This window comes from Eubalaena glacialis, chromosome 5 (genome assembly GCF_028564815.1).
Source record: "Eubalaena glacialis isolate mEubGla1 chromosome 5, mEubGla1.1.hap2.+ XY, whole genome shotgun sequence".
Classification (NCBI taxonomy): domain Eukaryota; kingdom Metazoa; phylum Chordata; class Mammalia; order Artiodactyla; family Balaenidae; genus Eubalaena; species Eubalaena glacialis.
In genome coordinates this window covers 89101147-89232371 of record NC_083720.1, presented here as the reverse complement: position 1 = coordinate 89232371, position 131225 = coordinate 89101147, and the positions used below count along the sequence as shown (strand labels likewise).

Below are 131225 nucleotides of genomic sequence, written 5' to 3'. Positions count from 1 at the left end.
ATTTCTTTCAGTTCAACCAATTGAGATGCTGTTTGAGACCTTAGGAACATAATGATTAATTCTATTTTCAGTACTGTTCATGTTGAATATTTCCTAAATAACATCATTTTGGGTCCAGTGTATAAGAATTATTGCATATTATCTAAAGGAACTAGACAAGAAGTAATGCAAAGCATTACTCTAGCCAGAGCTTCCCTTCTGGTCAGGAAGATCAGGAAACTGTTAGGGTTTCTACCCTGCTGTAAAGCAGATTTTACACCATCAGTTTCCTTTCATATGACACATCAGACTTTGTCCCTCTTGGAATACAAAACACTATTTTTGGTCTTTGATTTGAAGATTTCCCTTCATTTGGATATTAATAATGATAGTACTTCATTTGTATTTTAACACTTCGTGGCATATGTTAGCATGATTGATGATATGATGGAGCAAAAGTAAATGATTGGAATTTAATTCCTACCCTTTTAAATTAATTAAAAAATTTATTTAATTCTTTCCTACATTAATTTTACTTACAATGTACATATTTGAAAAGAAGAAGCAAACTACTTAAGAGCTACTCTGCAAATACTGTGGGAAGAAAATGTATTTCTCAGAAATGCTATTTTCTATGGGTATGATTTCTCCATCAGAAACTCAAGAGTTTGCCCATTTCTTCCTTTTCCTTTGTCCCATCACTTCCCCTGGTCCTCTCATGAACTGTACTGTGACCACTATAATAAGCACAAGTACCTAGGCTTCTTATTAACTAGCATCAGTCAGAAATCTGCAGCAAACATGAAGACACAAGTTCAATTTTAATAAAAATAAAGAATGTATTTTCCTTTCTTTTCTAAAAAGTCTATCTTCCATTATGTTTGCCAGTGTTTTGCCCTTGAGGTCAAAATATTATTTAACTGTGATGGTATTACATAGTAGTAACCAAGTTCATTAAATGATTTACCACAGAGTTTGAAATTTATAACCCAATTTTAAGAGGCCTAAAATTATAGCTCTATCTTAGAATAGTTATAAATCATTTGGGCAATTCTCTTCTTTGTTACAGGAATAGTGACACAAATAAGAACAAGATAAAGATAAATTTATTCTTAGATGTGGAATTAACTATAAAGAGATATATGAAAAAAGATATTTTCTCAATTTTATGAGGTTTTGAGATAATTAACTAATTACAATGCTTTAAGGTATATATTTTGAAAAACGTAAACACAATGCTGCCTTGTTTACAATCTAATTAAAGTAATTGAAGCAATAATTTACCATAGTGCTAAATCATTTATTCTGGCAATAAGATAATGTTATTTCCTAAAATACTCTTTAAAATCATAGTTTAATCTTTGGTTATTTTATACCAATGTCAAGATATCCCTTCACTTTTTTCATTATTATCAAATGATGTAACATAAAGGAGTTTAAGTAAACTCAAGATTTGGATACCTTGTTAGCAATTTCTGAGTTTATTCAAAAGAACTACCCTGGCAAATAAATGAATATATTCTATCTTGTAGAGACCAAAGCTTTTCTTAAACACAAATATTTACCTATTTAAATCATCTATACATTACTATGTTAAATATATTAACAATCTGGTAATAATTTTAGGTGTGTAGAAGCTAAACCTTTGTAACATATCATATTTTTTCTAGTTTAAGTTTTAATAAGAACATATTTTTCAGGAGTTTGATGACCTCTGGCTTTTCTAGTCAGTTAACATAACATGTCTTAAAATACTTTATTTTTAAACTATTTACTATTCATATGTGACTATATTATGAAATCCTGCTCAAGTTTCTTCTGTATCATGACAATTGAAAACGCTAACAGGTAGATGCAAGTATTTTGCACATTACATGCATACATATGTGAATACAAAGTCACTTTCTATACATCACAAAAAAAGTGATTTATATTTTATGTTTTGATTTTCAAACTTGCTTGTTTTTTACAATGAAGGATTTGTTTCTGTTATGTTCTACATGTTTTACCAAAAATCATGATTCAACTGTATCTCAGATTTAACATACTCCCTAATTTAGGAGAATATTAACTGTATTTTAAACAGTAATACAGTTGGGACTTAGAAGGGTCTGCTGCCTATAAAATAGAGAACCATAAGTTCTGCAATGAACATTGAAACCCTACCAACCTGCTTCTCAATTTCATTTCCTCCCCAGGTTGTTTGCTTCTGAATTCCATTCCAATTCTACCAAAGTTCTAGATTCTGGCTCTAAACTTAGCCAAAGAGGCTGAGATCCTAATCTCTCATTGCCTGTTCCTGCCATTCATTTCCCCCAGAGACAGTCTTTAATATACTCAGATGAAATCTTCTGTGATATCAGCAATCCATATGACACCATGAAATGAAAGCACCTTTCACCCTTAAAGGAATTGTCAGATGATAAAATTATGATCTTTGCATGAAGGGAAGCCACCCCACTATCCTGGAGATCCTTTGCCCTCATTAACATGCTTCAATTTAGGACTTGTCTGCTTTCCAGGACTCCTAGACATAAATTCTCATCATGCAGATTATGATAGGGGATATCCTAAAACTCATGGAGAGTTTGGAATAAACTAGATCTTTCTTCCTTTGTTGAGATAAAACTGCTATTTCATCGATAACTAATAGGAACTGAGGGAAGATTCACTGTCCAGGTGTCACGATGGTATCATCTTACCTGTGTGAGAGGTAGAAGAAACCACTTCTGGTACTATTACTCCTGCACCATCCCTTTGCAGTTAGCGGCCATCTTCCATTCCAGCCTTCACAAAACCCAATGCAATACCTCTGGAGAATCCTAACATTAGAAATGTGAATTTATCCATTACTTTCATATGTTTACAAGGCCAGATGATGAGGATGTTGTTCCCAAATTAGTTGCTACTCTTAGAACCTCAAAAAGTCATATATGGAGAATATTATCTGCCAATGTTTATTACAGAACAATGGCTCCACAAGCAAACCATGCTCTTTTCAGAAGGACTATGAATGTGGACTTGATCATGGACCAGTCCCTCATTCCTGGGTCCATATAATAGCTTGCTATGAGGTGCTATTCAGTTTTCTTCTTCTTACTGGAAAGTATAAAGCAATCTTGACCTGCATGTTCCATGTTCTTCCTCTGAACATTTCTTAGGACATCTATCCTCTAATTACTTAGCTCCTTTGTGATGCAGCAGTTTATCTCAACCTAAATCAGAAATTGATTCCAATTACAATTCCAGATGACAATAAATAAATTTATAAAATAAATAAATAAAAAGACTCACAGGCCTCCACAGAGAATACTCAATGCATTGCCTTTTTTTTTTTAATTTATTTATTTTATTTATTTATTTTTGGCTGCGTTGGGTCTTCGTTGCTGCACGTGGGCTTTCTCTAGTTGCGGCGAGCAGGAGCTACTCTTTGTTGCGGTGCGTGGCTTCTAATTGCGGTGGCTTCTCTTGTTGCAGAGCACGGGCTCTAGGAATGTGGGCTTCAGTAGTTGTGGCTCGTGGGCTCAGTAGTTGTGGCTCACGGGCTTTAGAGCACAGGCTCAGTAGTTGTGGCGCACCGGCTTAGTTGCTCCGCGGCATGTGGGATCTTCCTGGACCAGGACTCAAACCCGTGTCCCCTGCGTAGGCCGGCGGATTCTTAACCACTGTGCCACCAGGGAAGCCCTGTGAGTCTTTTTAATCACACAAGCTAGATATCTTCACAAAAGGCCAAGTGGAAGCCACTGAGATTGTCTGCTCCTCACTCCCCATCAAGATAATAAATCACAAGCACTGCCATATCTCTGGGGGATTTTCAGGTATTAGTGCTACCATCAAAAACTTGGAAGATACAGAGGTGGAGATCCCTACCACAACCTCATTTGACACACATGTTTGGAGTACTAAAAGTTAGATGGGTCATAGAAATGACTATAATTTATCACAAACTTAATAATTAGTAATGTCAATCAAAGGTGCAAGTTCAGAGGTGATATATTTAGTGAAGCAAATCAACACAGCCCCTGTACCCATCAGGTACTCAGCTATTAATCTGGAAAATGCTTTTCTCCCCTATCCCTAACAACAAGGATAATAAGTGTCTTGATTTAATGTGGCAATATATACCAATATACAATATTCAGAGTGTGAAAATATTTGTTACCCATATAAATGCTTGCCAGAGGGCATCCACTGCAAAACGGAAAACCAAAAAACCAAAAAACCAATGACTAGATGGACATGACAATCCATCCTGAGAATTTTAGTCAGCTTCTTTTCCCAGCCTCCCTGTTTCCTTCACAATAGGACTACTTACAAAATGACCATGGGAGCATGGGCTACATAACATGTACTTCATCTTCTCAGGACTGAACTAGCTGTTGCCATTGTATATGTCTAATAGCTAAAACCAATATTAGGCCCCAAATATTGAGCACCATTCCCTGAGGGGACTAGCCACCTAGTGGGTGTTAAAACAATACAATGAAATCCTTCCAGCATGGAAGGGTCATGCTTGGTCCTTGTAGGGTGATACACATATCCAGAGGACATATTTACCCTTCCCTACCTTCAACTTTTCTTCCAGGACAACTAATCATAAATTTAGTGAATGCCTTTTCCATTGTGATGGTATGCCACACATTACCTCTGAATAGGGACCACATTTTAAAACAAAGGAATCATGAAGATGAACTAAGTGTGCTTAATATATGTGTTACATTGAGTTTTCAATTTTAAACTTAGGTTGCTGCAAAAACACAATTAATTGAGAGGTAGCATGAAGCAGTAGAACCAAGAAATTCCATAGTAAAGAAAGGACAGGGGTATAAGACAAATCTCTGAATTGGTCTCTCTGCCTTTACTAACACCAAGTGTCTGCTGCTTACTAGTGTTTCTTAAGGAGACACAGGGAGCCAAGTACCTGGATTCCTCAGTGAGAATAGCTTGGTTATGGTGTGCTAAGTTAGGCTTTAATACTAGCTAAGCACTGAATGTTGTTGTGACATCTCACCCTCTTTGGCTCAAAAATATTTAATCGTGTTACATCAGTAGAGTTGTATCATTACTTTTAAATGCATCTGTGTTTGTCATATTCTTAACTGTCCATTGAGAGGTGGTCATCTATTTACCAGGATAGTCAAATTCACTTAGGGTGATATAAATCAGTAATTGAGCTTAAAGCCAAATAATTTCACTTCCACACCATCTTCCACACAAAACAATTATAAGTAAATGGTAATAAGCAAACAGGATGAGCCATAATTTGTAATATCTTGAAATACACATGCCACAGTTTGCCTAATCACTTGAAGCAATTGACTTGACATATTTGTGGACTGGTCAACTAAAAGCTGAAAGATGGCATCTTCTGGAGGCCTGTTCTAACTATAGCGGTCAGTATAGGATGTCATCTCCTCCACAAGCAGAATACATAAGTCTGGAACTAAGAGGTAGCCTCTAATACTATTACAAGATATAAATTCTGCAGCAATTTTTGCTTCCAGTCTCCAAGACATTAGTGCTCAGTGGATCTGAAGGTCCTATTGCATAAAGAAGGAGTGCATTCATTAAAAAACAATTCTGTGAAATTGGAAGCTGAGCCTCTGTCCTTTGCCTGAACCGACAGGTGGAGAAGGGAAATAAGCAACAGGGAAAATAGAACTTTGCTGAAAAGTGAATGAAGAGCACTATTTCAGGAATCCAGGAGATTCCCTGAGATACCTCTTAATGCCCTCATGCCCATTAATTATTGCCAATGGGAAGCCACAGCAACCCAATACAAGCAGTACTACTAAGAACTTGGCTCTATAACCACACCCTTCTCTTGGCCTAAAAGTTTGGATTGGTAATATATCTGACACTTGTTAGCCCCAGAATTCTGTATTATACCTTGATAATTCCCCTAAAACCTGATTACAGGTCTAGAAATAGTTACATATTTAACATTAAATTTTTTGACTAAGTACACTTACAATCAAAGTACTAAAAAAAGCAAATACTGGAGAAGATATTAACATACTATGTGGGCTTGTGGCCTTTACACAAAATGTGTTTCTATAGTAAAAGTCTTTACGATAGATAACCATTTGTCCAGTGTTCTGTTCAATGATAATAGGACTCAATTATGGCTAGCAGGTATGAAAGGTCCCAAATCCTACTCTGGACCACAAATATCTCTCTGTGAGAATAGAGGATGTCAAGGAAACATGGACAAGAAAAAGTAGTAAAATGAAAAAGAGAAAAGATCATTAGCTGTGTTTGTGCTTATAAACCCAAATACCTAGTTCTCTGGGAAAATTATGAGTGCCTTTGGTCTAGATCTAACTGCTTCTCACACTCCTTAACATACATCCAAAATTGACTACCAGAGACCGAGGTGCTGAACACATCTGTGGTGGTAGTAACATCATTGTATGTTTGTCAGTAATCATTTAACTGTACACATAAAATGAGTGTTGTATTGTTTATAAGTTATACCTCAGTAAAGATAATATAAAAAGGAAAGATGCATGCACTAAAAAATTATTACAATGTATGCTATTATAAAACCCATAATGGTAATTTAACCTTTAAATTACATAATCTCATCTGCCAAACTTGGAAACATATAATGTTTGCAGTCTTTGTGGAGGAAATGTTTAGTTGAATATTAAATTGTCTATAAAAAGTGGATTCTAAGTGAGAAATAAGGGTGCAAGTTTTCTTTAGCTTTGTTTCATAAACTCATATTAGTCCAGAGATAATGTTGACTAGATGTTTTACCCAGTAGTTCATACCAGTGGGGTAAAAGCCACCATCCTGATGATCTATGGACAAAATCTGCCAATCATTAACAAGCATAGTGTTCTGGTCCCATGAAATAATAAGGCCAATCATCAGATATATGGTCAAATTTTTATCTCATTAGTGACCTTATGAAACAGACTGCAGAGCTGTTGAAAATGTTTGCCTGATGTGAGGCAGTTATTAATTGGCATGTCCAATTTTAACTTTTCCACCTATATAAAAATCATTTTCCAAATCTTATGCCTCTCTAAGGAATTAATGTACTGTTAGAAAAAAGTTAGTGAATTGAACTATTAGACAAATTCAGGGTGCTTAATATACCGGTAATGTGGGAACTTGAAACACCAGGAAGAGCATTGTGAACAAAGTTCTTATGAGCATCAGAGTGACTTAACAAAAATACTTCTCTTCTTAAAACAAAGCAAAGAGATGTAAACTCTCTGGCCTTCATTACTTGGAGAGATGTAAAAGAACTAATTCACTAAAATTCACTAAAAGGAAATCCTGAGAGCCTACCCAGAAGAAAAGTAAATCAATCTAACAATTTTATCAGACATAGAATGGCACACAAATAATCCTAAGGACCAAGTTATGGACCGACCATCTCTTGTTTCCTCTTTGAGGAACAAGAACTCATCTCTATCATAAATTCGTGGTCATTTCCATTGCTTATCTTGTTTATCTATAATTTAAGGGATATAGATTTTATATCAACTATCTCAAGTGAAGATATTTAATTATTTGGCATATTAGAAAGTAGCATTATAGTAACAATTTATTTCTATTTACAAGTGTATGCATCTATTTCTTTTTGAAAAATCCTTCTGATGCCTTTCTTTAATGGATGAGCAAATTCTTTCATTACAGAAAATGGAAAAATTTGTCCAGAGCTTTGGAGAAAATGGTGTTGTGTTATTTCTATTGGAATCAATGATGAAAAATTTCACCAAAGAAAACACAAACATGATCACAGTGATCTTTGCCCAAATCCCATAGAAGTTCAAATAAACTTTAAACTCTTGATCATATCTGTAAAATGCTTTCTACAAAAAGAGGTAAAATTTCAAAATGCATGTGTAGTCAAATATCCTCCTATTTCCATACTTTTTTATAAAATGTCTTAAATTTTGCAAACTTTGCTTTGCTTTCAGAAAGTTATATGAATATAAATTAAGAAGGAGATTTTGGTATTATGACCAGGAACAAAAGAATGCCTAGATTCATCCATCAACTAGACTTCATCCCAAGGGATTTCTAAATAAAATGTGACACCTGCAAGCAGCACCAGAGGGAGTCATGCTATCATTCCAACCACGTGTTACCCAGTGTAGAGTTTGGTAAAAGGCTGAGTTGACAAGCTCTGATTCCAGGTACAAAATGGCCTCCAACTTCTGCCCCTGCTCATATTCCCTTTTTCCAACTGAGTACCGTATAAAATTGGGGAATAGCATACTTGGTGTGTAGCCTAAGATAGATGACATGGGCCACTCTGAGTCCACTTACACTGTGGAATAGAGGTAAGAGACCAAAAGTCAGTCTAAGAATGGCTAGTTCTTTATCTGGTTTCAAGTGGGAAATGACAACAGAAAGATTGATCCATAGGTTCCTGAATTTAATGTCTCCTCAATTGCCCATGCAGAATGTGACTTCATCAATCTAATTGCTTCTGAATAATTAGATGAACAATTCCAACTTTCTCAGCTAGGGTAGGAGTGGACAGGTATAAACTTGGGGAAAAAAAGTGGCAGAGTCAGGTCTATCCTAGAAAAAAGTAAATAAGTCCCCTTTGTTTAAAATCTTACTGTTTTTTCTAAAATTGTAAGACCAGAGTTCTCTCATTGCTTTTGAGCTACAGGCTAGGTTCATGATCGATCTGAACTACTTCCAAGCAACCTACACACAGTGTTATTTTAGAACTGACCTGGAATGCAGTACATAGCAATTCGTCCTTAAAATATATACATTCCAGTAATTTCAGATTCCCTGGGATTTTATTGCATGGATTTGGTTGCATAATCAGGCTCTAGTTAGATTCATGGTATATTCGATCTTTTATAGATAATAAAGTGCGATTAGATTGCCTAAGAGAACACCCTGATAATTTTCACATTTTCACTAATGATGGTAAATTGACTATAATGTGGGATGATCATTCTTGTGGATATACCAATAATAACATTATTATTATTTCTGTCATTCCTATGGGCTTTTTTATTTCTACATCAAAACTAATGACTAGGCCCTCAATGACAAAACACATTAGATACAAGTCAATACAATATTCTAGGAAACAAGGTTTCCCACTACTATACAATAAAAACTTAGTTATATTGCCTCTCTAAGAAGAATAAATTATATTCTTACTCCCAAGTCAATGACAATAGTATTATTGAGTACATAACATAGAAAGATATAACTCTTCTGTGAAATATCTTATGGGTAAGAAACATAAGCAAATCACTCCATATTTCCTAAAAAAAAAAAAAAAAAAAAAAAAAAGAGTAACAAGGATCATAGTAAAGAAATTAACTGGCTTAGTGAATACCTAAATCATAAAAAATAAACTGTCAGTGTAAATATTGGCATTAAATTTGCTGCCAGTGAGTGCTCAAAAGAAAATGAAAAGTGTATGATTGGAAACTGGAGGAAAGGAAATCCTTGTTATATGGTATCAGAAAGCTTAAAGAAATTGTCCTATGACTACATGGAATGAAGGATTTCTATGTGACAAACTTGTACGTCTAGCTGAGGAGATTTTCAAGCAAAGTTTCAAGATACTGACTGGTGTCTTCTGCTGCTTATAATAAAATGTGAGAGAAGAGACAGTAAAGTGATGGAAGAACTGTTAAACAAAAAGTAACCTGGACTTGATGATTTGTGAAATTCACAGTCTGTTCAGATTGCAAAAGAAGCTAATGTTAAGAGAGTCACTGTAAAACAAAATAAAACTGCTCTGGAGAAAAAGCCAAGATGGCTATAGAATCTTTTGCTAATACCTCAGAAAAATCAAAAGATCAGAGTATTCAGTCACACAAAAGACTCTTTGGAGACATTGAGGGTATGAATCAATCAAACCAGAGAGCATAGTGGAAGTTACCCTTTTTCCCCCATTTCCTCCTATTTTGAACTACAGTGTCTATAATTGTTATGCTGGATCTGTCACCATTATATTTGGGGAGCAGATAACGTCTTCCTTAGTTTCATAGGAGAGGAATCATTCTCCATAACGGATCATATCCAGAGCTTCAGCCATACCTGACTGAGATGATATGAAGGATGAAATTTGGGACTTGGAGATCATGCTGTAATGTGTTGAGACCTTTAGAAACCTTAGGAGGAAGTGAATATATTTTGCACGTGTGATGAACATGAATCTTTGGGGCCCAGAGGATAGACTGTGGTGATCAGAATAATGGGTGACAAAGATATATAAGCCCTAATCCTCAGAATCTGTGAGTATATGTGAGCACCCTTGGTGAAAGGAACTTTGCAGATGTTATTATAATTAAAAACTTTTGAGGGGAGGGAAATATCTTGGATTATCCAGGGAGAGCCCATCTAATCACATCTAAGATTTCTCAAAAGTAGAGAACTTCACCTGGCTTCAGAGGACCAGAGAGATGACAAGATGAGAAGAAATCAACTTGCTGATGCTGAATTTGGAGATGGAGGATGGGGTTGGAATGCAGGTACTCAGGGGAGAAATGCACCAGGGAATGCAGGCAGCCACCTGAACCTGAAAAAGAAAAGAAAATTGATTACCCCCTAAGCCTTCAGAAGGAAATGCAGCTCTGTCAACACCTTGAGTTTATTCCACTGAGACCTATATCAGACTTCTGATCTAAGAAGTAAATTTACAAGGTTTTAAGTTCTGAGTTTGTAGTAATTTGTTACACCAGCAATAATAAAAAAAAAAAATTAAAAAAAACTAACACAGAATTAAATTCTATGATTCTGTACTTCTAATCATGGAATAAAAACATTTCTTTATATAAACAGGTTCTATAGAGATACAATGACAAGAAACCTAACATCTTAACCTAACATCCATGCTATAGATTGATCACTGGAATGATCTTCTTGGTATAATTCACAGACACAAACACTGAAAGTTAGAGTGAGAGTAAAACCAATCTGAGAAATAATAGTTCAACAAGAAACCATTTAACATTTGTTATTCTGAAACATTGACTCCTAAGTGCTAAGTACCTCTCCTCTGGAAATTTTAAGAGTTTCTACATTGGTCCCCTTATTGAGTGGTTCTTTTATCTCATATCCACATTCTTACAATCTGCCATAAGAAATTTTCAAAAACGAAATAAGGAAATATCTCTCCACGACGTAAAACTTTCAAAGACTCCTCACTGTCTACAGAGCAAAGTCTAAATATTTATATTACCACAGCGAATTGCTCCTCATACCCTGAGGAAACTGTGTTCCTTCAGGCTTCCATGCTTTTTCACATTGCTTTCTAAATCTAGATTCCCCTACACACCTATTATACTTGACAAAACACTAGTCATTACTCACTCTCTGCACCAACATCACTTTGTGAACATCACTCTTTTACTATTCCAGGCAGACTTATTCTGTATCCTACAGGGATTTATAAGGAGCTTTATGAACAGAACAGTCATAACTAAAATAATGCTTCCTTCATGGGTGTACACTAGCCATTTCCATTTCTAGATTTCCAAATTTATATTTCTCCTTTATCTCTTTCCTCAGTCTCCTGGAAACCAAAGCTTATATCACTCACAGAATGAATGTTTAGTTAGAATCTGTATCCAAATCCTTTTTAAGGGAGATTCTCCTCTCATTTCAGGTCAATAGATTATTGATAGCATGAAAACAAATCTATCCCATGACATGCATCTTTCCCTTCCTACTTCTAATTTGATGGGAATTCCTGGTAAGATATTTTTTTAAATATAACTTACCTGGACTACAAAGGCAGGATACAAAACAAAGTTCAGAAGAAGGTACTTAGAGGATAAATACTTTCTAAGAGTAAGTATTGAGGAAGTATTGAAGAAGTGAGAGAAATATAAGGAATGTTGCAAATGTTCAGAAAAGGAAATGATCATAATTCAGAGGTAATATTCTTAAATAAAGGAAAGTAACCAAAGTTGATACTCAAAGGATACCCATGTTTGGATAAAAAGGAAAAAAGGGAAGGAATAACTATAGCCAAAAGAACAACAGCAAGCTAAATGAAATGGAGCTAATAAAACAGGTGTGAAAATATGGAGAAAAATGCTTGGAAATGCTCAAATAAATCAGAATATCCTTGTGTTGACACATGCTGCTTTTGTATCTGGAAACTCCCTACATACAAGGTAATTTCTTCTTAGCCTAGAGCCAGTCGCATTTACAATGATACTGGTATTTATTTTTCACACATAGAGGCACAAGATCATCTACGCTTTTCTTTATTTATTTGCTTTCCAAAGCCTCTGAACTGGAGATTAGCTTGCAGAGAAATTACGAAGGCGTGCTCGTGGAAACAGTCTTTATCTCATAGTCATTGTGACCTTGCTATGTGCCAGTTATATTTTAACTACTTAATTGACTCCATCCTGGATATAAGGGAGAGCTACCTCTGCAGTAAAGAAAGTTTATGAAGAAGATTTGGATTTTATCAAGATGTCTAAGACATGGGCTTCTCCTCTTGTGCTTTCTTTTTATTTCGGCTGTGCATCTTGTGGAAAGGTGCTGCTGTGGCCAATGGAATATAATCATTGGATCAATTTAAAGACAATATTGGATGAACTTGCTCAGAGGGACCATGAAGTGACTGTGCTAGTGTCTTCAGCTTCCATCCTTGTGGGTCCCAATAAGCCATCTACCCTTAAATTTGAGGTTCACCCTACATCCTTCACTAAGAATGAGCTTGATTTGCTTTTTATAAAATGGATCAAGATATGGACATATGAGTTACCAAAGAGTACATTATGGGCGTATGATTCAAAGATGCAAAAAACATATTATGAATATTCTGATACTGCTCAAATGCTCTGTGAGGATGCAGTTTTGAACAAAAAACTTGTGAAAAAACTACAGGAATACAGATTTGATGTTGTTCTTGGACATGCCATTTCTCCTTGTGCCAAGCTGCTGTCTGAACTACTTAACCTACCTTTGGTCTACAGTCTTTGACTTACCACTGGCAATACATATGAAAAATTCTGCTGAGGGCTTATATTACCTCTTTCCTATGTACCTGTTATCATATCAGAACTTAGTGACAAAAGGACATTTATGGAGAGGGTAACAAATATGTTGTATTACCCATATTTTGACTTTGCATTTGAGACTTTTAACAAGAAGTAGTGGGATAAATTTTACAGTGAAGTATTAGGTAAGTCTGGTTTATTTATTACATTTTCCCTCTAGTAGATGGAAAGAAACCTTACTTCCTCTGTGTGGGTTACAGTGTATATGTGTGTATATATATATAATTTAAAATAAAAAATAACTTGTATTTTCTTAGTTTTAGTATCAAAATGGAAATAGAACAGCTTCTCAGTCAAAATTTATCAACTATTCAAGAAAGTATGCAAAGTAATCTAGAACTGTGTGACACTGGAGATATTCATCCATTTGACAATAATATTCCAATATGTGAATATTCTTGGGACTTGTTTATTTAGAAAGCTACATACTCACTGTGTTTTCGATAAATCATACTGTCTGTTATTTATTGCTGTAAAATCAACCATCCTAAAACTTAGCATTTAAAAGAGCAAACGTATTATTTGCTCATGATCCTATGAATCAGCAACGTGGGCTGAGCTCAGGGAAATGTTTCTTCTTTGAGGCTTGTCTGGACTTACTCATTAGCCTACGGTTAGTTATCAGCTTGGCTGCGGTGGAACAGTCCAAGAAAGTGCTATTCTCATGGCTGGGATTTGGCAGATTGGCAGGATACTGTGATTGTCTCTTCCATGTGACCTCTCCAACAGAAAAGCTTGGAATTTTTCACATGACAGCAGAATTCTAGAATAGCTTGTATGAATGTTTTAGGCCTAGATTTGGAAATCACACAATATCACTTCTGCCACCTTCTATTGGTAAAACAAGTCACAAGGCAAGCCCAAATTCAAAGGGTGAAGAAGTAGCCTCCACCTCTCAATAGGAGGAGTTTCAAAGACTACGTAGCCATTTTTAATATACTATAGTAAGAAACTTCATTAAATATACTTAAAAATCAAGTGAAAGTCAGTCATGAGTAAATGTAATTTTAAACCTGGGTCTAGTAAAAAAATCTACTTCATGTACAAGAAAGTATGACACTTTGTGTAAGCTTTATGTTTACTTGTTTTTAAAATTAAACATTTCTATGAACTCATACCTGAGGTTCCTTTCAGCTTTCAGCATCAAAGTCTCTGATATCTCTCTTCTAGATTCAGTTCTTCTATTATTTTAATATCTCTAACATCTCCATCACCTAATATCTCTATTAAGAAGGAAAATTACTTAGTGTGGATGAGTTGTCTCTGGGAATTATATAGTATTACTCCTTCCCTCTCAATGTATTAAAAGTCATTTGCGAAGGGAGGGGCAAGATGGCGGAAGAGTAAGACGCGGAGATCACCTTCCTTCCCACAGATACAGTAGAAATACATCTACACGTGGAACTGCTCCTACAGAACACCCACTGAACGCTGGCAGAAGATGTCAGACCTCCCAAAAGGCAAGAAAATCCCCACGTACTTGGGTAGGGCAAAAGAAAAAAGAAATAACAGAGACAAAAGAATAGGGATGGGACCTGCACCAGTGGGAAGGAGCTGTGAGGGAGGAAAGGTTTCCACGCACTAGGAAGCCCCTTCGTGGGCAGAGACTGCGGGTGGCAGAGGGGGGAAGCTTCGGAGCCACGGAGGAGAGCACAGCCACAGGGGTGCGGAGGGCAAAGCGGAGAGATTCCCGCACAAAGGATCGGCGCCGAGCAGCACTCACCAGCCCGAGAGGCTTGTCTGCTCAGCCGCTGGGGCGGGCGGGGGCTGAGAGCTGAGGCTCGGGCTTCGGTGCTAGCCGGGAGGGAGTCCGGGAAAAAGACTGCAGCTGCCAAAGAGGCAAGAGACTTTTTCTTGCCTCTTTGTTTCGCGGCGCGCAAGGAGAGGGGATTCAGAGCGCCGCCTAAACGAGCTCCAGAGACGGGCGCGAGCCGCGGCTATCAGCGCGGACCCCAGAGGCGGGTGTGAGCCACGGCTATCAGCGCGGACCCCAGAGACGGGCATGAGATGCTAAGGCTGCTGCTGCTGCCACCAAAAAGCCTGTGTGCGAGCACAGGTCACTCTCCACACCGCCCCTCCCGGGAGTCGGTGCAGCCCGCCACGGCCAGGCTCCCGTGATCCGGGGACAACTTCCCCGGGAGAGCGCACGGCGCGCCTCAGGCTGCTGCAACGTCACGCCGGCTTCTCGCCCCGCCTCCTCCGTACCACTCCCTCCCCCCGGCCTGACTGAGCCAGAGCCCCCAAATCAGCTGCTCCTTTAACCCCGTTCTGTCTGGGCGGGGAACAGACGCCCTCAGGCGACCTACATGCAGAGGCGGGTCCAAATCCAAAGCTGAACCCCGAGAGCTGTACGAACAAAGAAGAGAAAGGGAAATCTCTCCCAGCAGCCTCAGAAGCAGCGGATTAAAGCTCCACAAACAACTTGATGTGCCTGCATCTGTTGAATACCTGAATAGACAACGAATCATCCCAAATTTAGGAGGTGGACTTTGGGAGCAGGATATATTAATTTTTCCCCTTTTCCTTTTTTTGTGAGTGTATATGTGTATGCTTCTGGGTGAGATTTTGTCTGTATAGCTTTGCTCTCACCGTTAGTCCTAGGGTTAGGTCCGTCTGATATTTTGTTTTTTTGTTTTTTTGTTTGTTTGTTTGTTTGTTTGTTTTACTTAAAAATTTTTTTCTTAATAATTTTTTCCTTATTTTCTATTTTTAAAAAATTTAAAAAAAATTTTAATAAGTTTTTTCATATTTTTTATTTTAAAAAACTAAAAAATTTTTTTCTTAATAAATTTTTTCTTAATAATTTTTTCTTACTTTTTATTATAAAAAATTAATAAATCTATTTTTAAAAATTAAAAAATTTTTTTCTTAATAAATTTATTCTTAATAATATTTTTCTTATTTTTTATTATAATAGCTTTATTTTATTTTATTTTATTCTCTTTCTTTCTTTCTTTCTATTTTTTTCTCCCTTTTATTCTGAGCCGTGTGGATGAAAGGCTCTTGGTGCTCCAGCCAGGCATCAGGGCTGTGCCTCTGAGGTGGGAGAGCCAACTTCAGGACACTGGTCCACAAGAGACCTCCCAGCTCCACGTAATACCAAACGGCAGAAATCACTCAGAGATCTCCATCTCAACATCAAGACCCAGCTTCACTCAACGACCAGCAAGCTACATTGCTGGACACCCTATGCCAAACAACTAGCAAGACAGGAACACAGTCCCATCCATTAACAGAGAGGCTGCCTAAAATCATAATAAGGCCACAGACACCCCAAAACACACCACCAGACATGGACGTGCCCACCAGAAAGACAAGATCCAGCCTCATCCACCAGAACACAGGCACTAGTTCCCTCCACCAGGAAACCTACACAACCCACTGAACCAACCTTAGCCACTGGGGACAGATACCAAAAACAATGGGAACTACAAACCTGCAGCCTGTGAAAAGGAGACCCCAAACACAGTAAGATAAGCAAAATGAGAAGACAGAAAAACACACAGCAGATGAAGGAGCAGGGTCAAAACACACCAGACCTAACAAATGAAGAAGAAATAGGTAGTCTACCTGAAAAAGAATTCAGAATAATGATAGTAAGGATGATCCAAAATCTTGGAAATAGAATAGACAAAATGCAAGAAACATTTAACAAGGACGTAGAAGAACTAAAGAGGAACCAAGCAACGATGAAAAGCACAATAAATGAAATTAAAAATACTCTAGATGGGATCAATAACAGAATAACTGTGGCAGAAGAACGGATAAGTGACCTGGAAGATAAAATGGTGGAAATAACTACTGCAGAGCAAATTAAAGAAAAAAGAATGAAAAGAACTGAGGACAGTCTCAGAGACCTCTGGGACAACATTAAACGCACCAACATTCGAATTATAGGGATCCCAGAAGAAGAAGAGAAAAAGAAAGGGACTGAGAAAATATTTGAAGAGATTATAGTTGAAAACTTCCCTAATATGGGAAAGGAAATAGTTAATCAAGTCCTGGAAGCACAGAGAGTCCCATACAGGATAAATCCAAGGAGAAACACACCAAGACACATATTAATCAAACTATCAAAAATTAAATATAAAGAAAACATATTAAAAGCAGCAAGGGAAAAACAACAAATAACACACAAGGGCATCCCCATCAGGTTAACAGCTGATCTTTCAGCAGAAACTCTGCAAGCCAGAAGGGAGTGGCAGGATATACTTAAAGTGATGAAGGAGAAAAACCTACAACCAAGGTTACTCTACGCAGCAAAGATCTCATTCAGATTTGATGGAGAAATTAAAACCTTTACAGACAAGCAAAAGCTGAGAGAGTTCAGCACCACCAAACCAGCTTTACAACAAATGCTAAAGGAACTTCTCTAGGCAAGAAACACAAGAGAAGTAAAACACCTACAATAACAAACCCAAAACATTTAAGAAAATGGGAATAAGAACATACATATCGATAATTACCTTAAATGTAAATGGATTAAATGCTCCCACCAAAGGACACAGACTGGCTGAATGGATACAAAAACAAGACCCATATATATGCTGTCTACAAGAGACCCACTTCAGACCTAGAGACACATACAGACTGAAAGTGAGGTAATGCAAAAAGATATTCCATGCAAATGGAAATCAAAAGAAAGCTGGAGTAGCAATTCTCATATCAGACAAAATAGACTTTAAAATAAAGACTATTACAAGAGACAAAGAAGGACACTATATAATGATCAAGGGATCGATCCAAGAGGAAGGTATAACAATTGTAAATATTTATGCACCCAACATAGGAACACCTCAATACATAAGGCAAATACTAACAGCCATAAAAGGGGAAATCGACAGTAACACAATCATAGTAGGGGACTTTAACACCCCACTTTCACCAATGGACAGATCATCCAAAATGAAAATAAATAAGGAAACACAAGCTTTAAATGATACATTAAACAAGATGGACTTAATTGATATTTATAGGACATTCCACCCAAAAACAACAGAATACACTTTCTTCTCAAGTGCTCATGGAACATTCTCCAGGATAGATCATATCTTGGGTCACAAATCAAGCCTTGGTAAATTTAAAAAAATTGAAATCGTATCAAGTATCTTTTCCGACCACAACGCTATGAGACTAGATATCAATTACAGGAAAAGATCTGTAAAAAATACAAACACATGGAGTCTACACAATACACTACTTAATAACGAAGTGATCACTGAAGAAATCAAAGGGGAAATCAAAAAATACCTAGAAACAAATGACAGTGGAGACATGACGACCCAAAACCTATGGGATGCAGCAAAAGCAGTTCTAAGAGGGAAGTTTATAGCAATACAAGCCTACATCAAGAAACAGGAAACATCTCGAATAAACAACCTAACCTTGTACCTAAAGCAATTAGAGAAAGAAGAACAAAAAACCCCCAAAGCTAACAGAAGGAAAGAAATCATAAAGATCAGATCAGAAATAAATGAAAAAGAAATGAAGGAAACAATAGCAAAAATCAATGAAACTAAAAGCTGGTTCTTTGAGAAGATAAACAAAATTGATAAACCATTAGCCAGACTCATCAAGAGAAAAAGGGAGAAGACTCAAATCAATAGAATTAGAAATGAAAAAGGAGAAGTAACCACTGACACTACAGAAATACAAACGATCATGAGAGATTACTACAAGCAACTCTATGCCAATAAAATGGACAACCTGGAAGAAATGGACAGATTCTTAGAAATGCACAACCTGCCGAGACTGAACCAGGAAGAAATAGAAAATATGAACAGACCAATCACAAGCACTGAAATTGAGACTGTGATTAAAAATCTTCCAACACACAAAAGCCCAGGACCAGATGGCTTCACAGGCGAATTCTATCAAACATTTAGAGAAGAGCTAACACCTATCCTTCTCAAACTCTTCCAAAATATTGCAGAGGGAGGAACACTCCCAAACTCATTCTATGAGGCCACCATCACCCTGATACCAAAACCAGACAAAGATGTCACAAAGAAAGAAAACTACAGGCCAATATCACTGATGAACATAGATGCAAAAATCCTCAACAAAATACTAGCAAACAGAATCCAACAGCACATTAAAAGGATTATACACCATGATCAAGTGGGGTTTATTCCAGGAATGCAAGGATTCTTCAATATATGCAAATCAATCAATGTGATACATCATATTAACAAATTGAAGGAGAAAAACCATATGATCATCTCAATAGATGCTGAGAAAGCTTTCGACAAAATTCAACACCCATTTATGATAAAAGCCCTGCAGAAAGTAGGCATAGAGGGAACTTTCCTCAACATAATAAAGGCCATATATGACAAACCCACAGCCAACATTGTCCTCAATGGTGAAAAACTGAAACCATTTCCACTAAGATCAGGAACAAGACAAGGTTGCCCACTCTCACCACTATTATTCAACATAGTTTTGGAAGTGTTAGCCACAGCAATCAGAGAAGAAAAAGAAATAAAAGGAATCCAAATCGGAAAAGAAGAAGTAAAGCTGTCACTGTTTACAGATGACATGATACTATACATAGAGAATCCTAAAGATGCTACCAGAAAACTACTAGAGCTAATCAATGAATTTGGTAAAGTAGCAGGATACAAAATTAATGCACAGAAATCTCTTGCATTCCTATATACTAATGATGAAAAATCTGAAAGTGAAATTAAGCAAACACTCCCGTTTACCATTGCAACAAAAAGAATAAAATATCTAGGAATAAACCTACCTAAGGAGACAAAAGACCTGTATGCAGAAAATTATGACACTGATGAAAGAAATTAAAGATGATACAAATAGATGGAGAGATATACCATGTTCTTGGGTTGGAAGAATCAACATTGTGAAAATGACTCTGCTACCCAAAGCAATCTACAGATTCAATGCAATCCCTATCAAACTACCACTGGCATTTTTCACAGAACTAGAACAAAAAATTTCACAATTTGTATGGAAACACAAAAGACCCCGAATAGCCAAAGCAATCTTGAGAACGAAAAATGGAGCTGGAGGAATCAGGCTCCCTGACTTCAGACTATATTACAAAGCTACAGTAATCTAGACAGTTTGGTACTGGCACAAAAACAGAAATATAGATCAATGGAACAGGATAGAAAGCCCAGAGGTAAGCCCACGCACATATGGTCACCTTATCTTTGATAAAGGAGGCAAGCATATACAGTGGAGAAAAGACAGCCTCTTCAATAGGTGGTGCTGGGAAAATTGGACAGGTACATGTAAAAGTATGAAATTAGAACACTCCCTAACACCATACACAAAAATAAACTCAAAATGGATTAAAGACCTAAGTGTAAGGCCAGACACTATCAAACTCTTAGAGGAAAACATAGGCAGAACACTCTATGACATAAATCACAGCAAGATCCTTTTTGACCCAGCTCCTAGAGAAATGGAAATAAAAACACAAATAAACAAATGGGACCTAATGAAACTTAAAAGCTTTTGCACAGCAAAGGAAACCATAAACAAGACCAAAAGACAACCCTCAGAATGGGAGAAAATATTTACAAATGAAGCAACTGACAAAGGATTAATCTCCAAGATTTACAAGCAGCTCATGCAGCTCAAGAACAAAAAAACGAACAACCCAATCCAAATATGGGCAGAAGACCTAAATAGACATTTCTCCAAAGAAGATATACAGATTGCCAACAGACACATGAAAGAATGCTCAACATCATTAATCATTAGAGAAATGCAAATCAAAACTACAATGAGGTATCATCTCACACCGGTCAGAATGGCCATCATCAAAAAATCTAGAAACAATAGATGCTGGAGAGGGTGTGGAGAAAAGGGAACACTCTTGCACTGTTGATGGGAATGTAAATTGATACAGCCACTATGGAGAACAGTATGGAGGTTCCTTACAAAACTAAAAATAGAGCTACCATACGACCCAGCAATCCCACTACTGGGCATATACCCTGAGAAAACCATAATTCAGAAAGAGTCATGTACCAAAATATTCATTGCAGCTCTGTTTACAATAGCCAGGACATGGAAGCAACCTAGGTGTCCACCATCGGATGAATGGATAAAGAAGATGTGGCACATATATACAATGGAATATTACTCAGCCATAAAAAGAAATGAAATGGAGGTATTTGTAATGAGGTGGATGGAGTTAGAGTCTGTCATACAGAGTGAAGTAAGTCAGAAAGAGAAAAAGAAATACAGTATGCTAGCACATATATATGGAATCTAAGGGGGAAAAAAAAGGTCATGAAGAACCTAGTGGCAAGACGGGAATAAAGACACAGACCTACTAGAGAATGGACTTGAGGATATGGGGAGGGGGAGGGGTGAGATGTGACAGGGTGAGAGAGTGTCATGGACATATATACACTACCAAATGTAAAATAGATAGCTAGTGGGAAGCAGCCGCATAGCACAGGGAGATCAGCTCTGTGCTTTGTGACCACCTAGAGGGGTGGGATAGGGAGGGTGGGAGGGAGGGAGATCCAAGAGGGAAGAGATATGGGAACATATGTATATGTATAACTGATTCACTTTGTTATAAAGCAGAAAGTAACACACCATTGTAAAGCAATTATACTTCAATAAAGATGTTTAAAAAAAAAAAAGTCATTTGGTAAGTAAACCTAAAACACTGGTGATTAATATTAGAATTATCAATGTCTGCTCTCTGATTCTACAACACTGCAGTTTGAAAAATGAAGCAAAAGGCAAAGGTCCAGTATATTTTTCATATCTGGATGATTTCTAATCTTGATTCTGTGAGTACATTCATTCAACTACAAATATTTATTGAGCTTCTTCTTGTTTATGGGGGGGTGGAGCACAGAAGGAAATTAGTAAATATTTATTGAGAATTTACTCTTCTCCAGGAAGTCTTCTACATCCTTTACATTTATTAACTCATGAGAGACACACATAGAAATCCTGTTCATAGGCACTATTATTCTCATCATTTTATAAATATGGAAACTTAAGTAAGATAACCTACTCAGGTTCTCCTGGGGAAGAAGTGATGGAGATGGGGTTAAAACACAGCAGTCTGGCCCCTGGACCTAAGCACTTGTATATTGCGTTAACTGAAAGAAAAGCATGAGACTGTAATTTCAAAACTCCATGTACGATTTGGAGAAACATTGTGCTAAGCACCAAGTGTGCTGCAATATAGAAGACCAAGAAGATTAGTTTTTCTTGATGTTGGTGGTCTTTATAACAAACACTCTCCATAGTCAGCATATACCGCTCAACTAACCAAACTTATCTTTGCCAGGAGAGATGTTCCCTCACCACCATTTACTCATAGATACATATAAAGCATCTTTTTGTTTCGGAAGTATTGTAAAAATTTTGGAAATCTAAGAAAAGTATCCCTTCCAAATTGATCTTAACCTTCCTTGACAGAAATTCGTAATTACTCTCAATGCCTAAGAATATTTACAAGGTAATTTACAATTACAAAGGAAATAAATATCCGAGTTATATAAACATTAAACTTCGATTATGTATATAGTGTATGAGGTTATAGGAGGTAGTGGCTTGGAGAATAGAACCAAAGTCAAAGTCTCAGGAACAAATTCTGCTAAAAATTAATCAAGAATCACAGATCATAGAAAATAAGCTCTTAGATGAGATTCCATTGCCAGGGCATGCAAGGTAATGTGAAGGAAAACAGAGCATCAAATGCCAAACAATCAAAATAGAAAGCTGGTTGGTGAATGAAGTGGGAAGATGAGTAGGCCTATCTGGAATAAAAGACTAAACAAATAACCCAACGACCAAAGTTTCTAAGATAAAAATTAATCAGGAATCATAGGTCATAGAAAATAAGCTCTTAAATGAGATACCATAATAAGCACATGCAAAGCAATGGGAAGGAAAACAGGGCACCAAATAACAAACAATCAAAGTAGAATGCTGGGCTGTGAATGGGGTGGGTGCATTGGTCTGTGAGAATATATAATAATATATTATATATAAAAATAATCCAAAGCCACGAAAAAGCTTAGAGAAATTGTAGGTAAATAAGGGGACAGAGGTGAAAGCGATTGACACAAATAGACTTTTACAACCAAGGCAGTTTTCCAGTCTGACTTTCCAGAAGTTTTATGTCATTCCTTGAACAAGAAGGCATCACAGCATTGCTGATTTATTCTAGGAATAGAAACTAACAAAGGAGATCCTTTGACCAAGTTATAAACACTAAAAAGGAAGACTTTTCAGCTTTTGTCAGGTGAGTCTCCTTTATCACTCATTCCCACTTGCTTCATAATATTTATTTTTAGCTTTTCCAGTATTTATAATTTTTCTGGAGACCAAAGAGACAAGTTTAGATATGGGAAAACACTTCACAGTCTGAATCATGAGATACTTCCTTAGCCTCCTATCCTTTCTAGGCAGTTATCAAGCAGCCTTCCCTTTATATTAGATTGTGGTAATCGATACAGTCAGAATGTTTCAAATTTCCTAGGACAGAAAAAATAAATGACATAGAGATGGAAGTGAAAGACATCATTTCATTTAGTGCACCTCATTCATCATGCCCTTTCTTGATCAGAGATGGTCCAAGAATTTAGTCCCACAGTAAGTTTTCTTCTTTAAAACATACAAGAAAGGGTGAGACTTTAAGCTATGGAAGGGAAGGCTATTGATTCTTAGTGATATATGCATCATTAGGGAAGCTTCTTAAACCACTGGGGTTTCTCTTCTTGCCTTTCTCTATACCCCTAAAGGAAATTCAATTTCCTATGAGTAACCTGTTTATTCTCTGGTGGCTAGCTAAGTGACACTGGAGACCAGATGGAAACAAGTGTGAACAGTGCAAATTCTTCATGCTGCAGGTCCATGTTTAATGTGGAAAGTCATTAATAATCTTTAGAAAACAATCTCTATGGGGGTGAGATCAAGTTGGTGAAGTAGGAAGGCCCTGAACTTACCTCCTCCCATGGACACACCAAAATAAAACTACTCACAAAGAAACTATCTTTGAGAACAACTTGAGGACTAGCATAAAAGATTTCCCACAACTAAAGATATAAAGAAGGAGCCACAACTAGACAAGTAGGAGGAACAGAGATGCAGTCTAACCAGGACCCACACCCTGGGGTTGGCCACCCACAAACAGGAGGAATATCACAACCGCAGAGGTCCTCCTCCAGGAGGAAGGGGTCTGAGCCCCCACTTCAGGCTCCCCACTTTGGTAAGATAGGCCCCCAGAATGTCTGGCTTTGAAAACCAGACGGGCTTACATTCGAGAGAACAGGAGACCCTGTAAACAGAGATTCTGTTCTCAAAGTGTGCACACAAAATCTCACACAGTCTGAGCCCCAGTGAAGAGGCAGTAGTTTGAAAGGCACCTGGGTGAGACCCACTTGCTGATCTTGACGAGTCTTCTGGAGAGGCATTGCGCAGCTGGGACTCTACCTAGGGATGGAGACTCCGGTGGCAGCCATTTTGGGGATCTTGTTCTACCGTGCTGACACTGGTACTGGCAAGCACCATTTTGGAAGCCTCCCTCTAACCTATTAGCACCAGGGGCTTGCCTGCCAGTGGGTCCATGGCAGTCACACAATGCTGGGTCATCCCTGGAAGATGGGGATGCTCAGTTAGTTAAAAAAAAAAAAAAGTTTAAAATGTTAGAGCGTTAAGTAAAAATGCACAAATATCATGAACGTGATACAAGTCCAATGCTATGCAGGAAAATGACCATTTAGAATGTAATATTCATCACATACTTAAATAATTACAGAGAGATATTGACTTAGAATTAAAATCTGTTAGCTAACTTGAACTTGTAATACATAAAACAAGAATTAATCTTTAACAATTATTTGAACCTAGGTTCAAAGGTACAGAGGGGAGAGGTTATTGTAAGCTATGTAAGTCTCTCACTTAACATGTATTTTTTTTTCTTCTCTTTTTTCTGTATATATGTTTGTTTAAATTGTAAAACACTGGCATTATTTGTTCATCTTGACCAACACAGACTTGAAGCTTTATTGCTATATCTTCTAAGAAAAAATGGATACAAATTCACAAATTTACATATATTCCTTTTCCTATTTTCTTTTTCAGGAAGACCCACTACATTGTGTGAATTGATGGGGAAAACTGATATTTGGCTGATAAGAAGCTATTGGGATTTGAATTTCCCCACCCACTCTTACCAAATTTTGAATTTGTTGGAGGACTCCACAGCAAACCTGCCAAACCACTGCCTAAGGTAAACTGGTCTCTTGAATAGTTTTCCATTCCCAGTCCAAATACTGTCTTATGGAAAAGACATGGACAATATATAAAATTTCTTCACACCATGCCCTCACTTATCATGTGTCTCATGTTTTATTATCACTGAAGATTCTGAGCTACATAACAGTCATGAAAAGTAAGAGAGAAATGCAAGATTGTGTGGATATAGCCACTATAAAAAAGTCTTCCAACACATAGGAAATGATATTTTTTTTCAACAAATGTGTATTCTTTGTCTGCTAGATACCAGATTCTACACTCTGAACTGAAGAAGGAAGGGTGAATGAGATAGACACAGCTGTAGTCCTTAGGGATATTATAGACTGGTCAGCCAGAAAAACTATAAATGTTAAACAGTTATTTACAATAAAGTACAAATCACAAAATGCATAAGACTGAGGTAATGTGGGAGCTTATCTCTTGTATTTTATTAAAGTAAATTGCAATGAGGTATTTAAAAGAATCAAATTCTGATAATGCGATATTAAAAGTGGAAATATGTGAGAGTATTCAAAGGTTATGGAATCTGGTGCTTTAATATATGGTACTATGGTAGCTAGGAAATATACAAAAGCCAAATCCTGCCGGTAGTACCTTTCCTATAAAATATGGATGCACAAGAATAAAAGAAGAAAAATGAGGGAGGGTGTTTACTTACCTATCCCATTGGAGTGGTGTGAGAATAAAATGGTCTAATACAGTCATTCCTCATTATATACAGATTCTGTATTTTCAAATTTGCCTACTCACTAAAATTTATTTGTAACCCCAAAATCAATATTTGTAGTGCTTCATGGTCATTCATAGATATATACAGAGCAGCAAAAAAGTTACTCACTGGACGTGCATGTTCCCAGTTGAACACTGAACAAGGCAATCCTCTGCCTTTTCGTTGCAGCTCTCACACTGTAAATAAATGTCCCTTTCAGGTCTAATTAATGCCACATTTTTGCATTTGAGTGCTTTTTGTTGGTGATGTCACTGTTTAGAATGGCCCCCAAGGAGAGTGCTGACATGTTTTCTGTTGTTCCAGAAAAGAAGTAAGAAGGCTGTGATGTGCCTTAGGAAGAAAATATGTTTGCCAGATAATCTTCATTCTGTTCCATGAGTTAAAGCACTGTTGGCTATGAGTTCAGTGTTAATGAATCAACAATGTATGTTAAACAAGGTGTTTTAAAACAGAAACACACATAAAACCAGCTTATGTGTTGAGCAGTTGACAAAAATGTTGCGACAAGAAGCTTGGGTGAAACCAGGAGCAATGATTCATTACTCACTAATGACACGTTTGTGGCAACTTTATAGAACATAATTACTGAGAATAAAAAGAATCGACTGGATACATAAAGCCCGTACACAGTGCCAAGGACATAGTGCTTGATAAATATTAGCTATTGTGACAAATTTCTTAGTGTCCCTTTTGACAAAAGGAATTTGTCTCAGAAACCAAAGTAAGAAGAAGAAAATGTTAAAATTGTATTTGAAGCTTTAAGCAGTCTCACTAGTATCTAGACTGGAGAGATTCCTTCTGATATATGCACTTGTGTATGTGTCATACTGGCAAACTCATGATATTTTTTCCCAAAAAATTTGTTCTCATCATATTTGAGATCAAAGAACTTCACAGCACAAAAAAGAACAGAAATTATTGTATCCTGATAATACAATTCATGGAAATAAGCCTCTCTCAGGAATTGGTTGTAGTGGTGCATTAAAAATCATCCAGTAATGCATAAATTAGATAAGATATAGTTCTATTTCAATCATGTAAACTGCCTGATCTCACTAGCTAGGCTTGGAAACAAATATAGTAAAGTAGATATCAGAGAGGAAGTGCCTAGTTTAGTATTAACCTGCACAATAAGCTACAAATTTTAAAATGTAAATGAAAGTTTTCCATAACTTTATGTCATGAACCCCAATTAGTTCATAGATAGCCTGATCAGATGCTTTACCCAATAAATCACACTCTCATGGAGTAAAATCCACCCAAAATAAACAGTTTACAGGCAAAATCTGTCACATTCATTATGTCATAGCATTAACTCCCTTGAAATATCTGGGCCATGATCAGAAATAAAATTAAATTTATACTCAAAATTTAAACATCCCATATAAAAATAATGATAATATATGATATTGTAATTTCATTAGGTTTTGAACGAAAATAGAGAGAAATAAACTACAGGAAGTTTTGAAAAGCTATTTCCTTAAGAGAGATGAAATTAATATAGCATGCCCAGTGTTATCAGAGCATGAGGTAGAAAGAAAAAGGAAATAATTTTTTAAGATAAGGAAAATTGCTTTCATCAGTCTTTTTGTCTTTCAGTCAATTAATGTAATGTCACCAGAAGTTTAATAGATCAGAATCTTAGCTGAGGATTAAATTTAGGGAACCTGTCAGTATTGGGAATTTGAAACACCAATAAATAAATAATAAATTGTGATTAATAAATTCAGAGTCATTTATTTATATATAGATGATTTAACAAGAGCACTTTCCTTCTTTTACCAAAGCAATTATATGTAACCTCATAATCAGGTTATATTATCATATGTAGCCTTTATAATCAAGAAAGCCTGTACACCAAAAGAGACATCCTGAAAACTGCCAAGAAGAAAAGTAGACCAATTCAGTAACAAATACACTGGACAGAGAATGACATAAAAATTCAAGAAGCCGAGCTACAGACAGACTATCTGTTAGGAATTCAGGTCCTTTTAAATATTTGTCTTCTGTCAACTCCTCCAAACAAAACCAAACAAACAAAAAAAAACTTGTGATCAAGCAAGGCTAGGTTTATTTGACTTATTATAGGGAACAAGAACAGCACTTTGACAGAGTTTTATTACTTTTCAGCAGAGGAAATTCAGGGGAAGATAATTCTAAGGTGTTGGGGCCTGGTTGGTGATATCGAGGAAGAATTTGTAAAGTAAGGAACAGTTTGGGACTGGGCAAAGTTCAAGGCATAACTTTGGATTGCTGGACACAGTGAGGTCAGGTCTTGAATTTTGTCCTGGCGAGCAAGCCACGTGTTTTAATAAGCACACTATTTTACTTGGTCACAATCCTGTCATCCTGGGACAAATTGCTAAGTCATTGTTGCTGGAACTTAGCATTATTTAACACAGAACTAGAAAAAAAATTCCTGGTCCTGCTATTGTTTGAGATATGGAATAAAAATTACACTGTTTTCAAAACTCACTTAAGAAAATTAAACCTGTGCTGTCACAACGTAAAATGTTCTTCACTGGAAACTTTCACTTTACTGTTGTCTCTTGTTGATAAGTAATAAATAAATCACCATACTTGCCTAGTAGTCAATGATTATACATTGATTAAAGAAAATAGATTTCATATTACACATCTCTTTCCAAGGGGGTTTAATGGTTTGGCATGTTAGAAGATGAGGCATTCTAACCATACTTCTCTCTTTAGAAATGTATATATTCATTTCCTTCAAACAAACTAAAAAAAGAATGAATGAAACAAACAAACAAATAAAACTCTCTCTCTCTCTTTGCTGGTGCCCCTTTGTAGTACAACAAACTTTCTTTTCAGGAAATCGAAAAGTTTGTCCAAAGCTCTGGAGAAGATGGCATTGTATTATTTAGTTTGGGCTCAATGGTCCAAAACCTTCCAGAAGAAAAGGCTAACATGATTGCATCGGCCCTTGCCCAGATTCCACAGAAGGTATGATACATTGCCTTTGTGCTGAACAACTACTTGAATGACTCTCTTTAATGTCTATGAAGTGGGTCCATTAAAATAGTTTTTGCAAGGGGGAGAAAATTTCATAACACAATTAGATCAAAATGAACTGGTATATCTGTTTTTCTTTTGAAGTCAAATTTTAAAATGGCGCAAGGGGGACTCATGTGCTTAAATATTCCAACTCAAGTTTTACTTTGTTCTCAGAGACACTTCTATATAAGAGGTTATGTGTGAGGTTTCAGTGCTATTAAGTTAATAGTAAGAACACAAGAATGTCCAAATCTTACCCCACAAATGATAATTTTTCCTAGAGGAGTTCCTGGGGGACTGTGGAAGTTCTGAGCAGCAGGGAGGCATTGTGTTACAGTTCAGTTAGTAGCTGCACTAGATATTCAATATTCAAAATAGAATTTTGAAAAAGGCTGAGTTGGAGCATAAAGATTCAGATCCTTCCTCCTGCTCCTGCTCTCCCTTTTCCCAAGATGAAAAGAGCATATATCTTTTTTTTTCTTTCTTTTTTTTTTAAACATCTTTATTGGAGTATAATTGTTTCACAATGGTGTGTTAGTTTCTGCCTTATAATAAAGTGAATCAGTTATACGTATACATATGTCCCCATATCTCTTCCCTCTTGCATCTCCCTCCCTCTCACCCTCCCTATCCCACCCCTCTAGGTGGTCACAAAGCACCGAGCTGATCTCCCTGTGCTATGTGGCTGTTTCCCACTAGCTATCTGTTTTACGTTTGGTAGTGTATATACGTCCATGCCACTCTCTCACTTTGTCCCAGCTTACCCTTCCCCCACCCCGTATCCTCAAGTCCATTCTCTAGTAGGTCTGTGTCTTAAAACCAGTCGTTGAGTAAAAGACCAAGAGAGACCCCTGGGAGCCATGCTTTGTTTCCTGTTAAAGCAGAAAAGGGTGACAGGAAGAGGCATAGGCTCTGAATTCAAGGTCTCTTAGTCCTGCCCATTAACAGCTTGGCCTAATCAACATACGGTTCTGACCAATTGGATTAACAGCTTCTTTCTCAGAGGTGGGGAGGAAGAGGAGAGGTAAAAACTGGAAAACATGGGGGTAGTCAGGGTTAGCACAGAGAAAATTACAGAAGCGCTCCCTGGTAAAATCCTATAGCTATTTTTATGACAGTATAAATCCATCTGAGCTCTCTCACTACTTGTGAACTACTTACCACCTTCAGGCATGATCTAAACTGCCCCAAAACAACCCACACAATTTTTATCTTCTACAGCCTGGAATCAGGCTGACTGCCTTGACAAGTAATAGACAGCCACCTGCCTTTAAAAAGAAAAAATTGCCCCACTAACCTAGGATTCCTTGGGATTTCATCCCATTGAGAAGTGAGAATTTCAGCATCCATGAATTCTTTGGGCTGGATATAGCATGTTCGATACCTTCTAAATTAGTGTTTTCCATTGTATAAAATGCAGTTAGATCTCCTGAAAGCATAAACTGCTAATTTGCCTATTTTAGCATATAATGGTCAGTGAAAATTAATGTGGCATTGTCTTTTATTAAATTTTATCACTTGTATTTTTCTTCAGTTCCTAGCTTTGTATAAAAATATGTAAAACTGTGCATGGATAACTCCACTCTTAGTAACTTTGAGGGAAAAAAACTGAGATAGTGTCTTGAAAAATTTATACTTAAAAGATTATAGGATATTGGTTCAAGATGGCAGAGTAGAAGGACGTGCTCTCATTTCCTCTTACGAGAGCACTGGAATCACAACTAACTGCTGAACAATCATTGACAGGAAGACACTGGAACTCACCAAAAAAGATACCCCACATCCAAAGACAAAGTAGAAGCCACAATGAGATGGTAGGAGGGGCGCAATCACAATAAAATCAAATCCCATAACTGCTGGGTAGGTGACTCACACTGGAGAACATTTATACCACAGAAGTCCACCCACTGGAGTGAAGGTTCTGGGCCCCACATCAGGCTTCCCAACCTGGGGGTCCAGCCACAGGAGGAGGAATTCCTAGATAATCACACTTTGAAGGCTAGCGGTATTTGATTGCAGGACTTTGACAGGACTGGGGGAAACAGAGACTCCACTCTCAGAGAGCACACACAAAGTAGTGTGCACATCGGGACCCAGGGGAAGGAGCAGTGACCCAATAGGAGACTGAACTAGACCTACCTGCTAGTGTTGGAGGGTGTCCTGCAGAGGCGGCGGGTGGCAGTGTCTCACTGTGAAGACAAGGACACTGGCAGCAGAAGTTCTGGGAAGTACTGCTTGGTGTGAGCCCTCCCATAGCCCGCCATTAGCCCCACCAAAGAGCCCGCGTAGGCTCCATTGTTGGGTCGCCTCACGACAAACAACGAACAAGGAGGGAACGCAGCCCCACCCATCAGCAGACAAGTGGATTAAAGTTTTATTGAGCTCTGCCCACCAGAGCAACAGCCAGCTCTACCCACAACCAGTCCCTCCCATCAGGAAACTTGCACAAGCCTCTTAGATAGCCTCATCCACCAGAAGGCAGACAGCAGAAGCAACAAGAACTACAATCCTGCAGCCTGTGGAACAAAAACCACATTCACAGAAAGATAGACAAGGTGAAAAGGCAGAGGGCTATGTACCAGATGAAGGAACAAGATAAAACCCCAGAAAAACAACTAAATGAAGTAGAGATAGGCAACCTTCCAGAAAAAGAATTCAGAATAATGATAATGAAGATGAGCCAGGACCTCAGAAAAAGAATGGAGGCAAAGATTGAGAAGATGAAAGAAATGTTTAACAAAGACTTAGAACAAACAAACAGAGATGAACAAAATAATAACTGAAATGAAAACTACACTAGAAGGAATCAATAGAAGAATAACTGAGGTAGAAGAACGGATAAGTGACCTGGAAGACAGAAGAGTGGAATTCACTGCTGCAGAACAGAATAAAGAAAAAAGAATGAAAAGAAATGAAGACAGCCTAAGAGACCTCTGGGACAACATTAAACGCAACAACATTCGCATTATATGGGGTCCCAGAAGGAGAAGAGAGAGAGAAAGGACCAGAGAAAATATTTGAAGAGATTATAGTCGAAAACTTCCCTAACATGGGAAAAGAAATAGCCACCCAAGTCCAGGAAGCACAGCGAGTACCATACAGGATAAACCCAAGGAGAAACAAGCTGAGACACATAGTAATCAAACTGGCAAAAATTAAAGACAAACAAAAATTATTGAAAGCAGCAAGGGAAAAATGACAAATACCATACAAGGGAACTCCCATAAGGTTAACAGCTGATTTCTCAGCAGAAACTCTACAAGCCAGAAGGGAGTGGCATGATATCCTGAAAGTGATGAAAGGGAAGACCCTACAACCAAGATTACTCTACCCGGCAAGGATCTCATTGAGATTCGATGGAGAAATCAAAAGCTTTACAGACAAGCAAAAGCTTGGATACAAAAACAAGACCCATATATATGCTGTCTACAAGAGACCCACTTCAGACCTAGGGACACATTCAGACTGAAAGTGAGGGGATGGAAAAAGATATTCCATGCAAATGGAAATCAAAAGAAAGCTGGAGTAACAATACTCATATCAGATAAAATAGACTTTACAATAAAGAATGTTACAAGAGACAAGGAAGGGCACTACATAATGATCAAGGGATCAATCCAAGAAGAAGATATAACAATTATAAATATATATGCACCCAACATAGGAACACCTCAATACATAAGACAAATGCTAACAGCTATAAAAGAGGAAATCAACAGTAACACAATAATAGTGGGGAACTTTAACACTTCACTTTCACCAATGGACAGATCATCCAAAATGAAAATAAATAAGGCACCAGAAGCTTTAAATGACACATTAAACAAGATGGACTTAATTGATATTTATATGACATTCCATCCAAAAACAGCAGATTACACTATCTTCTCAAGTGCACATGGAACATTCTCCAGGATAGATCACATCTTGGGTCACAAATCAAGCCTCAGTAAATTTAAGAAAATTGAAATCATATCAAGCATCTTTTCTGACCACAACACTATGAGATTAGAAATGAATTACATGGAAAAAAACGTAAAAAACACAAACACATGGAGGTTAAACAATACGTTATTAAATAACCAAGAGATCACTGAAGAAATCAAAGAGGAAATCAAAAAATACCTAGAGACAAATGACAATGACAACACGATGACCCAAAACCTATGGGATGCAGCAAAAGCAGTTCTAAGAGGGAAGTTTATAGCTGTACAAGCCTACCTCTAGAAACAAGAAACATCTCAAATAAACAATCTAACCTTACACCTAAAGGAACTAGAGAAAGAAGAACAAACAAACCCCAAAGGTAGCAGAAGGAAAGAAATCATCAAGATCAGAGCAGAAATAAATGAAATAGAAACAAAGAAAACAATAGCAAAGATCAATAAAACTAAAAGCTGGTTCTTCAAGAAGATAAACAAAATTGATAAACCATTAGCCAGACTCATCAAGAAAAAGAGGGAGAGGAATCAAATCAATAAAATTAGAAATGAAAAAGGAGGAGTTACAACAGCACCACAGAAATACAAAGCATCCTAAGAGACTACTACAAGCAACTCTATGCCAATAAAATGGACAACCTGGAAGAAATGGACAGATTCTTAGAAATGCACAACCTGCCGAGACTGAACCAGGAAGAAATAGAAAATATGAACAGACCAATCACAAGCACTGAAATTGAAACTGTGATTAAAAATCTTCCAACAAACAAAAGTCCAGGACCAGATGTCTTCACAGGTGAATTCTATCAAACATTTAGAGAAGCGCTAAAACCCATCCTTCTCAAACTCTTCCAAAAAATTGCAGAGGAAGGAACACTCCCAAACTCATTCTATAAGCCACCATCACCCTGATACCAAAACCAGACAAAGACACTACAAAAAAAGAAAATTACAGACCAATATCACTGATGAATATAGATACAAAAATCCTCAACAAAATACTAGCAAACAGAATCCAACAACACATTAAAAGGATCATACATCATGATCAAGTGGGATTTATCCCAGGGATGCAAGGATTCTTCAAGATACGCAAATCAATCAATGTGATACACCATATTAACAAATTGAACAATAAAAACCATATGATCGTCTCAATAGATGCAGAAAAAGCTTTTGACAAAATTCAACACCGAGTTATTATAAAAACTCTCCAGAAAGTGGGCATAGAGGGAACCTACCTCAACATAATAAAGGCCATATATGAAAAACCCACAGCAAACATCATTCTCAACAGTGAAAAACTGAAAGCATTTCCTCTAAGATCAGGAACGAGACAAGGATGTCCACTCTCACCACTATTATTCAACATAGTTCTGGAAGTGTTAGCCACAGCAATCAGAGGAGAAAAAGAAATAAAAGGAATACAAATTGGAAAAGAAGAAGTAAAACTATCACTGTTTGCAGATGACATGATACTATACATAGAGAATCCTAAAAATGCCACCAGAAAACTACTAGAGCTAATCAATGAATTTGGGAAAGTTGCAGGATACAAAATTAATGCACAGAAATCTCTTGCATTCCTATACACTAATGATGAAAAATCTGAAAGAGAAATTAAGGAAACACTCCCATTTACCACTGCAACCAAAAGAATAAAATACCTAGGAATAAACCTATCTAGGGAGACAAAAGACCTGTATGCAGAAAACTGTAAGACACTGATGAAAGAAATTAAAGATGATACTAACAGATGGAGAGATATACCATGTTCTTGGATTGGAAGAATCAACATTGTGAAAATGACTATACTACCCAAAGCAATCTACAGATTCAATGCAATCCCTACCAAATTACCAATGACATTTTTTATGAAACTAGAACAAAAAATCTTAAAATTTATATGGAGACACAAAAGACCCTGAATAGCCAAAACGGTTTTGAGGGAAAAAAACAGAGATGGAGGAATCAGACTCACTGACTTCACACTATACTACAAAGCTACATTAATCAAGACAATATGGTACTGGCACAAAAACAGAAATATAGATCAATGGAACAAGACAGAAAGCCCAGAGATAAACCCACGCACATATGGTCACCTAAACTATGACAAAGGAGGCAAGGATATAATGGACAAAAGACAGTCTCTTCAATAAGTGATGCTGGGAAAACTGGACAGCTACATGTAAAAGAATGAAATTAGAACCCTTCCTAACACCATACACAAAAATAAAGTCAAAATGGATTAGAGACCTAAGTGTAAGACCGGACACTATAAAACTCTTAGAGGAAAACATAGGAAGAACACTCTTTGACATAAATCACAGCAAGATCTTTTTGGATCCACCTCCTAGAGTAATGGAAATAAAAACAAAAATAAACAAATGGGACCTAATGAAACTTCAAAGCTTTGCACAGCAAAGGAAACCATAAACAAGACGAAAAGACAACCCTCAGAATGGGAGAAAATATTTGCAAACGAATCAACGGACAAACGATTAATCTCCAAAATATATAAACAGCTCATGCAGCTCAATATTAAAGAAACAAACAACCCAGTCCAAAAATGGGCAGAAGACCTAAATAGACATTTCTCCAAAGAAGACATACAGATGGCCAAGAAGCACATGAAAAGATGCTCAACATCACTAATTATTAGAGAAATGCAAATCAAAACTACAATGAGGTATCACCTCACACCAGTTAGAATGGGCATCACCAGAAAATCTACAAACAACAAATGCTGGAGAGTGTGTGGAGAAAAGGGAACCCTCTTGCACTGTTGGTGGGAATGTAAATTGATACAGCCACTATGGAGAACAGTATGGAGGTTCCTTAAAAAACTAAAAATAGAATTACCATGTGATCCAGCAATCCCACTACTGGGCATATACCCAGAGAAAACCGTAATTTAAAAAGACGCATGCACCCCATTGTTCATTGCAGCTCTATTTACAATAGCCAGGTCATGGAAGCAACCTAGATGCCCATCGACAGACGAATGGATAAAGAAGATGTGGTACATATATACAATGGAATATTACTCAGCCATAAAAAGGAACGAAATTGGGTCATTTGTTGAGACGTGGATGGATCTAGAGACTGTCATACAGAGTGAAGTAAGTAAGAAAGAGAAAAACAAATATCGTATATTGATGCATGTATGTGGAACCTAGAAAAATGGTACAGATGAACTGGTTTGCGGGACAGAAGTTGAGACACAGATGTAGAGAACAAACATATGGACCCCAAGGGGGGATAGCTATGGGGGGGTGGGGATGGTAGTGTGATGAATTGGGCGATTGGGATTGACATGTATACACTGATGTGTATAAAACTGATGACTAATAAGAACCTGCTGTATAAAAAATAAATAAAATAAAATTCAAAAATTAAAAACAACTAATACTAAACTTTCTTTGGGTTATTTGTATGGAAATATGTTAATATAAATGTTTCAGACATTACATGAAATTCCTAAAAATCTTATATATTCTGGTATAATATTATAAGTCATAATTCTAGTTATTATTTTAAAATGTATATCTCAGAAATAACTAAATTTCCTTGTCAATTGCATTATTATGAACTTTCATCAAATCTTTAACCGTGGTCATTTTTAAGTCTTCTGTCATTTACAGACAGTTCTGGGTGTACTCTGATGCTTTTGCGAAAATGTTCCTATAAAAGGGTTTCATCTTCAAGGAATTCATGGAAAAGGCTCTGACAATCACAGGTTTCTGGTAACTGACTATACTGCTGAACTGAATGAATAAGCATTTTCAGAACTCTAATGGAAAACTGATGAATTCATAAAAGTGCTAACAAAAGATCAAGATGAAAAAAAATTAATTACATGGGACTGAGTGAACTGATGAGGATGATTATAATTTTTGTGACTTGCTGTTTGAATAAAAAAAAAAAAAAAGAACTGTTAACGATGAAAACTTACTATGCCATGGCTTAGTATGGCCTGACTTGGAAATTTAGTTTCAGAGGCTTTTGTGAATATACCAAGGAAAGAGGACCTAGGTGTATCTTATTCCCACAGGCCGCCAATAAATATTTGCTTAACAGAGAAAAAATTAATATATAGTATAGGAGAGAACCTGATAGATGCTTAACATTATTGAGTGATAGCAATGCCCAAACTCATCTGTGATCAAATACTATGAAGTATCCTCCTAAGGATAAACTCATTACAAATAAGAAGTGAAAATTCAATTATGCAGATGTTTTCAGTTTCAGCTCTGATATGCAAAAAGCTTGGAAGTTGTCACTGTATCTTGTCCTTACAAGATAATGCTGTACAAAATGAAAATCAGTGACTTTTCTCAGACGTGATTAATAAAACATGTAACTACGAAAGAAAAAAAAAAATAGGTGTATAGTGGTACCTCATGGTTTTAATTTGCATTTCCCTAATGACTAATAATGTTAAGCATCCTTTCTTGTGCTTTATTTACCACCATATATCTTCCTTACTGATGTATTTGTTCAACTCCTCTGCCTGTTTTACAAATGATATTTTTGTTTTTTAATTGCATTCTAAGAGAGTTCTTTACATATTCTTGATACAAGTCCTTTATCAGACATATGATTTGCAAATATTTTCTCTCAGTCTGTGGCTTGTCTTTCATTCTTTTAAGTGTCTTTCAAAGAGAAGTTTTAACTTTGATAAAATCCAGTTGATCAGTTTTGTCTTTTCTGAACCATGCTTTTGGTGTCATATTTAAGAAATTTTTGCCTAACTCAGGGTCATGAAAGTTTTCTCCTAAGTTTTTCTCCTAGGAGTTTTATAGTTGTAGATTTTGCATTTGATTTCATGATCCATTTTAAGTTAATTTTTGTATATGATACAAGGTATGGTTTGAAGTTCTTTTTTTGGTTTGTTTATTTTTTTTTTTTTGGCACATGCCTATCCTGTTATGCCAGCACCACTTGTTGAAAAGGTTATCCTTTCTCCACTAAATTGTCTTTACACCTTTGTCAAAAATCAATTGTCCATATATGTGTGCCATATGTGTGTGGATTAGTTTCTGGACTTGCTATTCTATTCCGCTGATCTATTTGTCCGTCTTTGCACCAGTACCATACTCTCTTGATTACTTAGCTTTACAATAACTCCTGAAATCAGGTAATGTTAGTCCTTCAACTTTGTTTTCCTTTTTAAAGTTTGATATACAACTTTGGCTATTGTAGGGCCTTTTCCTTTCCATATGAATTTAAAAATCAGATCATCAATGTCTATCCCAAAAAAAAAAAAAACTTGCTGAACTTTAAAAACAAAAAACAAAAAAAAAGCCTGCAAGGGACTTCCCTGGTGGCGCAGTAGTTAAGAATCCACCTGCCAGTACAGGGGACATGGGTTTGAACCCTGGTCCAGGAAGTTCCCACATGCCGTGGAACAACAAGCCCGTGCATGACAACTACTGAGCCTCCACACCACAACTCCTGAAGCCACGCACTTAGAGCCTGTGCTCTGCAACATGAGAAGCCACCACAGTGAAAAGCCCGTGCACCACAATGAATAATAGCCCCCACTGACTGCAACTAGAGAGAGCCCATGCACAGCAACAAAGATCCAACACAGACAAAAATAAATAAAAAAAAAACCCTGCAAACTTGAAGGTAGATCAATAAGATAATACAACTCAAAGAACAGAGAGAAAAAAGAATGAAGAAAAATGAACTGAGGGGTTGAGAATTGTGGGACATAATTAAGCACAGTAACATACACAAAATGGGAGTGTGTCAGAAGAAAAAGGAGCAGAGCAAAATATTTTAAAAAATAATGACTGAAAACATCCCAAATATGATGAAAAGCATTAACCTACGTATCCCAATTGTTCAACCAAGTCCAAGTACGATAAACATAGGAGAGCCATACACAGACCTAATGAAATGTTGACAGCTAAAGACAGAAAATCTTGAAGCACTAAAAGAAAAGTGATTTATCCATACAAGGGAGCTCCAATAAGACATCACTTATATCTCATCAGAAACAATGGAAGCTCTATGGCAGTGGGATGACATATTCAAAGCGCTGAAAGACAAAACTGTCAACCAAAAGTTCTATATCAAACAAAACTATCTTTCAAAAATGAGGGCAAAATACAGATATTCCTCTCCCTCCACTCCCCCCCAAAAAATTCATTGCTGGGAAATCTGCCTTATAGGAAAAACTAAAAGAAAGTCTTCAAACTGAAGGAAGTAAACCCAGATTGCAATTCTAATCACCATGATAAAACAGAGAGAACTGGTGAGAACTGGTAGTTATATGACAGTATAAATGCATATATCTTCTTTCTTCTCTTAATAAATATAAAAAGCAAGCATGTAAAACATGTATATAGTTGTAGTCCTAGGCATTGACATATAGTTAATATATTTGGTGGGGGTGAGTGGGATGCAGCAGTGTTACAGGCCCTGAGATGACAGGGTTCTACAATGGCTTAGATCCAGGGGTCCAGGGTCCTGTAGCTGCACAGCCTGGAAATGGTGGACCAAGATTCCAATTCTGGCCCTAGTGGAAGTCACAGAGCAGCTGCAGCGTGTGCCCAGCAATGGCCTGTTAAAGTCGCAAGTCAGGACCCATGGGGTGGGGTGCAGAGCCCCAGCAGTGTGGCCATGGTAATTGTGGATCAGAACCCTGACCCAGGGTGAGGTACAAAGTAGCAGCATTTTAGCCACAGCAATGATAGGTTAAAGCCGTGACTTAGGCTCCAGGAATGGTGTGTAGCTCAGCAGCTCAGCCTAGGTAATGACCAGTCAAAGCCACAACTAGGAATACACAGTGAAGTCCAAGCAATAGCAGCATTGCCCCAGTTATGGCAAGACAAAGTACTGACTTAACACTTGTGGGCAGGGCACAGAGCAGGAGCTCCAGTCTCATAGATAGTCAGGCATTGTGGCAACTCAACCAGGGAAAGCCAGGTACTGGAGTGATGGGGCCCCAAGTGTCAGATCTCACCACAGCAACATTTCCAGCCTCAAGAAAGACACAGAAGCAGGGACTCTGGGCAGCTCTGTGTCTGCTGTAATCAGTGTTGGTGAAGACTGTGGAAGTCATCAGTAGCAAATGCTGCAAACCACTATGATGGTGAAGCTTGCTTGGATTCTCCTGCTCTTCTTCTCCCCATGGGGTGAAATCCATTTGAAGGAATTTCTGTGGGTGCCAAGCTGCTCTGAACTGGAGGATGAGGTGTTGGAGGTAAAATCTTTCCCAAGCTTTTTTACAGGGCCATCCTCAGTTTTTGCAGTCTGCTGGGTTTCTGCTGCTTCTTCATTGTAGTCCAGAGCTTTCCCAAAGTAATTTACATTGGTTTGTAGTTGCTCATTTATTGTTTTTGTTGCTTTTGTGGGGGATACAAGTGTTGGGACCTCCTAACCCTCCATCCTGTTGATGTCACATTATCTCTAATTCTGTGTCAAGGGGACTGCAGACACAAGAACCTCTCACTTGCCACTGTTGTTACACTATTTTTCTCTCTTACATAATAACTGATTTGCGTGTGCAAGGTCATCGACTTTTAGATGGGTGATGGGTGAAACAATATTAAACACCAGTATAAACATGAAGTGTTCTACACTTTGCCCTTTCACTTGATTTCCACAGCTGTGACTATTCATATAATGTAGTTATTTGAGGCATAGGAGTTATAATTTAACATCCTGATTGATTTCTCCTTGGATATAAGCATGAGCAACGGCAAAAGGATAATGTAATTTTTGAAAAGTATTGCATATGAACAAGATGTCTGTGAAATGGCTCTCACTGCTGCTGCTACTACAGCTGACTTGCTACTTTAGCTCTGGAAGTTGTGGAAAGGTGTTGGCACGGCCAATGAAATACAGTCATTGGATGAATATGAAGACAATCCTGGATGAACTTGTCATGAGGGGTCATAAGGTGACTGTTCTGACATCTTCAGCTTCCATTCTTACTGATCCCAACAAACCATCTGCTATTAAGTTTGAGACTTTACCTATGTCTTTAACTAAAGATAATTTGAAGAATGCCATCAAGCATTTGATAGAGAAATGGACATATCTGGCAAAAAATCCATTGTGGACATATTTTTCATCATTGAGAAGTTTATTTTGGGAACTTTCTGACATGCTTATGAATATCTGTAAAAATGTTGTTTCGAACAAGAAGCTTATGACAAAACTACATGAATCAAGGTTTGATGTTGTTCTTGCAGATGCTGTTGGACCCTGTGGTGAGCTGCTGGCTGAGGTACGTAAAGTACCTTTAGTGTACAGTCTCCGCTTCTCTCCTGGTTATTCAGTTGAAAAGTATAGTGGAAGACTTCCATTCCCACCATCCTATGTACCTGCTATGTTTTCAGAATTAAGTGATCACATGACATTCGTGGAGAGGGTCAAAAATATGATATATGCACTTTATTTTGACTTTTGGTTCCAGACATTTAATGAGAAGAAATGGAATCAGTTTTATAGCAAAGTACTAGGTAAGTCATATTTTTAGTTGGTAGCATGAAGCCCTAACTTTCCTAGTGCCTTGGAAGGTGAGTTTGTATAAAGTAACAGAATTTTGTCTCTTATAAGTGAAACAATGAAATGAAAATATAAAATGATTTCATAAATATTATCAAAATATTAAATTATAGGGTAAGGTATAACCCTGTTTCCCATTACTCATACAGATTCTCCAGGAAGTCATAAAACACAAACTGAAGCACTTAGGACTTCTCCAAGCAATTATATATCCATATTACTAAACTTCTTTTCTTAACTTAAAAAAAGTCACTAGAAACCTCATAAAATGCCTTGATAAATGAAGACAGGTAGATTGAAGAGTTACACACATATTTGCAGCACAAGTATCTAGGTAGCATTTAGAAATTGTTTCTACTTGTGTAGCTCGGTTTCTGTATTATATGATATGATATATGATACAATATGATATACACTATACACATACATATATATTTGCTTTATTAGAGAACACATTCAAACATCTTTGGCTACATCATTCCAATCTCCTTTCCAAAAATTACCTAATATATTCACATGGCAATACTCTTATTTGATCTAACTCTTGTTGTTTTGGTTTTTCCTTCCAGGAAGACCGACTACATTATTAAAGGCAATGGAGAAAGCTGAAATGTGGCTCATTCGAACATACTGGGATTTTGAATTTCCTCTCCCACTGCTACCAAATTTTGAATTTGTTGGAGGCCTCCACTGAAAACCAGCCAAACCCCTGCCTAAGGTTACCTATTCCTATTTATTTTGTTTTGTTTACATTGCATTTTCAATAGGAATAATCCTGTGTTCTTTATTTGGAATATTTAATTACAGTGAGAGAGATGTGGGATGCTAGATAAAGTGACTTGCAAATTAGAAACTCATATATTTATTTCTATACCAACGCAAGTATCAGAATTTCATTATCAAACAGAATAAAGTGGAAGACTTTGAGAATATGTCAGTAAAATTATTACTTTCATTATTCAATACATAATAAAGCATCAGACTTCATTAAAAGAATTATTATAAAAAATTTAAAAAATAATTATAAAATGACTAGCATATTCCAGAAGTAAGTGCTAATATGCAGAGAAATGGTGTAGACACAGTTTCTGCCGTCTGACACTCTACCTGGAAAGACAGAATACCAGCAAGTAGTAAAAACTGTGTGAAATTTTTATAATAAGGAAAGACCACAACACTAAGGAAACATCCAGCAGGAATCAGATATTATCCCTGAGGCATTGATAATTAAGACAATATCTGAAAGATGTTCAGGATAGGGCAGGGGTAGAGGAAGGCACAAAAGAAAAGCAGGTAGAGTAGTAATGACAGTTTCCAAGAAGTCTAAGTTTAGCCTAAAAAGGAAGAGGCTGAGTAAAGAGGCAGATGATACTGGAGAGGTAAGTTGGAGACAGATAATTATAAGGCGTTTGAAACATCTAGTAGGAGCATTAGGGAGAAAATTAAAAGGGTAAAGAAAGGGAGAGAGATGTTCACATTAAAGAAAACACACACAGGATTTAGTCACTGGGTTGGATTGTAAAGGGGCAAGAATGAAAAGGGACACCATTTAGCTGGTTGTTGCAAGATACAGGCAACAATGATGGAAAACTAGAATACAATGTTCATAGAGTTATGTCCGCACTAACTCTTATAATAATAGTACCAACCTCATATTGTTGTGGGGAAAAAATCTGTTAGTACGTATGAAACACCCAAAATGTCTCTGGAACATACTTAGTGATCCAGAAAAAATATTACCTATTGTCTTTATTGTTATTTTGTTGCTATTCCATACTGTCAATAACCCAATGTGTACCAGTCACATGGATCTAATTTCTAAATTACTAGAAACTGGTTTTCCAATATATCAAGATTATATAATCTAGCAAAGCCCTAAAGAGTAGATATCCCAAGGAGTTGTTTAAAAGTAAATTTTAAAAGTTTTTAAATGAAAAATAAAGGTAATTAAAATTTTAATATGTTTAATAAAACTTAAGTTAAATAAAATATAATTTAATACATTTAATTTAAAGTTTTTTTAATTTTAAGAATTTTTTAAGGTTTGACTATCTGATCGGCAAGATGAAACGATAAAATTCTTTTCTAAGGATTGAGAATCTTCACTGGCGCACTAGCCAAAAAGAAGACCATTCTTGAACAATATAAATGTATGACCTAACAATTTTTGGAGCCAAATTCAGCATTTCCTAGCTTTCACATCAGCATTTAAACCATTCCTCATTTGAAATCCCTGGGTTTTACAACTTGCAGAATAAAAGAGATAGCTTAGTTTATTAGGATAGGTGTTTTCTGCCTATACCAACTCTATAGAAAACCTCAGTAAAGCTCCCTTAGGGATGTACATCTCAACATCATAGCTGCCTAACAGAATGAGCACAGGGAAAATATACACTGCATATATAAGAACCATAAACTCTGCACATACACTAAACAGCAAATAATTTGTACCACTTGAATCTGGAAACTTCCCGTAATTTAAAAATACAAAGAATTCTCAACAGTTTATAGGATGCTATTCCTCATGAAGGAAAGCAAGAATCTAATCTGTTTTAAATTGATATGATCTCTTTTAAATTGACTTAAGGGCTTCCTTGGTGGCACAGTGGTTAAGAATCTGCCTGGCAATGCGGGGACATGGGTTCAAGCCCTGGTCTTGGAAGATCCCACATGCCGCGGAGCAACTAAGCCCGTGCACCACAACTACTGAGCCTGTGCTCTAGAGCCTGTGAGCCACAAGTACTGAAGCCCACATGCCCAGAGCCCATGCTCCACAACAAGAGAAGCCACCGCAATGAGAAGCCCGTGCACTGCAAAGAGTAGCCCCACTCACCGCAACTAGAGAAAGCCCATGCACAGCAAGGAAGAACCAATGCAGCCAAAAATAAATAAAAGAAGATGTGGTACATATATACAATGGAATATTACTCAGCCATGAAAAAGAACAAAATAATGCCATTTGCACCAACAAAAGCTGAGATAAGATTAGTGAAAGTTCTATGCTATCTAACCCTAGTTTTTGAAAGATTTCCCCGTTCTTATTGCAGGAAAGTGATAGTGTTAGTAAGAAGGGAGGTTAAGAGGAGAGGAATAAGGACAAAGAAAAGATGAATAGTAGGATAATGATAATAATTAGTAATAGTAACTGTTGCTATTAAGTTGCAAAACAAGATTTAAATCCATCAATGATTGTGAAGATTTCATTATATAAAGAAACTATTCCTTCAAACTACTAACTGTTCCATTCATTATTAGGTTCTCAGAAAATTTTTGTAATTTTTAAAGAATTAAGACATTTGGCAAAATGCTTCAAGAATCTTAAAAATGCTATAGCCTTTGACTTCATAGTATACTCCTAAGAAACCATACAGAGAAAATTAATCAAGATGTGCAAAAACAATATTTTGGGCAGTAATTCATAAAAGCCAACACTGGATGTAATGTAAATATTCAAAATTAAGCAATAATTAAATAAATTATCATGTGCACATCACACCATTACAATCGTTTTCTCAAAGAATTTCTTTTTACACTAAATCAACTATAGTATGAGGTTTAGTTGGAAAATAACAGCTATAATAAGATCACAGTTTTCTTGTAGGATAAAAAATATAAATTAGAATTACAATTTTCAAAATATATGTCACAATGTATATTTAGTTATAGGAGTAAATAAGATTAGAATGAAAGCACAAATTTTAGCATAATGCCATCAAAGTCCATCCATGTTGTCAAAAAATGGCAGGATGTCCTTCTTTCTCATGGATGAATAACATTCAATTCTGTGCGTGTGTGTGCATGTGTGTGTGTGTAATATATACATCACATCTTTATCATGTTGAAGTATGTTCCTTCTACACCCAATATGTTGAGGGTTTTTATCAGGAAAGGATGTTGTATCTTGCCAAATGTTATTCTACATCTATTGAGATGATCAAGTTATTTTAAATTTCATTCTATTAATGCAATGTATTACACTTATTGATTTGGGTACTTTGAACCATCCTTGCATCCCAGGGATAAATCCCATTTGGTCATGGTATATAATCCTTTTAATGTGTTCTTGAATTTGACTTGCTGATATTTGGATGAGAATTTTTGCATCTATACTCATCCTGGATAATGGCTTATATTCAAGGTAATACTGGCCTCGTAGAATGAGTTTGGAAGTGTTCCCTCTCTCCTCTTTAATTTTTTTGGAAGAGTTTTTGAAGAACTGGCATTAATTATTCTTTAAAAATTTCATAGAAATTTGTCAGTGAAGCCATCTGGTCCTGGGGTTTTCTGTTGAGAGGTTTTTGAAACTGATTCAATACCTTTACTTATTATGACTGTCCAGATTTTCTAATTCTTCCTGATTCAGTCTTGATAGATTGCGTGTTTCTAGGAATTTATTCATTCTTCTTGGTAATGTAATTTTTTGGCATATAATTCTACACAGTAGTCTCTTATGAGCCTATGTATTTCTGTAGCATCAGTTGTAATGTCTCCACTTTCATTTCTAATTTTATTTATGTCTTCTTCCTTCCTTAGTTAATCTAGCTAAAGATTGTCATTTTGTTTATTTTTTTTTAAAGACAGAGAAGGACAAATACTATATGATATCCATTTTATATGGAATATAAAAAAGTCAAACTTGTAAAAGCAGAGAGTAATATGGTGGTTACCGGGAACTGAGGGGTAGGAGAATAGGAGAGATGTCTTTTAAGGGTACAGATTTGCATCTCATAGAAAAATAAGTCCTAGAGATCTAAGGTACAGTACAGTGAATATGGACAACCATATTATATTATAATCATCAAACTTGCTAAGAGACTACGTCTTAATTATTCCAACCACAAAAATAAATAATTATGTGACATGATAGAGGTGCGAACTATCATGAAAAATGACAATCTTATTACAATATATTGAATATAAATGTATCAAATCAATACATTATACACCTTAATTACATAATGTTTTATGTCAAATATATTTCATCTTTAAAATGTACTAAAAACACCTTATTGGTAATAAATACTAATCATATTGAGCCTTCAGTGAGTCATAATCTTTTTGCAATAGTAACGTCAAAGATCACTGATCAGAGGAGGATCAAATGGTGGTTGAGCAAGATGATGTGGAGCTCACCTCCCCCCTCAAACACATCAAAAATACATCTACAGGTGGAACAATTCTCATGGAAAACTAACTGGAAAGTGGCAGAACTCCTACAAACCAAAGCTGTAAGTAAGATACACACATAATTGAGTAGGACAGGATAAAAAGCACTGGTCTGGGACCAATGTCCCTGGGAGGGTACTAAGAGGAAAAGAGAGATTGCACAGGTGGACACTCACTCTGGGAAGTGAGTGGGTCAAGTCACAGACAGGGCGTCCCAGTCCTGGGGTCCTACAGGAAGGAGACAAGTTCCCTTGGCTGCTTGGAGAACTGCTGGGACAGATAGAAAGTCTGGAGAAGCCTAGACTCCACTCATGTGGAATGCAAGGGTGCTGGCTTGCCAACAGACAGGGCAGAGAGAGGTCAGCCCTAGTGGCTGCTGCCTCACTGGGCTCCCCAGTCCAAGCCAAGCAAACACTCCTACCCCACCCACTCCACACTACAGCTTGGCCCTGGATCTAGGGAGATTTCCCACAAACTGGGAAAAGATTCAATCTTGGGACGCAGAGGTGACCCGGGGCCCGGGGTGTTTGCAGGTGGGATGGTGGAGGTGTTGTTGGTGCTTACTAAGACAGCACCCCATAAGCAGCCCAGACTTCTGATGGCAGCACAGCTGCTTGAACTCCTGTGACCACAAGTACGCAATCCCAGATGAGCAAATGCTCCAGCCCTGCCCACTTGATGCCACAATCTAGCACTAGATCTGGAGTGACCACAACAGGGGAAGAGATGTGAATGTGAGCTGTGTCTGAGCTAGCCACAGATGCCTACACAAGCAGTGCATCAGACCACTGTAAACACAGGAGCCCCACTTGCTTCAGCACTCCCCTGCTTTGGGGAAAAGACCCCAGTGCAGGGAGGAGGAAAAACACACACTTAAATGGAACACACAACCAGCTCGAGCCAGATTCTCAACCTTCTGTTCCAGCACCTTGGGAGCAGACTTCACCTGTGAAAGGGTGGAGATTGCCACTGAGCAGAGCGGAAGTCCCACTTCACACCCTGCACAGGCTCAGGCTTCTCCATCACCAGCCACAACCACTACACCAAGGTGATAGCTACCAGCACACCCTAAGGAAATGTGTGACTGGCATCCACATTAAACACAACCCTCCCACCAAGGTCTACATAAGGATGCTTCCACATAAGAACACCACTTCAGGACCACAAGAGATAACTGTTTCACCTATATTCACAGAGACAGAGCAAGTAAAATGAAAAGGCAGAGAACTACTCTCAATTGAAAGAGCAAGACAAAACCCCTGAAAAAAAATAATGAAACAGAGATAATCAGTCTACCAGACAATGAATTCAAACTGTTGATAATAAAAATGCTAACTGAATTAGGAAAGAGAATTCATCTAAGCACAGATCATTTTAACAGGGAAGTAGAAAATATAAAGAAGACACACAAAAAAATAGATAATTCAATATCTGAGATAAAAAGCACTCTAGAAGCAATGAATAGAATACTAAATGACACAGAAGAATGCATAAGTAATCTAGAAAATAGAATGAAAATCACCCAATCAGAACAAATAACAAATAAATAAAAATAAAATAGCATATGAGATCTATGGGATAACACAAAACATGCCAACATTTGCATTTTAGGGGTTCCAGAAGGTGAAAGAGAGAGAAAAGGGTATCGAGATGTATTTGAAGAAATTATGGCTGAAAAATTCCCAAATCTAAAGAAGGAAACAGACATCCAGGTATAGAAAGCACAGAAGCTCTGAAACAACATGAACCCAGACAGACCCAGAATAAGACATATCATAATTAATGACAAGAGTTAAAAATAAAGAGAGAATTCTAAAGGCAGAAAGAGAAAGACAAAGAGTCATTTACAAAAGAATCACTATAAGGCTATTATCTGATTTCTCTGCAGAAACTTTCAGGCCAGAAGGGGGGCAGCATGATCTATTCAAATTCCTGAAAGGGAAAAATTTGCAACCTAGGATACTCTACCCAGCAAGATTGTCATTTAAAATAGGAGAGATAAAGAACTTCTCAGACAAGCAATAACTAAAAATATTTGGCAATAATAAACCTACCCAAAAAGAAATGTTGATGGGTCTTCTCTAAATGAAAAAGAAGTAAGAATCTATAGGAAAGGAATAATCACAGTAGAAACGGCAAATATAAAGTAAGGATTGAAGATCCCTTTTTTTCCTGAAGAGCACTTAAATAAGCCAGTATATACATTAAAAGACAAAAAAATATTGCAAAAGCAATTATAACTACAATAAACAGTAAAGGGATAAGCATGAAGATGTAAAATATATCAAAAACACAAAATATGAAGGAGAGGAATAAAAAATTAATATCTCTTAGAATGTGTTTAAACTTAAATGACTATTAGTTTAAAGAAAGTAGATATAATTATGGGTTAACATATATGAACCCCACGATAACCACAAATCAAAAGTGTATAATAGATACACAAAAATCAAAAAGATGGATCCCAAGCATACTATGAAATAAAATCATCAAACCACAACAGAAAAACAAAAAGAAGAAATGAACAGAAAAAAACTACAAAAACAACTGGAAAACAGTTTTAGAATGGCAATAAGTCATTAATAACTATCAAAAATTCCTTTACATGTCAATGGACTAAATGTTCCAACCAAAAGACATAGGGAAGCTGATTGGATAAAAAAGAACAAGAGCCTTCAGTATGCTGCCTTACAAGAGACTCACTTCAGGGCAAAAGACATACACAGATTGAAAGTGAGGAGGTAGAAAAAGATATTTCATGTAAATGAAAACAACAAGAAAGCAGAGGTAGCAATACTCATATCAGACAAAATGAACTTTGAAAGGCCATAATGAAAGACAAAGAAGAGCATTATAGAATAATAAAGGGAAAACTAGAAGAGGATATTACACTTGTTAACATATACACACCCAATACAGGAGCACCTAAATATATATAGCAAATACTAACAGACACAAAAGGAAGACTTCACAATAGCACTATAATAGCAGGAGACTTTAAAACCCCTCTGACATCAATGGGCCGATCATCCAGACAAATATCAATAAAGCAACAGTGGTCTTAAATGGCACAATAGACCAGTCGAACTTACTTGGTATCTACAGGACATTACTTCCAAAAAAAATAAGAAATACACATTCTTTTCCAGTGCACATGGAATGCTCTCCAATATAGATCACATACTAGGTCACAAAACAAGCATCAACAAACTTATGAGGATAGAAACTATACCAAGCATTTTTCTGACCACAGTAGCATGAAACTAGAAATCAGCTAAAGAAAGAAAATCGGGAAAAGAACAAACATATGGAGACTAAACCGCATGTTACTACCAAAAATGTGGGTCAACAATGAAATCAAAGAGGAAAAAGGAAAACACCTCAAGACAAATAAAAATGGAAACACAGCTTTCCAGAATCTAGGGGTTGCAACAAAAAGCAGTTCTAAGAGGGAAGTTCATAGTGATGCAGGCCTTCCTCAAGAAATAAGAAAAATCTCAAACAACCTAACCTATCAACTAAAGGAATTAGAAGAAGAAGAGAGAAAGCTGAAAGTTGGCAGAAGGAAGGAAATAATAATGATCAGAGAGGAAACAAATGAAATAGACATCAAAAAACAATAGAAAAATCAATGAAACCAAGAACTGTTTTTTTGAAAAGATAAACAAAATTGATTAATCTTTAGCCAAGCCCACCAAGAAGAAAGAGAGGACCCGAAAAAACAAAAGAAGAAATAAAAGAGGAGAAATAACAACCAATTCCACAGAGATTCAAAAAATCATAAGAGAATACTATGAACAATTACATGCCAACAAATTGGACAACCTAGAAGAAATGGACAAGTTTCTAGGAGCATATAGCCTGCCAAGACTGAGTCAAAAAGAAACAGACAATTTGAACAGACTGATCACTAGAAGTGAAATTGAATTTGAAATTTAAAAAGACTCCCAGGAAACAAAAGTCCAGGACCAGATGGCTTCACTGGGGAATTCTACCAAACATATAAAAAAGAATTTATACCTATCCTTCTCAAACTATTTCAAAAAAGTGAAGAGAAGGGAACACTCCCAAATTCATTCTACAAGACCACAATTACCCTGATACCAAAACCAGTCAAAGACAAAAAAAAAGAAAATTATAGGTGGATATCATTAATGAATATAGATGCAAAAATCCTTAAAAAAATATTAGCTAATGAAAAATATTAGCAAACTGAATCCAACAATACATAAAAAGAATCACACACCATGATCAAGTTGGATTCATTCCAGGGTCACAAGGATGATTCAACATATGTAAATCAATCAATGTAATATACCACATTAACAAAGGGAAAGATAAAAATCACATGAATATCTCAATAGATGCACAAAAAGCAATTGATAAAATTCATCATCCATTCATGACAAAACTTTCATCAAAGTGGGTATAGAGGGAACATATTTCAACATAATAAAGGCCATTTATGACAAACCCACAACAAACATATTACTCAACAGTGGTAAGCTGAAAACCTTATCTCTAAATTCAGGAACAAGACAAGGATGCCACTCTCACTGCCTCTATTTAACATAGCATGTGAAGTCCTAACCACAACAATCAGATACAAAAAGGAAATAAAAAGTATCCAGATTGGAAGGGAGGAGGTAAAACTGTCACTATTTGCAGATGACATGATACTCTATATAGAGAACACTGAAGTCTCCACACAAAAACTATTAGAACTAATAAATAATTTCAGCAAGGATGCAGGATACAAGATCAATACAAAGAAATCTGTTGCATTTCTATAAACTAATAATGAAATGTCAGAACAAGAAAGTAAAATAAAAATCCTGTTTAAAATCACATAAAAAATAATAAAATACCTAGGAATAGACTTAATCAAGGAGGTGAAAGACCTACAGGCTGAAAACTATAAAACATTGATGAAAGAAATTGAAGATGATTCAAAGAAATGGAAAGATATCCTGTGCTCTTGGGTTGGAAGAATTAGTATTATTAAAACTGCCTTAGTACCCAAAGCTATCTACAGATTTAGTGCAGTCCTGATCAAAATACCCAGAACATTTTTCACAGAACTAGAACAAATAATACTAAAATTTATATGGAACCCCAAAAGACCCCAAATTGCCATAGCAGTCCTGAGGATAAAGAACAAAGCTGGAGGTATAATTCTTCCAGACTTCAGACTACATATACGACAAAGCTACAGTAATGAAAACAGTGTGGTACTGGCACAAAAACAGACACATAGATCAATGGAACAGAATAGAGAGCCCAGAAATAATCCCACACACCTATGGTCAATCAATCTCTGAGAAAGTCAGCAAGAATATGCAACAGAGAAAAGAGTCTCTTCAACAGGTGGTGTTGGGAAAACTGGACAGCCACATCAAAAACAATGAGATTAGACCATTCTTTTACAACATTATACAAAAATAAACTCAAAATGGTTTAAAGATTTAAATATAAGACCTGAAACTATAAAACTCCTAGAAGGGAACATAGGCAGAACACTCTTTGACATAAATCACAACAATATTTTCTTGGATCAGTCTCCTAAGGCAAAAGAAATAAAAGCAGCAATAAACAAATGAGACCTCATTAACGTAAAACCTTTTGCACAGGAAAGGAAACCATTGGCAGAAAAAATTACAATCTACAGAATGGGAGAAAATATTTGTAAATGATCTGACTGACAAGGGGTTAATATCCAAAATACACAAACAGCTCATACAATTCATTATCAAAGAAAACAAATAACACAATCAAAGAATGGGCACAAGTCTCAAATAGACATTTTTTCCAAAGAAGATGTACAGATTGCTAACAGACATTCAAAAATATACTCAACATTGCTAACTATTAGAGAAATGCAAATCAAAACTACAATGAGGGGCTTCCCTGGTGGCGCAGTGGTTGAGAATCTGCCTACCAATGCGGGGGACACGGGTTCGAGCCCTGGTCTGGGAGGATCCCAAATGCCGCGGAGCAACTGGGCCCGTGGGCCACAGCTGCTGAGCCTGCGCGTCTGGAGCCTGTGCTCCGCAACAGGAGGGGCCGCGATAGTGAGAGGCCCGCGCACAGCAATGAAGAGTGGCCCCCACTTGCCGCAACTAGAGAAAGCCCTCGCACAGAAACAGAGACCCAACACAGCTAAAAATAAATAAATAAATTTATAAAAAAAAAAAAAAACTACAATGAGGTATCACCTCACACCTGCCAGAATGGCTAGCATCAAAAAGTCTACGAATAACAAATGTGGGAGAGGATGTGGAGAAAAGGGAACACTTGTAAATTGTTGGTGGGAATGTAAATTGGTGCAGCCACTATGGAAAACAGTATGGAGGTTCCTCAAAAAACTAAAAATATGATCCAGCAATTCCTCTCCTGGGTATATACCTGAAAAAAATAAAAACACTAATTCGAAAAGATACATGCACCCCAATGTTCATAACAGCACTATTTACAATAGCCAATACATGGAAGCAACCTTAGTGCCCATTAACAGATGATTGGATTAAGAAGATGTGGTGTATATATATAAATATATATATATTGTACAATGGAATATAACTCAACCATAAAAAATATGAAATACTGCCATTTACAGCAACGTGGATGGACTTAGAGAATATTATGTTTAGTGAAATAAGTCAGACAAAGATAAACATCATATGATATCATATATGTGTAATAAAAAAAATAATACAAATGAAGGTATACGCAAAACAGAAATAGACTCATAGATACAGAAAACAATTTTGTGGTTACCAAAGGGGAGAGGGATGGGAGAATGGACAAATTAGGGATATGGGATTAACAGATATATAAACTACTATGTAGATACACAACAAGGATATACTATATAGCATAGGGAAGTATACACATTATCTTGTAATAACCTATAATGGAGTATAACCTGCAAATATACTGAATCACTATGCTGTACACCTGAAACTAACACAATGTTGTAAATCAACTATACTTCAATTAAAAGATAAACAAAATTTCAAAATTAAAAAATAATTTTTAAAAGTTCATTGATCCCATATCACCATAACAAATATAATAATAATGAAAAAGTTGGAAATAGTGCAAGAATTACCAAAATGTGACAGACATAGAGACACAAAGCGAGCCAATGCTGTTAGGAAAATGGCGTTGATAGACCTGCTTGACACAGGGTTGCCACAAACCTTCATTTTGTAAAAAAATAAAAAGCAATACCTGTGAAGCATAATAAAGCAAAGCACAATAAAACGAGATATGTCTGTATCACAAAGCTGTATTTGGAGTTGAGACACAATAAATTGAAAACTGGTATAGCAGACAATAACAGTATTTAAAATTTCTCATTTGTTAGTGTCCCAAATGTTTTTACATCCTTGGGCATTGCATCACAGTAAAATTCAGGTGAATCAGAGGCATGGCTTTCCTTTAAAATGAAGTTTGTACAAGTGGCAATATATAGAGCTCCTGCCAAAGGTGAACTTAAGAGTAGGCCCCTTTGGGTCTCCAGCCCCACTGGTGGTTACTTCCCTGATGTGCAAATATAATAGTAGAATAGACATACTAGCAGACTAGATTCTTGACTTAAGTAATAGCTAGCTCAGTCTAGGGAATCCATTATGTTGGGCCTGAAGGGGAACAGAATATGCCACCCCAAAATATGTCACTTTGGCATATTATTTTGAATTAAAGTTACTTAGGAAACAGCTGGTGCAAGGATGCTCTGACCCTCCTTATCCCCCTGAAAGCAGGAAATAAATCTCCCATGTGAAGCTACCCTCTCTATGACCAGGAGAGTAGAAGGCATCCTTATCAACAGAGATAAGGAATTTAGGGCTGAGAAGGCTATTTAAACAAACCTTGTTACTCCTTCACGAATTTGCTACCCCAAGCCCAAACCCCTTTATCTTGTCTATTCTTCACAAATGTATTCTTTTTTTTTTTTTTAATAAGTCATTTCTCCTCCCTGAGCCTCAGCTTCCGCATCTGTACCACAGGTCTGGCTACCAATTTCACAGAGGTGTGGATTACTCTTCATTTTCTTAAAAAATTTATTCAATTTATTTATTTATTTATTTATTTATGGCTGTGTTGGGTCTTCATTGCCGCGTGTGGCTTTCTTTAGTTGTGGTGAGCGAGGGCTCCTCTGCGTTGCAGTACGCGGGCTTCTCATTGAGGTGGCTTCTCTTGTTGCAGAGCATGGGCTCTAGGTGCACGGGCTTCAGTAGTTGTGGTACGTGGGCTCAGTAGTTGTGGAACACGGGCTTAGTTGCTCTGCTGCATGTGGAATCTTCCCGAACCAGGGCTGGAACCCCTGTCCCCTGCATTGGCAGGCGGATTCTTAACCACTGCGCCACAAGGGAAGCCCCAAAAATGTATTCTTTCTTTGTTTAAAAGGTATAAAATGTGCCTGTTTTGGTCATTTCTTTGAGTCTCATATTTTTATGGGATCCCTTATGTACAAAATTAAATTTGTTTTTTTCCTGTTAATCTCTCATATGTCAATTCAATTATTAGATCAGCCAATGAACCAGGGAGAGAAGGAAAAAGTTTTCCTCCCCTACAGGCCCACATGTAGCATTCATCTCTGAACCCAATCTGTTCAAACAATCTGTTCAAACATTCATCAAACCAGCACTAGAGTGACCAGGTATTTGGTGCCTCCTCTATAATGAATGATTAAGTCTAACAATCCAAAATATATGGAAATACAGTATTTCATTGATTTAACTGGCAAATCTCTAATTATTAATATGATTAGCCATCTTTGTGTGTGTGTGTGTGTATATGATTAGCCATCTGTGTGTGTGTATATATTTGTGTGTGTGTGTGTGTGTGTGTGTGCATCCATTCCAGGCTCTTTTTTGCATATAGTGCACACTTTTTCCATTGTGCTTTTTCTACTGACTCTTGTTTGGTTTAGAGAAGGTACAAAAGATCAATTTGTCATTTGCAAAAAATGGCTGAGAGTGACTGGCACAGAAACAAGATTCATGAAAGACAGATAAACTGGTAAAAATTAATCAGAAATTCAAGGTCAGAGAAGATGAACTTTGGAGCTGGGTTGATCAATCATAATGACGACATGCAGGTTGCAAGAGTCTGGATGGAATGAAATAAAAAGGGAGGCAAACACATTGAATCAGATGACAAATACTGCAATGTAGCACAGGACGGGTAAGTAAGACCAGGAAAGCAATTAGAAACAAGAGAGCTTTAAAAGCACAACAGATAATCAGGAGGGCTCTGATGCAATGTATTAGCAAATAACACATATTCTAATCAGTTTACTGAAAATTCATAGAGCCTTTAGGTCTAGGGAGCTCTATCAGTCAAGGTTCAGACAGGAAAACAGAAAATTCAGTAATTCTCTCTACAGCTGATCGTGTTCATTCTTCTGTTCGTCCATTCAGTTCCATTTATTTCATATAATCAATGAATGTATTTCTGATTTCTAGAATTTCTAAGTGGTTCTTTTTATATTCAACCTTCCCACCCCAACCCATTCTTAACTGCTTTCATCTCTGAACAGTCTAAACATCCTTTTTTTTAAAATAAGTTTTTATTGAAAGTATAGTTGATTTACAATGTTTAGTTTCTGGTGTACAGCAAAGTGATTCAGTTATATGTATATATATATTCTTTTTCGTATTATTTTCCATTATAGCTTATTATGAGATATTGAATATCATCCCCTGTGCTATACAGTAGGACCTTGTTGTTTATCTATTTTATATGTAATAGTTTGTATCTGCTAATCCCAAACTCCTGATTTATTCCTCACCCCCCCTCCCCCTTTGGTAACTATAAGTTTGTTTTCTATGTGAGTCTGCTTCTGTTTTGTAAATAAAATTGTATCACTTTTGAGATTCCACATATAAGTGATATCACATGACATTTCTTTTTGTCTGACTTACTTCACTTAGAATGATTATCTCTAGATCCATTCATGTTGCTGCAAATGGCATTATTTCATTCTTTTTATGGTTGAGTAATATTCCATTGTATAAATATACCACATCTTCTTTATCCATTTATCTGCCAATGGACATTTATGTTGCGTCCTTGCCTTTGCTAAACAGTGCCACTATGACCAACATTGGGGTGCATGTATCTTTTCGAATTAGAGTTTTCGTCTTTTCCAGATAGATGCCCAGGATTGGGATTGTTGGATCATATGGTAGTTCTATTTTTAGTTTTTTAAGGAACCTCCATACTGTTCTCCATAGTGACTGCACACCAGTTTACATTCCCACCAACAGTGTAGGAAGTTTCCCTTTTCTCCACACCCTCTCCAGCATCTATTATAGACTTTTTAATGATGGCCATTCTGACCAGTGTGAGGTGATACCTCATTATAGTTTTGATTCGCATTTCTCTAATAATTAGCAATGCTAGGGATCTTTTCATGTGCCTATTGGCCATCTGTATGTCTTCTTTGGAGATATGTCTATTTAGGTTTTCTGCCCATTTTTTGATTGGGTTTTTTTTGTTATTAAGTTTTATGAGCTGTTTGTATATTTTGGAAATGAAGCCCTTGTCGATCATGTTAGTAAATATTTTCTCCCAGTTCATAGGTTGTCTTTTCGTTTTGTTTATGGTTTTCTCTCCTGTGCAAAATCTTGTAAGTTTGATTGGTCTCATTTATTTTTGCTTTTATTTCTATTGTCTTGGGAGACTGACCTAAGAAAACATTGCTAGGATTTATGTCATAGAATGTTTTGCTTATAAGCATGCTTACTTTAAAATCTCATCATGATTTTTTCCTCTGTCTATAATCCTTGGGTGCAAATCATCCTATTTTGTATGGTTGGTTATTTCCCCATGTGGTTTTCATGAATTTATCTTCAACAGGTGTTTATTTCTGCAAACATTCCACATGTCCTGTATTGTAAAAGCATCCCTTCAGAATGTTTTTTGATTGCCTCTGCTGCAGCCTAAGGGGATGACCAGTTCCATTACAATTTATTTATTTATTTTTAGCCTAAAGTCACTGCGTTCTATAGACAGAGTAAATTTTGATCCCTATTGTTAAGGTCTTTATCTTTTTAAAATTCCTCCCCAAAGCCACTGTTGTATAGCTCCTGTAAGCATGTATTCATGGGATTTCCTCTTATGCTAACAATTCGTGGATATCCTTTCTTGGTTTCATACTTCGCTGTGTATGTTGTTCTATGTTGTCTTTTCTTCAGTATGTATATGCAACTGAAGCAGAAGAAGTACAAAAGGGTTGAGTCATTTATGATCAGCTCAGTCCACTACACTGAATGGAACTCTTAAATGTGTATGCTTGAGGATACGACATTCCCTTTTAATTATTTTTTAAATTTTATTGTAGTCAGAGACGTCTCACATAAATACTTTAGAATTTGTTGAGATTTCATTTGTGACCTTGCGTAAGGTCAATTTTGTAAAATGTTTCATGTGTGTGCTCTTGAAAAGAATGGATATACTCTATATGTAACCGTGGAATTCAATAGATGAATCTTGTTAATTTTTTTCCCAAAACAATCAAATTTCATACTAATTTTTGTTTGCTTGATCGATCAGTTTCCAAGGGTACGTTAAAATCTCACAAATTTTTGTTACTTGTTAATTCTTAGTCAATTACTTCTACCCCTAGAAATGTTTATCACATTTATACTTTCCATCTTTCATCCTACTTGTTTGATATTATTACATCAATTTTCATTTAGTTAGTATTAGAGTGTGTGTGTGTGTGTGTGTATATAACAATTCTAGGTAATTTGTATTATTTATTTCATTTTAAATTTAAAAAATTGTAACTTTACAGTACAGAACCTGTAGACATCATCTTAACCAAGTGATCAAAGATAGTATCACCATTAATGAGACACATTAATATCATGTCTGCTGAAAATGATGTACTGAGAAGAGCACATCACTTCTGCAGTATTATTGCCAAAAATGCATAATTTGAATTGAATCATAAGTAAATATCAAGCAAACCTAAATTGAGGGTCATCCTATAAAATAACTGGCCAATAATTTATCAAAAGTGTCAAAATTAAGAAAGACCAAAAAAAAAAAAAAAAAAAAAAAACCAAGGGACTATCCAAGATTAAAAGAGACTAAGGAGATATGACAACTAAGTGCAACATATGAACCTGGATTGGATCCTGGTGCAGAAAAATTTACTGAAAGAATAGAAAAACCTGAAGCTAGATCCTTACACTGTGGTTCCTACACCCTACCTATTCTCATTCCCCACCCCCACCCCCACCCCCAGAAACTTAGGGTCCTTTTTAAAAGAAATTGTCCAGAGTGAAAAAAATTAACTAAAATCGATGTAACACATCAAAGTAAAGCCCTTCTCATTCTGACATGTATGGGTCCCTTAGGTAATGTGTAGTAATACACACTCAGCATAAAAGTCAAAGCCAGGCAGTTAATAAATCCTTCACAAGTACAAAGAAATCCCAGTGATCCCTTTGATCAGTTGTCTCATTCTTTAATATGAACAAAGATCAGGAAACATTTAGGAATAGCTAATAAAATGGCAGATTAAGGCCAACATAAACACACACACACACACACACACACACACACACACACATAAACATAGTGAACAAATGAGAATTTTAAAAAATAAAAAGTTTACCCTTATTTAGTAACCACAGAGGTAGTCAAAAATATTTCATTCAGGAAGAATAATATACTACAAAATGAAATGAGAAAAAAGGGAAAGTTCTTGTATATTTCACACCTCTTATGCCCTGTCTCATACCTTTTTAACCTATTTTGTTCATTAGTTTTTGCTGTACCAAGAAGCTTCTGCACGGTTATAATTTGATAGCACAGATCTCTCACTTTCTACATTAGGGCTTCTTTGACACCACTGCATGGAACTGCTGAAGGAACTCACCTAACACTCACACATGCATAGTCTAGCAGTATGTTGAATAGGAGCCCTCTCTCACCCTTCAGGTGGTCATTTGTGATTATATTCTACATGGCTTTTTACTGGGTCCCAGTGGGCTTAAGTTCCAGTTGCTCACAGTGATGATTAGCTTGGTAATATACTTGTACAAACTTTCCTCCCTTCCTGTTTCACCCTTCCCTGTCCCCTACTCCTGCATCCTAGGAATTCTCAAAATAAACTACTACTTTATGATCCTTATCTCAGGCTCTGTTTTCTGAAAATAGACTGAGGCAGTTTGTACAAGAACTGGCTCTAAAAAGCAGACCTGCACGATGAAACTTGGAAATTGGCTAATTCACTAATAACTGGCAATAACAATCTCACTGCTGATGACATGTGCAACAGTGATAGCTCCTAGCATTCGATAAAATCACGATTTATAAGATTCACACAACGGGGGAGCAAGAATTGGGGTGAGGTTCATGGGGAAGATAAAGTATTGACTTATGGACAGTATGGGGACAATGGTAATTACACAGTTTACAGAGTGAAATGGATTTTTTAACAGTTTTAGAAACCTTGTAAAAAGTAAATGACAAGCTAAGTTTAAGTAAATATCAAATCAAAATACACTGCGAAAGTCAGAAGTTCTCCTTGGCAGTGTTTAGAGACTCTTTCTTCTGCAACAGCAGCAAAACAGACTTAGAATTTAATTGCAAAGACAGCAGAGATACAACAGAGACTCAACTCACGTCAACAATTTTCCTATACCAAAGTCAGGGCCTAGATAGAAAAAGAATGGGACTCTTGAGAACTGGGATGGGGGAGCGAGCCCGAAAATCCTCAATCCCCAGATTCTTTTGGGTTCTGCTTCTGGGGGTAGGGTAGTGAAGACAGTTCTATCAGGGGTCACAGTAAAGTTACCACTGAACTTAAAGCTATGACTATCACATTTTGGACTCCTCATATCAGTGACACAGTGGGCAAAGAAAATAGTAACTATTAGTGGGGACAATTGACCCTGATTCTAGTCAGAAGATAGGATCACAGTTCCATGATAGGGAAGGAAGGGATTTATCAGAAACTCTGGATGCAGAGGGGTGCCTAAAGTTTAGAGGAATGGAACTCATTTGTTCAGTGTTTATTCTGGTGTGTGTGTGTGTGTGTGTTTAGTTAACTAATGTGTTTAGTTAACTAATTTAGGTAACTACTGATAACTCTAAGAGTGTACTTGCAGCAACAATGACCCAACAAGGGTAAGGTAGTTTGAGGATGAAGGCTCACGTCATCCCATCAGACTAGCAATTTAGAACACCCTAACTGCTGGCCCAGAGAGAGGGAAACAGAGAATTTGTAGTAGAGGAGGAAGATGAAGAAACAAGTGAAGCTTTCTCTAAAGAAAAAGATAGTGGTAGCAGTGCCTCAGTGGAGGAATTGAAATTAAAAATGTGGCTGGTTTGAAAAGAGGCAACAAACTTTATGAGGGTTGGATAAATGAATTAAATACACATTTTCTAAATTTGATAAACCTAGAAACAGCTACATATTATTTAGCGATATGATAACCATCAGAAGAAACCAAAACTTAGTTAAGTAGGATAATGGTCAGGAGATACTTCTTTTATAATATAAGCGCATGTACACTATTTGATCTACTTAACCACATATATGAATTCTTAGGTTTTTGCTAAGCTTTTTTTTCCTTTCCCAAATGAAGTACTATCATGAAAATCAAGAACCAGACAAGAATGTTCAGTTGTTAATCTTTAACTATTCAGTACTGTACTGGAAGTCCTGGACAATTCAATAAGAAAAATATGTAAAAGTAATAAAATTTGGAACACAGGAGGAGAATTGGACATCATTTGTAGGTAATATGGTGTGTTGAGAAAAATCAAACAATTGAAAAATTATCATAGGTTACTATAAGTTCTGTAAGATGGCCAAAAATAAGACTAATATTAAAAATAAATAGACTTCCTAAGCTCAGGAAAAAAAAATCAAATATAAAATATTGTAGAATTTACCACAATAGCAACAGAAAGCATAAATAAAAATAATCCTAACAAGAAATATGTAATACATATTGGAAGAAAAATATCAAGGTCTAGTTAAGAATATGAAAAAAATGGAAAGAACTACCGTGTACCCAGACGGGTAACCTCAGCAGTTAAATTATTCTCTCCAAATTGTTGTATAACATCAATGCATTTATTTCAAAATCCTGAAAATATTTTTAAAAGGCCCAGAAATGTTACACAGTTATTATGGAATATTAAATGCACAAAAATAAGAAAAAAATTGAAAGTGAACAATACACACTAGAGTGGATGATAGTTATTAAAAAACTGTGGCCCTGCTGCAAGCAGACAGAGATAAGTAGATCAATGAACAGTCTAGAGTCCAAAGCAGACACACATGTATGTAGAAATTCAGTGTATAATAATGGGGGCTTTGAAAATCATTCAGACATGATTACTCAATTATAAATGGTGTTGGGACAACTGTACAATGAGACCCCCCCCATGCCATATTCTCACACTCTGCAGATTGAATTAAAGATTTAAATATTAAAAAACTTCTAAATTTTAAAATACATAGAACCCTTTTCAGAAACTTGGAATGAAAACAGCATAAACTCAAGAATCCATAAGTAATTTACATATTTAACTGTATGAAAGATTTAAACTTTTATATGGAGGAAGATACCATCAACAAAATAAAAAGAAAACCTATCATTAGCTGATAACACTGATAATACATAATTAATATTTGTATGTATATTATTAATATGTATAAAATATAAATATAAAGGTAAACTCATATATAAGCAGAGAATAGGAAAAGGCAATTTCTAGGAAAAGAAATATAAATGTTCAACAAATTTATGAAAAGATGCTCAAATTTATAAATAATTAAGGAAATATCAGTCAGCATAAAAATGAAATAGTGTTTTTCTCCTGTCAGACTGCAGGAATTTAAGGGCTTTATAGTTTTCAGTGCTGATGAGAGTATATAGTAAATGGGAAAGTCTCATAAACTGTTTTAAGTAAACTGTACAACTACTTGGCGAATGATTTGACAATACCTATCAAAATGTAAAATGACTAAACCGTATCGTTTCAAGATCCCTCCTTATCTTACAAAAAAGAGTATAAGTGTTAAGGTATATGTACGAGAATACTCAATACAGCACAGTTGTAATAGCAACATTTAGGAGTTCTCTAATTGTCTAAGAGTAGGTTAATGGATAAAGACATTTTGGTACATCCATACATTAGAAAAGATAGAGCCACTGAAAAGAAAAAAGGCAGTCAATATGCTCTAACTCAGAAGTATGTTCATGATACATTGTTAAGTGAAAAAAAGCTATTTGCAGAAATATTTTCTAAAATAATTTTAAACAATGCACACAAAGAATTACATAAACATAGAAAAAAGTGTGGAATAAACATCAAACTGATAACATGCTACCCGTGCTTCCTGAGACAATCTCCAGAGACAGAGGCTGGCAGGCACCATTTTCGCCATCTTTTTTCTTTCCTCTTTTCTTGACAGGAGCCATCTTCATGCTCTCCCTCTGCTGCTGCCCTGATTTTTGTGGTTGCCATGCAGGGGACACCCCTAATCGCTTGTCTCTGAAGGCCAGAGGGGCTTACAGGGCTTGCTCCCATGGCACTGTAACAATCACAGAAAAGTTCTTGGCAGACTGCCACCCCCAGGGTGCTGCACAGACAGTAGACAGAAACACACCTCCAATCTTCCTGAGAAAGAGGCCTGTTTGTCCAGAAGCTTTGGCCTGAGGGGCAGGCTTCTGGTCTGGCACACTTCCAAAGGCATACAGAGATGCTCTCAGGGAGCTGTTAGAACTAATAAATTCAGTAAAAGTGTAGGATATAAAATTAATATACAAAAATCTGTTGCATTTCAATACTCTAACAACAAACTATCAGAAAGAGAAATGAAGAAAACAATCCATTTATAATTGCATCAAAAAGAAAATATCTAGCAATAAATTTAACCAAGGTGAAAGATCTGTACACTGAACACTGTGAGACATTGATGAAAGAAACTGAAGAAGACACAAATAAATGAGAAGATATCCCGTGATCACGGATTGGAAGAAATAATACTGTTAAAATGTCCATACTAACCATAGTGATCTACAGATTTAATGCAGTTCTTATCAAAATTCCAATGGCATTTTTCACAAAAATGTAACAAACGATCCTAAAGTTTGTATGGAACCACAAAAGACCCCCAAATAGCCAAAGCAATCTTGAGAAAAAAGAACAAAGCTGGAGGCATCACACACCCTGATTTCAAACTATCCTACAAATCTATAGTAATCAAAACAGTATGGTACTGGCATAAAAACAGACATAGATCAATGGAACAGAATAGAGTCGAGAAATAAACCACACATATATGGTCAACTAATTTACAACAAAAGAGACAAGAATATACAATGGGAGTAGGGCAGTCTCTTCAATAAATGATGTTGGGAAAACGAGACAGCCACATGCAAAAGAACGAAAGTGGATGTCTTACACCATATGCAAAAGTTAACTCAAAATGGGTTAAAGACTTAAACTTAAGACCTGAAACAATAAAACTCCTAGAGGAAAAAAATAGGCAGTAAGCTCCTTGACATTCATCTTGGCGATGGTTTTTTGACTCTGATTCCAAAAGCAAAGGCAATAAAAGTAAAATAAACAAGTGAGACTACAAGCAACCTTGTTTTATTGCACTACCCTTTAATGTGCTTTACTGATACTGCATTTTTTTTTTTTACAAATTGAAGGTTTATGGCAACCTTGCATTGCTAGATGATGGTTACCATTTTTTACCAATAAAGTTCTTTTAACTAAGGTACATACATTGTTTTTTTAGACGTATTGCTATTGCACACTTAATAGACTATAATATAGTGTAAACATAACTTAAATGCACCAGGAAACCAAAAAATTCATGTGACTAGTTTTACTGAGATATTTGCTTTATTACAGTGGTCTAGAATTGAACCTGCAATTATCTCCATAGTATGCCTGTACATCAAACTAAAAAGCCTCTGCACAGCAAAGGAAATCAACAAAATGAAAAGGCAGCCTACAGAATGGGAGAAAATATTTGCAAATCATGTATCTGATAAGGTGTTAAATCCAAAATATATAAAAAAAACTCATACAACTCAATAGCAAAAAAAAAAAAACCCCAAAAAAATCCAATTAAAAAATGGTAGAAGATCTGAATAGCTATTTTCCAAAGAAGAGAAACAGATGGCCAACAGGTTCATGAAAAAGTGCTCATGATCACTAATTATCAGGAAAATGCAAATCAAAATATCACCTCACACCTGTTAGAATGGCTATTATCAAAAAGACAAGAAATAACAACTGTTGGTGAGGATATGAAGAAAAGAGAACCCTCCTATACTGTTGGTGAGATTGTAAACTGGTGCAACCACTATGCAGAACAGTATGTAGTTTCCTCAAAAAACTAAACAATAGAACTACCATACAATCCAGCAATTTCACTTCTGGGTACTTACCCAAAGAAAACGAAAGCACTAATTCAAGAAGATATATGCACGTCCATGTTCATTGCAAATTTACAATAGCCAAGATGCAGACATAACCTGAGTGTCCACTGATGTCTGAATGAATAAAGAAAGTGTGGCATACACACTATGGAATATTATTCAGCCATAAAAAAAGAATGAAATCTTGCTATTTCTGACAACACAGATGACCTTGAGGGCATTATGCCAAGTGAAACAAGTCAAAGACAAATACTGTACAATCTCACTTAAATGTGGATGGAATCTAAAAGAAAAAATTTTTAAGTAAAAATTTTATAAAGCTCAAAAATTTTATACAGAAAATAGGTTGGTGGTTACCAAAGGTGGCGGGTGGTGGAGGTGGGCAAAATGGCTGAAAGGGGTAAAAAGGTACAAACATCCTGTTACAAAATAAGCAAGTCATGGAGATGTAATTTTAACAGCATGGTGACTATAGCTAACATCATATTGCGTATGCGGAAACTGCTGAGAGTAAATCTTAAAAGTCCTCATCACAAGAAAAAAAATTACGTGGTGACGGATGTTAACTAAACTTACTGTGGTGATAATTTCACAATACATAAATACCAAATCATGTTGTACACCTCAAACTAATATAATGTTACATTTCAATTATGCTTCAATTAAAGAACAAATTAAAATGAATTTAAAATTTTTCAATGTTTTAAAAAATATTTTGATATTTTTTTCCTTCATTCCTAATCAACATATCTCGACTCTTTTGCCAGATTGCACCAGGAAACACATTCCCAAACAGAGGAGAAATAAGCTCTTCCTTCCTCCTCTCAGAAGATTGTGGGCTACTGAGTTAAAACAATGTGGCTCAAAGCCTGACTTTATTGCATACTAGCAATAAAGTCTGAAGCGCCTACCGGAGAGAGATGATGTAAATATTAAATGTAACATCATTAAATTTCTCCCTTTTCTCCCTTCACCAGATTTTTACTATAAACTCCAATGTGCTCTGAGCACCTTTTCCCCACACCAGCATTTGGGTCGGATGAGTTCAAGTGCAAAGCATAACCCTGTGTCACTTTTTCATGAGCTGAAATGTACTTTATCAAGATCTGTTTGTCCATATTGATCCTGCACCCTCACTCACCCTCTGCTTTGCTCAGATCTATGACCTCTTCCCAATGATTTTTCCTTATTTCTGTAAATCCTTGACTGTACTTACAGCATCTTTGGTTCAAGGCCCAGTGAAGTAGAAAAGTTCCTCAAAGATTACAGAAATTTCTACCCTATTCTATGATGCAAGACAGAATGGGTTGTCCTATTGTTTGTTGGATTTATCCTTAAACCAGTTCCCTGAAGCTGGCAAAATAGTTAAAACAGTTCCACACTTCACATTCACATAATTTAGTCCCGTGAGATGAAAAAGTATCTATTTCAGTGACTCTCTCTGAAGAGCAGGCAAACGTTTCCCAGAAATTCTCAGAAAAACTCCCATGGCATTTCATTGGCCTAAGTATGGTAAACTGCCTAATTTTAAGCCAAGTCCTGGCAAAAGGAATGCCATGCCCTGATTCATGAGTTCCTAAAGGAATGGGATAACCCTGGACAATCAAGTCCACTCTCTGAGGATGGGGCCAACTAATCCTGAATCACATGGGTTCTAGCAGGGTGGGATACTTGAGTGATAATTGAAGAACTGTTAGGATAGATAAAACAATGAATGGAGGCTATAAAAGAAATCAGTACCATTCACTATAACTATTATTTAGAATTTATTAATGAGTCAATGGATCTGTTCTCAAATTCTCTCTCAAGCTATAGGACCTCACTGCAGTGATGAAAAACAGCTGCTATAGTACAGATAATGTACGTTTCTAAAGAGGTCTGCTTACAAAGTAAGCAGTTCTTGCACAAGTTTTTCTACTACAGAATATGGATGATTTTGAAACAAGAAATGACACAAATGGAGATTTAACCTTATCCAAAATCCCAAAAGGAAGTTTATATATAGTATATATTTTATGTGCATTTAGCTTTGAAAACAAAAATAAAAAACAAATTATTTTGAGCTTAAAATTAATCCCGATAATATTTTATCTCCATAGACTTCAGTTAGAAACTCTCAGAAGTTACAGAGGAAAAACACAATTACCCTCATAGTAAAAGAAATACTTTTAATCTAAATAGTATGTTCCCATAAAAACCACTTACATTTCCTAATTTTGTATCAAAATACTCATCCACTTCTGAAAACCACTACAGATGAAGTGGGTAGTAGGAATTTTTGCATTCTTATAAGCCAGTTGTTTGTCAATTGATTGAATATTTCCAACCAAAAGTACTGAGCTCACATTCCAAAATCACTGAGTCCTTTGAAAACTATTTGAGGCTAACTGCAGCCTCCTGTCTTTTGCCACGTAATTTAAAAACAAAGCTCCTTTGAGTGAGTTCAGTGGACGCCAAGATCTGGAACAGTTTTCTGACCTGTTATACCCTGAATATCATTTGTAGGATTGAATAGTCTTTCAGATGTCACAGACAAGTTTAGGACATAGAGAAGAAACTGAAAGGGAAACACAAAGTATAAGACTTAAAAGCATGAAAAGGAGAAAAAACTTAGATGACCCATAATACAGAGGATAGAATACTCTGAATTGTTTAAGTTCTAAGATACCTATTCCTAGTACAAGGAACTTGAAGTCTAAAGGTTTGGATGAATAGTGTCACATGTGCCTCAATTTTTAATATGTACATCAAATTACATTTGGAATGTTTTCTATCCAAATCAAAATTTTAAAAGTTGAGATAAAATGACCCATGTGTGAACAGTCACCCTTACCTTGGGGTCAGGGAACTCAAGCATAGGCAGTCAAATGCTGGCAACAACTCATATTTCCTTCTTATTATTACATACATCGATGCCTTAAGATCATAATTTTAGTGATATGACAAAGCAGGATCTACGTCTTTCAGGTGAGTGACCAAGGAATTCTACAGCAGGATGAAAAGAGACATCCAGGAACAGAAGGAAGCTATGCCTACAATGACAAAATATTGAGTGAAAAATCAGACATAGAGATGTTAGTTCTATGACAGAACATGCATTTAACAGCTATCTACTTGTCCATGTTATTTGGGAACTGTCCCTCCTGATGTAATTCCAGTGGCACTGACAATATCCCCAGCTTCTCTTGCCTCCAACGCTGGCTAGTCAAAGAACACCATTTCCCTGGACACACACATTGGATCAGAGCTGGCTCCATGAAACCAGCATGGCTATTCAGAGTTCTTTTGTGGAATTGATATGGAAACTTGTCTTTTGTGGAATTGATATGGAAAAATGGTCTCTCCTTCTGACACTGAGAACTATATGGATAATAGAAGCCTGGAGATGGTAATGGCCATTTTTGGAATACTTAAGACTATGCCTGAGAATAAAGTCATCATACAGGAAAGCAAAGCCAAAAGAGAAGTGACATACCTGAATTAAATTTCCCTCCCTTGAATTTTTACTCCACCTAATAAAACCCTGAATTTCTAAACTCTGAATAGGGAATTCCCTGGTGTCCAGTGGTTAATTAAGATTTGGTGCTTTCACTGCAGTGGCCAGGTTCAATCCCTGGTCAGGGAACTAAGATCCCATGCTGCCAAAACAAACAAACAAAAAAAGAAAACCAGTCTGAATAAACTGAATTTTGACTTGAACATGTTGCTGATGTATAGATTTTTACAGTCAATATTGTAGAATACATGGAAGAAACTATGCTTCTCACAATAAGGAAGGCTGTCATAAATGTCTTCAAATACCTAATCAAAATTTCCATTTTACACTTCTATTATTTTGATTTCTTTGCATAGGAAAAAAAATTATCATTCAATCTTTCACACCACGTTCCTCTGTTCAGTTTTTTCATTCAAAAAAATCAGGAGGAGAAAAACCAGTTATTGTGAGGATTAAATCAGCTAACATTAAGTATACAGAATAATACGTGATAACATAGTGAGAAATCAATAAATGTTAGCTTTTCAGAATAGATTAACTAGATACTAAGCATCTTAACACCTAAAATACAAAGCACACGTTAACATGTGATTGGACACTTTTAATAAGGAAGCTTGAAATATGTTTAATATCCTTAGTAGAACCCAGCACCATCATTTAAAATATTTATTTTCTACTTTTTCCAAATGATGAGATGGCTTCTTCAAAAACACCAAACTGGATGAAATATATGGGTGGAATCTTGGCTCCATCAATTACCACCTTTATAATCTTGAGCAAATTATTAACCTCTTTGGGCCTGTCTCTCCATGTATAAAAATAGAGTGAGATGCTATATGAAGATGAAGTCAGTACATGAAAGCACAAAGTGACTTTAAATACAAAGTGCTCAACATGATGTATATTTTATTATTACTATGATTATTTTAGAAAGATGACTTTAATATTACCTACTTATCTCATAAAGTAACATTTTTGGTGATTCCTCTACATTTTAGAAATTCTTCAGAGTTTAAGAACTTGAAAAGAAAACCTTAGATATCAACTTGTAAAACATATTGATGAATACAAACAAAATGTCAGTGAAATGACTTACCATACATTACCAACTGGTTTAATCAAAGGCAATGCTGAAACTAGAACCCAGGTTTCCTAATACAGTTAAATGTTCTTCTCTACCACACTGCACAGATTTAAAATAAATCCTTATGCTTTATTTTTGAAATACGTAAATATACCTACTAATTGTAAGTGAATGGAAAAATATTCTAAATATCAGTGAGAATATGAAAGCAGTAAACTGATAGTTTTAAATATCCTTCAACAGTGAAGTTCCTGTGTTCTTTTGACACTAATATAAATATAAAACTATAATCATGATCTGGTACAGAACACAATTATGACAATGTATGAAAACAAAAAAATGTGGTCAAATATTCAAATATCCCAAATAAATATTCAACATAACAAAGGCCAAAACTATAGGTATAACTCAAGTACAAAAAAAATCTCTCATAAACTGTATTTTATACAGCTTGTTACTACTGAGAGGGATTGATGATTAATTTGATTAACTTAAAATAAGTAACTATAAGAGGGTTAAATTTTAAAAGTGTATTCTAAAAGTAAAATAGAAAATACCTAAAGTAGCTAACTTATCAGAGTTACACACAAACCAACACAAAACCTGAAAAAAGAAAACAATCCTATAACCAGAGTAGATACAAAAATGTTATCAGATGAATACTTAACCAAAATACTAACGAAACTCCACTGTGTACCGTTAGTTCTTATATTAGAAATAGAAGTAAATAAGCCTTTAATATAATTGACCTAGGGTAATCATTTCTGATAAAATATGCAAAAAAAGACAAATGGGGTTCCCACAATTCCTAAACACAAAGCATTCTTTTATGTCCACTAATATATAAGGAAACAAACTTGCATCCAGACAAGAAAGAAATACAAGACATAAGTGTCAATCTTTACCAATTTATTTTATACAAAACAGTAGCAATGTAGAATATGGGAATTATCTTCCGCTGCCACACACGCAAGTTGTGAACATTCCAAGCCAATGTATACAGTTTGGAGGGGAAGGCTAAACAATAGCATCAACCATGCTACTGAACATAGGAATTTTTTATCTAAAAAGATTAAAAATTAGATAGCAATGTCTTCTTAATATTGCTCTCATCATTGAAGACGGAAGAAACATAAAAAGTGACCTTTTTTAAGATTAAAAAAAAGAAGGAAAAGGAGAAACCAAGAGGCTGCTACAACACTGCCATACAAACCATCATATTTCAATATTTGCATACTTGATAGCAGCATTATTTTTACTGAACCGTGTGCACCTACATTTAGAAATACATCAAAGCAAAATATTGTGGCAGTCATCAATCAAGATCCAAAAGAAAGAAAACAAACAAAAAATAACTCTAGGATGAACATACTATATGTAGATGAACATTTATGGAGACTGAATCAATATCTACATTCTTGGACTGTTCCATTCTGCCCCAATAAAAGTCTCAACTCAAATTGTCAACTGTGCATTTTTTGGAGGATTTGAGTTTTTCCAGTTCTTATTATACTGCATGCTTGGAACAAAGAGGGTCATAATAAATCCTTCTACACAATGAACTTTAAGTAGACAGTTGAAAATAAATTTACTAGTTGTAAACACACACAAAAAGAAAAATACAAGATTCTTTTTATCTTTAAACAATCAGTGCTTCCAAAAGCACATTATCTTCTATATCGACCTCTCTCCCCTCGGTCTCTGTCCCGATCACATAATCGCTCTCTTTCTCTTTCTCTATCACGTCCTCTATCTCGTTCTCTGTCTCTTCTGTTATCTCTAGGGCGGTCTCGCTCTCGCTCCCGATCTCTTTCACGAGGTCTACTTCTCCGACCACTGACAACAGCTTGTGTTCGACGAAGGAAATCATCCACCCTCATATCATAATCATGCTAGAAAAGGTAAAAAATGGGTAAGGTATGTCAAAAATCAAATGGAATTTATGTGTCCCTTTATTGTAGAGAAAGAATATAAAGAAATGCCCTATTCATTAATTCACAGAATGTAATTCTGACATTGTTTAGAAAAAGGATTTTGATGTGTTACTACTTAGACACCTACAACAGAGGATTATTCAAATCTCATTAAAAAAATCACTTCATGCAGTTTTCTATTTAACTTTAATGATTTCTCCATCCAATCCCTTTATTAAGATACCAATCCCTTTATTAAGATACCTTTATTAAGATATGCGAAAATAATCACCAAATGATGACCATCAACCACATGATCAATACATCAATACATGCTGTCAACTACGCTAAATGTCATCAATGTTTTTCTGCAACAGGTGAGCTCTACTTATTTTTCCTCCTTTGAGTCTACAAACTAAACCAAACCAACTCTGCCCTCTAAAGGTGAAATTAAGAATTCTTCCATTCCTGATTTTTTTCCAAACTAAATCACTGTTAATGACAATTTATGGAATTTGACAGAATTTTAAGGAAATATGTACTGCAGTAAGATTGTACAGTCTATTCCACACAGAGCTAATAATACACAAAAGGTTGAGGAGGACAACGAAGGGTAAGGTAAGCAACTGAGGTACAAGGCTGTTACCATGGATATTTTTTTCTAAGCTTGACCCCTGCTCTAGATTTCTACTCTTAGTTCTCAATTCTTCTTTACTTAACTGAACTTGGTCTCTTCAAAAGTCAGCTTAAATATATAGAATATAAGGTTCAAAAACAATTCCACACTACCTTTCACATATAATAAATATGTGAATATTACCTAAGTATGAAATATATACATATATACTAACAAAAAAGCTACAACAGAAATAGAACTTGTTTAAAAGTACATTTTGATAAAAGAATCTCAGAAGAACTTCCTTTTTTGAAAATGTGATCATTTACAAAAGGCATTTTTAAAAACACAACCCAGCTAGTCAACTAAGATTTCATCATACATAGACTGTATATTTCTTCTTCTGTGACTGAAAAAACATACAAAAAAAACCACTACTAAATTAAAGTCTATTAGTCAATTAGGACTCTCAAATTGTTTAACCGAATATTAAAGATCCTAGTATGACTTTATTTTGAAGGATTAGTATCTTTATGAGGATAAGGAAATAAATGACAGATGAGAAGTATCTCAAAGATAGGCTAGGAAACTACTGCTCTGACTGGTCCTCTCAGATATGCATGCTCTTCATCATGTGGGAAGATAAAAGGATGTTTATGTGGCCCAGCACAGAGTCAGTGTGTGTGTGTGTGTGTGTGTGTGTGTGTGTGTAACATTTAATAAACTCGGCCCAACTACTATACTGAAGACCCAGAAATCTCAAACTCAACTACAGTCTGCTTAAATAATCAAAGGGACTAGCCATTTTTAATAAAAACAAGTTGTGAATTACTTCAAAAACAGCCTTCAATAAGAATATGAAACCGTCTACCACTCAACATAATCTGGTATCCCTCACATTCAAATTATCTACAGAATTCTAAGTAGTTCCCTCATACTTTTGCCTTCTCATTCACTTACTACTCGTTTATCTCTGTATCTTGCTTCATGTGGTACTGGGTGATGTCCTGAGTAGGGGGGATGAGCTTGAGGAGGTGGAGCGTGGTGCTGATAGTAAGGATGGTGTGGAGGTTGTTCCATTCCAGGATAAGGAGTCTAAAAAAAGAAAACCACTTCCATAAGCATCTACCAAACATCCTTGTAAACAAACCATTCTTAGAATTCCCCTACCCAAACCACCCATCCCAAACAAATAATTTACTCTATACAAGCCATTTACTTTGATGGCATTAGGATTCTTCAAAATACCCTCTTTATTTGCTTGTTGAAAACGTGTGTGATAAACTCTCTAATTACATATCTTCCAAAATTTAACATTTATACTTTTATACATACCATTTACATACTAATGAAAATAGCGAGCCCTCACTACGCAGTGATTACTATGGACCAGGCACTGTCCTAAGCACTTTACATGGCTAATTCTCACAGCAACCCTACAGATAGGTACTATTACGTAATCCTAGTTTACAAAAGGGAAACTGAGGCACCAAATGGTTAAGTAACCTGCTTAAGATCACACTGCTAGTAAAGGGGTGGAAGTTAGACACAACATCAGCCATTCTGGCTCTAGAATCAGTCATCTTAACCACTATGCACAAATGTATTCTTAAAGAAAAAAAAACAAACTCAGGGGCTAATGAATTTTTAAATGCCATTATAAAATGAATAATGGAAAATCAAAGGTACTTCTCCCCCTAATTAGTGCCAAGATAATATTATTAAATATTTTCTTTAATTTCATAGAACCTAAAGGAAAGAAATCTCATAATTCATCTATCTGTACAGAGTACCTAAGTGAAACAAAAGTCAGATGGAAATGCCACATTACAGGCAGCATTTAAGATAAAAAAGGTAAGAAACAATCAGAACTACTTAAACTTCCAAGTTTTTTATTTTTTAGGGATTAATGCTTCAGCTATCCTCAATACCTTAAGATATATTCTAAGAATATCCAGTTTTCTTAAAGAAAGGAAAAAGAATTAAAGTTTAGGAACAGGGTTTAATTAACCGTATTTAATATAGAGAATTTACTGAATATTAGGGTCAGGCACTATGCTAAACTTAACATGTATTTTGTATATTTAGCTTCTTGACAATCCTGAGGTTGACATTAAATGACATTAATGACTATTCCATTAAATTTTAAGCCATAAAAGGATAGACATAATGTCCAATTTATTCACCAACATATACCCAGAGCAAGCACAGTGCTTGCAAAGAGTAGGTACTAAATATTAGTTTGATGAGCCAAAGAATGAATGGATGCTTATCGAGTTTTACAGATAAGGAAAACTATAAGAAAAAAATACATTATGAAACTTGTCCAAGGTCAGAGTTGAGAAGGGAAGGTATTTGAACCCCGAAGAGTTTGCACTACTAGCCACTACAATAATAAATCATAATACTCATCAATTAAGCCAGTACTATTAATAAAAATCAAATCATTCATTAGCCTTTAGTTTTAAAAACAGCATGCAAGTATATATCACCAAAGATACGTATTTTAAGTCTCCTAATGGGTAACTGTAACATATTCCAAGTAAGCACTCAAAATGTATGGAACTGCAAATGAAGTTAAATAACTTGCAAAAATAGAATAATACAAACCATTCCTTGCCAAGGTGGTGGTGGTCCCATGTTATGAAATTCCCTCACATAGTCATTGTAGGACTAAAATGAAAGATGATAATGTTAATAAGTAAATAAAAAGCCCAGAAATTACAAAATAAATCAGATACAGATTTTATGTACATTAAATTTAAAAAGTGAGATGCTTACCCCATTTAAAAACACATCTCGGCGAACTCCTGAAAACCGTCTGTTGGGAATAAGATTTGTGAAACTAAATTCAGGTAATTCATAAACTAGTTCCAAGAATGTAATTCAAAACTAAGCAAGAGTGAACCCAACTTACCTATCTACTTCCTGGTATCGTGGATCCTTTAAATACCCTGTTTAAACATCAAGCATTTAGTATATCAAATATATGTTTTTTATTATGGCATTATAATTAAACCTTACCACTCAATTCAATTCTTCCCATGAAATAATAGTGATGCTATTATTGTATTATTCCACTTTCAGATTTTCTTCTCAGATTACATGATAAAAGTAACTAAATAACTTACTGATATCACAGAATTATAAACTGCTAGAGAGATTTTCATATGGATCTTCTAAATTCACACCCCAATTCTTGCTAGACAGAAATTTCTTCATGCTGCACCATAAGGAAGGTAAGGGCAGAGGAATTATCTTGAGGACACCGTAATAGGTCTTCCTTAAAACAAATGTTTACCTCTACCTTGAGTATACACAGCCTTGCTAAGTCAACCATAGTTTTAAAAAATGCAAATGTACAGGGAGAAAAGCAAAATTAACAAAAGTTGCAGAAATGAAGATATATACATTTTATCAATAAGCGAAAGAACCATGGTAATAAGAGAAATATTCTCCCTCCTTCTTTTCCTAAGTACTCAGTAAATTAAAAATGTAAAAAAATCTGAGGGGCCAAGTTACTGGGGAAAAATTTAATTTTACTCTCTGGAATATCCCATTTTGGAGAAGAATGAGGCTTATCAAGCCACTTGTCACATACAGTGCTGTAATGCTAACACCAACTTCCAAACTGCCTAATTTTTATAAGTGTATCACTGACTGTTTTAAATAAATATCTTCTCTTAAATACACTTTGCCTTTTTCAATTCCAGTAAGGGAAAGACTAACTGAAAAGCTGCTTTTAGATTAAACCAAGCATTCCCCATTCCTCTCTAAAAAAATGATGTCAAAGGTATTTTTATTTAGAAAAATATAGCATAATTTCAGCTTCCATTTAAAGCTGTATACACATGAAATACTAAGTATCAAAGGGAATAAAAAGCTTAATAGAGTGTAAGATCACTGCTTTCCCTAACTACATTTAATCTTAAAAGCACAAGTGCAGTTTCCATTTGTGCAATAATGATAAATTAGTAATTTCAGGTAATTAACAGATTATGATAATGAGTCACACTAGAATAAACAACCTTAACAAAGTAGAGGAATTACTACGTGATTAATAATTTCCTAAGGTTTAAGTAGTCGCATCCTAAAGTTTTCTCATTTTTAAAACTATAGGGTCATGATAGAAGTTTGTGTTGTTGTTGTTTTTAATAATTTCAAGTCAAATATCTGCAGGATTATAAAATATTAACCTGGTCTCTGATGAAACTCAGGGGCATAGTCAATCCTTGGTTTCTTTCTGCTGTTATGAATATCATAATCTTCTGGTCGACGCCTACACAAATTAGACACATTAGAAATTAAACCAAAAACTGCTGGGAGAACAAACAGCAAAGCAAGTGTTTCTGACAGAAATAAGCACACAAAAAAGCTCATTATTTCCTTTAAAATAACACCCTAATTTTTGGTGAGCAAATATCTTAAAATTTCTAAATTTTAACTCCTCAAAGTAATTACTGTACACCAATCCTTGGATGTATCGCTGGAATAGATATTCTCTGTAATCCTCATACTATGATGAGACACTTGCAAAGAGTAATCTGCTCAAAATACGTAAATCACATTTTAGTAATCTAAACAAAAGTAAATGAGCTGCCCTCAAACTAATATAAATATCCAGTTTAACAATTAAAACACTTTCCCAAATAAAGTCTCCATTCAGGTAAAAGAAGGGGAAAAAAACTATCATCATTACACAACAGGTAGCTCTAAAATCTATATATTTAAATGTATTAATGTCATTTTAGGCTAAGTCTGAAGAAAATTAAGAATTTCTTAAATATTTTTCTCCTGCTTTGCACAAAATTACACTTTTCACATGATCATACAGAAAATTTGATACTTATTAAAAGTGACTTTACAGAAAAGTTTTGAAAATCTTAATACTTTGAAAAACCAATTTCTAAAGTTAATAACATTTAGGAATTATGGGAATTTTTTCCAGAGACAATGCCTTAAAATAAAACTGGCACGTAATGGGGCAGTTTTAACAGAGTTCATAAAACGAGTTCAAAGTGTATTCTTTAGAAGGTGACAACTTTACTATCTGCAGAGGGCTGCTCTTCACTATCTTCCATAAATCTCAATGGTTAATGTAAATACATCATTAAATACACTTCATTTTACTTAGCATTTAATAAAGAGCTACACAAAAGAAAAACAAAAATCTAAGTTTTTAAGGTAATAATAAATACACCTTTTTACCCTTAATGTAAAAAACTCCATAATAACCTGGTATCACCAGTTCTCCAGCTATTTCTCTGAATTATCAACTGCTTTCATTAACTTTTGCAACACAAGTTCACTCAAACTACGAAGCTGCAATAAACCCAAGCCCCCCAACAGAATAAAAACAGTTGCATCTACAATAAATAAGACTAAGAAAATTAAAAGCTGGTTTAAAAAAATAAACATACCGCTTTCTTGTAGTTTGGGGAGTGCATTTACGACCGGTATAAAACATGATAGTAACAGTTCATAAAGTAGTCCAACTACTGACTTTAAGCTGTAAGCCACATACAAATATGGAGGCCCTGGCAGGCTTGAGAGAAGGTGTAGTGTAAGTATAGTTTACAGTCCATTGCAAAACTGAGGTAAAAACTTCACTTGTATGTACTGTATTGCACTGGAAACCTCTTAGCTTAAAACTTCAAAAGACATCTTGGTGCTCAGTCCTTTTAGGCCAAAAATAAGGGGGCTCTGCCAGGTTTCCTCCTACCTACTTGACAGTGTCCTTCTTAAGCTCAAAGAAATGGGGACTCTTGTTGGATTATCTGTACCTACCACAGGATGTTTCCACCAAAAGGAAACTTAACCAAAGGTTTCATCCCATCAACCACACATCCAACAGTCTTTAGCAGAATATTTTAGATTTAGCTGTATGCAAATCTATACAGGGGAAGGTGTTGGGTAGAAGGGCATAAATCAGTCCTTTGCAAAGACTTCTCCAATTCTGCAACAAGTTAAACCCCCTTTTCCTGGAAAATGCTGTTTAGTTCATAAGTAGTGATCAATAACCATGGCGATCCTCTAAAAAACACTTTAAGTCCACAGGTACTGCCAGCATCTGGAAAAGCTGTAACAAGACACAGCAACAGCCCTTCTTTTTGGTTTGTTGCCGGGTCTCCCAGGGCCACTTGATCCCCTTTGGAAAGAACCTATTGTTTTCAGAAGCTCAGCAAGATGTGTGAATTCACTGGGTACAAGTTAGACAATATTTGACAATGGGGTTAACACATCACGATGGCAAAATCTGAAATAGTCCCAGTAATGCTCCTCTTGAATATCAAAATAACTTAAAATATTTTATCCTCTAAATGAGGCGTCATCTTCTGAAAAAATATTAGTGATCCTTTATAAAAGTCCCATATCTGATAAGGCTTATCCAGAGACACACCTGAAAGAAAAGGCTTTTTACAAAATATTAACAATTTTTGCAAATAAAGACTTCCTCCTCTTCCTCCTTTCTAGCCTGTTCTTAGCAACAAAGGCCTACCTCATTTCAATGGTATACATTGTATTAGCAGATTATTATCTAATCTAAACTGGTTATCACTCTTTAGCAGATAATTTTTTCTGCATAAGGAAAGATCCCCATTTTCCTCTTGAAAAATGACTGAGACCAAGGTGACCATGTGAAATCCTCAATGAAGCCACAAACTAGTCCATGCAGCTTGATTTGAGGATTTTCTCTTTCTTCTTTACCGCAGGACAAACTTTTGACGAATCACATTCCTCCATCATGTTATTCTGATACATGTGCCTATTATCAGTCCAAAGAACGTTTCTAACCTTCCCACATCCCGGACTGGTTCTCGACGGGATGGACGTCCTCTTGACCGGGGCTGAGAATGCATTCTTCTCTTGTGACGCATTTTATGAATGACCTGATACAAGTCAATACTTTCATCAGGGGGAAATAGAAGACAAAGCTGGGTTCCACATTCAAGTTCAATTTCCTAGAATAGGAAAGTAGTAATTTACAAGATGAAAAAAAAGGAGAAACTTTCAATAGACTTGTATTTTCCTGATGTACAAGAACAAAAACAGATTGACTTGGAGGCTTCCTTCCCAAGGCTGATGATCATAGGAGATTCCGATAAATTTCCTTGAAAGGTTTTTAAAAAACCTTTTAAAAGTGTTTCACATATTTATATAAGGGGAAAAATTAAAAGTGTAGAATCTTCAAAGTTAACTACACAAAAAACTCTGTGACAATCACCCTCTGCAACAAAGGAATATTTCTTTGTGCAAAATACGGAAGTACCAGGACAAAGTCATCCATCTTAATACAGTGGAGGAAAAACATATATTAGTGTGGCAACAATTTTCGTAATCATAAATTGCTAAATGCACTTAAATACATTATATTAACTAGAAAAACAGACTAATCTACAGACTTTTTAAAATTAAGTTTTATTTTCAATTACCAATATTTTCACTTATGAGCAATGAAAACCTGGTTCAAAATTACATGTAGAAACTGTAAGGTTCACAGGTTTGGGTTTAAGTCACAGCACACTTCTAGTTTCATTTGCAGACTTGAAAACCTGACTACACATGCTCATCTCCTTTTCGTAAAGCTTCCTTCTACTCAGAAAACTTCAGCAAAGACATTAAATGGCATTTCTAAAATATATTATACAAAGTTCAGAATCTGTTAAACAGTAATAACATAATGAAAAAGCATGTAAAAATCATGCCAATTCTCTTTGAAAACTTTTCCTTCAATTGTATTAATGAAGTACCATATGAAGCTACCTATCTTTCAACATTAACGGAGGTCAGATTAATCAATCAAAATCACAGTAATCACAAACTCCAAATGAGAATATTTTCCCTTAATCTTTCCCACAAATTCAATCAAAAATGGTTTTAAAATATCCTTCAATAAAGATCTTTAAAAGGGTTGATTAAATATATGTTTTTTAAAGAATCAATTGAAGTTAACAAACCTGTCCATCACGTCCGATCTTTACTGGCTTATGTTCATTCCAAGGATTGGTGAGATGAGCCGACTTAGTGAAGGGTAATTCACGCCTAAATACAAAGTAATATTAATTATATTACTTTGCAGAATCCTTGTACTACCTTAGTAGTGAATTCCTATGTTAATCATGATTTAAATATGACTAAAATTTAAGACTGATAGAGCTTATTCCCCAGAAAGGGAGCCCCCTTCAGAGACAAACTCTTTCCACATTCTCACGTGTTCTCAAAATTAAAAAAAGCTAAATAATACGCTTAAGATAATGAGCTTGAAACCAAGACAGTTTGGGGTTTAATCCCAGCTCTCTCTCAGCTTCTCTGAGCCTGAGTTTCTTCATCTTATAAACAAGGATATCACCACCTTCTTCATACTTGTTTTAAGCTGTTTGCATATGAAATAACATATCAAATGTTTAGCGTATTTCTTGTTTCTGTGTACTAAAAATCTTGTATTTTTTTTTTTTTAAATAAGTTTATTTATTTTTTTTGGGCTGCGTTGGGTCTTTGTTGCTGCGCGTGGGCTTTTCTCTAGTTATGGTGAGCAGGGGCTACTGTTCGTTGCCGTGCGCGGGCTTCTCATTGCGGTGGCCTCTCCTGTTGTGGAGCACAGGCTCTAGGCACGCGGGCTTCAGTAGTTGTGGCTCACGGGCTTAGCTGCTCCGCGGCATGTGGGATCTTCCCGGTCCAGGGCTCGAACCCGTGTCCCCTGCATCGGCAGGCAGATTCTCAACCACTGCGCCACCAGGGAAGCCCCTAAAAATCTTGCATTTTTTAAATAACTGACCAACAAAGAGATGAAGCTTAACTAGGCAGTTAATACCAAATGAAAATACATGCCCCCTATCCTTGGTTCAGGGCTGCTTTCCCAGATTCAAATGTCCTCCCTCCTTTTGATAAGGCAATACTCCCCACTACACATGGAATGGCTCTTGACAATACAAATGTTTTTATTCATAAATTCCTATATTTGCATGTATTAATTATGCCCTCCACTTACACTACAGTGCTGTACCTAAATAATTTAAACAAACTCTGGCTCTAAGCTCTCTGAGCCATAGGGCAAAATGGTCTCACCAAGTTAAAAAAAGATACCCTGTATTTTTATAGTTCTTTAACAACCCAGCACAACACTGAACACAAACATGACACATGATAAGTACTTGTCAAAAAAAAAATCGAAAATTAACATCATTCAATAAGGTTTCATGTATTTGTGCATAAAGTAATGCCAAATTAAATAAATGCTTTAATTAAAGATCTATTATATATATATATACAATACAAATGAAACTGCTCAAAGGACATACAAAGATGAATAAAATAAAGAGCTTGCATTCCTAACCTTTCTTCCACAGCTTTTATCAGAGAGTAAACAAGCACACACAATCATTTTGTAAAAGAATGGGTACCGTAAATAGAGTATAGAAGTTTTGTTTTTAATGTGAATGGTCATATCTATTTTGGAAAGAAAGAAAAAACAATCAGAAAATGCTTCCTGGAAAAGGTGGCATATGGGAAAAGCCTGAAAGAAAAGTGACTCAGGAAAAGCCGTATGTAGAGAGGTAAGGCAGGGTTACATTTGAAGCAATGAAAAGGACCTGAGCAAAGACATAATGGAGAAGAAAAAATACAAGCAAATAACCTGGTCCAGTGGACAAGCTATATAACCATTTATTCTAACCTTACGTGAATTTTCTTAAAGATGAATATTAAACGCCTAAATTTTACACTTTTTACACCTCAGAAAATATTTCAACATTTACAGGAAAAGAGAAGTATATCTAAAATTAAAGTATCAAGGTGGCATGATCTGTGGTGGTGGTGATGTGAATGTATGGGAGAAGTGGGCACAGTGTGACAGAACTGCCTACTAGGTACTACTACTGGATTCCTCATCTAAAAGACATCTTACCTCACACATCGAGAGTAGTTCAAGAGTGTATATACATACATAAAAATATGTGTGTATGTATATATATCTACATACATACACACACACACACACACACACCCTTTACAGGGAGGGCAGGGGGAAAGAGACTATCATTAAGCTAGAATAAGTCCATACCAAAAGCCTAGAATATCCAGATGCAGATCTATAGTTAAAACTGTACTTTAATAGCTTCTCAGATTTTTCCTCTCAATTGCCAGTTAAAAAAAGGTTTCGGAAAGGAATAAATAACCTACAACTACGAAAGTACAGGACGGTTACAAATTATTATCGCACAGAGTTACCACAGTTATTTAAACGTTAGCAATGGAATACCCTAGGTCCAAAAAAAAGGCGTATGTTGGTTGAGCTGTTTGAGTCACTGAGGGTTAAAATTCTTTGGTGGCACTGGTTCTAACTAGATTCTAGAGACCTCTGCCCACTGTTTCGACAAAGTAGTTAATCCCAGACTGAAAAGCACAGAGATCTATGAGGCCTTAGGAAAAACAGGGCTTAGATTAAGACTAAGAGAAATTGCACATCTGTGGTCATCACAATTATAGAGCAGGCATCCTAAAAATCAGCTTTTGAGCAGACATGTAATGAAAAAGCCTACAGATGATTATCTTTACTGTGAGTACCCTAGGTAACATGGCAGTGATTCTCTGACTTAAGGAGCTTAGAAAATGGGGCATATTTAACAAAAGAACATGAAACTGTACAGAGGCTCTTATGTGCTGGATAGCTTTTTTGGTCATTAAAACTAAAAGGAATAATATCGAGAAACCATGAAAGAAAAGAGAAATGGGTTACCTGGAATGGACATGAAAGGGGTGAGGTTAAAATACAATATAGTCAGTAGATTTAATTCTGGTTGAATGACATTTTATAGATTTTAGCCTTATTTTGATCTAACTCCCAGCGGCAACTTAAGTCACTTTTTAATGCCTCCTTTCCTATCTGCTACCATGCACCATCTAGTTTTAAACTCCAGTGTGCCTACAGGTTTGAGGTGCATGTAAGGATTCTGCATTTTAATAATCAGATACTACTGATGCAGGTGATCCAGGGACCACACCTCAAAAAACTTAAGGCTAGTTATTAAATCCAAAAGGTGCTTAAATAAAACTCTAATAACTATCATATCTGAAAAGAAAATATATTAATAGCAGTTACTATTACTGATAGCAAAGCCTTCAGGGTTTATATTTATTAAAGTTTAATCCTTTTAACACTGAAGGTCAAATGTAATTCTCATTTCACACAGAAAATTTAGAGTTCAAATGACTTACTCAAAGAAATGTCAATGTAATAAGAACACGTGCCCCCTCAGATCTCTTAAGTATTTTAATATTACTCCTTAACGCACTTATGAGTATTTAAAAAAAAGTTAAATTTGTTTTTAATTAAGAATATTCTTTCCAGGTAAACCTAAAACTTACTTAAAAGTAATAAAAAACATTACTACCCAAAATTTTACACAAAATCTTAGCAGAATGGACCATTTGGGTTTGTACCTCTTCTAATGCTAGCTATAAATATTTTAAATGAGTTAGTAAAAGAGCCAGAAAGTCAATGAAGAAGAAAACGAAGACGATAATCTGTGAATAAATTAAACTCATCTTCTAAAATTAAGAAACAAATTTCCTTATCAATAATCTGAAAATGAAGGTTCATAAAACAAGTAACATTCAAAATAAAATTTGCTACCACCAATCTAAAACTGGGTAATTATTTTTCTCCTAAGAAAGCATCACCTCCAAATATTTTCCAGTGACACCAATAATGTTTCTAGTCATAAAACCATAGACTTAACAAACCTCTCCTTTGGCCTTTACAGTTATCCATCCAAAAAAATAAGTAAAAATGTCTATCTCTGCTAAGAAATAATTGACACCTTGTCTTCCCTATAAACTGCCACCAGATTTTTAAATTTTATAATTTTGATTATGATTTAACTTTAGAAATTAAGAACTATAAATCTATATTTAAAAACCCTGGGTACAATGGAGTATGGGAATATCATCTATAGTCTCACCACCCTAACAATGCATTCCAACATTATAATTATGTATCCTTTCATTTGTTGTATCTTTCCATGTTATTACATGGACAATTATTTTTGTGTATTACATTTAAGTGACAAACCATAATCTACTTAACCAATTTCCTATATGAGAGAATTTAGATTGCTTCTAATTTTTCCCTATAGAAAGTAATGACGGGGGGCTTCCCTAGTGGCGCAGTGGTTGAGAGTCCGCCTGCCAATGCAGGGGACATGGGTTTGAGTCCTGGTCTGGGAAGATCCCACATGCCGTGGAGAAACTGAGCCCATGCGCCACAACTACTAAGCCTGTGCTCTAGAGCCTGCAAGCCACAACTACTGAGCCCGCGTGCCACAACTACTGAAGCCCACATGCCTAGAGCCCATGCTCCGCAACAAGAGAAGCCACCGCAATGAGGAGCCAGTGCACCGCAACGAAGAGTAGCCCCCGCTCGCCGCAACTAGAGAAGAGCCCGCGCGCAGCAACGAAGACCCAACGCAGCCAAAAATAAAAATAAATAAATTTATAAAAAAAAAAAAAGTAATGACGGGATGAATAATGGTGATATATTTATATGCGCATATAGCTTTTTGCTACTCTATTAAACATCAACCTAATACACTATCTCTGCTGTATCACTGCCCATTTTCATAGTTCCTCACTGTCCCACAGCAAAGGTTTATTAACTCCTTAGGCTGGCCCACATTACTACCCATCTTTGACTTTTGTTCTTCTCTTTACTGACTGCTTTATTAAAAAGGTGGTTCCCTATCCCATCTACACACCTCACTCACACCCCCCACCCCATAGTTTCTGATTCCATGTCTCTTCTTTGTGCTAGTTTGCCTTCCTGAATATGAACAGCATTTTTCTTTCTTATCCAATTCCTCTATCCTCATCAAAAATCCACCTAAGCCGACTTAATGATACAAAAAAATCCATATGGTCCCTTTCAGGTAATTCTTATTTAGCTAAAATTAATTTTACAGGTAGTAGATTTGTGCATGCCATATAAAGTTCACTTAAATAATTAGCTTTTCATATTGTTGAAATAGCTTTCTAAGCCCAAGATGGAGCCACTCCTGCCCAAGGTGCTAAGCCAGCAAACTGAAACTTAGATAACTTTCATGTCCCTGTAAATGCTCCACTTGACCAGAAATGCAATATACTGTCAGTCAATCCCCAAACGCCAAGCCAACTCTGGGCTTCCTCATCCCAAACAAGGTTCTGTGTGGCCCCAACCAATCAGATATTTTCTTATTTGTCTCTTTCTTATTCTTTACTACTTATCCTATAAAAGCTTTCTGCCTTCTGCCCCATTTTGCAGTTCTCGACAAGACTATCCATTTGCTGAAGTGTTAAGTCTCTCTGTATCATCTAAATTGACTTCTTTAATCATTTTTTTAAAACAATGTACAATCGTTCAGTAAGGACAAAAAAAGTGGTAAATAACTCAGATTTCAAAGTAAGTCTACTTTTCTAACAAACATTTAAATCTTAACTACTGCAGTTTCAAAAGGTCACAATGCCAACTAACATGATTTGCTAACTTCCTTAAAAAACACTACTTGTTCACAACTAAATTAGTCACCTCCAAAATGTTATATTAGCCAAGTCAAAGGGTAACTATTTTCCCACTCCACAGTAATAAAATGGCATGTTAAATCACTAAACATAAACATGTGCTAAATAACATAAGCAACTGTCTGATTTGTAAATTTACTGCCGTAATACTAATGCAGAGAACAAATGAAATACATAAAACTCTTGACTAAATGAATCTTTGCCCTATGCATTCTATATTAGAATATAAAGGTGGTGAACAATACAATCTAAGCATATTAATGTTTTTACTTTTAACATTATTAAATAAACTCTATAGATCCCAATCAGCCTAGGAATGACACCAAAAAAAGGGGGACAATAATTAGAATAATAAATTAAATAACTGTGGAGTTTTAACATTATTCTCAACTGGTAGCCCATTCAAAACAAGAGCAACTTTAATTATCTACACTGAAGTGTGTAATTTACCTGCAAATCCAGTCAATTTTAAAGACACCTCCCAGCATTTTAGCATTCATTCCTGCTGGAAGTACCCAATGTATAGGAGATCCTCCATGGTGTGATTCTGAAGAAAGTCTTGCAAATCCTAGGGGAATAAATCACAACATAATATATAGATGCAAATATAATTAATGTTTTTACATATCCAAATTATTTTTACTCTTACCCTGAAATTTTCCACTCTCTCTCACAGAAAATATTAAGATAACACTCCTTGCAGATCTGAATGCAGCATTTAATTTCTTCTCGTTTACTGGCAGTGTAGACCATACACCCTATATAAATGATGTAAAGATCAAAGATTGAAATTAATGTAAATCTTTTATGTTTCCAATTACATTTACAGAAGACCAAGGTTACCAGTAAGCTATAATGAATAAATGTCCTATGTATTCGTAGGACACGAATGTCGTATGTCAAAATAATGGAATAATCTATTAAAAACTTGGGAAAAATACGGAGAAAATTACCAACCTTAACAAAATCATTAAAACTACTAAACACATGGGGACGGGGGCAATCAAATCATATGGGCTAGAATTTTAGATAATAAAAACAATCACCTACAATTTAAAATCAGAACCATTTACTGTGGTAAAAACATTTTGCTTGAAGGTGAATCACAATGTGTACATTTTTTCTTTAAAAACTGTGCCTAACCAAATAATTAAAAATGATCATGTTAGTAAATCCATAAGTGAAGAATTTCTGTCAAGTTTCTAGCATTTCTCTCTTCTTTCTATTTAAGTTCAAATTTTCACGTATCAATAGTTTGACTGAAGAGACCTGTGTTTTATGTAGAGCTGGAACATAGTTATTATTTCCAAAGCATTTTAATCAATTCTTTGATCATGAAAGATTAAGAGGCAGGAATGGTAATGTAAACCAGAACCTCTAATTCAGTTTAATCTGCTGATACATACTAGACCTCATTCTCACTAGGTGCTTAACTACTTCTGCCTAAATCCACTCCAGCTAAAGAACAGAATAAACTTCCACTATTTAGTGTACTATTCCTTCCACCTGTAAAATTTAGTGGGTAACCCTCAACTTAAGTTAGAAATATAGGATTATTAATATTGACAGAAATACAGTTTAAAAAATGCTTAACTTTAGTTTTAACTTTCTCAAAGTCAGTAGAAACTGTCTTAAAACAAAAATACAAAAATATTAGAATAGTTGGTATAAAAAGTAGATGCATTTTTGTAACAAAAACATTTTTAAAAAAATTAACCTTACGACATCCTACAGCAACTGGGCATATCCCTTTTGTAAAGCCCAGGGTGGGGCTTTAAACTAAAACTAACTCTTCCCTTTTCTTCTAAATCCAAGTGATCTTACTTCTAAAAGTAAAAGAAACTCTCTGTAAAAGAATGATTTCTTTTCAAGAAAATCTCAAGGTGTAAAACAAGCGGCAATATAAAACAAAACTGGTTAACTAAAAAAACTTTATAAAATGTATTGGTATAATAAACTAGCAATTGAGTATAGAAACACAAAAATCCAAAGAAACACGTCTTTTGCAGTACAATGTATAATTACATATTCTTCAGATACTGAATATTTTTACTTCTAAACTCATCTTCAAAAGATTTAAAAGAAAACTCAAATTACTACTAGGTTGCCTAATCAGTCAAAAAAGCAGACCCTACATGGCAACTGGACTATGGATCTTTAAAGCTTTAATGAAAATTACAGTATGTCATGTACTCAAGTGATACTCAAGTCCACCTTCACATTTAAATTTTCAAGATTAGGATATTTCAACAGAATTAATGCTAATACCTTAGCTTTGGCAAGGGACACATTCTCATGGTTGTTACTCTTTATGAGAAAAAATCTCGCATCCTGTAGGACATATTTGAGTTTACTGGTTTGATCTGAAAAAAAGAAATCCAAATTGATTAAACAGAGGCCATTATCACACAGAGGGATATAAGTTGTACTAACTGAAATTTGCCCTCCAAAACCCAGCTAAACTTTTAAAATTCATAATCACCCATTCAACCTAGAAAGCTAAGCCACAACACATAATAAAGCAAAGCTAAGAAAGACACCAGCATTTTGCAAGAAGGCAAACCTAATATAGTAATGTTCTAATATATCAGATCCATATTTTTAAAGTGTGAAAATGGCTATAAATTTTATAGATCTTTATCACATTAATCATTTAAAATTTGCTAATAGACCATTATGCTACTAAAATATATATACCATCCACTCCGTCCAAAAACTGTTAAGATGCCCTAAAATGTTTGCTACTGTTCTAAAAGATACCCAGTAAGAAGTGAACACGGAGCTCTGTGTAAGACTAAATTATTTTTTTCCCTTAATGTAATATATCAGAACATTACTACATTAAAACCAACTATTAATGGACAACCAATAAGGCAAAATAATGACTTTTAAGGAAGCATGCAATGAAAACAATTTCAAATTTAAATGATACCTTTTCGGACAGCACGAACGGAAGATGATAATTTCTCATGCTTCTTTTCTGAACCTGTATTTAGCCAAAGTACATTTGTTCAGATTGAGCTTTAATAGAGATAAGACAAAATTTCTACAGTCTTGTCACATAAAGTTCTCATTCAAGACAAATTATTCTTCCTGGCGCACCCACACACACAAAAAAAATACTTCTCAATGTGTACGAGTGTTTTGCTTTTTGGGTTGTTTGGATGTTTTTAAAAATATTTGAACAGTTTCTCACTCAGAAAACTAGTCACTGAATCATCATCTTCCAAGAAAAAAAAAAAGTGAAATTCCACTTAAGCAGTAACAGAACAGGATTAAAATAATAAGAAAAAGCTTAGTTTCCTCTAGATTTATTACACTGAACATGCCAGAAATCAATACTAATGAATATTAACAAGTTCACGCTAAACTACAGCCTCCACACACTTTTTACAGCAGATTACATTAGAATCAGTCAGATATGATCACAAATAAAAGCAAAATGAGAATACCTGCATATGACTCTGATGCAGAGCTTCCACTTCTATCAAAAACAATAGGAGATATGCCTCTAGCTCTCTTCCTTTCCTTCTTTTTCTCATCTAAAAAAGAATTCAGACAAGATTTTTAAAAACATTACAATATAGGTACAGTTAATCAAATAAGAATGTATCATCATGCGTCTGGATTTTGCATAATCCTTAAGTATTATTCATTATTAATCCTTCCTGACCCCCTCAATTTCTGAAGATGTTCCAATTCAGACACTGTTCAAAAACTAAGGACATTTTGTTATTTCTCCCACCAATTTTAATCAAATAAAAATACACAGCTATAATTAAGAACTACTTATCCTATATATAAAAGGTCTTAAAGTTTTAAAAGGGAAAAAAATTCTGCAAAGCAAACACAACTTTTCTTTCAATTAAATTTACAGTGTTCCCTTCTATGAACCAAGTACCACTGTCTGTTTTAAGTCCTCTTTTTAAAAAGTATACTATCATTCGTCATCACAATTCCAACTCTGATTCTTAGATGTCTGGTGAACCCCAGAACCCAAAGCCTTTCAACTGTTTTTTGTTTTTTTTTTTTAAATTACACTATAGTAAATTAGTGACTCCCTTCTGGTTGCCATTGCTTGCTTTTGTATCTTCAATTCCATTCTTCCTGACCACTTCCTTCCTGAACAACTGCTTATTTTCAAATTCAATTTAAAATTTAACTCTAAAATCTCAGCAATAGTCTATGTATTTCTATTAAAAAGCTGGGACTCTTCACAGTAGACAGAAGAGATTTGCATTACCTATAAGAACCATTTCAGGCTTAATTTGGAAGCATATAAATGAGGGCCTAACATGGAATTAGACTCTCCTGTCTCTGTTGGTATTTTAATTACACCACTATAAGCACCTTTACTTTTCAGCTAGAAGAAGGAATATGATGGGAGAAAATGCATATACTTATTTTTATAAAAGTTAACAGAATGTTGAAAAATAATAATCAATGATCTTTCATACAAACTCCTATTTTAAAAGCTTTAAATAAATTATTTCCCTTAATCCTCATAACAAACTCATGAGATACATAATACCCATTATTCTCATTTACAGAAAAGGAAACCTCAACTTAGTGGTGTGGTTAGGCAACTTGGCTAGGGTCCCACAGTTCCTGAGTGGCAGAACCTAGTTTCTAACTTGAAAGTACAAGCCATGAGCAAGAGAATAGAAAAGATATTTTACTTCTATTCTTGAAAGGGGATTCTAGGTTTAAACTAGATTAAAGATGGAAAACTCCAAGGACAAAAGTTCCTTTTCTTTTAATTTAAGCACTTTTCCCTTTGTAATTTACTACTAATTCCTTCTCCAAATAGATGTTAACAAGAAGCTTGTAAATGATGCTGATTTTGCTAACTTAAGGCAAAAAGGAAAGGCAAAGCAGTACATACTGGCACAACTACAAAGTCAGGCCCATTTAAAGCTAGCAACTTGGGAACATAATGAAATTTATATAACTAGCTATAGAGAAAAGCATTTATTTACAGGTTTGTTGGCTTTGAATGATACCTGACCTTTAAGTTTTAAAATCCTCTCCCTCAAGGTAAACTATAAGACTTCAAGAGAATAGACTGAAGCCTTTTAGTACAAAATGACTGAGAATCTCACCCAAACAGATAAGAAACAGGAGTTTTTGTCATATCCCAAATCTCTTTCTCATCTATGTCTGTTTTGTTCACTGACTACACATTCTTATATAGTGTTTGGCACACAGAAGGAACTGAATTCATTGAATCAATGAGTATGACATGTACATGAAAGAGATTAGAAAAATAAAACTGTTAAAAAAAATTTTTTTTTAATTTCTTTCAAAAATTCTAGCATGTTTCTTTTATTCTTTTCCTCTTTGAACAGTCAGGGATCCAAGCATTATAAATTATCACAAAGATAATACATCTCTTGCTGCTGTTTAAAAATAATACTTCATGGTTCTAAGTACTAAAAGAATCTCTAACCAAGATGATGCAGGGACTTCCCTGGTGGCGGAGTAGTTAATAATCCTCCTGCCAATTCAGGGGACACGGGTTCGAGCCCTGGTCAGGGAAGATCCCACATGCCACAGAGCAACTAAGCCCATTCGCCACAACCACTGAGCCTGCGCGCCACAACTACTGAGCCCACTCGCCTAGAGCTCGTGCCCCACAAAAGGAGAAGCCACCACAACGAGAAGCCCGTGCACCGCAATGAAGAGCAGTCCTTGCTCGCAGCAACTAGAGAAAGCCCGCGCGCAGCAATGAAGACCCAACACAGCCAAAAATAAATAAATAAATTTATTTAAAAAAAAAAAAAAAAGATGCAGGAAATAGAAGCAGAAGTAAGATCTCACCCAACAATTTTTATGTAACGTTAAATATAGCATTACCATGAAAAATCTCCAAGGATTTTTTATCTTTTTTGTATAAATAACTTTCATTGCTCTTAAGTTTATGATCTCCTCTCCCGACTATTATTCTCAGGTCAAAAAAACAATTGAAAGTCATCTAACAAATAAACCTTTAACAACCACCAAGTGTGTCACTTTTATAAGGAAATTACTGAAATTTTGAGGAAAAATAAGGTAAAATAAACTGGAATCTAGAAAATTCATGACACAAAAATTAAACTGTGATCCCTTGTATTTAAAAATCTTTAAAAACATTTTTTACCTCTGGTGGAGTTCCAGATCCACCCCATTTTTCTCTCACACATTATTATAAAGAGAAACCACTCCAAAATAAAAATAATAATGTCCTGCATGCTAAATACAGTCTTTAAAACATGTTCCACATAAGAGCTCTTCCAAAGAAAAGCCACAAATTTTCCTTTAATATGGAAAGAGTTCCAGGCAGGTATCTCTTTTATAACAGTAAGTCTCTTAACAGTTTTAATATCCAAGTTTTATAAAACTATTGGCTACCATTCAATCTGAAATGTCTAATCCACAAAAAACATAAAGTATGAATAAGTATCTTGCTAAGTATCAGCATCTAGGAGCTTATTAAAAATACACATTATTTCAGGCCCTACGTATTTATGTAAGTCTCCCTCGTTTGACTTAAACAGGATAAACATTCAAGTCTAAGAAATATCATTCTTAACATGGACACCAAAAAGAAGATTCCTATAATAAAATGTTCCCTACTTTTACAGGTTTCACACATTCTCCACAATAAATGAACATTCATTCATACTGCCAATGCAATTTTTGTTCTCTATCCATTATCATAAATTATAAAACATATCCCATCAGTTTGCAAAAAGTATGATGGGATAGTAGAATTAAAGATTCCACAAGTTTTTTTTTTAATATCAAACCCAACTACTCATCTATTCAGTTTAACTCTTTAGCCCCCTTCAAAACCTGTCTAAACTCCCAAACCTAGAACTCTAGTGAGCAAAAGGCTAGAAGCACTTCAGCTGCCAATTAGAAAATACCTGGTCATTTGCTCTAATCATTTACACTATATCAAAAATATGATTTACTAACAATGTACTACACTAAAATGATAAAATTCTATAATAATGACATTTAACTATCACATATATCAAAAGAATAGAATTTTTCTTGCATTCCAATATTTAGTACATTTGGTCTATGTAGGAGATCTGGCTGCATCTTTACATAAGACAGCCATGAGACTATAATCATCAGAGTGACCAGCGGTCTCCAAGTACCCTGGCCTCTCGTTGCTCTACCCTTTGAATTTCCCCCCAAAAGAGGGCTCCCTCAGCCTAATAACTGCAACTATCTACCATTCTCATATTCAAGTCTCATGGGTCAGATAAAGTGGCAGAGCATGTAGTATTGAAGGAATGACCCAAGATGTCTCTTACCCAGTCTCTCCACAATAATTTTATACTCTTATTTTCCATCTGGTACCTTTACACCCAGCCCTCTGGAGACCCTGTCCCAGTCAGTCAACCCACAGATACAAAAATGAAAGAAAAATTTGTGCTCCCAAGAGAAAAAGAAAGTTATTTTGGTTTCTGTTGCCACATGATGGAAATCTAGAGGCATTTAACATGAAAATATTGTAATACCTAGCAGACAAGTTCCATATGAATATACTTCAAGTTCATCAGTGTTTAAATAAGCTGTTGTTGACTAGTATGGAAATCTAAGAATTTGTAACATTTTAAAATCTCAAATACATTTCCTTATACAGAAACAATCAGACTAGTGTATTTATAATACAATCAATTTGTAGCTGGGAAATGCCTTTACTAAGATATGTAAATCTTACTCAAATGCATTTATAATACTCAAAAGCACACACTATTAAAAAAAAAAAAATCACAGGACAGTCTTACTAACATCCCCCCCCATTGCCTCAAAAATTTTATAATTCAATTTAAACATGTTCAAGAAAAAAACCAATCAGGTCAATTAAAAAAAAAAAAAAAAAAGACAAACCTTTACATATAAAAATTAGTACCTGATGCATCTGTTCCTGAACCAGATCTGACAGACCCATCCGTGAAGGAAACAGATTCAGAATCAGAGTCGCTAGCCTCACTTCGGGTGTCATAATCATTTCCCTCTTCCTTCTGGTCTCTCTCATCCTGTTCATATTCTTCTTCTTCTTCCTCCTCCTCTTCCTCCTCCTCCTCCTCTTCCTCTTCTTCTTCCTCCTCTTCCTCCTCTCCATCGTCATCCACCTCTTCATCTTCCTCTGCATCTTCTTCTACTTCTTCATCTTCCTCCACATCTTCCACCCCTTCCTCCTCATTCTCAGTGTTGTTGCCTTGCTCATCAGAAGAACCACTGCTGCCAGTCTCATGGTCAGAGCCATATTCTTCAGAGTTCACTTCCTCCTTAGAAGACTGGCTGGATCTGCTTGCACGTCTATCCACTTCAAGCCCAATTCTCTGATGTTTAAAGAAAAAGGGAATCAGCAGTCATATAACAGACAAGGTCAGAGTGAATAAATAGTTCTAGCCTCAAAAAGAATTGCTTTCTGTATTATATCTGCAATAATATTTACTACCTCAGAACCATCTGGTGTAGGGGATTTGACCCTCCTTTCAGGATCCCTTTTCCGCAGACATGTTTTTTCAGGTTGACTCTTATAAGGTTCTCTGGAGGCACTACTTGACAAACGAATCTTCCGATCAGCTTCTAGACGTTTGTTTCTTTCAGATCTTTGATATTCCTCATTTTTATACTCTGTGACTGACTTTCCTTTTGTACTAACCATTCTTTTGTTATTGCTAACTGATGAGCTCAGTGGCTTAGAAATCAATTGTCTTGAATGAACAGAAGGCTTTTGTCGCTTTGTGTCTGTAGATTCCATTCGGTCACTTTTTCTTTTTGAACCTTAAAAATACAAGGAAAAAAAATATATAAGAATTTGGGTATTAGACTTATTTCACCAAAGTTTAACAGGTAAATATATCAGGAAAAAAGCCTCATTTCTTTAAAATGTCTTCTGAAATACCTTTACTCCAAAGTTAATCATAAAGAAAACACAGCTTTCACATACTGGAATAAATTCATCTGAGACATTTCACACGTTTGGAAAAAATATATTACTCTCATTCATATGGAATTGGGTACCACTGCTTCTTATGATTGTGCTTTTGGTGGTAAGTGCCTCAAGGAACAAGTACAAAAGCAAAGACTCTTTCTTAAGAAACTGATCTCTATTTTGCTATTTTAACAAAAATAGAAATCTTACATACCTTTTTTCTCATTTTTATCTTGTTCACTCTCTGGATTATAAAGTTCATCATCCTGTTCTGGTACTTCAGTCAAAATATCATCTAGAACATTAAGTTCTCCATCTGGAAGCAAAAGATTAAAAAGTAACAGGGAAAAATCATTAACATTAAGCATTTATTTTTGAGTACTTACTGTGTTGAGGCTACAGAAGTATGAGAACATAACCTTCAAGGAGCTTTTATTTCAGGATCAAGACACAAGAATAATTCCTATAAAACGATATAAAGTAAAGAATATGATGCAGAGCTCTGGTCTACAAAACCAGGAGTATATATCCCATAGGATATGAAAGGATATACTGGGGTACAAAAAGAAAAACTGAGACCTTCTGTATTTGTAGCTCATCCTTTAATGTCTAATTTTTGTAACTGCTTTAAAATGTGCACAATAATAAAAATACATATGTATAATTTTTAAATAAACATACATTTATCAAAGATTGTGTACTCCGGGCAGAATATTTATTACCATTTTACAGTCGAGAAATCTGGCAGACTCCAGCTTAACCAAGTAATCAAGGTTAACATCACCAGCAGTGAGTCAAATCAACAACATGGACCCCCTGGAATGATGCACTATGAATAGAAAAATTCTGTGATATTCCTATGCAAAACTTAAACCTATACATGAGTAAACAAACATCAAACCAACCCAAATTTAGAGGCATCCAAAAATGTCACAGTTCATTCATGAAATACCAACACTAAGGAAATAGTTCAGATTAAAGGAGACTAAAAGATACAATAACTGACACAGCACATGATCTGAGACAACTGAAAAACTAGTGAAATCTAAACAAGGTCTGTAGATTACAAGTATCAATGTCAATTTCCTGATTTTGATAGTACTACAGTTAAGTAAAAGAGAATTCTACTTCTTAGGAAATACATACTTAACTATTTAGGGGCAAAGAAGCATCATGTCTGCAACTGACAAAAGAGGGAGAAAGAATGAATTAGAAAGACAAATGTGGTAAAAATGTTAACATTTGTGGAATGTGGCTGAAAAGCAAAAGAATTCTTTGTACTATCCTTACAGCTATCCTGTTTGTCTGAAATAATGTCCAAGTAAGTTAAAAGAAGAAAATTACTGACGGGGTACACAATCAAAAACATTTGAGGCTGCTGGCATGGACTATAAAAGTATAACTTGTTCAGACAAGGAAACTATTGACTGTAATTGATACAGTCAATGATCGTGAAAATTTAGAACTCAGTTGTATCACCCCATCACCTTCCCTACCCCCAACTCTGTCCAACTGGACAAAATAAGTCTTCGAAATACATGCAACTATGTATTTACTACTATAAACTGATTTTTTTTTTTTTCAAATACGGCACTAAAGCTAATGGTAAATGTTTTGAACACTGAATATCCTGGCATCAAAAAATATCTTTCCAAATTTAAGGTGCCGTAAAGAGAGGTATAAAATCATAAAAACTGATGAGATAGGACAATTGTATCACGGCTCCAGCCAAAAAGCAAAGCCCACTAAAAGTATAGCAAGGATTATTAACCTGAGGTCTATGAACAGGTTAGATGGAGTTCAAATATCCCCCAAGAGGGAAAGAAATCAGTGACTCAAGAAAACTAAAACAGATAATGTAGGCATAATAAGAAGGAAAGCAAGGTTACACAGGATATGGAAAAGGTGACAATGCATCTTCCTCTGTGCTTGGAGTCACTGCTGCTACTTAATAACAATGACACATACACACTACTATATATAAAATAGATAACTAATAAGGACCTACTGTATAGCACAGGGAACTCTACTCAACACTCTGTAATGGCCTATATGGGAAAAGAATCTAAAAAAGAGTGGATACATGTATTTGTATAACAGATTCACTTTGCTGTACACCTGAAACTAACACAACATTGTAAATCAATTATACCCCAATAAAAATTAAAAAAAAAAAACACTGAAAATGCTTGGAATAGCATCGTAACTGATTTCTTTGAGTGGTAAGAATGCTTTTCTGTACTTTACCATTTTTCTAAAATGAATATATACTATACAGACTGTTATCATTTTTGTTTACTTATTTTTTTAAATGGTACTGAAAATCAAGATTTGCCAACCAAAAAGGCTTCTCTCATCCTCTGGGTTCATGTTTTCACTGAGGAAATTCCCTCAAGACCTGAATGGTGGCAAACACAATTTTTGGACGCTATATTGTAAATAAAAAATAAAAACATACAATTTGATTTTTAAAAACCCAAGTTTTTCAGATATTCAATGATTCTTAGGTCAAAGCTCTCTAGTCAGTAAAAAATGGGTCCAACAGATCTTGAAAAATAAGATATCTGCAGAAGCAAAAGAAAAAAGAATAGAACTATGACAGCAAAATAGGCAATTAAGTAAATACAGTGCTACACAAATCTTTTCATGAAATCACTAGTTCTTGATTAGAAATATCCACTTCAAAAGCCTGAACATTCACATGAACTTTTATACATGCTAAATCTAGACATGCTAAACACAGAATGAAATAACTGTGCAGGTTAATTAAATAAATTTAAATTTCAGACATGCTTAAATCATGGTTTCCCTATATAAAGGGTATTACTGTCTTAAAAAGCTTTTAACAAATAATTTTATTAGTCAAACTCAAAGATTGGTTGCAGTTTTAGAAAGCATCCACAAAATTTTAAAATATTAATCAATGCTTTTCTAACATTTTATCACTTTCACACATATCATACATGACACACACAAGGTATGTTTTAGATCCAATACTCTGCAGATAATGAAATAGAAGCTCGGAAATTCAAGTTGAGCAAATTCACTAGTCTAGAGTTCAGGCTTTCTAAATGTACGGTTAAATTAAATGGGGGACATTAAAAGCATCTTTTTTTTTTTAAACATCTTTATTGAGGCATAATTGCTTTACATTTTGTGTTAGTTGCTACTGTATAAGAAAGCGAATAAGCTATATATATACATATATCCCCATATCCCCTCCCTCTTGCGTCTCCCTCCCACCCTCCCTATCCCACCCTTCTAGGTGGTCACAAAGCACCTAGCTGATCTCCCAGTGCTATGCGGCTGCTTCCCACTAGCTATTTTACATTTGGTAGTGTATATATGTCAATGCCACTCTCTCACTTTGTCTCAGCTTACCCCTTTCCCCTCCCCGTATCCTCAAGTCCATTCTCTATGTCTGTGTCTTTATTCCTGTTTTGCCCCTAGGTTCATCAGAACCCTTTTTTTTCTTTAGAGTCCATATATATATGTGTTAGCACACAGTATTTGTTTTTCTCTTTCTGACTTACTTCACTCTGTATGACAGACTCTAGGTCCATCCACCTCACTACAAATAACTCAATTTCATTTCTTTTTATGGCTGAGTAATATTCTATTGTATATACGTGCCACATCTTCTTTATCCATTTATCTGTCGATGGACACTTAGGTTGCTTCCATGTCCTGGCTATTATACAATAAGCATCTTTAAACAAAGTATAAGAAAACAAAACTACAAAGTATCACTGAAAGGTCATGTGCACTAGATTAATTCCAAATTAGTGCACCAGAAAGCTCCATATTACCAACATTACAGCACCTTAAATTTACTTTAAGATCAACCATAACATCCTCACTTGACGATCTACAAATTTTTATCCATATTATAGTCTATGATATCAAAAACCTAACTGTGGTTTTATCACAATATTGGCCAACTAATAAGACCTGCAGGATAAATTCAGCCCATGGCCTATTTTTGACTGGCAAGATATGAATGGTTTCTGCATTTTTAAGGTTGTGTTTAAAAAAAAAGGAAAGAATATATGACAAAGACCTTGTGTGGCCCACAAAGCCTAAAATATTATTTTCTATCTGACCCCTGATATAAAAGATCACATTTTAATTTACTTCTCTCCACCACTGAAATCGCTTATATATTTGCTGAAATATGATACATAGGAGAAAGACATTTGTATTTGGAAGCAAGAAAATCCAGGTCATCATTTAAGAGCTAGGTATCTTTAGCAAAGTCCCAATCTGAGCTCCAGTTTCTTCACCTCTGAAAAGAGGCATTTAGAATAAAAAGATCAGTGTTTGGGGAAGGGAAGGGGGTGGATGGGGCATTTATTTGATGCTCCTAAACCTTTTGTTAATGACTAGGGCACATGATACACAAAATCCTCTTTTCTCAATAAGACAAATACATAAATGTTCCTACTATCTACTGCTGTAAATTTAACATGCTACCCCAAAAACTTGGTGACTTAACAATACAATCATTTACTATTATTGCTTATGGTTCTAAGGCTCAACTAGGGTCTCTCACGTGGCTGCAGTTAAGGGTTAGCTAGAATCATCTGAAGGCTTGCTTATTCACATACCTTGGCTGGGAAGACTCAAAACAGCTGGGGTTCCTAGGGCACTCCTTTCTATGGTCACTCTCCCCCATGACAGCTTCAGCTTAGGCCGACCTCTTTCATGGTGGTTTAGAGCTTTCATGGTGGTTTAGGCAGAAGCTTAGCAACACTGCCACAGTATTTTATTCAGAGACAATCACAAAAGTCTACTCAGGTTCAAAGAGAGGAGCCATGGACTCCACCTATTGTTGGTTGAAATGTTAAATACTTGATAGATGTTTTCAAAACTACCACCACCTGCTTAGTTTTGCTTAAACTTAACGATTTTAATTATAAATGTAAGGTGTACTCTTAAAAACCAAAATCTGGTTTAAAAAGGTGAGAGAGTTCATAGTATTGGGTTATAAAGCTAACAAGCTGCTTCCTCTGACCACTTCATTCATTGGCTAGAGAAAGTAGTTTGTATATATTTTAATTCATGTTCAATTTAAAATGAATTAGTTATAAAGAAAGAAAGATTATTTTAGTAGTCTCAGAAGCTACTACTATTAAAGACTAATCTATCACTGGCATATCCTTTTTAGAAAGAAATAACTATGTCTTTAAGAGATAAAGTAACATCCACCGGTTCTCTAGGGTGACTTTCTTTAAACTACTTTAATGTTTTAAACCACTCACTTTATCCTGAAATTTAGCATTATTATTCTGTATAGTGATATGTACATATTCAATTTCTTCACAGTAGTTTGACAGCAGCACCTTAAGAATATTAGCAATAAAATGAACAAAGGTTAGCAAATGCCAGGTTAAGAATTCTATATAAAAAATAACTCAAATACAGTATTTCTATCAGTTAAAGCACTTCATTTTTTTTTTGAGAAGTCTATATAAAGAACTATAGTCTTTTTTTAAAAATCCTTTTAAAACCCTGAAAATTGTGTTTTAGATGCCAAAACAAAACGAATTTTTCCACAATATGTCAGTGCAACAAATTAACTCAAATGAAACACAAATAAACAGTATTTCCATTTACAGCTCAAGTTCAAATCCATTCAAAGTTATACACTAACAGCCTGTAGGATGAATCTAGCTCTTGGATGCTTTGTTTTTGAAAGCACCAAGGATTTAATATAAAAATCCAGACCCTACATTTTTAAAAAAAGACTATTTGATCACTAGGGGCCCAGACTCCCATCTGAAAAAAACCAGATGGAGCAGTCCTGATAGTCTTCTGTTAAGACTAAGAGAAGGTAACTTATGTCAAAGTTTTGCATGAGACAATTTGGGTTTATGCCCCACACATCAGTGTACTTACTAATATTGCCTGAACATATACCATGCTTACTCCTTTATTCTCTATAACCTAACACTCACTATTACCTACTGTACTAAGTACTCTATCTGCCTGACCCTAGAATGCATATAAACCCACAACTCCTGAACAACACTGATGTTAAATAACTGCAAAAAAGTTTAAGGTTCAAGACACTGAGGCACAGGGACACCAAACTTCAGTTTTAGTATATATGATACTTTGTGGAAGAGTAGGAATGCTAAAGGGGACAAGCCTACTCAACTCCAGTGGATTAACTGCCTTGACAGACTGCAAGTACCATGTCGGATCTTACAAATTTTTCAAGAGGATTCCCAAATTCAGATTTTTATTTGAAATTGTCTGACTTTTAAATGCTGACTCAATTAAAAACAAAACAAAGCAGGCTGCTGCTAGCTTGATTCCTCTATGGAAATGCAATAATCTGTGAACGTTTTGCATTCACAATATATGATGTTTTTATACAGACTTCATTATCATCACTTGTTAAGCAAGCATAATCTTAGTTTTCATCACAAACTATCAATATTATTAACAAACTGAGTTTTGGGAAAGAGGTATAGATCCATGGGTATAGGAAGCAAAACAAGGAAATAAAAAATATCCCAAATGAAGCCCAAAGAATTAAAGCACTGTGACTTAAATCTCACAGTTCTGAATCCAAACTTAATGCTCTTTCCACGCTACCAGAATTACACCTCAACCTTGAAATTCCTGGCCCAGGAAGGCCACAAACCTTAACTCCAGGGCTTTCAGTGTAGAAAATTAACCTTTATCTGAGACACAGTTCATTTTTTTGACCCTGGAAGCTTCTGGGTCAGGAGATACAAAGTACTATTTATTTCAGGATCCAGCATCAGACTAAGACCTGAAATACTTAAAGAAAAAAACAAAAACAAAAACTGGGTACTTAAATATACTACATATTTTGTTTTCCAATACAGGGCACCAAAATACATTACAGTTTTTATTTTAATTCACTTAATACAGTTTTAGTCAGGTTTGGCAATGTAGCAAGATTTCCTGGAGCCTCCCCTTCTGCTGTGTTTTACATCAGACCAGTCTCTCAGTTACTTTTTTGTCATTCAAAACCGTCATTCTTCAAGAAGTGTAGAGACTTGGATTTCCTATCCCATCCAAATTTCCTGTCTTCCAAAATGCATACAATTGAAGTCTAAGGAGGGCATTTGTAATTTTTTGTCCTACTTCTATTATGGGTAAAACAAATATATGAGAATATCAAATACATACTCTATGCTTTACAAAGCCCTAACTAAAGTGGACCAAGTCAATCTAACCCTAAGGACTTACTATAGTGAGGGCTACAGTGTGTATATACATAAATGTGTGTATATATAACCGTGCATACATATTTATATGTATTTACCTGCGTGAATGTGTGTACGTATATAATTTAAACTGGGAAACTCTTAACTTTGGACATCAATAGCAAATATCACATAACTAGTCACAGTCAGTCATTAATGAAGTCCAACCTTGAGCTAAAGATTTACAATCTTCTAAATCATTTATTCGAGGCACTGAGACATAATTACTGTACACCAGGAACCTGGTAAACAAGACAGACATACTCCTGGCCTTCATGGAGCTTCCAGTCTGGTAATGCAGAAAACATGCTACTTTCAAAAGTGGTACCTCACTATCCACATTTTAGATACATTAAACTTGTACAATTGTTCTTCAGAGAGAAATTTTTAAGAGCTTAAGAAATAAAATATAAACCAGGTGTTTATAATAGAAAACATAGAAAAACGGCAATTAACACTAGTTAATACCACCAATATTCCAACATCTTCCACATCCACTTTTTGGACAATCACCACAGGAATCAGGAAGCTGGCAAATTCTCCAGTTATAGGCTTCACTTTCTAGGTATGGGTATTACAAAAGCATTTATAGAAGGTAATGTCTGTTTATTACACAGCTAATGTGCAAAGCCCAATAATCCAAGGACTTTATGACTGAAAGTTTTGTAACTGCTCTGTGATTTACAGCAAATTTCTGCAAATTAAACTCATTTCTTATCAAGATCTTACACCACTTACGGAATCTTTCAAGAAAGGACCTAAGGTTTGTGACATGTCTAAGATCTGTGGCAGGGCTTACCTTTATAATTTCCTAGTGTTTCATATAACATAACTGATGGCAATAAGTACTTAGCTTCCCATTTTTCCTTGTTCAACATGAAAAGAAAGAGTCAAGCATTAATTCTAATTCTGGCTATTATTCTAGCTGTTTGACAAAGATCAAGAAAGTGAGACACCCTAGGCCTCAGTTTCCATACATGCAAAGTGGGTTATTCTAGAAATCCTCTCATTCCAAAATTAAATAAGCAATTCCAGTAGGTATGTATCTGCTAGCTTTCCCAGTAAACTAGAGACAATCTTAAACTATAAGTACTTACATCATAAATTTTGAAATGAAGCTGAATTATGAAAATTAATTTTTTAAAAACTACACAAATGTGAGGCCTTTCAGAAGCTGGACAATTTAGCTGGACAATTTATCCTAAGTATTGCTAATAGGTGACATTACTATACTTCCCAATAATAGTTACAAAGTTTATGCATTTAGACGTTTTCATCACCAAATCCATTTCTAAAACAAAATTTTTAAAACATCACCTATTTTTTTTCCTCCGTGTACAATATTGTGTCTACTCCATAACTGACTTACAACTTAACAGACACTGAACTCTTGAGAAGTACTGAGCTTTTACTCATTTTTTATCTAGTTCATCTCACCCACCACAACCACCACCCACTCCCATACACACAGATCATAGATTACATTCTGAAACAATCAAATGTTGACTGAATTAATTCTTCCTGATTAAAATCATCTACTTAATACTACTTTACTACTAATTAAAAGCAGTTTCTTTTATTCACTAACACCATGCAATCCTATGATCACATTCCTTCTGGACTTCTGAAAAGGAAGGGAGAGCATTTTTAGGATTCGTTTAAGGAAGGAAAATTAAACTACTAAAACCTAATCACCGAGCTGCTTTGAGATAGGAGCCATATCAAACATATTCCCACCCACTCCATTTCCCAAGCTTGTCCCTATTATTGAGCAGTTCGCTGATTCATGAAAACTCTACTTTTTTAAGGAGAAAAATTAGAAGTCACAAGTCTAATGGAACTTGACTCTACAGCCCACCTAACAAATCCCCCCCTCCCCGAAATCAATTAGCCACACAAAAGAGTAGATCCGCAAAATACAGGACAGCAGCTGGCCAAATTTTTATCAACTATAACCTTTCCAAATCTATCATGGTAATCTTAGGGTTGTAAAAAACCTTAACGCACCATCCAATCTAGACCACTCTCCAGACTTGTACTGATTCAGGATCTACATTAACATTTCCAGGGCTTGGAAGGTCGGTATTTAAAAAGACATGACATTTCATTCTGGCAACATCAGTTCTTCCCATATTTCAAAGTAACCGTAGCCCTCCGACTCTACAAATTTGTTCCTGGTTGTACCCTCTAGGAACTACGCACAACGTGTGTCTATCACAATAGTGGCCAGGATTTTTTCTGCCTGGCCTAAATCACATAATCATCTTTTCAAACATCACGTTTTCCAAAATAAGTATCTGAGGAACCAAACAGGCCATTCTTGCCACTTTGCCTATTTAACAGAACAGCCAGAAGTTACTTGTAGACATTTCGCGAGATAAGCTACCTATACCACTTCTTAAATATGCTTACTTAGTAGATTACCAGCTTTAAGGGCATTAAGGGTTTTCGAAATTCAGCCTAACAGAAAAGGCTGTTCTGAAGATACGCATTACATCCGCATACCACTACCAGGAAATAAACCTAAGGGCCTGCAACTCAGAACAGGCCTTCTCTCAGCCGCGCCCAGGACAGATAAACGTTAAGTGAAGAAGGGAATTAGGACCAAAGAAAAATCCAAGGCTAGATGAAGTGTTAGGTCATATGGAGACCGAGGACGAAAGGGCAGGCCTGGGTCTTTTCCAATGAGTCCAAGCGTCTCGACGGGGAGGCCGGCTCCGCGCGGAGCAAGCTAACCTCCCCTACCCACAACGACGACCACGGCTCCGTCGACCCACTCCAGAGCCCCGCCTCCGCCCACCACCTTTCTCCACACTAACCTTTCTCCTCTCGGCTGTCGGCCGCCATTGCTCCCCTCTTGTTTCCGCTGCTGCCGCCGCCGCCGCCGCCGCCGCCGCTTCGACGCGACTCGCGCGGGCGCCGCAGCCGCGGCAGCAGAAGCACAGGCGCGTCCGTCAGTCCGTCCGCTGGGCTTGCGCGCTTCGCACGTTAGCCTCTACCTCTCACCCTTCCCGACTCACCCTTTCTCCCCACTTCTTCCCTTTCTCCCTTCCCTCTTTTCACTCGTGCCTCCCCCACCCTAGGCCCAGGCTTCCCGTTGGGGCTTAGGGACGGGAGGCGGTAACGGGGAGGGAAGGGAAACAGATGGCGACAGCGGGCGGCGCTAAAATGGAGCCTGCTTCCTGCGTGAAACAATCCCCCTCCCAAAATGCCCTGCGCTGTTTACGCTTCGTTCCTCCCTGAGAACGTCACAGTGCGGAGAGGGGCGGGGTGGCAGGTCAGGCAAGAACGTGACGTAACGTCAGCACGTCGCCCCGCCCCCCGCAGCCCGGAAGTCCCTGGAATGAGTTTTATTTCTAGTGATAAAAGTCTCCCGAGTTTATGGGGAGGCTGCCGCGCTGGGTATTCCCAGGTGGCTCAGGTTTCTCACCTGAAGCGCCTATTAACGGAGCTTCCAGCCTCAAGGCAAAGATGCTTTCTGTCGCTCCGCGGGACACCTGATTCAGTTCTGGAAATTGGAGACTTATTTAGGACAAGTCTGGGCCAGTCGCTTTGCAGCCACCACTTTCTACTCTAGGTACCGGATGTACTTTCTTATTTGGTGCTACAGGCTTACCCAAAGGCAGCACAGGACACAACCAGCTCACTTGTCACAAAAGCCTACTAGTTTCGTTTTTAACTGCGGAAGGGAATTACACTGTATTTTAAAATACCTTTGTAATTCACATAAATTTGATTGAAACATTTATCGAGGTCCTGGGGTACACAGTTGATTTAAACAGACTATTGAGAAATTAAAACTACAGGGCTTCCCTGGTGGCGCAGTGGTTGAGAATCTGCCTGCCAATGCAGGGGACACGGGTTCGAGCCCTGGTCTGGGAAGATCCCACATGCCGCGGAGCGACTGGGCCCGTGAGCCACAACTACTGAGCCTGCGCGCCTGGAGCCCGTGCTCCGCAAGAAGAGAGGCGGCGATAGTGAGAGGCCCGCGCACCGCGATGAAGAGTGGCCCCCGCTCGCCGCAACTAGAGAAAGCCCTCGCACAGAAACGAAGACCCGACACAGCCAAAAATAAATAAATAAATAAATAAAATTTAAGCTGTTTAGAAAAAAGAAATTAAAACTGCAGAAGTGAGGAAAAATTATTTTACATGATATGGTAAGGTCTGCGAGGAAACTTGCTTAAAGTTCACTGTCCAACGAATGAAAATATAATTTTGCTTCACTGCTCCATAACTGAGTTTACAAGGGAAAGAAAATTTGAAGAACAAAAAAACAAAAAAAGTAACAGTGTTATAGACATAAAAACATAAAAACAAACTACAAACTTATGGCAAGTTTAGAGAAGGACAGATCTATGGTGTCTTGGTCTTTGATTGCCCTTTTAACGTAGAGACCAAACTGAAGGCAGTGGGAAGATTTTAAGTAGTGGGAAAACACGAATAGAGATTCGTTTGGAGCCATCTGGAGGGCTTGAAGGGAGAAGAGAGAAGGAAATCAATTCAGTAAATATAAAACCCAGCTTTGTATCAGTTGCTTAGGAATCAAGAGTGAATAGGACAGTATTTCTCCCTTTCAGGAATTTTCAGTATGTATAAGGAAGAGACAAGTTAACAGGAAGTTACTGTGTAAAAATAATAGCTAAAAACTGTGTGTTCTTACTGTGTGGCAGGAACTCTTCTGAGCACTTGACCTACACGATCTGATTTCATCTTCCGAAAACACAATTAGATTAGTATATTACTAGCTCTAATTTACATAAAAAGAAAGTGAAGTAATATGAAATTAAAGTGCCCAAAGTTATGCGTAGTAGTAAGTAACATGGCTCAAATTCAGGCAATTTGGATCCAGCCACCACCTAACACTGCCTTATGTGGAGTAAGCTCAGAATGTTATTGGAACTTCTAGGGGCATGTCACTCAGACTGCTGGAGGGTACAGAATAGAGTAAAGGAAAGCTTTCTGGAGAAGGGAAAATAAAGCCTAGTTGAGATCTAAAAGCCTCCTAACCTAGGTAAAGGGGAGAAAAGACAAGGGTGGTGGGCAGAAAAATGGTTTTCATGTTAAAAAAAAAAAAAGGTCCTAGGTGGCAAAATTGCCCATGGTTCAATTCAGGTTGCTATTCAATGGTTATGTAAGAAGCTGAATCAAGAAAAGCATTATATATGTTCTACTCATTTATTATTTCAGTCAACTAGTATTTATTAAATTCCTATCTTGCCGCAAATGTTGTAATAGGCTCCAGAGTTAAAAAATGTACATGGTATAGAGTCTGGTTTCTCTCTTCAAAGAGTTCAAGTTTATGTTCTAGTGAGGGAGACAAAGCAAAAGTAAACAAATTAAAAGTCATGACGAATTCTATGAAAGAAACAAGAGGCTAATATGGCAAGGGGGGGGGGAATGGGTGGAGGCTTTTTATATAGAAAAACTAGTAAAGTCCTCTCTGAGGAGGTGAAGTTGAGACTGATACCCAGTAAAAGGTGGAGATAAGGGTCTTCCAGGCAGAGGACAGCACACCCAAAGGCTCTGAGGGAGAAAGAGGCCTTGGTGTGGTCAGGGGTCTAAGGAGAACACCAATGAGCTGCCACCCAGATAATGAGTGAGAGAGCAAGTGGCTGAGATAATGTTTGAGGGACAGGCCACATCTTACGAGTAAGGGCCTAATCAGGACCCAACCCTAAACAAAAGCAGTATAAGGTCTACAGAGAAACAGAATTTCAAAGATGAGCCCACTGGAGCATGAGGAAGGAAAACACCTTTGGCTTTCCACAGATCCACACCTGTAAAATGTGAAAATAAGCCAACACAAGTTCAAGATGATCAGCACTCCTCAGAGGAAGACAACAAAATCTAAAATCTCTGAAACATATGTTTCACAATATTTAATATCAAATCAGGCTAGGGCCAGGTTATATAGCACAGGTTGCAAACTGGTGCCTGCTGACCTAAGACTTTCCTTGAACCATCAGTGTTTGTGTGCTTTTATTGAAGCTTAATGCCTTTAATCAGGGCATGCACTTTCCAATAAGATTTCCTCCACCATCCCTCTCAATTGCCCTACCTTTGACCAATATTACTGATTGAAGTATGTATCAGTGAAGTGTGTGGATTCAGGAAAAAAAAAAAAAAAATTGATAGTTGTATTCTGTTGCCCCGGGAAGGTTATGTAGAGTGAAGAGTAAAGGAGACTCAGTCCAGACTCTTAGAGAATGTCAATGAAGAGAATATGCAATATGAACCTAGAACATCTTCTCATATTAGAAAGTAGTAATCAGAGTATGCCAGAGACCTATCAAACTATGGGGCATTTTGAGCAGCTGCAAAGACAAAATTGCATTGGACTGAAACATATCAAATATGTTTAAATCCTTGAACTCATAATAGTTCAAAAAAATTCATCATTCCCCTTTGGGTGTTGCTAGGGAACCAGTTCATTATTTTGAAAACTGGTAAAGAGAAATCATCATTTATCCTGTCTTTCCAATTAGAACTGTATCTCAGGGTTACCAAACAAATAGTTGATGAAGGGAAGTTTCTCTTTAGGGAAGTATTCCAGCTACTATGTGGCCAGGGCAAAGCAATGATAGAAGTAGGACATCACCATTTTATAACCATTAATGAAATAAACAGATCAAGACAATGGTTATTAATGGCTGCTAATTTGTGTAACAGAAAGACAATCAGATGTTATGTGCCTCCTGATGGAAGTACCTAATTCTGTCTATGAAGCAGTCTTGCCAAAAAACTAAACCTGGATCTCATCAAGACTTTTGTCAGTGGTTCTCTAGCAGGGGGGTGATTCTGCCCACAGGGGACATTTGGCAATATTTGGAGAACTATGTGGTTGCCACAACAGAGAGTGTGCTCCTAGAATATAATGAATGGAGGCCAGGGATGGTTTTAAACATCCTGTAAGGCACAGGAAAGCCTCCCATTTTAACAAAGAACTATCTGACGCAAATGCCAACAGTGCTTGTGCTGAGAAATCGTGCTCTGGGACACAGACAAAGCACAGGTGACTGTGTTAAGCTATCCCCCACAAATACTATTAGCAAAATCCAGACAGTAGGAAACTCTACAGGACAAACAAGCAGATGTCTTCAAAAATAAGTTGCAATGAAGGAGGAAAGAAATAGAGAGGAGTAAGTAATCTATACACTAAAATAAACTTACAAGAAATATAAAAAATGTAAACCAATTGTAGTACGTGGATGTTATGGGTTGAATTGTGTTCCCCCAAATAATATGTTGAAGACATAACCTGCAGTACCTCAGATTGCAAGCTTATTTGGATATAGGCTTGTTTCATATGTAACTAATTAAGATACGGGTATACTGGAGTAAGGTGGGCCCTTAATCCAATGACTGGTGTCCTTATAAGAGAGGAAAAGAGACACAGAGACAGAAGTACACAAGGAAAATTTGGCCATGTGACAAATGGAGGCAGAGGTTGGAGTGACACAGCTAAGGAATCCCAAGGGTTACAGGCAAAAACCAGAAGCTACGAGAAGCAAATAAAGACTCTCCCCTGCATATTTCTGAAGGAGTATGGCCCTAGTGACATCCTGATTTCAGACTTCTAGCCTCCAGAACTGTGAGACAATAAATTTCTGTTGTTTTAAGCCACCCAGTTTCTGGTACTTTGTTACAGCAGCCCAGGAAACTAATGCCATGGATCTTATTTAGATATTGATTTGAATACGTGAATACACTTGCATACACACACACACACACACACACACACACACACAGTCATACACATATACATACCAGCAAACTTAATATTGAGTGAATGATGATTTTGAAAGAATTGCTATTAATATTTTTAGTTTAATAAGTTATGTTTAAAAAATAGTTCTCATAATTTCATGATATATACTAAAATATCTGTAGATGAAATGACATGTTATCTGAGATTTATTTCAAAATAAACTTGTATAGGGCAAGGGGGTTTGGGTGGCATCATACAAGTCAGCTCATGAGCTGCAGATATGTATACATTCGTAGAAAAACATACTCTCCTCTCTACCTTTTTTTTTTAATATTTTAGATTTTCTTTAATAATTTTAAAGAAAGGCAGAGCAAGAGAAACCAGCCAAGAAAGTTAAGGTGATATCAAAATTCCATTTTCCCTAATCCATACTTATCCTATCAGAACTAAGAAGTAATTGAAAATAATCTTTAATGTAATTAGAATTCTATATTTAAATATTTGCTATTAAAATAAGGTTATGTGATCATTGACAACAAGGACCTACTGTGTGGCACAGGGAACTCTGCTCAATACTCTGTAATAACCTAAATGGGAAAAGAATTTTAAAAAGAATAGATACATGTATGTGTATAGCTGAGTCATTTTGCTTTACACCTGAAACTAACACAACATTGTTAATCAACTATACAATATAAAATAAAAATTTTTTAAATAAAAACAAAAAGTTTATGTGAGAACAAGGGTACAACTGTTTTAAAAATGCAGTTTTCATTTCAGTCATGTTAATAAAAAGGAAAAGTTATAGGGGTTATAAAGGACTGAACTCTAGATTTGTTGAACATTCAAGTAAACTATTGTGTACTTATTAAAAGCACAGATTTTGCAGTCATAATAAGCTGGTACAAATTCTGGCTCTGTCATTCACTAGCATGCGATCTAGGAGAAATTAACCTCTAATCTTTAGTGTCTTTATGAATGAAAACTTAGAAATCATTTTCAGAGTTGCTGTAATGTTTAAAATGGTTAGAAAAGGGCAGTTAAATGTTCAATAAGCTGGAACTACTGTTATTTTTATCATTTCTGTAGTTCAGGGATGATGGATTGTTTTATCAATTGTTGTTGGTGAACTTAATCAGAAAATGTAGCACCAAATGACTCTCAATAGATTTTTGGCTTAGCTATCTATGGATACATATGAGTTCCTGAGTAAAGATCAGTAAACTAAAAACATACAGCCAAAACTTCTCTTTAGATCTCAGGGATCATCAAAATATTATTTAAAAACTACAATACAGCTTCTAAAGGGGGAAGTTCCTTTTAAACTGATGGTAATGAATTGTGAATTGAAATTAACAGAGTTTAGATAGCAGTAAAGTGCCCAGAGCTATACATATGGAGAGAAGAACCATGATAGGATTGATTACCAGATTTCATTTACTATTGGGTTAATATCAGAACAGAGATACTAGGGGACAAGCAAAGCTAGAGGAGGAGTAGTGGGAGGGAACTTTGGAGATCTAGTCCTTCTGGGGTAGAAATCTCATTCATACCTCCTAATACCCCAGGTATCCACCTGAGACACCAGAAAGGCCACACCATAAGAATAAGGACTTTAGCCTAAAGTAAAGTCTAATCATGACCTACTCAGACAAAGACTAAAACCAAGGCCCAGGAAGACCCACAGGGGAAACAAAATGTGGAAGTTGCATCTTGCATATTAGAAAGGATTTAAAAACTTGGGTTGTTCCTATAAAGCATAAACATACAATCTACACAAGTTCAAGGTGATAAGCCTTCATATGACTGCAGCCTTAATCTGACTTCAACTTCATGAGCCAGAACTGCCCAGCTGAGTGGTTCTGAAATACCTGACCCACAGAAATGGCAAAAGATAATAAAGGTTATTTTTAAGCCACTAAACTTGGGAGTGTGCTGTTTCATGGCACTAGATAAGTAATACACAATGTCATATGTAAAAATCAATTATATTTCTAAATATAGCAACAAACAATTGGAAAATGAAATTTAAAAACATTTACAATAGCATTAAAAACAAAATACTTAGCAATACTGAAAACTATAAAACAGTGTTGACAGAAATTAAAGAAGACCTAAAAAAATACTCATCATGCATTGAAGGACTCAATACTGATGTCAATTCTCCCTGAATTGATCTATAGATTCAAAGCAATCTCATTCAAAATCCCAATGGATTGTCTCAAAAGAAATTGACAAGGTGAATTTAAATTTGTAGGGAAATGAAAAGGACCTAGAATAGTCAAAACAATTTTGGAAAACAACAATTTTGGAGCATCAGCATTACCTGATTTCAAGACTTATCATAAAGCCATAGTAATCAAGACAGTGTGGTACTTATTAAAGTAAGACAGATCAATAAATCAGTAAAGTATGATATAATCATACCTAGGCATGGAATACAGAATTAAATGTAGAGATAATTTGTTATATTCAAATACAGTTACATAATACAGCATTAAAAATGAACAAGAGCTACATGTACCAACATGGTTAGATTTCAAAAACATAATGTTAAGTGAAAAAGGAGCTTTCAGATTGCTATGGTAATATTGTTTAAATGTTAAAACACACACAAAAAAATACTATGTATTCTTTTATAGAAATAGATATATGTATGAAAAATACAAAATTATAGACCAGAAGTAATTTTCAAAACAGTGTTTATTTCTAGGAAGGGAGGAAGGAATAGAACTGAGAAGGAGTACAAGGAGGATTAAATGCTCATCAGATATGCTTTATTTATTTAAAGACAAGAAAGACCTGAAATATATGGCAAAGCAATAACATGAGTAAGCACATGAGGATTACATTACTGTCGTCAGTGTCTGAAATATTTCATTAAAAAAAATTACACATGAGAATTTTAGGCAAATTTTTAAATGGAACTTGTTGCATTATGCAATTGTGTTTAAAATAGTTGCTCAAAGCTGTAGAGAAACTGAGCCTCCTTTGTCTCTTGGCCTTCTCCACTGGAGTCCCTGTTTCTGCTCATTCTAGCTTGGTGCAGACTTGACAGCATTTCCTATTCCTAACCAAGTGTGTGTAGGTGAGAGGAGAGCACAAGATAGGACTCGTATCCTTTACTGAAATGGTTATCTGGATCTCCAGATGCATAAAGCCTAGCTTGCCTTCACAGCCCAGCCTCTCTTCTATTTACTGCCTGCCTGAGTGCCTCTGTAAGCTGCTATGTGAGCTAATGTGCTAGGGCCTGATTTGCTGCTCCTGACACTATATTTTCCCATCTTCACCCATGCCTTGTAAGGATGAGGTGTTTTTATAAAATAGCTCATCAAGAAGTTTAACATAATAACGGAATACATTATTAAGAGAGCTACAAACTTTCAGCTTTAAGATGACTAAATGCTAGGATCTAACGTACAGCACGGTGACTATAGTAAACAGTACTGTATTGTATCCATGCTTGCCCTTGCTTAGAGAGTAGATCTTAAATGTTCTCACCACACCAAAGGAAAAAAAAGAAAGGTAATTATAACTATGTGAAGTGATGGATGTGTATATTAACTTGATTGTGGGAATCATTTCACAAAGTACATGTACTTTGTACATGTACAAATACATGTACAAATACAAATACTTTGCATTTCTGAAGTACAGTTTAGATCTTAAACACATACAATTTTTATTTGTCAATGATACCTCAATAGAGCTGGGAAAAAAATAAAGTAGAAAAAAAAAAGGAGAGTTGTTTGTACTGTAGCTGCTCCACTCCGAAAAAAACATTCGTGAAGGACCTAGGCCTTTTAAGGGCAAGTGGGTCTCTCTGGGCTGACAGGAGAAAAAAGAGGCCAAAGCACTCAAAATCCTGAGGAGGAGAGCAGAAGCCTAGAAAAGAGAGTCTGAAGGAAAGCCTTAGAGAAGGGAACTTCCTGAACCCACTTGTAATAGGTTTATAAGGACTTAAAGATACCCCGATAGGAATCATTTAAAATATTTAAATATGTATTTTGCACCACCTTCTGGAGTCCGACTGAATTCATGTTTGGCTCCTAGTAAGGACTTGGTGCTTTCTGGTACTGGACTTGCCTGAAGCTCTTCCAGAACTTCCCAAACATGAGGAAAGGTTACATTAAATATACCACAGTAAACATTCCTGAACTATTGAGTATAATGCAGCAGAGTCCTTGATATAGCACTGAACTGCTGCCTGCACAATTTAGTATATTATGTAGTCTTAAAATAACTAACATTTGACTAGCACATTTACTGAGAACTTCTTTTTCACATATCTTATCCCATTTAAACTTCACAACCAGCTTCTGAGTTAGATTCAATAAACATTTATCCTAACAGCAATTATATTTTTAATTTAAAAAATCAATAAAAATAGGCCTGTTTAAATATTACAGGGTATTTTTAAATTTGGAAATGTATTAATCTTTTGATTTGAAACCAGGTACCTGAAACTGTTCTTCTACACTAAGATGTTAATGTCAAGTTTTCATTTAGTTTTTTTTTTTTTTTTGGCCGCACTGTGCAGCATGTGGGATCTTAGTTCCTTGACCAGGGATCAAACCCGTGCCCCCTGCATTGGAAGCACGGAGTCTTAACCACTGGACCACCAGGGAAGTCCCTCATTTAGTTTTTATGTGTACCACAGTAGGCAGCCTTGCATTCTTTAACAGAAATTCTATTGGTTTAAGCCTTTTAATAGGAAATAAATTTTCAAAATATAAGTACTTCCAAAAAAGAATAGAATTGTGCTCAGCTTTTTTAAAAAGTATCTAATCCTGGGATATTTAAAGAATTCTAGAATTTCAAAGTTGTTCTGCTTACTTTTTAACAACGTTGATAGCTGACATTTACTGAGTACTGACTATACAGAGTCTGCTCTGAACTCTGCCTGTGTTTTACCTCCCTTAATCCATCTAACACCCCCATGAGACCTTATTGTTATATTTATTTTACTGAGGAGGTAAATTTCTTTTGAGTAAACGCTTAAGCTTTCAGGGTTTTCCTTCTTTTCCTCTTCTCTTTTCTTGGTAGCATCTTGGCACAGGGGTGTGCTGGATCTCTCTGGCTGCCCTGATCCATTTTTCATACACTCTATCCTGCTCTGTACCTTAGAAAGCTGATCCATAGAGACTGGCCAGTTGGCTCCCTTCCTTGGTTTTGTTTGAGTGCAGTCGACGGAAGGCACAAACAGAAGACCTGAGAGTAGAGTAAGTGTTGAAACATTTATTTTTGTGACTACCTCCATGCAGGGTTACCAGAGGTTGGCTCTGTCCTTCTATCCATGGCCCCAGTTCCTAGCAGTCAACACTATCTGTACAGTTATCCTAACTGGGCTCTAGTAACTCCAACCTTCATTTGCTCATCCTGGCTTAGGGTAGTACTCTGGACTGAATTGTGTCTCCCCAGGACCCTTATGTTGAAGCCCAAACTCCCAATGTGACTGTATTTGGAGACAGATCCTGTAGAACCCAGGGACAGCCCCTGAATACCAAGACAGAGTTGTTCCAGTGTCACTCTTAGTCTTCTGCTCTTTTGGGGGGACTGTAATGGGAATCCAGGCTGACAGACCTGGAGCAAGTTGAGGAGGATTCTGGGAGCTCTATAAAATCAGTAGCAAGTGCTGTGAAAGGCACAAGCCAAAAAGGTAAAGGGAACATGAGGCACTAAGTACCTCTCTGACCTGCTTAGGGCTAGCCCAGTGAAGAAGAAAAACTTAGAAACTCATGTTTACAGAGTTAAATCTGTCAAGCAGGAAGAACCCAGGGTTTGAAACCAGCTCAGTCCTTCAGGTCTGAGAAGTCCAAGGAATGCGCCTGATGGTGCTCTACTTTCCGGTTCTTTAAAGAATGCTGCTTTTGTTCCCTTCTCCCTGTTTGAATGGGTACAAACTTAGTTCTCTTCAGCAGCTGGAAGACATTCCTCCTACGCTTTTCCCTTCTTGGCCCAAGAAAGTACCCACAAGACAGTAGCACTTGGTTTCTCAGGTGCTGAGGACAGTCAGATCACTGCTTGGACTCTGCTTTGAGTAGGGGTGGTAAATATCCTGCCTGAGTGGCTTTCCCTTTCCTTCTCCCCTCCTGTTCCCATGGTGAACTGCTCTGGTTATCACAGAGTTTTACTGAACCCAGCTGCAGCTGCCTGGCCATCTGGATGCTGTCTGCTGCATAGCCATATGATACACTGGAGGGTGGAGCCTGTTCGCCTCCCCTGCTCTACAGGATGTTGTGGAAATCAGGGAAGAGAAGGTGGTGAGCCGACCCTTATCTCTCTCTCCACTCCCTCTCTTCTATAATTCATTCCCCATCTGTGGCTCTTCTGTTCAAAAGGAGAGGAAACAGCATTAACGGATGGAGGAGACTATGTGTTACTTATCCACTTCTGAATAAATATTTGTTACTCCTAAAAAAAAGGGGGAAAAGGATATACGGTGTTGGGAAAACTGGATATCCACATACAAAAGAATGAAACTGGATCCCTATCTCACATAATACACAAAAATCAACTCAAAATAGATTGAAGTCTTGAACATAAGACCTGAACCATAAAGCTCCTAGCAGAAAACATAGGGGGTAAGCTTCTTGACATTGGTCTTGGCAATGATTTTTTGGATTTGGCAACTAAAGCAAAAATAAGCAAATGGGACTACATCAAACAGCAAAGGAAACCATCAACAAATGAAAAGGTAAACTATGGAATGAGAGAATCATCTATCTGATAAGGGGTTAATATTCAAAATATATTTTACAAACTCACAAAAGTCAATAGCAAAAAAACTCAAACGATTCAATTAAAAATAGATAAAGGAAATGAATAGACATTTTTCCAAAAGAGGATGTACAAAGGGCCAATAGGTACATGAAAAATACTCAACATCGCTAATCATCAAGGGAAAGCAGGTCAAAACCACAATGAGATACCTCAAATCTGTTAGAGTAACTATTATCAAAAAGACAAGAAACAGCATGTGTTAGAGAGGATGCGGAGAAAAGGGAACCCTGGTGCACTGTTGGTGGAAATGTAAATTGGTGCATTCATTATGGAAAAGAGAAGAGTAGGGAGGGGCCTGAAAAAATTAAAAACAGAACTACCATATAATCCAGCAATTCCACTTCTGGGTATTTATCCAAAGGAAACAAAAACACTATCTTGAAAAGATATCTGCACCCCCATGTTCATTGCAGCATTATTTACAATAGCCAAAACATGGAAACAACTGAAGCGTCCATCAATGGATGAATGGATAAAGAAAATGTGGTATAAAAAAAGAAGGAAATTTTGCCATTGGCAACAATATGTAGGGACCTTGAGAGCATTATGCTAAGTGAAATAAGTCAGACAGAGAAAGACAAATACGATAAGATCTCACTTATATGTGGAATCTAAAAAAAAAAAAAAAAAGAAATCCAAAACCCAGAACCAAAACCAAAACCAAAGAAACTGAGGTCATGGATATGAGGTAGGGAGGGGGGTGTGGAGTGGGCAAAATGGGTGAAGGGGGTCAAAAAGTACAAACTTCCAGTTATAAAAAGAGTGAGTCATGGGGATGTAATGTACAGCATAGTGACTATTGTTAATAATACTGTACTGTATATTTGAAAGTTGCTAAGAAAGCAAAGTTTAAAAGTTTTCATCACAAGAAAAAAAATTTGTAACTATATGTGGTGATAGATGTTAACTAAACTTAATGTGACAATTGTTTCACGATACATACATACATCAAATCATACTGTTGTACACCTAATACTAATACAATGTTATATGTCAATTATGTCTCAATTAAAAAACAACAACAACAATAGTAAGGTAGGCAGAAGTGGAGAGAAACAGGAAGAGAAGCCAGAGGCCATGAATTTTAAAATACCATAGGGTCAAGAGCAGAAGACTACAGTATGCTGTTAGTGGCGTAAAGGGCAATAATGAATCAAAGCTAATTCACTGTAATCATGGACTGATTGCAGGAGAAGGAAATAAGAAATTCCCACTTCTGAGACATATTTGTTAGCATTGTTATTAGATCAGTATAACTTGTGAAACAATTAGAGCTATTTTTGTATCCTAAATTATCTTCCAGTTGTTTATTTTTTGTGGCACTTGCCTAAAAGGCTGTGAATTGGGAAAATGGCTACTCCTTACAAGGAGTCCAACATACTTCCCAAATGTAACATTTTCTTTCTACTTTCCTTTAATAGAATTTAATTTTAATCAATGTTCTATAAGTGTGTACACCTTATATAAAGGAAAACTATGTATTTATTTGTATATTTCTTTTTTTTTTTTTGAGATATCATCCAGCCTGCCTCAGGTAACCAATCCCTGCTCTGTAGTCCCATGACACTTGCTGTTCTCACTGTGGTTACTTGTGAACATGGCTATCTAAATGCCACGTAGCTATCCAAACTCACAGTCATCTCTTAGCAGTAACTTATCCTTAAAACTGCCATCCTATTTTTTGAACCAACTATACTTCAATTTTAAAAATAAATAATTTAAAAAATTGTAGAAGAAGCAACTGTATTGTTATTAATTGTGTTATAGCTAGTTTAAAGGAACCTATCTTCTAGTACAGTAGAAGTAATAGATAGTAGAGAAAAGCCTATTTTGACTACTTTAATTGATAGTGAGCTGATAGATATTTAACAACCAGCACTCCAGAAGGAAAAACCGTCTTTGTAGTGTTTGACAATTTCTATGGTATAAGTACTTCCATATTATCATGACCTATTTCAAGCTACCAATATGACACCATATCACTGAACAAAGTTGAGAAGTGTGCAGTAACACTCAATTATATAGTATTTTCACCACACAGATGCAATAGATGTAAATGTAAGTAACCTCGAGAACATAGATAATATTGGATTGGCTCAAGATGGTGGAGTAGAAGGACGAGCACTCACTCCCTCTTGTGAGAGCACTGGAATCACAACCAACTGCTGAACAATCAATGACAGGAAGACACTGGAACTCACCAAAAAACATACCCCACATACAAAGACAAAGGAGAAGCCGCAATGAGACGGTACGAGGGGCACAATCACAATAAAATCAAATCCCATAACCACTGGGTGGGTGACTCAAAAACTGGAGAAAAATTATACCACAGAAGTCCACCCACTGGACTGAAGGTTCTGAGCCCCATGTCAGGCTTCCCAACCTGGGGGTCCGGCAGCGGGTGGAGGAATTCCCAGAGAATCAGACTTTGAAGGCTAGAGGGATTTGATTGCAGGACTTCGACAGGACTGGGGGAAACAGAGACTCCACTCTTAGAGGGAACACACAAAGAAGTGTGCTCATAAGGACCCAGGGGGAAGGATCAGTGACCCCATAGGAGACTAAGCCAGACCTACCTGCTAGTGTTGGAGGGGCTCCTGCGAAGGTGATGGGTGGCTCTGGCTCACCACAGGGACAAGGACACTGGCAGCAGAAATTCTGGGAAGTACTCCTTCATGTGGGCCCTCCTGGAGTCTGCCATTAGCCCCACCAAAGGCCCTGTAGGCTCCAGGGCTGGGTCAACTCAGGCCAAACAACCAACAGGGAGGGAACTCAGCCACGCCCATCAGCAGACAAGCGGATTAAAGTTTTACTGAGCTCTGCCCACTAGACCAACACCCAGTTCTACCCACCACCAGTCCCTCCCATCAGGAAGCTTGCACAAGCCTTTTAGATAGCCTCATCCACCAGAGGGCAGACAGCAGAAGCAAGAAGAACTACAATCCTGCAGCCTGTGGAACAAAAACCACATTCACAGAAACAAAAACAAAATGAAAAGGCAGAGGACTATATACCAGATGAAGGAACAAGATAAAACTCCAAAAAAACAACTAAATGAAGTGGAGATAGGCAACCTTCCAGAAAAAGAATTCAGAATAGTGGTAGTGAAGATGACCCAGGACCTCTGAAAAAGAATGGAGGCAAAGATAGACAAGATGCAAGAAATGTTCAACAAAGACCTAGAAGAATTAAACAACAAACAGAGATGAACAATACAATAACTGAAATGAAAAATACACTACAAGGAATCAACAGCAGAATAACTGAGGCAGAAGAATGGATAAGTGACCTGGAAGACAGAATGGGGGAATTCACTGCTGCGGAAGGGAATAAAGAAAAAAGATTGAAAAGAAATGAAGACAGCCTAAGAGACCTCTGGGACAACATTAAACGCAACAACATTCACATTATAGGGGTCCCAGAAGGAGAAGAGAGAGAGAAAGGACCTGAGAAGAGATTACAGTCGAAAACTTCCCTAACATGGGAAAGGAAATAGCCACCCAAGTCCAGGAAGCGCAGAGTGTTCCAGGCAGGATAAACCCAAGGAGATACATGCCAAGACACATAGTAATCAAATTGACAAAAATTAAAGACAAAGAAAAATTATTACAAGCAACAAGGGAAAAACAACAAATAATATACAAGGGAACTCCCATAAGGTTAACAGCTGATTTCTCAGCAGAAACTCTACAACCCAGAAGGGAGTGGCATGATATATTTAAAGTGATGAAAGGGAAGAACCTACAACCAAGGATACTATACCCAGCAAGGATCTCATTCAGTTTCAACAGAGAAATCAAAAGTTTAACAGACAAACAAAAGCTGAGAGAATTCAGCACCACCAAAACCAGCTCTACAACAAATGCTAAAGGAACTTCTCTAAGTGGGAAACACAAGAGAAGAAAAGGACCTACAAAAACAAACCCAAAACAATTAAGAAAATGGTAATAGGAACTTACATATCAATAATTACCTTAAATGTGAATGGATTAAATGCTCCAACCAAAAGACACAGGCTGGCTGAATGGATACAAAACAAGACCCATATATACGCTATCCATAAGAGACCCACATCAGACCTAGAAACACATGCAGACTGAAAGTGAGGGGATGGAAAAAGATATTGCATGCAAATGGAAATCAAAAGAAAGTGGAGCAGCAATACTCAAATCAGATAAAATAGACTTTAAAATAAAGAATATTACAAGAGATAAGGAAGGACACTACATAATGATCAAGGGATTATTCCAAGAAGAAGATATAACAATTACAAATATATATGCACCCAACATAGGAGCACCTCAATACATAAGGCAAATACTAAAAGCTATAAAAGAAGAAATCAACAGTGACAAAATAATAGTGGGGGACTTTAACACCTCACTTACACCAATGGACAGATCATCCAGACAGAAAATTAATAAGGAAACAGAAGCTTTAAATGACACAATAGACCAGATAGATTTAATTGATATTTATAGGACATTCCATCCAAAAACAGCATATTACACTATCTTCCCAAGTGCACATGGAACATTCTCCAGGATAGATCACATCTTGGGTTACAAATCAAGCCTCAGTAAATTTAAGAAAATTGAAATCATATCAAGCATCTTTTCTGACCACAACACTATGAGATTAGAAATAAATTACAGGGAAAAAAAGTAAAAAACACAAACACATGGAGGCTAAACAGTACGTTACTAAATAACTAAGAGATCACTGAGGAAATCAAAAAATACCTAGAAACAAATGACAACAAAAACACGATGATCCAAAACCTATGGGATGCAGCAAAAGCAGTTTTAAGAGGGAAGTTTATAGCAATACAATCCTACCTCAAGAAACAAGAAAAATCTCAAATAAATTATCTAACCTTACACGTAAAGGAACTAGAGAAAGAAGAACAAACAAAACCCAAAGTTAGTAGAAAGAAAGAAATCTTAAAGATCAGAACAGAAATAAATGAAATAGAAACAAAGAAAAAAATACCAAAGATCAATAAAACTAAAAGCTGGTTCTTTGAGAAGATAAACAAAATTGATAAACCATTAGCCAGACTCATCAAGAAAAAGAGGGAGAGGACTCAAATCAATAAAATTAGAAATGAAAAAGGAGAAGTCACAACGGACACCACAGAAATACAAAGCATCCTAAGAGACTACTACAAGCAACTCTATGCCAATAAAGGGGACAACTTGGAAGAAATGGACAAATTCGTAGAAAGGTATAAACTTCCAAGGTTAAACCAGGAAGAAATAGAAAATATGAACAGAGAATCACAAGTAATGAAATTGAAACTGTGGTTAAAAGTCTTCCAACAAACAAAAGTCCAGGACCAGATGGCTTCACAGGCGAATCCTACCAAACATTTAGAGAAGAGCCAACACCCATCCTTCTCAAACTCTTCCAAAAAATTGCAGAAGAAGGAACACTCCCAAACCCATTCTATGAGGCCACCATCACCCTGATACCAAAACCAGACAAAGATACTACAAAAAAAGAAAATTACAGACCAATATCACTGATGAACATACATGCAAAAATCCTCAACAAAATACTTGCAAACAGAATCAAACAACACATTAAAAGGATCATACACCATGATCAAGTGGGATTTATCCCAGGGATGCAAGGTTTCTTCAATATATACAAATCAATCAATGTGATACACCATAATAACAAATTGAAGAATAAAAACCATATGATCATCTCAATAGATGCAGAAAAAGCTTTTGACAAAATTCAACACCCATCTATGACAAAAATTCTCCAGAAAGTGGGCATAGAGGGAACCTACCTCAACATAATAAAGGCCATATATGACAAACCCACAGCAAACATCATTCTCAATGGTGAAAAAGTGAAAGCATTTCCTCTAAGATCAGGAAAAAGACAAAGATGTCCACTCTCACCATTATTATTCAACATAGTTTTGGAAGTCCTAGCCATGGCAAACAGAGAAGAAAAAGAAATAAAAGGAATACAAACTGGAAAAGGAGAAGTAAAACTGTCACTGTTTGCAGATGACATGATACTATACATAGAGAATCCTAAAGATGCCACCAAAAAACTACTAGAGCTAATCAATGAATTTGGTAAAGTTGCAGGATACAAAATTACTGCACAGGAATCTTTTGCATTCCTATACACTAACAATGAAATATCAGAAAGAGAAATTAAGGAAACAATCCCATTCACCATTGCAACAAAAAGAATAAAATACCTAGGAATAAACCTACCTAAGGAGGTAAAAAACCTGTATGCATAAAACTATAAGACACTGATGAAAGAAATCAAAGATGACACAAACAGATGGAGAGACATAACATGTTCTTGGAATGGAAGAATCAGTGTTGTGAAAATGACTATTCTGCCCAAAGCAATCTACAGTTTCAATGCAATCCCTATCAAATTTCCAATAGCATTTTTTACAGAACTAGAACAAAAAAATCTTAAAATTTATATGGAGACACAAAAGATCCTGAATAGCCAAAGCAATCTTGAGGGAAAAAAATAGAGCCAGAGGGAGTAGACTCCCTGACCTCAGACTATACTACAAAGCTACAGTAATCAAGACAATATGGTACTGGCACAGAAACAGAAATATAGATCAATGGAACAGGATAGAAAGCCCAGAGATAAACCCACGCACCTATGGTCAGCTAATCTATGACAAAGGAGGCAAGGATATACAATGGACAAAAGACAGTCTCTTCAATAAGTGGTGCTGGGAAAACTGGACAGCTACATGTAAAAGAATGAAATTAGAACGCTCCCTAACACCATACACAAAAATAGACTCAAAACAGATTAAAGACCTAAATGTAAGACCAGACACTATAAAACTCTTAGAGGAAAACAAAGGAAGAACACTCTTTGACATAAATCACAGCAAGATCTTTTTGGATCCACCTCCTAGAGTAATGGAAATAAAAACAAAAATAAACAAATGGGACCGAATGAAACTTAAAAGCTTTTGCACAGCAAAGGAAACTATAAACAAGACAAAAAGACAACCATCTGAATAGGAGAGAATATTTGCAAATGAATTAATGGACAAAGGATTAATCTCCAAAATATATAAACAGCTCATGCAACTCAATATCAAAAAAACAAACAACACAATCAAAAAATGGGCGGAAGATCTAAATAGACATTTCTCCAAAGAAGACATGTAGATGGCCAAGAGGCACATGAAAAGCTGCTCAACATCACTAATTATTAGAGAAATGCAAATCAAACCTACAATGAGGTATCACCTCACACCAATTTGAATAGGCATCATCAGAAAATATACAAACAACAAATGCTGGAGAGGGTGTGGAGAAAAGGGGACCCTCTTGCACTTTTGGTGGGAATGTAGATTGATACAGCCACTATGGAGAACAATATGGATGTCCCTTAAAAAACTAAAAATAGAATTACCATATGACCCAGCAATCCCACTACTGGGCATATACTCAGAGAAAACCATAATTCAAAAAGACACATGCACCCCAATGTTCATTGCAGCACTATTTATAATAGCCAGGTCATGGAAGCAACCTAAGTGCCCATTGACAGACGAATGGATAAAGAAGATTTGGTACATATATAAATGGAATATTACTCAGCCATAAAAAGGAACAAAATTGGGTCATTTGTAGAGACAGGGATGGACTTATAGACTGTCATACAGAGTGAAGTAAGTCAGAAAAACAAATATATACTAATGCATATATGCGGAATCTAGAAAAATGGTACAGATGAACCAATTTGTAAGGCAGGAATAGAGACATAGAAGTAGAGAACAAACGTATTGGCACCAAAGGGGAAAAGCTGGGGGCAGAGGGTGGTGGTGGTGGTGGGATGAATTGGGAGATTGTCATTGACATATATTCACTAATATGTATAAAACAGATAACTAATAAGAACCTGCTGTTGGGACTTCCCTGGTGGTGCAGTGGTTAAGAATCCACCTGCCAAAACAGGGTTCGTGGGTTCAATCCCTGATCCGGGAAGATCCCACATGCCATGGAGCAACTAAGCCTGTGTGCCACAGGTACTGAAACCCGCACGCTTAGAGCCTGTGCTCTGCAACGAAGAGTAGCCCCAGCTCACCGCAGCTGGAGGAAGCCCGAGCACAGCAACAATGACCCAACTCAGTCAAAAATAAATTAAATAAATAAATAAATAAATTTATTTAAAAAGGAACCTGCTGTATAAATAAATTAATTAAATTAAATTTTTAAAAAAGAACATAGATAATATTAAATTTTAGTTGAAAGAATTAGAAAGTGGTGAGTTTTGAAATTTATTACTTTTGTTTTTTATATAATTCACTTAACTACAGTTTCATGTAATCTAATTTTTAATAATCCCTGTGTTTAACAACCAGTTTGCAAAATTTCTAAAAATCTCACAATTGACTCTCGTAAGTCATTATAAGCCACTTTCAGCAAACCACTGCCCTCAGATACACTGCTCCCAGTGGCCAAATCTGTATAACATCATTGTCTTTCCTGGCCACAGCTAATGAGGGTAATGCAGAATTGAGATGTGAATTAAGACCGAGAATCATTTTCTATGCGTGACTGAAGCTATAACTAACACGTGAATATTTGAGCTAATCACTTTTCGACCATAATGTGGACTGAGTAGCAGATAAGATTGATCTTCCAGTAAAGAAGAAGAAATGCAAAGGAAAAGCAAAGGAAAACACCAATCTTGGTTTTCTTACAGTATTCTATTGTCAATAGTTTTCAGCTGCAATTTTTTCTGAGACTTGGCTGCATTTTATCCCTGGATTTGGACAGATAACCTTACCTTCTGTGAAATTAATTAATCAAGGAGGCCATTATACTGAGATGGCTCTAATGCCACGGTGGCTGATGTAAGAAAACCAAAATCTAAGCCTGTAAATGCCTCAAGGCTATGAAATCAAACTACTAAGGACAGCCCATCTCAAATAGCCAAGTAGGCTTTAAGCTATAGCCAGTCAAATATATTCCTTTCTTTGTTTCTATGCTTTCTTATATAACGTCTTTCCCCTGACTCTTGTCAGCAGAGTGCTCCTAACCACTTCCAGTTTGAATCCATTTTTGCTCAAATAAACTAAAAAATTTTAATATACCTCAGTTTATCTTTTGACACTGGTGACAATGCAAAATGGTACAGCCATTAGAAGGCAGTTTGGCTATTTCTTACAAATTAGGCATACTCTTACTACAGGATCCACCAATCATCCTTCTTGGTTTTTACCCAAAGGAGTTGAGAATTTATGCCCACAGAAAAACCTGCACATGGATGTTTATAGTAGCTTTATTCATAATTGCCAAAGTTTGAAAGCTACCAAGATATTCCTCAGTAAGTAAATGAATAAATAAACTGTGGTGCATCCAGACAATGGACTATTAATCAGCATTACAAAGAGATGAGCTATTAAGCATGAAAAGATGCAGAGGAATCTTAAATGCATCTTAGTAAGTAAAAGAAGCTAATCCGAAAAGGCTACATACTGTGTGACCCCAAATATATTCGGGAAAAGAAAACTGTGGAGACAGTAAAAAGATCAGTGGTTGTCATGGGTTGAAAGTGGGGCAAGGATGAATAGGAGGATCACAGAGGATTTTTAGGGCAGTGAAACTACTCTGTATGAAACTGTAATGATGGATACATGTCATTATACATTTGTCCAAACCCAAAGAATGTACAACACCAAAGGTTTATCTAAGATAAACTGTGGACTTTGGGTGATTATGATGCGTCAATATAGGTTCATCGATTATAACAAATGTACCACTTTAGTGGGGAATGCTGATAATGGGAAAGCCTATGTATATGTGTGGGCAAGGTTTATATGGGAAATCTCTATATCTTCCTCTCAATTTTGCTATGAACCTAATACTACTCTAAAAACATAAATAAAGTCTTAATATCATTAGGACACTTTTTACTTGGGTAAGTTTGGACTTAAATTGTTCCAGACTTTCTGAAACAGATTTCAGGTAAAATTTCCAGGAACATTCTAGAAATTCTGTGGGCTAAGTGGAACACAGATGTGCAGCCACTACTTTTGTGAATGTGTGACTAGGACGTCAACACAAGCTGTGCTCCTATACATCAGTGCTTCCATCTAAACTGACTCATTTGACCAGAACAACAAGTTCACGTGCCAGTGCAAGGAGAGAAAGGTATAATAAAAAGAGGAAAAGAATGAAAGGCATTTAAAAGTTGAATAGTTAAAATTACACTTAGTTAATCATTGCATTTGTTTTTCAAGGGCTACAATCTTTTGGAGAAAGAAAAACAAGGCAGAAAACAGATTGAATGTTGGAATTAATATGTGCAGGATTTCTGTAAAGAATCTAGTCTATCTTCCTTATCTCCATCTTAAGCCTTAATTTTATCCAAAACTTAAGTAGCCGAACCTACTTCCTCACCTTCCTCCCCTTCTTGCCTCCTTGGGTTTTTTCCCACAAGTATTTATTGTACATCTATTACATGGTAGATACTGCCCAAGACACTGTTTTTTGTGCCAAAATAAGGAGTCTGAACTTGACGCTCTTGATCTGGAGTTCTCAAAGTATACTGTGCATAAGATTCATAAGGAAAATTTACTGAAAATGTAGATTCCTGGTCTTGAACCCAGAAATCAGATTCAGTGGTTTGTTATAAGGCTGGGAACCTGCTAATTTTTTTTTTTTTTTAAATATATTTATTTATTTATTTATTTTTGGCTGCGTTGGGTCTTTTGTTGCTGCGCCCGGGCTTTCTCTAGTTACAGAGAGCGGTGCGATGCACGGGCTTCTCATTGCGGTGACTTCTCTTGTTGCACAGCAAGAGAACGGGCTCTAGGGACACCGGCTCAGTAGTTGTGGCACACGGGCTTAGTTGCTCCGCGGCATGTGGGATCTTCCCGGACCAGGGCTCAAACCCGTGTCCCTTGCATTGGCAGGTGGATTCTTAACCACTGCGCCACCCGGGAAGTCCCAAACCTGCTATTTTAATAGGCATCTTGAGTGACTGGAGGGAATAACATGACTGGATCATTTTAATACGATAACTCTATCAAGTTCCCTATGCATCTAGTAATTTGATTTGCGACAAGCCTGACTCTGCAAGTTTTTGTCTCTCTTTAAGAACTCTGGAATCAGGCTCTCTGTTCTAATCCAGACTCTGCCACTTAGAAGCTATTGATCAAATTAACCTCTTTCTGCTCTGCATCCTAATCTGAGGGTATGAGGGAATCAGAATAGCTGCCTCAAAGAGTTATCTTGCAGATTTAGCAAGTAAAGCATGTATGCCACCTGGTATATAGCAGTAAGCACTTAAAAAATGGAAGTCACTATCGTTGTTGTTATTGATAGTAGTTTTACCACAGCTTTATTTTTTAAGAGGGAAGAATAGTAGGACATACAATTTTTTTTTTTTTTCACACACACTGTATTTTATTTTTACAAGAGATAAATAGACTGACAGGACATACAATTTTTGCCCCAATAATTAGTTGGGCTACTGGGGCATGACTAGACAGATGATTGCTTCAAAAGAGAAAATGGTTCTGACTGATTCTATTATCTAGAAATAAGGCAGAGATTATTGTGTTAGCAAGAATTTTATCTTACACTTTCCACGTATTTACTTATTAAATCCCTGGATAGTATTTTCTACCATTATTGCTGCTCTGAAATTTTCTTCTCATTGTTTAATTTAAAAGAACTGAAATTATACCTAGCCCAGAGAAGGAAATATCATCTGCTCTTGACACACACCTAAAAGATGTCATTAACAGAGATAAGGAATATAAAAGAAGAATCAGGATTGTAAAGAAGATAAGTTCAGTTTGGGTGAATTTCTTCACCACTTACATATACCTAGGGTCTTATATTCTTAAATGCTAAATTTAATTGCATACATTATCTTGTTGATTCTTCATAATCACCCTATGAGGACAGTACATATGCAGAACATATGGGTGTATCCTCAGGTTTACAAAAGTGTTTGCAAGTGAAAATATGGTGATTCAGAAGTCTTGCAGAATGGAAGTAGAAAAAATCATTTAAAATTAAAATTGACTCTTCTGCTTTTGTGTTCTGTTAAAAGATAAACTGAGGCATAGTAAACATTTTAAGAGTTTATTTCAGCAAAAATCAAATCAGGCAGTACCAATCCAGAAGTAGTTAGGAGAGCTCCATCCACACGAGCTGGGGAAAAGACAGTGAAAGCTGAGTGCAAAGTAAGGAAATAACTGATTGGCTATAGCTTAAGGCCTAATTGGCTATTTGTGACTGATTGTCCTTAGGTTTTGATTTGGTAACCTTGGCATTTACTGGCTTAGGTTTTGGTTTGCTTACATAGACTGACATGGCATTTAGAGCCACCTCAGTCTAATGGCCTCCTTGATTAATTAATTAACACAACTAAGGGAACAAGCAGAAAACCACTAGATTAATTGTTCAGAAAAAAGTCAAACCTACCCTCCCACCTTCCCCCTCTTTACCAAGAATTAGCTGAGGAATAGAAACACGGAGGAGTGCAGGATTTCTACCATTTATGTGGGCTTGAGCCAAATTTAAACAATACAGAACAGACTACTTTAGTTGATAACTGGATTACACCTAAAAACAAATGCCTTTGAGGGAAACTGGGTAGTGTAGCAACAGAATCGTGGCTTACCTGAAGAGCAGAAGGAAAATCTTTTTTTTTTTAATCTCAAAATCTGAAGCTAAATTTTTTAAATTTTATTTTATTAATTTTTTTATACAGTAGGTTCTTATTGGTTATCTATTTTATACATATTAGCGTATAAGGGAAATCTTTTTAAGTGCTGTGTTAAAACATCATTTTTAATTTTCCCTACAACCAGGTTGAACTACTCACGTGTTCAACTGTTAGCTCTTAAAGATATAGAGGCTCTTTAAGAAAACAGTTTTTGGCGTAAATGATTAAATTATACATCAGTGAAAAAAATGAGCCAGTAAAAATAAAGTTACAGAATTTACTCCTATATCATTATATATTAATTTTGACCACGTGATTTTTAAATTGATGTGTCGTATTCCATCGTATGAATGAGCTATTGGCTACGGTTCAGTTGCACACCATTGTATCTAGCTCCAGCAGGAAGGAATTTATTACCCGGTATTAGATGGCTTAAACTCCTTGTAATGGCAGGCGCTAAGGAGCTTCCGGGAACGACTTCCACTCGCCAAAATCACACCGCCAACCCTCACTCCCGAAGCAGCACCGCCACTAGGAAGTCATCAAACCAAGAGGTTTCGGCGGACAGAACAATACTGGTTCCGCCTGCGTTCACAGCATCAAAACCCGCCTCTGCTGCGGTCCCGTGTCCACGGATCTCTTGTCCCTGTGTGGTGGAACCCACTCTCAACCCTAACAGCTAGGGCATGTGGGAAATGTAGTTTTTACTTTCCAACCTCAAAGGCACAGAAAGAATACTAGAAGCCGACTGGAATGCAAGTAGAACATTGTTATAATTTACCTAACCATTCGTTAGATTTTAGATTTTTAGGTTGTTACATATTTTTCTCTATGATAAATAAATAAAATGAATTCCTAAAAGTGGAATCTCAGTCAAACAGTATGAATACTTTTCAAGTTTTTAATAATTATTGCAAAATTCCCCTCTTGAAAACTTATACCAGTTTATATTCTTTCTGGCCATCCTGTTCCATATCGTCAATCATGATTAATGCATTTGCTCATACTTTTAAAAAGGAAAAATGACACATCATTTAAAAACTTCTAATTTCTTTTGCTAGTAAATTTGAACAGTTTAATTCTCACTGTAGGTGAAGTACCATCAAGTCCTTAGACTACCCATTTCCCCAGTATTTCTCAGCAATGCATTCATACATTATCTCAAATGATGGTAATCATCCATATATAATTACTATTAGTTAAATAAATAACTTTAAGATCTAGTGACCCCTTACTACAGCCCTGTGTTGGTAGGTAAACCATCCTCTTTAGGTCTTTCAAGTAAACACCAAGGAAACTTTCTTCTTTTACTGTCTCCAAAATTAAATTAATTAAAAAATGAATTAAACTTGATTAAAGCCTGTAGACCATAACTTAGAAGTAAGATTATGTAACTTGATTATGATGCCATCACTTTAATTTAGGTGCAAATACTAGACTTGAATCGTAAGCATCTGAATATCTATGGGTATAATTTTATGAGATCTGTGGGTTACATGTGCACGGGTCCATGCTCTGAATTTCTTGCCACTCACAGTAAGAGCCATGGAAGGAAAGCTGCTCTGCGAGGAAGAGCTCTATAGCTCAGGGAGGTCTGAAAGGCCCAAACATAGAGCTGTCATTACATCTGCTTGAATCCACTGACAGAATCACTAGGCCTCCCTGATTTAATGAGGCTCCATGAATTCCCAGGGAACCCCTGGGCTGTCAGGACAACAGTTCCCACATCATTTTCTTCTAGTAGGCAGCATGTGAAGCATCTACTCTGAAATGGTAAGAGATTGATTGATTGATTGATTGATTTTTTTACTATTTTTGAGGTTAAAGATCCTCTCTTTTCTTCCCAAAATAAGCATAGGGAGATTTAGGGAAGGCCTTAATGACTAAAGGCTTGTTTCATTCATATTTAGTGATTTAGAGGAGAAAGAACTTGTTCTAAATTCACCTTTGAAACTAGAATATTGATTCTTCACCAGATTAAGACCCCATACATATGCATTATACTTAAACAGCTATCTTTAAAAGCTGAGTTTACCACAAGACCATAAACTGTCATTACTCTCCATCTAGTGGCAAGATAGGTTACCTGA

At 36.2% G+C, this 131225-nt stretch overlaps 2 protein-coding genes and 1 pseudogene across 5 annotated transcripts; 2 read left to right on the top strand and 1 right to left on the bottom strand.

Moving 5' to 3' along the window:
* The first annotated feature begins 12411 nt into the window (after nt 1-12411).
* On the top strand, nt 12412-28968 carry LOC133092198 (UDP-glucuronosyltransferase 2B31-like; annotated as a pseudogene).
* An 11739-nt stretch (nt 28969-40707) lies between these two features.
* Nucleotides 40708-44563, top strand: LOC133091807 (UDP-glucuronosyltransferase 2B4-like). The gene is given in 3 exon segments (XM_061191013.1): nt 40708-41437; nt 42053-42201; nt 44531-44563. Coding segments are annotated over 3 exon segments (912 nt in total).
* Nucleotides 44564-70568: 26005 nt separating this feature from the next.
* On the bottom strand, nt 70569-105159 carry YTHDC1 (YTH N6-methyladenosine RNA binding protein C1). Of its 4 annotated transcripts, none has more exons than XM_061192348.1 (17): nt 104754-105159; nt 94905-95006; nt 94211-94539; nt 93659-94091; nt 89202-89291; nt 88682-88735; nt 88018-88112; nt 86399-86507; nt 86200-86317; nt 80157-80241; nt 78994-79160; nt 76395-76477; nt 75116-75152; nt 74980-75043; nt 74809-74871; nt 73159-73293; nt 70569-71561 (listed from the first exon to the last, which is right to left on the bottom strand). In XM_061192348.1, the coding sequence occupies exons 1-17, from the start codon at nt 104779-104781 to the stop codon at nt 71337-71339; spliced, it is 2217 nt and encodes a 738-aa protein (XP_061048331.1). In that variant the 5' UTR covers nt 104782-105159; the 3' UTR covers nt 70569-71336. The 4 variants fall into 4 exon arrangements, with proteins under 4 accessions (XP_061048331.1, XP_061048332.1, XP_061048333.1 ...); XM_061192349.1 differs by having other exon boundaries at nt 74980-75019; XM_061192350.1 differs by lacking the exon at nt 88682-88735.
* Nucleotides 105160-131225: the final 26066 nt, after the last annotated feature.

Excerpts from the sequence above, each read along its gene's own strand:
- YTHDC1 (XM_061192348.1), bottom strand. The coding sequence starts at position 104,781 with ATGGCGGCCGACAGCCGAGAGGAGAAAG. Across the intron at positions 89,292-93,658 it reads TTCAGGAACAGATGCATCAG|ATGAGAAAAAGAAGGAAAGG; the intron begins GTACTAATTTTT and ends ATTCTTTTTTAG. Across the intron at positions 86,318-86,398 it reads AGAGAGTGGAAAATTTCAGG|GATTTGCAAGACTTTCTTCA; the intron begins GTAAGAGTAAAA and ends TTATTCCCCTAG.